A 114212-nucleotide genomic window follows, 5' to 3' on the forward strand; every position below is an offset into this window, starting at 1 on the left:
CGGCTTGTAGCCTTGAACATGCAATTAAAAGCTGGCTGGGAGCTGAGCTGCCCTGTGCAAGGGATGCTGAGAGCCACCGGCCGCGTCGGGGTGGCCCGGGAGCGCCGGCACGGGGGCGGCCTGGCCCGGACCGTGTGGGTCCTGCGGGATTAGGGCCGGCCCGGGGAGCTGCTTGTGCTAACGGAGCTGATCTCCATAATCTTGTTGCACAGACGCCTCCTCCCCCTTGGCAGGACAGCGGGGATTTGGGGCCACGCGTATGCGGCAAACAGAGCAGCAGATAGGGGGGGTTTGCAGGATTAACGTGTTGTCCGCTGGCGACCCAAACGTGTGGGAGCAGTTTTTATCCCAAACTCCTGAGGGTCTCGGTCTGCTCTGAAATCCGGCTTCCTTGCTGTACTGGCACGGCTGTGAATTTGCTTAGGGGGAAAAGAAAAAAGGAAAAAAAAGAAATCTGTGCTTGGAAAAGCGAGGGGAAGGCTAGAGGAGGCACGATGCCCGCTGCGGGCCTGTCCCCGCGCTCAGGTGCGCGCCAGGCAGCACCTGGCATTTGCCTGCAAGCTTCGTTTTCCTGTGTGCGATCCGTGTTTCCACTTGCCAGCTGGAATACGTCCTCGTCTAAGCAAATGATGTTTAAAGACCTGTATTTCTGAGTGGTGCTGTTTTGTGACCCTGAGTAAGGAAGTACGTTTAGCATTATCTTGTGGGCAGTGAATCAGGATTCAGTTTCCTATTAGAGATGGAAAAATCCCGATGTTACAGAGAAAAGCAACGTAGCAGGTCAGCGCTGGTGGCCTCTGCTCATTTTTAATGGGCTGCACGCTCCCTGGAGACGGCGGGAGCGGGGCCCGAGCTGGCCGTGTGCAGCGTATAAGCAAGGACTGAGAATCCGCCCCGTGGATATTGGAGCAGGAACGTAGTCTTGCGTAAGAAAGGACTTTGCGCTGGCCTGTTATTAAACGAGAGAGCCCTCAGGAGGGCCCGGGACCGCGTGGTGCTCTGTCCTTCCCCGCTCTGCGCGTTCCCCTGCGAGCCAGGGGCGAGGGGGAAAACCCCTGTAGCCGTCACTCGAGCGGATAATCCCGAGCGTTGCCTCCTGGCAAGTCTCGCGATTAGGAGCTCCGTGTGCTGGGTGGAGCGGGTCCAGCGTGCCGGGCTCGGGGAGCCGTCCCGCCGGGCATGCGAGCAATGCCGGGGCCGGCCAGAGCGCTAATCCGCCGGGGCAGCCGAGCCCGGGAGCCGCCCGCCCGCTTCCCCCCGCGGGGACCCCTTGCTCCTTCCCGCCGCCTTTCACCCTACGGGACCGTGCCGCGCGCTGTAAACGCATAGGCACAAACCGTGCCCGAGGGCCGCGGGATGCATCCCAAGCCCTGGGATGCGGCCGTTCGGAGACGGGAGCGACGCGCTTCAGGGAGGGATGCCGGCTGGGGGGCTGCGCGGAGCCCGGCCCCGCGCGCGGGCCGCCCGCGCCGTCGGAGGGGCTCTGGGCCGCCCGCGCCGGCACAGGCAAGGCTGGCAGCGCTTCGCTTCCGCTGCTGCCTCCTGAGCTTGTTGCGGCGCTCCCGTTGCTTTAACAGCAGCGTTAGTAGCTGTAATGGGGATTAACAATATCTTTCCAACTCAATTACCCCTATCCTAAAAGCATGCAGGATTATTTAAACGCATTATCATTTTTTTAAGTGGGATAGCTTTCCACCAGTGCCGTGCTCGTACCAATCTACCCGGGGAGAAGAACAGGATGCATGCAGCCTTAATGATCATTACCCTAATCTTCCAGGTCTATTTTTCTGGGTAACTCCGCTATAATCAAATAACCATCTAGTTTGTTACTCGCCAGGGAAAGAGCTTGAGCAGATCAGCCGCTGTGTCACGTAGATACAAAGGCTGAGCCTGCACTGGCTGCTTCCTGTTCCCTGACGGAGATGGGAAAGGAAGCGGGGAAAAGCTCCCCCTCGGCAGCCGCCTAATTGTCCTGCGGGCCCAGGAGCGGCGTGGCGGGCGCCGCGTGCCCCGAGCCGCTCTCGTGAACCCGTCACGGGCACAAACGCCGCGGAGAGGGGCCGGGAGGAGGCTGGGGGGGGAAGGAAAAGTTGGGCCTGAGACCACCGCCTGCGAAGGCGCTGCTCTGGGCGGACGGGCTGCCCGTCTGGGGGCTCCCAGAAGTCGCTACCTGCCGATCTAGCCCAGCGCGCCACAGGGTTTTGCATGTTTGCACTGTCATCTTCCAGCAGGCTGTTTGCAGCGGGGGGGGGGGGGGGTGTTTAATCACAGAGACGCTGATGCTACAGGTGGCAGAGATCAGTTACACCCCCGGCCCACACCCCAGCGGCAAGGGCAGGTTATCCACCCCTGCACAGGAGCAATCTCAAACCCCGGACAGAGGCTCTGGAGAGAGAGAGATATATATGTATGTATCTATCTATAATATATATTTAAAATGTGTAAATGTGCAAATAATATATATTTAAAATGTGCAAAATATAGATATATGCATATCTATATTTTTAGTAGCAAAGGCTGAAGTACCGGGATCTCCTGGTGGGGCGTGCAGAAGGGGTTGCTCCCACGGTGGACCCAGGCCGCCCGCTCGGGAGCGGGTGAACGCCGGAGGGTCTCCGCGTCCCGCCGCTCCCAGAAATCCCCGGGGAGGCGGACGGCTCGGGGCTGCCGGGGCTGTGCCTTGGGGCTTAGGTATAGCCGACGGACGGATTGTAATGGGTTGCTGGAGGACCTGAAAACAGCCCCCCCCCCCCCCCCCCCCCGAACGCGAGGAGCGTCCTGTTCCCAGACGGTGCGGGGACACGGCGGGCCGCGGGGGCCACCTGGTGGCCGCGCACCCAGCTCGGGCCGGGGGCTCGGCAGCCGCGGCGCTGCCGCCCCCGGTCCCCGCCGGCGCTTGCCTGCACCTGGCAGACGCGCTCTCTGCCTTGCGGTCATGCCTGCACGGAAGCAAAATATCCTCCTCCTTCTTTTTTTTTAAGCTTTTTTTTTTTTTCGTTCTTTCCCCAAAAGCCCAGTGCCTGCGTGTATCTCCATCAGCACCAGTCTCATGGCGCAGAGGGAGGCCGAAAAGGGGCCTCCCGGTCCCTCTCCTTGCTAAACCTACGTCTCTGGGCTACGCCAGCTCCTGGCCCGGGGCACGCATCCTGGTGCCTCCCCTGGCAGGAAAGGGGCTAAAAGCCGTGCCGGGCATGCAGGCGGGTTAAAACCCCCGGAGGGGGGAATTGAGAGGGATGGACAGTGCGACACTAAGCAAGCCATTTCATTTCTTTCTACCCACCGCAACCCAATCTGTAAAACAGAGAAAAACTGTCCTTCCTGCCCATCTACCTTATGCGTAGCGTAGTTGGTGTCCAAGCTTTTGGAGGGCAAGGGTTGTCCTTTCCTACTTCCATTAATGGCACGCAGCACATTGGTGCCCTGACCTCAGCTGAGCAATCGAGGAGGTTTCCATGGGAAACCTGGGAAATGGGGCTTCCAGACCGTATATATCCTTTAAAGTGTTGTTTATCTTTGAAATAGTTGAAGGACTGGATTACAAAGTAAACATGAGTGAAAGCAGAGGAAACAGAGTAGCAACGTGGGTCAACGGTTTTCCTTTGCCCACAAATTCTTCTGTGAAGAAAAACTTGGCCTTAAAGGTTAATTTCCACAGACATGCTGAAACGGGCCGAGTAAAGAGAAGGAAACGGTGGGAAAACCCTGCAAAGCGTGCCGGCAGCTTTAAAACATCTTTGCTCTCTATGAGCCGTTGCTAGAAAGCAGCGGGCTCTAACTCCTGCCCCAAGCCGCCTTGTGAGCAGGGCTCGGGTCCTGGGAGACGCTGCCACGTCCCGGAGCTGATCCGGTTTCCCAGGAGGAAAATCACTTTCCACAACGGCCCCCGAGGCGCTGGGGACTTCAGAGGGAACCTCGGGTCCCGAAGCAGGGAGTGCCCCTTGTTCGGGGCGAGTTGTTTGTGGCGCTGCCGGGCGATGGAGGTCGGCTCACTCCTCCTTCCATCTGGCGACTGTCGCTGCCACCTCCTGACGGCCGCTCGGCCTCTCCCTGAGACGACGTGCTCTCGTTAGCAGAGTCTGCTGTTCCATCCAACTATTGATCAGTGGTTCTGTTAAGACGCTGGCTTTCGGAAAGCATGAGCTGACCTTTTTATACTTACTTGACTAAGTAAAATCCTAAATAAATCCTAAATAAAAGGATTTTATTGATTGCAGGAGGTGGTTGGGAGACACGGACCAGATGTGTCCTGCTCCGGTACGAGTGCCTCTCCCTGTGGTGGACGTGCCCGTAGAGGTCACGGTTTGCTCTGCTGTCCTGCCCCTTTTGGGTGCTAGATGTTTTCTTTCTCCCAGTGGCAGTCGCTTCTGGAGGACTCGGTGTGGCTCTGGCATGCTGTAGGCCTGGTATGATGTGTTCTCTCTCATGAATGCTTAAGCCGGTTTCTTCTGCTATTGCTTTCTGTTAGTCAAAAATAGAAAACAAAACGTTGAGGATAGAGGGAAGTCCTGTTTCCATGGCTTGTTTTTCCCTGGGGACCCCTGTGAACTTGCAGACGTCGGTATGGATGAATGGGGTTGGTGGCTTTTACCACATTGATGCGTGTCCACCAGGACCCTCCATCAGTGCGTTTCAGAGGGGCCTCCAGAGCTCTTTGCCTTTGGCACCTTTGACGGCAGTGAGATCTGTGCAGGTGAATGGTTCGAATCTGCGGTCCCAGCAGACCTGCTGATCACCGCTTGATCCGTGCCAGGCAGCGCTGCGGGTCCTGCTTCCCCTCCCTGAGCCAGCACATCCGTCGCTTGCTGGTGGCCATGCAGTGCAGGGGTGCGTGTGCGGATGTGCACAAAACAGCCTGCCAAAATATCACTGCCTGGGCCGCAGGAAATTATTCCAGACTCTGCTGTTTGCTTCTAGTGTTGCTCTGGGCATGTTTCTGTCTTCCTCCAGGTCGCATTCATTGCTTTTTGTGGGAGAGCCAGGTAATATGGGAATGAATGTCATAAAAGTGCGTTCATTAGTTAGAAAACGAGGATTATTAGTGACGAGCAGGCTGTCCGCTTTGTGTTAAAAACCTTGACTTGCCGTTTTGCTGCAGCTGAAGGAGAGTCCCCTGGGTTTTGCTGGCTGCCCGGCAGTTCAGCCACGAACCAGCCAGGATCTGTTAGCCCAGCTTAGCTTCTGCCTCGCCTTCTGGGTTGAACACGGCAATGGGGCTTAACTTCTCATCAGAATGCTTCTTTTGTTGCTGTTGCCTTTTTTTTTCCCCCCTCTTTCTCTCTCTTCCGGGACGGTTTCCCATCCCTCGCCTTTGCCCTGGCGCCCGGTGGGCACGGCAGCCTGCGCCCGCCCCGTCGCGTCCCTCCCCCGGCGGCCGGGCCGGCCGCGGCGAGGCGCTGACATCAGAGCCGAGCCGCGCCGCGCCGCGCCGGCGGCGGCAGCAGCAGGAGGCGGAGGAGGAGGAGGCGGAGGAGGAGCCCGAGCCCGCCGCACCGGAGCGATTCCTCTTCCCGTCGCGGCTCTCGGGGCCGGGGCGCACCGGCGGGGGGCGGCGGCGGCTTCTCCTCCTCCTCCTCCTCCGTCGTCCGCTCCTCCCGGGGCTTCCGCGGGGCTCGGCCGGGCTCGGAGGCGCCGCCGCTGCCGGGCCGCGGCCCGCCGCCGCCCGCCATGCTGCCCGGGGCGCCGCCGCCGCCCGCCGCCTTCCCCAGCCCGCCGCCGCCGCAGCCGCCGCCGCCGCCGCCCGCCGCCCCCCCCCACGGGCCGCCGCCGCCGCCGTTCCCGCCGTTCCCGGGCAAGGCCGGCCTCCAGATCCGGAAGAATGCCATCACGGACGACTACAAGGTCACCACGCAAGTGCTGGGGCTCGGCATCAACGGGAAAGTTTTGGAGATCTTCAGCAAGAAGAGCGGCGAGAAGTTCGCCCTTAAGGTGCGCGCCGGGAGCGGGGCCGGGAGCGGGGCCGGGGCGCAGCGCAGCCGCCGGGCAGCGGGGGGAGCCGCCGCCGCCGCCGCCCCGGGAGCCCCCGGCGGCACCGTCCGCCCCGCTGCTTCTCCCCAAATCTCCGCGGCGTAGTAGTGTTTCTACTTCTTTTTCTTTCTTTTTTTTTTTTTCTCCTCTTTCTTTTAATATTTTTTTTGGGGGGGGGGGAGAGGGGGGGTTGTCCCGAGCGGCTGCGGAAAGGGGAAGGAGAAACTCGGCAGCAACAGTTCCTGCCTGACAGCGATGGAACATGTCCGCTGGCGGCTCGCGTGCGCCCGGGCTTCTCCTCCGCGGCGAGCCGGGGCCGAAGCGCTGCGCGGCGGCGTGGGTGACAAAAGGAGGGAATCGGGGCTGTTTGCTTTGTGCTCGGCTCGGACAATGGCCCCGGGCCGCGCTCCCTAGACCCTGGCCGCCCTGAGCCCCAGCAGGCGCCTTGGTGGCTTTCTGATGTGCGACAAAGGCCAGCGCCGGCCGCGGAGCCTACCTGCGCCGGCCGACGCGGCGGGAGCCCTTGGCCCTGCGCGTTTGCTCCGGCCGGAGCCCGAGTGACATTGTTTTTAAAACTGGAGGAGCTCTGCGCCCAGCTGGCGGGTGCCGCTCGGGTACGTGGTGTTTCATCCCGGCTCTGCCCTGGCTCCGGCTGTGTGAAACGCCGCATAACGCCGAGCAGCTATCGTTCCCCCCTCGGACAGGGAGGTTTCGGCGTTACTGCGTTCATACGTTGTCCGTAACGTGCCTTTGTCTGAGGGATACTTAGATAAATAATGTCTCCAAAAGTGCTAGATAACTTAACAGCTCCCTTGTTTCCACGTGAGCTTTTTGAGTGAAGGTGGGGAGCGTGTTTCGCCGGCGCGGAGGGACTTGGGGAGGTTGGAGGGGCTTCGTGACGCGGGGCGCGCGGCGGCACGGGTGCGCACAGTCTGCTCCGGGGGAGCGGCGCGTTCCGTGTCTCAGATGCAATTTGCTCCCACGCATTAGCTGTTCAAAGCCTAGGCGTTTTCCTGCGAATTGTGAAGATTTAAAAGAAAAAACAAAAAAAAAAACCCCAAACCCACACACAAATCCGTACCCAGACGTCTTTTGTCTGCAGAGCAAGGCACCCGGTGGTATCCGGGACTCCTAACGTGAATGAATGAAGGAGTGGATCTTTGACGCACAAAGCGGGGTGAAGGGGTTTGTGGGACAGGTAGAGGACGGTGGCGAATGTGCCCTATTAAAGAGGGGCTTACTCAGCTGACTGATGGGAGTTGAGCTTTTCCTTCAAGAACAGGGACGTTTTTCATTAGCTGCACCATGACGTACTCTCGGCGTGTATTATATCATTTCTTTTGGTTGTAAATTAGTGAAATCGGCTTCTGTTTTGACAGATTTACTCTTCTTCATCAGTCTGCTGTTGATTTAACTATTTAAATTGCAGATTATCAGCACTTCCCTCGTGAAATAATAAAAGGGCAAGGATGACAAAGTAAAGTATAAGGAAGGGGGATACCTAACGTGAACTGGCTCTTTCTATCCAAACAGTGGTTAAGACGGCCGGAGCCGGGGTTCATACTATCATCCTGCCGATACTAGAGCGCAGTGCAGCAGGTGTGTATTTATTACAGATGTAGTATTACAGTTTGCATTATTTCCTTGGCTGTATTGAAATGTGTCTGCTAACATAGGATTTTACACTGTAATGCATGAGGGCAGCGCAGAAAATTTGCGCAGCTCTTGGAGGATGAGGCCTATTCAATGCTGAATCTCTCTTTGGGAAAATGATCGGTCTTTGTCCTTCTGTCCCCTGGCCCGGCCTCTCCACGCTCTCCCGGTGGAGAGAGAAAAGAGTAGCTGAGCCGCTGGGCCCGTCTCTGCTGTTTCAAAGAGCAGCGCAGCTACTGCTGGAAAGGATTCCTTCCAGCACCGTAAAACTGCCATGCTGCGAGTCTGGGATCTTGGGCCAGCTGGTTTGCGTCCTTCCTGCACTGGGGAGTATGAATTACAAACTTTGGTTATTTCTCTCCAGAGACAGGACCGAAATGCCCAGCCTAGCCTCCGTGGGGGGGGGGAGGACTTAGCCGCAACGCGTGTTGACTTCATCCCCTCCTCTGCTACGCAGGCGGGATAACGTCTCCGTTAGAAGCTGGTGGAGAGGCATTACTCATGGGCTGCACTGGTGTAAAAGGATGACCTAAAGTAGGATATACCAAAATGATTACATCAAGTCGTCATGTTACAGATGATGTTTAAAAGAATTCTGATGGCCCATAGCCAGGAGCTGCAGCTGAAATTTCTTTATGCCGTCTGCTTTGCTTGTACGGCGAACCTTTCCATTTGCAATGTTTCTCTGTACATTTTCTGTTCCAAAAGGGCCGTGTGTTAATGCAGTTTTCCACTGAAGGCAAAACAATCGTATATCTCATTAACGTTAATGGTGTCTTCTGGTTATGCTGTGCTTCCTCGAGGATCTTGTGCAATTATTGTGTTGTTAAACCTCTCTCTCCCAAGTCGAGAGATGCATTTAGGTTAGGGTTTTGCCGAGGGTCATGTCACTTGAGAGAACTTCTCAGCGCTCCAGGAGAGTTTGAATTTGGAGACGGTGTTCCAGCAGCGACAAAGATGTTACAGCCAATTTTCTCCTCTTTGTAGTGCAAGGTTCCGTGGTGGAAGATGTACGTAAAATAATGCTACATGTGAGTTAAGGGATGGTAGCTTTATTTGCTACACAGTACCTAGATAAAAACCGGCGACGTTCTTTTACTTTATCATTATTGTTTATTTTGTCTATTTCCCACTTAAAAAAAAAAAAAAACCAGCCAAACAAACAACCTTTTGCTGTATTGGGAAATGCCTGAAGAGTGGAATCCATAAATTGCCCTGGAGGAGGCAGATGGTGCAGTGGCCGGATCCGTGATTTGGCCTTGTTTCTGAAGGGGGATTTAATGTGCAGGTGCTTCCTCCTCCGAGCTCAGCCTCTGAGCCGCTGGGCGCCCTCAGCCCCGCGAAAGGGAGGTGCTGCTGGCCGAGGCGCCGCAGGGCTTAGGCCACCAATGACTAGACCCTGCTTGAGGCTAAGTGATTGACTTTTTGTGTCTAGCAGGGAGAGGACGTAAAAGCTGTGCCGAGGTGATGAATGGTATTGAAATGTGAGGTCTCTGCGATTTCTTATCCCCTTCTTCCTTGTACCTTGGTGTGATTTATTAATAGACAAAATTAGGCTTGTAATTTCTGGAAAAACTATCATATGTAGGTCACGGCAGACTTTGCTTGGCTTTGTTTGTTGCAGTCAGGCTGTTGGCATTAAGTGACGCAGATTGCAATGGTGGGATTGTGAGCGAGGCCTGTGTCTCATACTGTGAATTCCACTTTTAAGACTAATCTTCGGACAAAATAGTGGATTTATGATTGGCTGTCTTAACTCAGGGTTTCATAAGGAAATCACCCGTCATCCAGATTGGAGGGGAATGGAGGATCAGTTAATGGTGGATGGTGTTTTCCTTTCTCCATCGTATGTGTCATTTGGTGGAGCTCTTCATAGAGCAAAGTTGGCTTTAAAATGAATTAACAAAAAAGAGCAAACAACATCTCAAACTAACTCAAAGTGGAAGAACTTAGCAGGCTATGGGGACCAGTCGCAAACTTGTTCCCTCTCTGAGCATCCTTGGTGCTTCAGAGCCCTCCTGGGAGCGGTGGGGTGGCCCTGAGCATCTCTGTGAAACGTTCACCCTCCCGATAACCTGAGTGATGGTTCCTCTGGTGGAGACGGAGGACGGACCCCAGTACTTCTGTGGGTTTTTTTATTATTCTTGTACAATGTCTGTTGTGGACATCGGGTAGGCTGTGTAGGAGCAACCTGATCTGAGCAGCTCGACTCCATGCTGCATCACATGGATAGTGTGTCCAGCTGAAAAAAATGGATCGAAGAGCATGGTGATCTATGGGAGATGGGGACGCATTGCATTTTTGCCCTCTGCTGCTCCCCAAGGGGAAGGTGATGGCTGTCTGTCCATCAGCGCTTCAGCCAGCACACCTGCTAACCGGTGTGCGAGATGACTGTGCGTTGAAAAGCAAGGCGCGTCTTCATTTATTGCAGTTCTTGTGCAGCTGAAACACTCATTGAACGCTTTCTGAGCTTTTACTTGTTCACTAGCCTTTTGAGACCGGAGTGAATGGTGGGTGGGCTGAGCGAGCTCTGCAGTTTGCCCTGCAGTGAGTGTGAGCGGCTCTTTGAGGAATACCGGCTTTCTGTGGAGCCTTGTACCCAACTCAGCGATTACCTCTCTGATTCAGAGAGGGTTGGCGCCTGTTGTTATCTTAAGCATATAATTCATCTGTCAGCGTTTGCTTTACAGAACTTGGGGGACATGATGGAGCACGGTCCAGTGGGCTCCCTTGGAGCCTTAATTAGCTGCCAGAGTCATGTTCTGCTCTTAACTTTGCCAGGCGAGCAACGTTAACTGAAGGGCCTCTCTGCAAGGGCCTGCTAGTCTCTGCTCCTGTTCTGTAGGAGATGAGGAAAACGCTCTGACGTTTTGTTCGCTCGTGTTGCGTTTGCAAGGTGAGGGGTGCTTCTCGGGAAGCTGATGGCCCCAGTCCTGGCGCGCTGTTCTCCCCGGCTGCGGAGCTCTGGGGCTGAGCGTGGGCCTGCAGCGGCTGGCCTGGGGCTCCCTCTTCCGTCAGAGCCAGCAGTTTTTACAGAGATACTTAAAGGAGTAAAGTGCCCTATTTGCCAGAGTTTCCTGCATTTGCATTTGAGAGCAAATGCTGTGTCCCTCAGCAAATCTATCTGGTAAAACAACCCCTAAATGATGGAGTATATGAAGATCCTGGGCTCATATTCATGGGAATATTCATGGGAAATGGACCTCACCGTCTTAACAGCGTGCTGCGCCGTGGTGTGTCCGCTGTGCTTCTGCTCCTCTGTCAATGGTGGGAATTTTTTTTTTAAACTCTACATGTATTTTATTTAACCAAAAATGTCTTCAGTATGGCCATTTGTGCAACTCATAGTTTAAAAGCTGTGGAAAGTATAGTGACATCATGGGGACTTTTCCAAGGCAGTGGTTTATTATCTCATTGGCCAAAAGGGTTTACTGGCTTGGATTATGAGTTTGTTTAAACAATTGAGGATTTATATAATCCCTTCTAAATATATTACATAGTCTGAGCAGTCAAATTTACAACTGATATAAACTGATAAAAGCCTGGGAGTAGGGGGTTGGCTGTTGCTTTGGCATATGCTCAGGAAATGGCAGGGTTCTTCCTCTTAACGCGTTCAACCGTAGGCCTTATGAAAGATCGGTGTTTCCGACTTTTTCACATGTGCGAAACTGAGATGCAAAGATTTACTTAAGGTCCCGCAGTAGTAAGGGCTGCAGGGAGAGGCTGAGATGCCTGCTCTGAGACGAGCACTCATCCCGCAGGAGCCAGGCGAGATGCTGCCTGACGGCCCTCTCCTGAGGCGTTCTCGTCCGACTTGTGCCCACCGTGAACTGGAGAGCGTTTTCCCATCCTCCCCAAAGTACTCAGCATCTCCAGGGATATGGGCCAAGTCTATGGGGAAAGCCTCTGGAATTGAACTTTGATTGCTAAAGTTGCCATTTTGTGTCTTAACCACAGGGCCAGCCTGGCCTTCTGGAGAGCGTGGCGCACGCAGTGCTTTGAAACTGTCCCTGGGCAGCACTTCCCACGCAGGTGCGTTGGCAGAAGCCTTTGGCAGGCAGAAGGTACAGCCTTAGCCTGTGTGATTAAACAGCCAAATATGGCTGGGGAAAATGATTAATGCATCATTCCTGTGGAGCTCCTGCGTGGCCTTCAGCAAGGCTTCTGCTCGTGCACTGGTCTGGGAAAGCCCAATTTATAATCATGCACACATCTGTGCTGCACGGTGTGATTTGCGCCTTTGGGGGCGAGCAGCATAGTGTGGGGACTTGGGCTTTGCTGGACATGTGTTGTCAATTCTGAAGCACCATGTATATTTAAAGCAATGTATAAAGAATAGTTTGGAGTTGTATAGGTTGAAAGCCAGGTCTCTTAGTGCGTTTAGGTAGGCACAGGTGAAATAAATCCAAAAGATTCATGCGTAGGAAGCCTTGAGAGAGCGAGCTGGTGACTTCTCTCTTCTCGAAACCTGTCAGACTTGCACTCTTGGATCTTGGGGGCTGTCTTCTCTCACCTGGACATCCGAATGCCACGCGGCGTGGGGAGCAGTGGAGCAGCCTTCTCCCTGTCCGAAGGTGTCAGGCTGCATCTGTTGGGGGCTCGCGTTGGACAACGCCGTACCCAGCACTGTTCTGGCCGGCATGCTCGATCCCGGGAGGTCCTCTGACCTCCGCCCCGTGATTTCCATGCCGAGCTACTTTTCAGTGTTGGGTCAGAATAAAACCTAGCGGATTTTCTCTAATTTATCTGCTGCTTCTGCGTTGAGGGTTTGGGAGGAAAGAGCCCTTCTTTCATGAAGAAACCCTTTCCTCTGGCCAGCTCTGAACTTAATCAGCTTTCCTGACCCGCTGACTGCGCTCCGTGTGCCTCACGGTGCAGAAGCCGGAGCCGGTTGTCCCCAAGCAGAACTGGCCCCGTGCGCCTGGCCTCAAGTTGCAGCATTCAGGCAGCATGACCTCACCTCCTGGTTTCCAAGAATAACGCGGTGCCTCCCCTCCGCCACCACGGGGCTGTCTGCAGCATGTGAGGGTGGCTGCGCCGGGTGTGGAGCAGTTGCCTCTCGGGGCCCATCTCTAGCAGATGCTCCCCGCCAGCCCCTTGGAGTGAGCTGCCCATATCGGAGTTGGGCTGGAGCCACGTGGTGCCCAGTGGTGTCATTTGGTGTCTCTCCCCTTCATGTGGCAGGGGTTTTGGGTGGCAGAGCAAGGACTGGGAAAGGCATCTTGAGGACCAGGCTGAGCTTGCTCCATGTCTAGAGAAGGAAGTTTTGGGGGTGTGAGTCCACGAAGACCACTGCATAATGGCTGGCACTTAAACATAGCTTTAGGTGACCTCTCTCTACCTTTCAATCAGTTGCGAAACTGGGCTTTCCTAGGTGTTGAGGTTAGCCTTCCAGAGCTGTCTGGAGCCATCAGGCTGTCACCTTCATCCCTGGAGCATGGCAGCAAGGATGTGATGCTCTTTTTGTCATGAGTGCCCTATCTGCAGATGGGAGGAGAGTGGTGAGCAGAGCAGGGGAGGACGCTGCAGGCATGGAGATGGTGGGTTGTGTAGGAGCTGTTCAGCTGATGTTGATGTCCTCGTGGTCCCGAGGCAAGTGTGTGGGACTGCGGCCAGATCGTGCATGTGCAGAGAGCGCAGAACTGCCGTCCTCTCCTGCTCTTCTCCTGCTCTGGACTTGCAGGCTGCTCCTGCCTTATATCTCTGGAGCACAGGAGCGTAGCTTTTTGAAAGTACTCAAGACCCGTATCCCACTGCATGTGGCTTCCATTGGCTCCCTGGGTGCCGCTTCTTTTTCATGACTGGCATGCCAAAACATCTAAAATGCTCTTTCTCTGGGTCTGAGAGTGTCCTGGGAGAGGCGCTCCCCATGCGCAAGCTGCAAAGCCTTTGTATGCTGCGTGCAGAAGGACTTTGTAATTGCTGTTTCTCTTGGACATAAAGGTATGGCTTTGCAGAAGGAGTTTGTATGGCTCCAGCCTGCTTCCCTGTGCCCTCCGCACCCCTCCTGGAGCCTGGGCTTCGTAACGGGCCCGCAGTGAGGAGAGCGACGGGTGCTGCTGGAGATTTGCAGTGTTTTTACTCTCATTGGATCTTCCCAATTCCTGCTAAGAGGGTTGCGTGGGTTGTGCACATACCTACGTTTGTCCTGTAAAGTTTAGCCTCCCTTTTCCAGTTTACTGGCCGCGAGTCATGTCCTGTGTCTGCGGAGGGGTGCTGTGGTCGGGCTGCTGACGGAAATAGCTCTGTGTCCAATTTACCCAGGGAGGTGGACAGGGAGCAGCTCGCCGGGGCTGGAGGAGGGTACGCAAGAGTGAGTCTGCAGACAGCTTTAACAGCCTATTACGCTGTTGTTCTTACACTAACTGACTGAGTCATTTCAAAGGTTTCAACCTTTTAAGATTTTACCAATTTGGAGTAAGGATTATAGCGGCTAGCAGGTTTAGCAGTTGTTCTGACGCTGTATTTCCTTCGTGGCCTCAGGCAGGGACTAAAGGCCACAAGCGTGTGATTGTTGGTAAATCCTCCTGACCTGAGGTGACCTGAAACATTGATTTTGCTGGAGATGCTGTGACCTGAAAATGTCATTGGTGGCAGAGCGACTGCCACGAGATCAGAGCGGTGGTGGGATGGGAACTTGCCTGCTGGAGGTGGAGGGGGGAGCAGGAGATTGGAGTGGCAGCTCCTCTCCAAGCTTTGGTGGGACCATGCAGAAGAGTCGGAAGTTGTGGGTCGACTGAGAAGCTGCTGGGGAGGATGGCACCTTCCCGCGTATTATGTTCATGTGTTACTTTGCTCTTGCTGAAGTAATTTCTGCAGGTGAGCGAGCTGCCTGGGACAGGCACAGCCTTTGCCGTCATATGTAATGAGATTATTTAAGCTGTTGGCGTCAGGGATGCATGTGATTATGTGCCTGGCTGTCCAGCAAGCTGTAGCCTAAACTAGAGATAAAGTTCAAAACGCAAGCCCAGATCTGAATGTTCCTGGGGCTCCCAGCCAGACTGGGACTTTGCAGCTCTGCTCTCATAAGATAGCCATGCCCGGCTTCTGATATAGGTTTGGGATCGGCAGCGGGATGAACTTGTTTTCTTCATCATAATTAACTTTGCTGCTTCCCTTTGTGTGCCCAGGGCTGTAGCTAACTCCTCCTGGGTGCTCCTTCTGAATTCAGGCTATTCAGCCCTGCTGGCCTCAGAATAGGACTGTAAATTGGGCTCAGGATCGCGATTGTCATATGCCTTTCATGCTGGAACAGCCTAATTCTGTGTAACAGCATGTCAGGGCTCTGTGCTGTCTCTCTCCAAAGAGGTATGTCACTGCATGCTTAAGCATGGCTTCTGGGCTGTTTGCTAGCTGGAGGGTTGTGCTGGAGGGGTGGGAGCCGGAGATGGAGAGTTGATGTGGTCAAGACATGGTTTAGGGAAGGCAGGGGACCTGGCTGCACTGGGACCCCTGGCCAGCGAGTGTCATCTCCTGCCCATGAGCCGTGCCGGTGATGCCCACCCATGGGCTGGTCTCTGGGAACCATGGTAGCACATGGTTGCATGATTGCCTCAGATTTGCTCTCTCCCCTGGAGACCCGGCTGCGCTCTCCATGCTGGGTCTGCTGCCATCTGCTTTCTGGATGAAGATAATGACGGGGGTCAAGGCATCAAACTCCCTCCCAATGCCTCTGGCAAACTTGTCTCCAGGTTTCTATTGGAGAGAGTTGGGTGGGTGCATTTTCCACTCTGTGAGCATTCAGAAAATGGAGCGGCGAGTCTCTCTGTTTCTCGTCCTCTTGGGTGTCCTTTGGCCATGAGACGCAGCACAGAGCTAGCGCAGTCTCTTGAAAGGCTCCTTGGACTTCCTGCCAAATGTGTGTTTTCAGGGAAATCTGGCTGGAACAAAAGCTGGGGCTGCTGTGGAAATTTGGCAGCGCGTCCCGTCGCCTGGAATTCCAGTAGCTGCAGATCATTGCTTCTTGCGGCTCGAGGCACGGATGGGAGCCTGGTCCGAGCGGCGCTCCTCGGAGACGGGAGCGGCACTCTGGGTATTTCGACTCATCCCAGCTAGGCTGGGGGGAACAAGCACATGCGCTCCAAACCGAACAAACCGGAAAGTATACATGCTCTCCTCAGCCTCATTCACAGCAAAACCAAGAAAAGCTGGCCTGCTGGCAGGGGTATGTTTTTATTTTGAGTTGTAATAATAGCCCTGTTGCATCTACCATCTTGGTATTTAAGAACGCTTCACAGCAGTCTTCATGCATCGCATATCCACTTGCCTAAGCAAAAAGGCAGGAATTACGTTTTCTTTTAGATGGGACTGCTGCGGCAGAGAGGTGTCGCTGGCCCATCACCTAGCTCGGAGCGAGGAGTCGAGCTCCCCTCTGGCCCCCAGACCTCGGTGGGTCTCATAACCTGTGGCTTTCGGGTACGGCTTCACGCCGTGGAGTCATCTCGGCCCGTAAGAGCTCGTTCCTGCTGGCTCTCTGCCCTCCAGGCTGTGCTGCGACTGCCTCCCCGCCACCCCCCTTCACCCGTTTCGCAATGTCGGCTGCCCATTACGTGGGGCAGATTGCTCAGAAACCAGAGATGGCTGTTGCATAAGGCACTGTACCGCAGTAGCTGGCTTCCACCGAGCCTGCGTTTCCCTTGCAAGGGAGGGCTTGCCAGGAAGCTTAAAACCGGGTTATCTCCTAGAAGTTGTCAGAGCTGTGACTCTGGCGTTTTTGGGTGAGTAACTCAAAGGCAGGAGACCCGATGTGGGTTTCCAGCAGCGCCTGCCAGGACTAGCAGCCGTGCGATTGTCAGAGCAACATCACCCTCGTGGCGAAATAGTGACTCAGCTGCCCTCGGCCGCCGCATTTCGGATTTCGGGAGGCATCCAGGCAGCAGGACTGGTTCTGCCACTGAGCACGCTGCCGGCCCTGAAGGCCGTTTTGGGGGGGACCAGGGAGTGTCGCAGTGGTCTCAGCTGTCCTCTGCCTTAATGTCTAGGTAGGGTGCTTGTGCTCTTGCTAATCCGCGTGCTCCGGCGAGGCTCTCCAAGCCCTTTCTTTTGTCTTCGGTGGACTTCCCTGCAAGGAAACCGAAGCCCTTCCCCACCTGAGCGGCAGCTGATTAAGCGTAGCTTCTCTGAGGCTGGTGGGAAAGTTGCTTCAGCTTTAGCTCTTGGACAAGACTTCTGAGCGCAGGAACCTCCTTTTTTTTCTGTCTGCTTTCATATAAACACAGAGCCTTCTCCCAAAGGCTGGGCGCAGCCGGTCTCCTGGGCAGTCCTTTGTCTGGGGAACTGGCCACACCTCGCCGCTCCACTTAAATGAGCCGGTGGCTCATTTAGGGTCAGAGCAGGACTTTTAGCATCTCCCTCTTTGTTGCCCTCCCACCCTGGTTATTTCCCTTTGGTGACCCACGAGGAAGAGCTGCTGATGAAGAGCAGCTCCCTGCCCACAACATGAGACAGCTTCATGGGTGGTGGAAATCTCCAGGGAAGTTCTCCAGGTCCTGGAGGTTTCTGGAAGCGTCCTACAGCTCTTTGCAGAGGGCAGCTGGGAGACTGCCTTCCCTGCCCTCTGTGCTGGGCCCTGGGTGCGTGTTGTTAGAGATGCAAATGCTAGTCTGATGAAGGCCTTGGTGAGTAACACGCTGGGGAGTTTATAAACTGATTAAAATGTGGTCTCTGCATGCTGCTGAGCAGCTCTGGCACCTCCCTCGGCTGCCGGAGGGCAGCAGGGCTGAAAGCTGGACTTGCTGCCTGGTCGCTGGGCCCTTTGGAGCAGATTTGCCAGCTCTTTCCCTCTGTGGTGGGCTGGTGCGATGGCATACATAACCTCAGAGCTGTTACCGTGCCACGCGTGCTGCTGGCTACATGCGTGTATCCTTATTTTTGGGTTTTACCTTGAGGAGCTGAAGGGCAGATCTAGCCTTGCTAGATGCAGCTAGCGAGAGCAAGGAGAGTTTTCTGGCTGCTCTCTGCAGCTCAGCTCCAAACATCCCGCTCCCCACCTGACCAATGAGTTCTGCCTGGTGCTTGCAGCAGTGACAGCCCCTGTTCTGCAGCTTGAACCGTTGCGGCTTTTACCAAGACATATTTGAATTCGTCCGGAGACTAAACTGAAATAACCAGGCAAGCGTCACCGGGAAGGAGGATTAGACTGAGATGCGGTAGCCTTGCCTCGAGGGTTTTAGTTACTTAACTACTGGGGCTGAGCGAAGAATGTGTTTTCCGCATGAGGTCAGCGGGCAGAGGACACCAGAGACGATCTGGTCTCTAGGTGCGTTCCTTCGGCACCAGGCAGCCCGCGCCGTTTCCTGCGGCGTGACAGCTCAGCGGGGACAGCTTCTCAAAACTTCTAGCTGGTCACAATGTACAATTTGAATTTTTGCGGTGGGCTAGCTCCGTTCAGGCTGGCTATTGCTAATTAAAACTAGTCTCTCTCGCAGGCTACTGGCCTTAAATAGGAATGGCAGCTGCTGCTTCTGTCCCTCTGCTTTGGGGCACTGGAGGGAGAGAGCAGCTGGGTGAAGAATACTAGGAGCGATAAACACCTGGATTTTGTGCCTGCCTCTAACAAACCTTCTCAGCAGCCTTAAGCACTATTGTAGGAGAGATGGGGATAAGGCTGGCCTGTTCCTTTTGGAGGGGGAGGCATGGTTAGCGATGTCCGCGTTTGTACAGCGAACTGGAGACTTGATCTTTCCTGCTCACTTAAAAAGCAGAGACTCTGCTGACTTGGGGAGTTAGTCCAGGCTTTGCGGTGGCAGCGGAGGTGAGCTGGGGTTCATATCAATGTGCCGCCGCCTGCTGCAGGGATTTGCATTTGGAGAAATGTTGGGACTTTTGGAAGCAGCTTTTTGGGAGGGCAGCGGAGAGCAGCACAAAGGCAGGACTGTCTGGCAGCCGCCTGGGTCCAGCGGCCCTCCGGCTCTGAGCCCTTTTTGTGAATAAGTGGGATTGAGGAAGCTTAAAGCCTTACAGAGCGAGACCCGGGAGCCCTCCCGGCCAGCCCGCAGGGCGCAGTTCCCCCTCTGCTCGAGCTGTGCCCTGGGGCTCGGGGAAGCTGCCGCCGATCCCCCGGGAGGCTCTCGCCGCTGCCGCCGCGCTGCAGAGCGCCCGGCCGGCCCTTCGCCTTGAAGGCTGCGTATGGGAGCGCCCGAGCTGAACCGTCCCAAGCGGCAGCCCGGCTCTCTGGGGGAGCAGCCGTACCTATTTTGTGTTCAAACGCCCCTGCTTTTATCCCTTCCCTGCTTCCCGCTCTCACGCAGCAGGCGACACGGGTCCAAGGCGCTTGCTGCCCTTCGTGTTTGGTGACGGAGCAAGGGGCCGGGTGGCAGGGCTTGTCTGGCAGCGGGGTACGGCACGGGCATAAAGGGAGCAGCAAACCTCTCCCAGCATGCCTGTGCTTTAATTGCATATTTAAAAGATGCACGCGTATAGCACCTGTGCTGTTGGCGCCTTGTTTTTTGTTAGGGAGAAGCTCGTTACGGGAGCAGGCTTTAGAGAGGGGGGAAAAGGTCTCTCCTGTGATGGCGTTCCTGGAGGAACGTGCCTCCACGGGTCCACTGGCTTCGTGATGCCGCCTGTCCCCTCCGCCGCCCGCGAGCCGTTCCCGTGGCTCTGCGAGGCCGCGTCTGGGGATGGCAGAGCTGCAAGCGCGGGCCGTCCTCCGCTTGCCAGGAGCTGCAGCTTCTTGCTCGCTTTTATCGCGCCGCTTCAAAACCCAGGCTTTCAGCCGCGATGCCCCTCGCCATCGCGGTTCAGGGGGGCCGCGGCAGGTGAAAGGGTGTTACGAAATCCCCCCCGTGGCTTTTGCTTCGGCCTCCCCGCCGCAAAAAGGGAAACCTGCTCTCGCTAAAAGCACCGGCTCTCTTGCCGCCTCCAGGATGGCCCGGGGCGCGCGTCCCCTCGGGAGGACGCTTGCTCTATCCCGGTGTTTGCAAAGCCTGCGGCGAGGACGAAATTCTCCTAAGCAAACAGCCGAGGAAAGGAACGGGGCGATGTGCAACGTGCTGTACGTCACTGGGCTTCAAGGCTGCCTAAACAAACACCCTTCTCGGACTTGGCACCGACGGGATAAATACGCCCTCGGGGTGTATCCGCTTCCCGCGGCGCTGCCCGGGTGTCTGCCGGCGCCGCTGGGGGGGCGAGCGGGAAGCGTCCGCCCGCCCCGCGCGCGTCGCTTCCCCCGAACGTCCCTCCGGGGAGGACGGGTGCGAAGCCTGGTCTGCCTTGAAGGGGCTTTGTTTGTTTAAAAAAAAAACAAAAAAAAACCTATATATATATATATATATATATATATATATATATATATATATATATGTATATATGCATGGAGCAGCAGAAACAGATGTGCCTGCGAGATCTGTGTCGAAAGGAAGCTGGCCCGCTAAAAGCGCTGGAGGGGCAACGCGGCCGGCGGGAAGGTCCCGCTGGTGCCCGGGCGCGATGCAGCCGATGGCAGCGCCCCGCTAAAGCCGTGCGGCGGGCGCGCGCCGAGGGCCTGGCGGCCGCTTTTCGCACTGTGCGCCTCCGTGCTTCGAAGGGAAGCGCAAGGGTCGCTGCTGAGTTAATGGTTTACAGGAGTGTTTGCTTCTGCGTTAAACACGCCTGCAAACGCGAAGCACTTCCTGCCGCGAACCCGTATGGGTACTGGGTCGTTCCCGCGTTCGGCCGCCCTGATAGGAGATGGTCTTGGGTGCAGGGGAGGGGAGCAGGAGAGGACTGCAGCCAGCCTCAGAGGGGCTTGGTTGCCCCAGGAGATGGGAATAAAGGGATTCAGCGCGAAGCGGGTTTGCTGGCCTCAGCCGAACGCCGCGCGCTTCCCTGGAAGCTATCCATCCTCCCTTAATTTCTCGTTTCCCTTCCCCTTTCCGTCGTGCAGATGAAGGGGCCCAAGACGAAGGTCCCGGTGCCGCAGCTCTGGCTTTGCCGGGGCTGCAGCGCGGACGCTGCCTCCTCGTTGCAGCTGGCAGAAGAGCAAGTAGGAGGCGGCGCCGGCGGTGCCCGCGCCGAGGCACCGGATGAGCGCGGCGATGCTGGCGGCCGTTTCCCAGGAGCGGGGCTCTGCGCGGTGCCTCCGCCGCGGAGCCGCTGCGCCTCCGCTCGGGCTGGCGTCGGGCCCCCCCCGGTCCGTCCGTCCGTCCTTCCCCGCCCCAAACCTCCCGCTTCGGATGCCTGTTTATTCCTGATAGGAAATTACATCTCGGAAGGGATGGGCTGGGTGGGGGTGGTTTGGCTGCGGCAATCCCCCCCTGCCCACCTCGCCTGCACCCCGCTGTAAGCGTTGGCGCGAGGTGTTTCTGGTAGCGAACGTCCTGGCTTGGGAATTCTTCGGGGTCGGCGATGGCAACGAGCCCTGCCTGCCCGCAAGGGGATTTTTCTGCCTCCCGGTGTCACGACAGAGGGAGAGCTCTCCCGGGTCGCAGCGCGGTGCGGCAGCCCGGCCGGCCGGCCGCGGGCGAGCGCTGCGCTCCGCTCCGCCTGCAGCGGCTCAGCTGCTCTCCGCGCGGCTCTATAAATATTCGGTGACACAACAGGTTGCCTATTTCCTGAATTCCTTCCGCTCTGCCCTTCTGCCGCGGCGGCCCTGGTGTCGCTCTCGGGGGCCGCCTTCCCTCGGCTCCCGGCGGCCTCTCCCCCTCTGATCGCCGCCCTCCGACGTGTCCGGCGGGGGGGTCCCGCTGCTCCCGGGTCACTTCTCCTTCCTCCCTGAAACTCCGACCCGGGGTCCCCGCCTGGCTCTCGGCTTGTCCCCGCTGCAGCCACGCGGAAACCGATGGGGGCAAAACGTTCCCTCCAGTTTCTGCTGAGCCGAGGTTGGCGTCCCGGGCGCCCTGTCCGCTGGCTGGGCGAGCATCCTTGTCCCTGCGCGGCTCCGGGCTCTCCCAGGCCCATAGCTCAGTGGCTGCTTTCCAGATAGGGAAACCGAGGCACGTCGTTTGCCCGGAGCCCTTCCGCGCGCTCCCGAGGCCGGCGCGGAGCTGCGGCGCAGCTGGAGCCTGGCAGCTGAGGACGCCTCGGCGTTTGCCGCCCAGCGGGGTCGGTCAGGCGGCCGCAGGACGGGCTGTGGGTTACCCTTCTCCTCGACCTCCTCCAAAGCCCTCTTTCGCTCCGTTTAGGAGCTAAACCAGCTGCCTGCTGGGAAGAACAGGACGGGGTGAGTCACCGAAACCCGGTGTTCCTCTTGGTGTACATCCAAGCGGTGAGAATAGGGTGATCCCAAAGCAAAAGCCTGGAACTGATTAGCCCCCTAATTTTGTTTTTCTCAGATATGTGAGGCTGAAACTACTTATTTATCTTCCTTAAATGCTGCCTCCTGCCCACGGGGCTGTTTGTGTCGTGCCGTCGCTGTGGGTCGGGGAGGCTGGTTCCTGCTGCCTCCTTGTTGCTGTTCACCTGCCTTTCATGTATATCTACTTGGCTTTTTTTTTTTTTTTTGGGGGGGGGTAAGATGTCACAGTCCCGTCCTGCTCGCTGCCTGCGTTGTCCCCGTCTTACCCCGACGTCCCGCGCGTCCCCGGTGCGTCGAGCTCCCTGCGGCCGTGGAGATGCCGCCGGTCGGCGGGAGAGGAGCTTCGCCTCCCGGGCCCCCACCGCCGGCGCGAAGGGGGCGCTTTGCTCGTGGGAAGCAGGTCCGTCCCCCCCCTCCCCAAACCAAGGGGCGAGGGGACGTGGCGGAGGGGGGCCGGGGAGGGCCGGGGCCCCTGGCAGGTGGCTCCCGTCGCGGCTCCGGCCTCTCTCCAGAGCCTTTGTGCTCCCGGCGCGGGCTTTTGTCCCTGCCTGAAAGGCTGAATAGCTGCCGCATCTGTCGCCCGGGACCGGGGGGTGCGCGCAGACGGAGCAGATGCCGTGGCGGGCCTCCTTCCGCCAGCGGCCGGCGCGGCCCTGGGCTTGTCCGCGCTGGGCAGGCTGCGGAGCCGCCGCCGCGTTTCCTTTCCTGAGCTTTGCAAAAGGTGCCTTGGGGGAAGGTCTGGAGCCAGGGGATCCCCCCCGCCCCGACAAACTCGGCTTGTGGAATAACTTAAACAACTCCAGAAGGTTAATCTTGTAGTGGGTGGTATAAAAAATATATATATACGTATAGGCAAACCAGCTTTGGTGTTGCTGGATGTCTGCTTCTTCTGTCTGTCTCGTGGAAAGACACAGAGCAGCTCTAGTTGACCTGTATTCCTCCTTTTCTTGCTTTTCTGGGCTGTTTTTGGCTGTGCGTTGCTCTGTTACATGCTCTTCCCTCCTAAGGCATAAATCACCTCGTCCTTTCGGTCTTTGCCCCTAATTTTGAGCGGAGTCCTTTCTATTTCTGCTCCGCGCTCCTCCAGAGAGCGGCCAGCGATGCACCGTGCTCCAGATAAGAAGTTCTCCTCTCCGCCGCGGCACGGGAAGCGCCGCTCGCCTCGCCCTGAGCGCGGGTGCCGTGCAGCCGGGGGTAGGGGACAGGCGCCGGGGTTACCTGGCTCTGGGCAGCGCCTCTCGCTCCAGCGCGGGCTGCTGTCGGCGAGACTTCTAGTTTCTCTTCTGTGCGGTGCCTCTTCGTGCCTGGCGCGGTGTGCGTGGTGGCAAAGCTGCCCCGGCGCGAGCCGCCGCTCCGGGTCCTCCCGCCCGGCGCTTAGGTGATGCAGGCGGGGAGAGGGCGGGTGGTCGCCACCAAGGACCCGTCCTCCCCGCTCCGGGGAGTTGCTCGTTTCGTGATCTGCCCGAGTTGGCAGCGGAGGTTGGGCTCGAGGTTGGGCTCCCGAGACGTCTTGGCGCTCGGGCTCGTCCCCTTCTTGCCTATCCCAACCCAACCGGCTCCTGTCTTCCCGAGGCGCTCGGTCGCATCCGGGAGCTCCCTGCTCACAGCTTTCTCCAGCTATTAGGCTTCACTTTGATGCGTTATCCTTCGTTAAACCCTTGAGTCATCTCCAGAGCTTCGTCCTGCTCTCCCGCTCGGCGGCCTGCGCGGCGTCCGCGTGTCTCGCCCGCCCGGCCCCACGCACCCTCTTGGAGAGGCGCCGCGTCCCCGCAGCCGTGCCGCGGGGGGTCCCCCCGGGGTCTGCACCAGCGTCCCCGGACGCCGGTGGCTTTGCCGGATGAGGCTGGGGAGGGCTGCGAGGACCCAGCGAGGCCGAGCCGGGCGCCGAGAGCCTCCCGGGGCTGCCGCCCGGCGTTATTTCACCGGCGTCCCTGGCGTCCCTGTCCCCGCTGGGACCGTCGTTGCTGTCCGACCCGTCCCTGCTCCCTCTCCGCTAGCCGAGACAGCTAAGGGGGACAGGTCGTGGGCAGGGAAACCTTTCCTCTGCCGCTGCTGCAGCGCGCCAGGACGGCAGCCTGCCTTTTTTTTTGTTTGAAGGGTGTTTTTAACCCCGTGGTGGGGACGCGGCCGGCCCCAGCCCAGGCAGAGCTGCTCCGCCGGGAACCCGGGCGAATCACTTCTGATCAAAACAAACGCGGGCGTAAAAATACCCTGCTTGCAGGAAGGGCCCAGGTGTCCGGGGCCGGCGTGGAGCCCGCGGGCAGCTGCCGCGAAGCAGCTGGGTTTCTCCCGGAGCGGCTCCCCGCCGGCCCCTGGACCGGGGGGGCGTCACCGCCGCGCCGGCCGGAGGCGTCCGACTCCCCGAAACACTGACGCCTCTCCCTGGCCGGCCCCGCAAGCGAGCGAGAGCGGTTCCCCGGGCGCAGCGTCCGCGCCGACGGGGCCGGGGGTTTCCCTGGGGCCGCCCGGCCGGCGCCGCCGCAGCTCGTCCCGGCCGACGAGGGTTCGGCGCCCGGGCTGCCCTCGCTTTCCCCGCGTGAGCGGAGGCGAGCGGCTGGCGTTCGCCGCGTCTCGGGTCGCGGCGGCGTGGGGACGCGTGCGCTCGTGTTCACGCGGTGCTGCCCCGACCTCCCTGGGGTGCCCGCGGGGTCTGACGGCGCCTCGTTTTGGGTCGAGCAGCCCCCTTTCCGTGGGGCTGGGGTTGGGGGTCCTCCAGCGCGGTTGGCTTCTCGGAGCGCCCATCTGAAGGGCCGCGACGTCGTTTTCGGCTGCGTGCGATGGCAGGCGTTGGTGAGCTGAGCGGTGTTTGCGTTGCGTGCGCTGCAGGTGCTTTCCGGTACCACGAGAAGAGGGTTCAGATGGTCCCGCTCGGCGGTCTGCAGCGACCGCCGGGGCCACGGAGCCGTCGGCGCCGCTCCCGGGGCGGCCGTGGACGCGCGCGCTCCCGCAGCTGCTCCCTGCCCGCGCGGCGCGGCCTCCGCGCCGCTCAGCCAAGGCCTTTGGAGTCGTGCAGGAAAGCCCCGGTGAGCCCAAAGGATGGTCTGATTGACGGCCCTGTCCTTTACTTTTTAATTTTAAATGGCTGCTCAAAGGTCAGTCCGTCTGCAGAGCGAACGGTCCGCTGCTCTTTCGCTGCAAACCTGCCAACGCCGAACAAGCTCCAGGGAGCTCCGGCAAAGCAGAGGAACGGGCTCGTCGGGCTGCTTTGAGGTCCAGCGCCTTCGGAGAGGCGTGGGAGCAAGGAGCACAAGGGAAAATTAGTGTTTTGCTACGACAGGACCCCTCAAAAATTCAGACACCAGCTGCTTTCCTCTATAGCCGTGTTTGAGGCACGTCAGACCCCCTCGCTACTGGGAAACGCGTCTGACTCGAGTCCTTTGCCTATGAAAGCAGATTTTGCTCGAAGGTTTCCAGCAGGGGGGCTTTTCGTAAAGCACGATTGCCCTAAGAGATTCTGGGCCTTGGTGGTTTTTTCCCGGTCTCGGAGGCAGCGGAGGCTGGGGAACGGTTGTGTTTCAGCCTCGCCCAGCAGCGCTGCCCTTGCCCCTTAGCCAGGGGACACTTTCGTAACTCGGGGATCTGGTTACTGCATGCCCGTGCCTTCCCCACGCGGCTTCGAGGCGGCTGGGCAGCGTCTGAACCGCGGCGGGGGCCCGCTCCCGCGCGCTGGCCGGGCCAGGAGGGAGAGGGCCGGCTGGGTAGCTCTTATTTTGGTCCACGACGGAGAAGGCGAGCTGTCTTTCTGAGGCTGTTTGGCACCTTTTTTGAAATCATCTGGTGCCCTTTCGCAGGTCTCCTGCGTGTGGCTTGTGCAGTGATGCCGAAGCCTCCTGGGCCGCTCTCCTCCTCGGGGCGGCTCCGTGGGAGGTCTGCTTTTCCTATCAGTTTGGGAACCGCAGCTCGCTAGCCGCGCCAGGGCCTGCATACGCTTTTCCTGCTCTTCCCCAGTCCAGATACCATCTGCACAGCCGCTTTGCAGCGGCGGAGCTGCGCGCTCGTTCTGCGGGGCTTCGAGGAGCCTTCTCCCCCTTTCGACTGTGTTTCTTGTCCTGCCCTCCCTCCTGCTGATGGTTAAACTGCCTGCGGCTTTGCACAGGTCTCGTGAGCGTAAATCTCACGTTAGGGGTCTTTTGCACTGTAGCAGATGCCCCAGAACAATTTTCTGTCCCGCCGTATGCTATCCCCTGTGCTAAGCGGACTACGGCCGACGTGCGCGCGAGGGTGCTGAAGCTGGCAGGAGCTGGTGCAGAGCAGAGCGGCTTTCTGGGCACGCCGGCTTGAGACGATTTGAGTGGAAGATGTGTTTATTTCAGCCCAAGAGAAGGGGCGGTCGTGCCAGCGTGGTGCTGCGTGCGCCGGCCCGGGGACGGCGTGCCGTGCCGGCTGCGGGTACGTGCCACGGACGGGTGATAAACCAGCAGGCGCTTCCCACGCTCCCATCCGTGTGGATGCTCGGAGCAGAGCGGGCTGGAGAACGCAGCAGTCTTGGGATTTCCTTTCCTTAGCAGGGAAGGAAGGCTGTTGAGGTTCCCTTGGATTTCTCATTTCCATGCTTCCCAGCTGCAATATTTACCAGTTTGATCTCGACGGCACCATCGCTTGGAGGGGGAACACGAGATAGCAGGGATGGAGAAAGCCCAACTGGAAACCAGCTGTGTCTTGGAGGAGGGTTTCCAGTAATCGTCCATCTTCTGTTATCTCCCCTGCTCCTCCCCGCTCGGGAAGAGTTAACCTTTGTTATGCTTTGAAGGCTGATTATTTTGGTTGCAAAATCTCCTGCTTCTGAAGCCGCTCTAGGCCCAGGCGGCAGCGGTGCTCTGACTGGGGGCACATTAACCCTTTCGGGGCTGTAGGCCAGCCCCAAAACAAGGTGTTTTTTCTCATCCCAGCCTCCTTGTCGCAAGCCAAGAAATATAAATATTGCTGCAGCTGCAGACCGCCTTGGATACCGGAGCTAAATTAGGGCCACGGGCAGCGTTACCAAACACACGCCCGGATAGCTGGAGACGGCGCTCACGTGGCCAGAGTGAGCAGCAGGCTGCAGAGGAATATCTTTGTGTTGCAGGACTAAAATGGCATTAATACGGCTCGGGGGCAGCGGGGAGCAGCGACTGGGAAAACTGGGTTCAGGTGCTAGCAGAGGGGCGGCTGCGAGCTGGTTTTGTCTCTGCCTGGCTTTCCCTGCCAGGAGCAGGAGCAGGAGCAGCGCAGGGGCGGCAAGCCAGCCCTCGCCGATATGTTTGTGTCACGTATATGCAGCGTCTCCCTTGGACAGCGGGAGAAGTAACCTTAGCTTTTTTGGAGCGTCCTTCCAAACGTGCCCTGGGCGTGACTGCGTTCCTGAGTCTGCAGGCAGCCTGAAACCAGTCCAAAAGACATTTCTGTCCCTGCGTGTCATGAGTTCCCAGGCACGTTACCTTTTAAATCCTCTAAAGGCTGCAGACCGCCAGCGCCGAGGGCATCCTTGCTGCCGGCAGCAGAGGAATCGCGGAGGGGAAAGTGGCTGGTTGGGGCGACTGTGAGCCGCCGCACGGGGAGGGCGAGGAGGAGGCGCTCAAGCAGAACGAACCCCCCTGTTCTCCCCGGCTCTTTGGCAGCAGCCGCGTGCCGGGACGAGCTCCCCGCCGCGCCGCCGTCCCCTGCTCCCAGCAACGTTTCCTAAATCGACCCAAATGAAACGAGGTTTGATCCCGGGGGAGGCCTGGCCCTTCGCTGCGCCCCGCGGCGGGCTCGGCGCCTGGAAGGCTCTCGGGCAGCGATGGCTCGCGGCGGGCGCCCGGCCGCTGCCGGCCTCGCGCAGGTGATGGAGGCTGCTGCCCCCCGCTCCGTTAGAAAGGCAATTAAGGCTGCTGCTTTAAAAGAGCTCTGAATAACCTCTTTAAAAAAAAAAAAAAAAGGTATATATTTTTGTTCTCTTGTTTGTCTTGTTTAGAATTATGTTAACTGCCTATTTCCTGCTGTCCCCTCTTCCCAGCCGGTAATTACAATTTTTGTTTGTTTGTTTCTTTTAAACTGCCTGATCCTGCGCCGCGGCCTTTGCAGCGGTCGGCAGCGCGGGGTGCCCTGGCGCCCGCCCGCGCCGCGGGGCCCCGAGGCAGCAGCTGACCTCCGAGCGGCAGCGGGCCGGCGGCGGGGGCGAGCGCCTTCGACCGCTTCCGCCCTCCCCTCTCTCGTGGCTCTCCTGATCGCTTGGCTTTTTATAGCGCCGCGGCTTCCTGTTTGCTTATCGGCCGGGAGGTCGCGGCTGCCGGGATGACACCCGTGTCGTTGCCGCCGGCGGGGGGGGGGGCTCTCTCTCTTCTCCTTTTTTTTTTTTTTTCCCCTTTTTTCCCACCTTTTCTTCGTCGCTCACGTTGGCTCTAGGTGTCGGCAGCTTCCCGACCGACCGCGGCGGGTGGCTGCGCCCGTGGGAAAGCGCGGCGGCCCCGGCCCCGGGGCGTCCCGGTGGGGACGGTTTCCGCCGGCAGCGGGGCTGGGGGCCCCCCCAGGTGCAGAGGACGCAGGGCTTTGGCGGGGGGGGGTTTCTTTGGCTGCTGCGGCAGGCTGAGCTGCTCGCCCGCCGTGGCCCAGCGGGGAGCCACCGGCGTTGCCCCTGGAGGCCCCCAGACGGCGGGAGCCCTCCCGCTGGTTCCTGCTGCGGCGACCCAGGCGCGGACAGGACCCCGGACCCAGGCGCGGACATCTGGGGGCGCACGAGCAGGCGAGGGGAGGCCAAAGGCTCTACCTGGGATTTTTTTTTCGAGAACGTCTATTGCTGCTACGTTGCAGGGAGACCTCGACAGAGGGGGAAGCTTTTTAGATGGCCCCGTCGGCTGGAGCGTGGTGGCTCCGGCAGAGCCCGAACTTCCCCTTGGACGAGGGTCTCTTCCGGGCTGCCCTTGCTCACGTGAACTTTGCTGCGTCCAAGCTCTCTGGGCAGGAACGAGCGTTTTGGTTGGTGGTGGCTCTTGCTCAGCGCCCCATGGCCACGTCCCGCTGGAAGCGTGGGCTGAGCGGCGAGCCCTCGCTCGCTGCCGCGCCACTTGCCGGCGTCACATCCGGAGAGCCGAGGAGGTGGCCAAAGGCGCGATGGAGAAACGAGTAATTGGGCTAATGGGATTAAAGGGTGGGTGGCCAAAGTGCAGGTCTTGTTTGTCCCTTCCCCGGTGGCAAAGGGCAAGTTTTATTGCAGGCAGGAATGCAAGTTCCCGTCGGCCCGCGCGGGCACCCGCAAACGGGCGGGAACGCAGCCGCCGAGCGTCTGCGGCCTCGCTGAGAAGGCGGCACCCGTCTTTTGGGCCTGAAGCGAGCGGCCACGGTGGTTTCTGCGGCAGTGCCTCCGGGGCCGCGCTCGCGGCTCCCAGCGCTGCCCGCGGCACGAAAGCCCTTTCTCCGCAGGGGGGACTCAAGCTGGGAGCGAAGCCCTGGTGTTTTCTCATCTCTCTGGTTAAAATGACCCAAGCCGATGTTTCCTGCCGGTGCACGTCCTTGTTCCTCGGTGCCGTTCCGGCAGGCTGCTCGGGGCGCTCCGGAGGAAGCGGCGGCGATATCTCTTGTTGTTGTTGTTGTTGTTTTTCCGGCCAGGCTGAGCCGCGCAGCTCTCGGGCAGAGCCGGGCGCAGCGGCACAAGCGGCCGCGGAGCGCGCCAAGCCCGGCCCCGCGAGCTGCTGGCGGCAGGAAGGAAGGTGAAGCACGCTCAAGATAGACGTGTTTGTTGCCGTATATTTGGGAGGATAATAATTAAGGCTGTTTGTTTATCCTGACGAACACGGTAATTAATAACCTGTGGCCGACTAGCAAATCCTTCCTGCACCTGGGAGCTGAGTTGCCTCTGGGAAGGTCGAGGGCCTCGTTGCAGAGCTGCTGCCGCCCCGCGAGGAAAGGCTGCTGTTTCGGGCCCGTCCGGGGCTTGCTCGGTGCCCCGCTCGGGCTGCGGCCGCAGGCAGCGGGCTCTGGGTCGGGCCCGGGTGCGAGGGCAGCGAGCAGGAGCCTCCCGGGCTCGCCTAGCAGAAAGCTGAGATTTTAGGCGCGAGGCGATGAATGAATACGAGTAGGGGCCAAGCAGGGAGCAGGGCGGGTGCTCGCAGGGCGAGCGGCGGTCCCGGCGCAGCGGCAGCGTCATCGCGGCTGGCGTCGCTTCGTGGGGGCCGCAGAGGGGAGCGAGGGGGTGTCTGGGGGCACGTGAAGGTGCAACGTTGTAGGTGGAAAGCATGAAGAAACTTGTTCATAATCTTATGCTGCTGTAAAGAAGGAGCGAGGAGCAGGGCGGGCGGCAGCCTCGGGTTCCTGGGGGACCTGGGACCCCGTACACCACCTCCTGGTGCACGAGTCTGGCTCTGCCTGGGGTGCTGCAGTGCTACCACTGCCCCGTGCCACCCGAAAAGTGCTGCCCTTGGCTGGCTGGCTGTGCTAGGAAGGCCATCTTCCGACTAGGCTCTGCCTACCTGCTAGATTCAATTAAGGGCACCACGCGTTTCCCAAGAGGTGCCCAGGTTGAGGACTGATGTCCTGGCGTGGTGCCCTCTGAGATGCTCTGGTGCCTGGTGCAGGTTGGGGCGGTCGGCTTCACGCTCTTCCCACTAGATGGAGATCGAGGCCTTGCAGAGAGCACAGCTGCCTTCGCCCCGCCACGGTGCAGGCGTAAAGCATCCGCGCTGGCTCCTGCGCTCTGCGCTTTCTCCTATCTGCTCCTGGCTCCTGCCCAGGGTCTCACGGATGGTTTGCCAGCTGGGCATCACGGCATCTCGGCAACAGCCAGAGCAATTTGGGGGATTCAGGGTCAAGACTGATGCAGTTTTGCTTCTCTTGTAGATGCTGCAGGATTGCCCCAAAGCCCGCAGAGAAGTGGAGCTCCACTGGAGGGCATCTCAGTGTGCACACATTGTCAGGATCATGGATGTCTACGAGAATCTTTACCAGGGCAGGAAGTGTCTGCTCATCGTCATGGAGTGGTAAGTGCCAGCAAAGGGGCCGATGCTCTGAATGTCTTCTCTTTTGACTGTGACTCAGCCGGACCAATGCTCTGGAGACCCCTGAAATAACTGAAAAGGCATGAGGAAGTTCAGAGTGTTTGGGAATGTCAGAGGATGCCCTTCTGCCCTCGCTCCCAGGCTTGGCTTTCTGGGGCATAATGCCAAGGTGAGGGCCAGCTGCCAAGGCTTTCTGCAGTGCTGGTACCTGAAAGGTGGACTGTGGCCCTCCTGGAAAAGCAGCTCAGCTTGACCTCCCTGCCCAGAAAAAACCAAAGGGGAGCGGATTAACTTCCATCCTTACAGTTCAAGGACTGGAGCAGAGTTGGCATAGAAACACAGCACAAAATGCTTACAGCCCTCGCCACGTGGGATAGCTGGATGATATAGAGCAGGGGGTGTGCAAATTCCTCCACTGTTGTGTTGCAGAAGGTTTTAGTGATGCCAGGCAGGTGCTTGGCATGGGGAAGAAGTCTGCAGGGCGCAGAGAAGCAAGAACTGGAAGAGATGTTGCATCAATGGTGTTCAAGGGATGAACTTCCAAAGTGCTGTGCACTCTGAACAGGAGCTAAACTGGCTCTGAGTCATTCTGAAAACTTGTTCTGATGTTAGTAGGCTTCAGGCCTGTGGGTTTTGTAGCGGATAGATCATAACCAAACTCGCTTTGGCCATTGAATGTAATGGGTAGTCACTGGGTTGCTGGCACCACAACACCATCTGGTGTGGTCTGGTTGGGCAGCAAGCAGAAAAGCAGATATGACAGATTTATCGATGCATATTAGGCAGAAGTGCAGCAGTAATTGAGCAAGTCTGATTCTGGTAGATGTTTGATATAACATGGGGAGGAGGAGGAATGAAGGGGAAAGTATTGAAACCACATCCCAACCGCAGCTGTGATTTAATGTAGCTTCCTTGCCAAAACCTCTCCTCTGGCAAGCCAGTAGGTTGCCTGCGGGGGGCAGAGGGTGTGAGGAGCAGCCGTGAGTAGAGAAAGGGCAGGCTGCAGATCCGCCGCGCAAAGGACTTCTGGCTGCTCTTGCATGGGAAGAAGCTTTCAAGAATTGCACTGAGACCCTGGGCACCCAGAGACTGGAAAGGTTTGTGCAGCACATCTGCTTGTGTGGGAAGAAAGCAGTGGCTGAATAACAGGAAAATAATCTCCTGAGCTCCTTGAATGACAGCTCTTTGCAAAGCATCTTTTCGGTAGGCACCCAATGCACAAGGGGTGCTCTGGGTGTGATCGACTGGAACAGCCTTTGAGTGCATGGTGACCTCTAAAAGTCTGGCAGAAGCCAAAGAGCAGCACTGTGTGCAGCTCCCTCTTGCTCCTGCAGCTGAGTGTCGGCTGGTGTCTCCTTTCCAAACACAGTATTTGATTTTAACGTGTATACGGTCTCTCTCTCTCCTTGTGCACTCAGGGCAGGATCAGTACAGATGAGTGTTCATTATCTGTAATGCAGATGTCTAGCTAATGTCAAGGGCGCTTGCATGAGATACTGTCTGGGAAAGCCAGAAACTGTTTCTTGTTGAATTAGATAAGACAGAGACAGGAAACAGGTTATCCCTGTTTTTACTAGTGAAGCTCATAGAGCTGAGTTTCTCTTTAGGGTACCTAGGGAGTTTTTAACAGGGGAGAGAACCAAGCAAGTTTCTCCTGGTCCTTCTCCAGCACCTTGCCTGAGAGCTTGCTCTGCTGTCGGGGAAATCGATCTCTCCCTCTCTCCATCCCATTTTTAAGCCAATGTGAACTGTCCTGCACCGACCGTGTTGGAGCAGCCACATGCCGTTGTGCTGTGCCCTATTTGCTGTGGCACTTGGGAAGTCTTCTCGCAACCCGGTTTGTGCTGGGCGAACGGTGTGCATCTCCACACTCCGAACACCGCTGGCGCAGCTGCCGCCTCCCCAGCACGAGCAATCTGAGCTCAGCACTTCCGCGTCCTGTGGGTTTAATTTGACTGGTGAGGTTGCTTGGCTTGCAAGCTAAAGTAGGCCAAATGCGGTGGGAACTCTCCACCCTTCTAGAGCAGCCTGCTGTCTTTACTGTAAATGCGTTTCTGCACGGCTACTGTGGGTTGACAGGGAGACCACGTCCGTTCACATCTTGTGTCCCTGCTGGGGTGTGCGAATCCTCTGCCCTGCTTTCTTGAGAAAGGGTCTGAAATGCCCTGTGCCCAGAGGTGCCAGCTTAAGGACTTGGACTGATTGCTTACCTAGTTGTAGAGCTCCTGGCTGTGCATCAGTGATGCTGATATTGTTTGAGTTGGGGCATCTCCCCAAAGCTGCAGGTGCACTGCCTCTTTGCAGAGAAAGGCCAGCACTGCTCCTGAAGGCATGTTGGAGCAAATTTAGAGTGGGGAATTGGCATCTAACTGTCTAATGCCTCTGCTTCTCTGTTTCAGCTTGGATGGTGGGGAGCTCTTTAGTCGAATTCAAGATAGGGGAGACCAGGCCTTCACTGAACGGGGTATGGAGTCAACATTGACTTTTGTTTTGATCTTTGGACAGTTTTTTGCCATTCATAAGAATTTATCTGATTACACCCATACCCTCAATTGCTCTTCTAAGTAGCAAGATTTTGCATTTGGAGAATGAGGGATTTTGCTATGTGTGCCCAGTTGTTACTTATGGCCCAGCTTTTCCCTGTCAATCAAGAGCAGAGTTAAGGGGTATCTTTTCAGCAAACATGGGTCCCCTCAAAGTGTGCTGCCTCTTCATCCCTTCCATCCTGCTCCAGCGCCCTCAGGAACTTTAGTGACCCTCAGAAACACTCCCTTCCGCTCCAAAAAATGAAATTTTGGGGCTGTGGTTTTCACAGAGATAAAACAGTTTAATCCCCTCTGCTCCTGTGGCTCAGAAAAGTTTCTGTAAAACCCAAATCCCAAGCCCGTTTGTCCATTAGTTTCCCAGCCCGCGGGGGACAGTTTCCCCAGCTCTTTCTAGCCCTGGAGGTTTCAGGTCCCTTGTGGCACCTGAGGACCATTAAGCCTCTCCCTGTCCAGAAGCAAGTTGTCCTCCTTGCTCTTGATGTTTAGTGTTTAGGCTTGTGCCTGGAGCTTGCTTGGAAAAGCCCTGCTTGGAAAGAGAGGTTTTGGGTGGGGGAAACCCTCTTGGCCTCAGCCTGAGTTGAGTTAGGCCCTGCTCCTTGGCTCCTACTTTGTAGATGCTCCCCGGGTAACCCAGGGAACAGTGCTTGTTTTGAGTAACTGAATTACAATGCTTTCCATGTTTTTGTTGCTGCTCCAGAGGCTTCAGAGATAATGAAGAGCATCGGGGAAGCCATCCAGTATTTGCACTCGATCAACATTGCGCACCGGGATGTGAAGGTACCGTGCTGTATGTGCACCTGGTGGTGCCAGGGCCCGCTCTTGGTCTCTGCCTTGACAAGCGCTGCTGAGTCTGATGCCCTCAGTGGCACCTGGCTCTTATTTTTGCTTTTTGTTCCTTATGTTTTCACAGCCAGAAAACCTCTTGTACACCTCAAAAAGGCCCAATGCTGTGTTAAAACTCACTGACTTCGGCTTTGCTAAAGAAACTACCACACACAACTCCTTGGCCACTCCATGCTACACACCTTATTATGTGGGTAAGTTGCTGGGAAGCCTGAGCTTTCACATTTTTTGCAAGTGTTGAAAATACCCTATCACCTATGTTGGTCTTGTAAGTGAATGAGGGCCAGGGTCATGGGTAAAACCAGAAGAAAGCTCAGATCATATCTTGTGAATTCCTCCGTAACGCAGGCCATCACATCTGTGGCACGCTGCAACGCTCTGTCCTTAGAGCACTGTTTGAGATGGCTCCTTTTGGAGACTTTTCAGGCCAGGGTGCTGGTTTTGAGGGGAACGTTGCGGCCGTGCATGCAGTGAGGGCTGCTCGGAGTGCTGCAATCACGTGGAGCGTGCTGGACCCCATGCGCGGATGCTGTATGAAGGGTCCCTCATGCATCCAGGCTGCAGCCTTGCACATCTCTTGGTGCTCCTTGGCTCCGAGAGGCAGCACCTTGCTGCTGAGAGGTTGGTTGTGTGTTTAGTTCTGGCCTCTCCTTGCCCAGTGTGTCTGCTGTTTTTCTTTTGCTAGCCCCAGAGGTGCTGGGCCCAGAGAAATACGACAAGTCCTGTGACATGTGGTCCCTGGGTGTCATCATGTATATTTTGTGAGTATGCTGGGAGAAGACTTTTTAGGTCAAGACTGACAGGATTTCAGAGATGCTTATGTGTCTAAAAACATAGCTAAATGGGATTTTTAGAAACAATCCTTGAGTGTAGCTTGCACTGAGACCTGCAGCTGAAGCAGGGAGAGGTGTTCCCAGAGCTGAGTGCCTCCCTGCGCCCCATCCACCCTCTGGAGTTGGGGGATCCCAGGACCTGCCAACTCTCGCAGGCGCTGGAGCTTTTCCTTGCTCCATGCCGAGCCTTCTCCTTAGGTTTGCCTCCTCACTCCCAGGCTCTTTAGATGGGTCTCTTCCCTTGGCATTTGGACTGTTGTGTCCCCAGTGAGTTCCTGGGTCGCTGGCCAGGTCTTTCCCCTGTCTGCACTCACAGCAGCTCCCCTGGACAAGGTGCTCCTGAGCTCCTGAGGTAAATAACCAGCTTTGGCTCTTTGAGGATGCTGCTGAGAAGCCACATGCTCTTCTACATTTCTGATAGAGCAGACCAGTCTGAAGGCTGTTCTGTTTCCAGGCCACGTGTTGATTCACACCTCTCTTTCCTTTGCCCAGGCTGTGTGGGTATCCCCCCTTCTATTCCAACCACGGTCTGGCCATTTCTCCAGGCATGAAGAAGCGCATCCGAATGGGCCAGTATGAATTTCCCAACCCCGAGTGGTCTGAAGTATCAGAAGAAGGTAAGTGCTGTAGTGTAGGCCATGTGGGCTTGTCTCTGCCCTGCCAGAACAAGGCTGGTCCCTGCTGGCCTTCCAGCCCTGAGGAAACCTCAGGAGCGTTGTCACCCCTGACATCCCAGGGCCTTATGGTACTGATAGGTGCAGAGTGACTTTCCACACGTATCAGGGTAAAAATGTCACTAGCCTCCATTAGGATCGGCCTCTGAGGGAGGCAGGATGAGCTCTTGTCCGTGGCAGTCTGTTCTGCTGCAGACAGCAGTGGTGTTGGACAGCAAACCTGGGTTATCCTCGTCAGTCACCTCTCACTGAAATAGTAGCTTCGCCTCTGTGGTCGAGAGGCTTTTACTGCAGGGTTTAGCTGGGTTGAAGTCTATAGCGCAGAGGAGCTGGGAGACACCGGCAGATGTGCGGGAGGTGCTGGATGGTGGCATGCGCCCACAGCGCGGGGGAAAGCTCGTCTTGGCCCTGCTCATGCCCCCGCACCATCGCTTTCAGTTAAACAGCTGATCCGCAACCTGCTGAAGACGGACCCGACCCAGCGCATGACGATAACGGAGTTCATGAACCACCCCTGGATCATGGTGAGCACGTGGCCGCGGGGTGTCCTGGGCCACCGCTGGGAGGGGGGAGCGCTGGCAGCTCTCGGCCACGGCTCATGTGTCGTCTCTCTCCGCAGCAATCGATGCAGGTGCCCCAGACCCCGCTGCACACCAGTCGCGTGTTGAAGGAGGAGAAGGATTTGTGGGAGGACGTGAAGGTAAAACCTCTCTGAATTGCTTTTGCCCTGAGCTGCTCGGCCCTGCCATCCTGCAAGTGCCCTGCAGCTCACCTGGGCCTCTATGTCGTTTTCTGGCTGTCCCCGTTGTGCCTTCACCTCTTATGGGGCAGGTTAGAAATAGGACTAAGTCACCCTGGAATTGAAACTCAAGTGTGTAACAGGGCTGGGGGAAAGGCGGTTCCCACTGAAACAGCTCCCAAAAGGACATGCCAACTTCCCACTTTCTGCAGTCCTGAAATGGGGATGGGGATGGAAAAGCTGGTGGCAGGTCCATGAGCTCTGGGCTAGCATTTGGACCTGTTTGGGCTGGAGGTCAGAAAGCTGGTGGTGTCCCCTGGTCTGACTCCTCTCCCCCACTTGGGAGGAGGATCGTGGCGGGTTGTGGCAGGGCGTTGCTGCCATTGCTAACCGGGCTCTGTGTTTCCCTCCCCGTCCGCAGGAGGAGATGACGAGCGCGTTGGCCACCATGCGTGTGGACTATGAGCAAATCAAGATTAAGAAAATCGAAGATTCCTCGAATCCTTTGCTCATGAAGAGGCGAAAGAAAGCAAACCCTGCCGAGCCAGCGGCGCTCCCACACTGAGGGTGCCCGCGCTTGTCGGCCCTTGAGAAAGCAATAACTATATATATATATTTTTTAAGAAAAAGACAAAAAGAGACAGACTGTTATATCAAGCGCATGGAATTCAGACATTTATACCAGACTAGTTATTTTTAGCTACTCACCTGTGTTTCTGACCTTTCTGGAGCAGGCGATGAGATATCCCTGTAAAGATCCACACACTTCGGCTGGGGGGTTTTTGTCCTGTAGGTGAACGACGCCGATAATTGGATTTTTTTTTTTTCCCTTTGTGAAACAGTTTTGGCTTTTTTCCTTCCTTCCAAAGACATGGAAATTCCTGTGGTGACCTTTTTAGGGTATATAACGTATAAATATTTTTTAAAAACTACTGTAGAGCTGTAACCCAGACAGCGTGGTCCCTGTGCGGCACGCTGGGTGGAGACACAGGCTTCTGGCTTTGTAGCTAGTGCCGATGCGGTGGCACATCGGGTGCGTGCGGGTGGCGTCAGGGGATGGGGCCGGGGTGTCCTCGGGCTCCGGTCCCCTCTCCTCTCCCGCCTCACCGGCGCTGGGTTGGGAGGTCCCTTGGGATGGCGTGCTGCTTTGCTGGCCTGGAAAACTGCTACTTTTAAAGCATCGTAGCAGAAATCCTCCCTGAACTGGAAGCCTTGGCTCTACCCAGGCGTGCGCAGGGCTCTTGTCGAGCCCCACGTGTGCGTGCGTTGTGTTGCTGTCTGTCTGCGCGCGGCGTGTGTGTCGCCCGTCCGGGGGTGCGGGAGCCCAGGCGCACGCCTGCCTCTCCTCTCCTCTCCTCTCCTCTCCGCGATGTCCGTCGGAGCCTGTCCGTGTGCCTGGAATTCAGGTCTAATCTCAGGGTGTTTGGGGAGGAGGGAAGGGCTCGGCGCTGGCCCCGACGCGCCGCCCGGGGCGCCCCGGCCCTCCTGGGATTAGACCGGCCACCGCGGGGGCTGCGGAGAAACCCGCTCGCCCGGGCTGCTGCCGGGAGCCCCCGCGGCGGGTTGGGGTGACCCCGTGCAGCAGGACGGTCCTTTTCGCTGCCCCAAACTTATCTCTTCCCGCCCTGCGGGGACGTGGGGAGACGCTTCCCTGCCGCCTCCACCCATCCCTTTCCCGCGCCGCCTGCAGAAAGGTCCCGGGGTGCTGCAAGGTCTCCCCAGCTCTTGGCTGTTTGTTGTTCCCAGCGGCCACAAGTTCCCCGGGGCGAGTTTCCCCTGGGAAAAATGGGTGCAGTGGGGACGATGGGCTGGAAACATCTCCGAGCAGCGGGGCCGCAGCTTTGGGGCCGAGCTCCCTGCTGGGGCCGGGGCTCGTGGCGAACGCCCTCGGCACGGTGCCGCCAGCCCCTGCCCTCGTCGCCCTGGGCGGTGTTTGGAAACGATTCTCTGCTCCCAGCAGCAGAACGGCTACTCGGAAGTCTTTAGTCCATGAATTATTATTATTATTTGTCATATTGTTTCACTGCGTTTAATGTGTTCGAATGGAGAAATTTTTTTTTTTTTAAGGAAATATTTAGTTTTTAGGTGATCTTCTAGACACTGTATGGAATTTTAATTTGTTTTAAAAACAGGTTTTTATCTTTTTTTTTTTTTTTTGTCTGTTGGCTTATACTAATCTTCATGGTCTGCTTTTCAGTCCTTTGGATTAAAGACACTTAACGCGTCACGCAGTCTTGTTCCTCCTTGTTGCCTAGTTGAAAAGGAAACACCTTGGTCCTCTGGCAGAAGGTCGCTCTCATGATTGCTCTAAATTGCTCCCTTTTCCCCCAAAGAGGCTGGGCGCCACCAGTTTATTCTCGGGGCACGCAGCATTTCTCTGTCCTGCAAAATCCCTTTGGTTTGGGGCTGTGACTTGAGATCTCGTGGCAGGGTCTGGGCAGGCTGCTGCAAACGGGGCTTCCTTCCTCCCGGGGCCGCGGCGTGGGAACGGCTGGGGCGCTGCGCCCCGGAGCCGGCAGGGGGAACCGCCGGCCGCACCGCGCGCCCGGTCCCCGCGGCGGGTGGCTGCCGCGTGCTGCCCCGTCGCCGCTGTCGCCCCGTGTCCTGCCGCCGGCCGAGGACTCCGCGCCGCGGCTGTGGTTTGCTGCGATCGCTGGCTCCGGGCGCTGCTGCAGGGAGCTGCTGTTACGGGTCTCCGTGCTGGGGCTGGGAAGTCTGTAGGAGAGGGGAAAGTGGTAAAATGCACAAATGCCCTCTTCTTCTTCCTCCCCTTCCTCTTCCTCTTCCTCCTCCTCCTCCTCCTGCTCCTGGGCCGGGCCGGTGAAGGTGCTTTGGGAAGATGTGTGCTAGGAGTAGGGCGAGTGCTGGGACCTCGAGGGGCTGCCAAGGCGTTAGTGACGTGCGAGGTGACCTGTCCCCGTTGGGTATTGACTCCAAACCCACCGCTTGTCTGCTCCCGGACCTGCTCGCTGGTGTGGAGCTCCAGGAAGCCCTCCCAGGTGCACAGGGCTGCTCGCGCCGTGGACTTTCCTGCGGGCTCGCTGGCTGTGAGCTGCCAGCCTCGAACCTGAGTCCCAAAACCATGGGCAAGGTGCTTGTGCGAGAGGGTATGTGGGAGCACTGCCCATGAGCTTGCCAAACCGCAGAGAGCAGGAAGGCTCTGAGCGAGCAGTAGGAAGGGCTTTATCTGATTATTTGTTTCATAATTTCATGCTTGGAGACTTGCTACTTTTCTTCCTGCTCCAGCCGATGGAGGCTGGCGTGCGCTCTAACAGCGCTGGTTGAATAAGCCCCGGTCTGCGGCTTCCGACGCTGATGAGATCTCTCCCCACTAACCTGGCTGAGGGTTTTCAATTTTGCCTGTGGCACCTCTGAACAAAATCAGACCCTTGGGGCAAAGCGTGTGATGATCCTGCCACCTGCATTGGCTGGGACAGGGCAGTAAACGATGGGGTTGAAGACGCAGGGATTGGCTGGCAGGGGCTCTCCCAGCCTTTCCTTCCCGGCTGGAAAGGGTCCCGGAGCCCAAGGTGCCTGCTGGCCTTCTGGGCTATGGAAACCTGGATGGGGATGCACGCCCCTGGAGGGCCGGGGGTCGTCACAGCCCTCGCTCATAGGCGCTGTGTCAGATAGGTGTTTCAGATGAACGACGTTGTCCCCTTCTTGTGGATGCTGTTACTTCTTCCTTGACACCTTTGCTTGGAGTCGCTCTCTACTCGAGTAAGCCGTGCAGCCTCTCTGCTCCTGTTCAGATGCTTTCCCCCGATTTACATAAGGCAGAGCTGAGGCACAGAAACAGGAAATACTTGCCTTTATGAGGTGGTCAGGAAGGAATAATATCAGACACCTCCAAAAACCTGATGGTTCAGCGTTTTCTGGAAACTGGACTGTTCTGCGGGCTCCCAAGTGAGCCCCCAGCACCAGCCGTTGGCTGTAAATCCTTCGGCTCCGGGAGTCCCCGGTTCCTCTGCCTGCCTCAGCTCCTGGTGAGCTTTAAACCCGAGGTTTGCTAGGGGCTTGCTCTGTCTCCCACTGAACTGGCTCGGGTTTTCTGTTTCCTTCTTCTGTCATGTATGTGACCCAGTTTAGTCCAGCCTAGCACGCTGCCAGGAGGAGCACGGGAAGGGATATTAGATACGGCTCTCGGGGAGAGTTTCCCGCTGTCAGCGCGCGGCGGCTGTGTAAATCGTGCGGCAGGCGGCTTCCAGCGGCGCGGGGAGCACGCGCAGCGCTGTACTGACGTGACAGCACAGTAAAACTGTCAGAAAGCGTTGTGGTTTGGAGATGCACTGACTGAAAAGCTCTTGTCTTTTCAAGAAGTTAGCAAAACGCTGCAAACGTGCAGAACACTGCACAAAGCGTAACCTGAAGGCTGAAAGTGGAACTTGGGTCTGCCGCGGCGCGGAGCTGACCCCAGACCCTCCCGTTTGCACTCACAAACGCGCAAACGACCCCTTTTGTGGCAAATGGCTCAACTATTGCGGTGGCTTGTGGAGCGCAGGGGACGTGGCTGTCTGTAAGGAGAAATGTTAGAGTCGCCTCCTTCCAAAAGCCTGGCCGGCTTCATCTCCTTGTGTCGCTTTTAATGCGTTTGCAGACCCTGGCGTTTATGCCGTTCCTGCGCGGGTGTAGCCGATTTCACCCATGGAGAGAGGTGGGTGGTACAAGTTGCCAGTTCAGTGCATGGGCTGCGAGGAGGAGGTGGCCCCGTGGGCCTGGGCTCTCCGAGCCCGGGTGACCCTCCGCAGCCCTGGGGCGCTGGCAGGGCCTCGCGCGCCCCTGGCCGTGAGGGGCAGTGGCTCGGTGCTCTGGCAGGCAGGACCCCCGGGGTGCTGGTAGCCCAGCCAGGGCCCGGGGTGAACAAGCAACCGCAGCTGTCCTTCCTGGCCCAGCAGTCCCGTCCCCTTTGCGCAGCGCTGCGTGCAGCTGCGAGACCGACGGCCCCAGCCCGGCGTCCCCCCTGAGCGCTCCCCGTCCCCCCTCGAAGGGGCGAGGGAAGAAAGGAGGCTGTGGCTGCGTGGCAAGTTTTGTCAAGTCACAGATGATGACGTGCTGCAATTACAGCGCATGCAAATGAACCGGGCTGTAAATGGGATGTTGGGGTTTGTCATGTCCCAAGGCTTGGTCTACTCAGATCCGGCTCATTCTGATTTTCCTGCTCGGTACAGTTGCCTTTCAAACTGGCATCTTCAAGTTTTCCAGCTGGTTTGTCTCCCATCCTCCCCCAGGTGTAAGGGAGGCAGGAGAGGCTGGAGCTCGCGGGGTGGTGGTGCTGTGCTACGCGTTTGACACCAGCCGCAGAAATAAGGCAGCCCTTCGCCGAAAGCGTGAAGCTGTGCGCTGCCCGCTCTCCCTTTGGAAGGAGGATGCAGGGCAGCACGTTGCTGCTTTTGCTCAAGGAAAGGTTTTACCATGTTGGTGCGAGCAGCAGTTGGGATGAGCGTGGGGCGGTCGTGCTGCGCAGGCTTATGACCACTCGTCTTAGTCCTGGCTCGTAGGTGGGCTGCTCTGGGAAGTGCTGCTCTGACGTGCTGTTGTGCAACGGAGCAGGAAGGAAAGATGTCAAATCCCACAAAGGTGCTGCAAGATGGAAACTGGAGAGCAAAGAGAAAATGAGCTTCGGTGACCTCCAATGACACTTGCAAAAGCTGAATAGGGGAGGAGTCATTTTTCTTTAGCTGCCAAGTTCCAAAACAGTGAGCTAATACCTAAAACCCTAACAGTAAATCATGCCCATTTGCACAATGCAGTTTACTCTATCGGAGCGGAAATGTGAACTGTACAAATATGCATAGCACGGAGAGGTGTGAAGCTCAGGCAGATTTTTCCAGGGGCTCAGCCCACAGCTGCCGTTAGCTCTGCAGGGTTTGCGCAGATTCAACATTTTGGAAAATATTTTTATGAACAAACGTAATCCTAGCAAGAAAAACCCCCAGGCTCCTCTAGGGGATGGGGGTGAGTGCCGGAGGTTCGTGTTTCCACAGTGTTTATTACTGAAAGCGTGTTCTGGAAATCACAGTGCTTACTTGCCCAAATCTCAACTCCAACACGAAGATTTACGGCTTGAAATGTTTTCTTTGTATGTTTGGGGAGGGCAGATGTGGAGAGTAGAAAACCAAGAGGAGCACCGCCTGAAACGGAGCTGCCCGTGCGGTTCCCTGGCAGCCCCTGGGCCGCAGGAGCTGCATCGCCCTCGATGAGGGGTGGCCGGAAAAAAAAAAACCCTCCGGTTTAATGTTGGCATCGCCCGCGTTTGCAGACGCCGGTGGAGGGCAGGTTTCCCGCTGCCCCTCCGTGCGCTCTCCGGCTCGCAGAGCTGCAAGGAGGGAGGCTGCGGGGCAGGCGGCGGGTCCCGCCGGCGGCGGTGGGAGAGGAAGCGGTGTGTGCGGTTTCGCCGCTCCTCCGCCCGCCCAACGGCTGCGTCGCCCTCCCCGGCCGGCAGCTCGTCAGGAGGGGCCGCGTGCTCTCCCCGGCGCACTAGACTCTTTTTTTCTGTCACTGCTTTCGTACAGTCTGCCTAGGTGGATGAAAACAGAGGTCTGTTTTCTGTAAAGCTGTTGATACTAAAAGGAATAGCTGGGTCAGTGTGGGCGTTGGGTGAGAACAGCGACTTACTCATGCAAGGCGATGTTTTGTTGCTTTGGGTTTGAAAGCAAAATCTTTAGACAAATTTGTTCATGAAGCGCTGTAAATAAATGCGCTCAAGAAGAGAGGAGAGGGCAACAGGGAGCTGGAGAAATGCACGGTCCCTTTCCCTCTCCCATGTCAGACGAGGATGGAAACGGTAGGGTGAAGGGACACAGTTTGTCTGTGGGAAAGACAAAACAAATCCTATGCGTCACCCTCGGGGAAAGCTCTCACAGGGGATCCAAGAAACAAAATCTTTGGCCTCCTGCAGTCGTCCGGGCCACGTGCGAGGCGGTGGCCCTGGTTCAGTTCGAGGCCAGCTAGCTGCGAGGGGAGCAGCGGGCGGGAACCCCAGACCCTCGGGAGGTGCGAGGCCGCGGGGGTGCGACAGGGCAGGGCCGGACTCAGCGCGGCCGGCTTGCGTTTCTGGGTGCCCCATGCAGCCTGCGTGAGTGTGCGTGTCCCACCTGGGCACCCACGATACACGGGTCCTGGACTCTCCTGCGCTTCGGTCCGGGGTTAGGTTCTCACATAGCATATATCTGAGCTTTCTCATACAGATGGATCTGGTGTTACCTTTCAGTTAAGTATTGCTACTGCTGTTGTCTCGCAGTGGTGTTTCCATTTTCCTGGCTTTGTGCAGGAGCTGGGGCTGTGCAGCACCCGCGCCGCCTGCGCCAGCCCCGCTCCGAGGCTCTCGGCCAGCGCTGCAGTATGAGCGGCAGTCGCTGGAGGGAGCTGCGAAGAGGCGTGCACCCGTGTGCGAGAAAGGTGGGTAAGCTTCTGCGCTTTCCCTCCGGCTTTATCCTAACGCATCTTCCTCCTCTAGGGAATTTGCGACTTGTCTCTGCAGCAAAGAGCGAGCTTTTGTTGAGGTAGGATTTTGCAGTGTCAATTCCCTGCTCTTCTTGGCACTTGCTGGAAGGCATCGGCACCAACGGCTGTGAATCAGAGTAACTCTACTGACTCATGCTCCTGGGAAGAGGTTGAAGCATTGAATCAGGCTCCCCCCCCCCCCCCCCCCAACGCTGTGAATTGTTAAGAAGTCCAAATGCTCTGAAACTGCAAGTTATTTGGAAGCAGGAGGAAGTTTTCTGGAACTGAACTTGTGAAGTGCTTTGTTTCCTTCTCAGTAGCTCTGACTGGTAAATAACAACACTGCGAGCTCTATACACCTGTACTGATGTCACTTGGTTCATCCTGACCTTTGGTTGGCCTTACAAGAAGGCATACATGGCTGATTTCAACTGGAAGATGAAGATGAGAGACCAAGATAAAGGGCAATGAGATAAGCATATGAAAACATCTCTTGCTAACTCTTCTTTTTGAAAATACTTCAAGCATAACTGGAAACCAGGAGTGGTTGTGCAGATGATGAAAGATAAATGTTTTATCCCACACCCACCAAGTGGAACCCAGTAACAGCAGTCAACACGTTGAGGTCCTAGTGATGGGCAGTGGCTGTTCGGATGCTGGCATTTCTGCAGTGAGGGGTGTGCGCATGCTGCGGGATTGAAGAGGCAGTGCTCCAACCCTGCTGCAGCTCATCCTGGTCGGACCCTGAGGACCAGCTGGCTCTGTTTCCTTTGGCTGCAGCCCTTTGTGCCAAAGTGTGCCTCAGGGTCCCTTCATTTGTTAGCAATGGGCTCTCTGGCCATTTCTCTTCTTGCTCCTTCACAGAAGAGAATTTCATGGCTGGACCCACTCCCTAGCATCTCTTTGTACAGTCCTCCTCCAAAGACTGCTCTTCCATCACTATAGGTTTATGTCTTCAGCTCTGGAGAAAAGTGATGGAGAGACCTCACAGCACATCACTGCACTTTGAAGGCTGCACTTTGTAGCTCCAGACACAGAAAATACCTGGACACAAGCAAAATGACAAAAGCAGCCTGCCATTTCCTTCCTGAGGTCTCTCACCATCCAGGACTTGTCTCTGAACTTCAGTTAAGGTCTTCTGGAAGTGTTCAAGATGGTTGTCTTCTTATACCTTGTGTTTTACGACCTAATCCCTAGATGCCTCTCTCCTTTGCATTATGCCCTGTGCTGCTGTGGGATCTCTGACTTCGTCTTCACTTTTGTGATGCTGGTGTTGGGCTGGGCTTCACTGCAGCCACATTGCAGGGAGCCTTGTCCTATGACTGGACCTCTGTTTGGAGATCGCTTTGGAGGGGGGGGGGGTCCTTTTTACACCCTGTATCCAGAGCATGTCAAGCCAGCTTGTCAGAAGTGTTGCCCTTTGCCTCCTGGGAAATCCCAGCTGAGCTGATATGCTTACTAACATTATTTCCTTTTTGCCTAAACTGAAAGGCCTGGTGCTAACCTCCTGCTTGACAAGCTTGTGTTTGCAGTTGCATATGAAAGAGCTAAGATGTCCAGCTGTATCCCGCGCAACTGGAGACACTAAAGGGATGTTGTTTGTGCCAATGACTGTTTCTGGCCTTGGAGGTGAAGCTGCAAAATGTGAGCCTTTTAACATCCGTGACCACCACATAATCCACGTACGTATGGGCTATGACATAGCCACCCAACACTTCACGTAACATCAAGGGACTGTACGTGTGACCTGCTGACTCTGAAGGAATATGTGAAAGATTCACCACCGCAAAATTTTTAATTTTCGGCAGTTAGTAGGAAAATAAACCCTCTTTCCTCACCTCACCCTCTTTATTTTTAGTAGCAAACTTCCTGCTACGAAAAAAATGTATTTCTCGCTATTAAGGGGATTGGTTTTGATCAAAAGTCTGGCTCTGCTCCAGGTAGATCATCAGTGTTTGCTGCCACCTGAGAGATGAATCATGAAGAACTCTGTTTCCTCGTCTAGTAGTTGCTGCTCTTGCAAGGAGAGAAACAAGGCCTGGATAACTCCTAGCTCTGTATCTCTTTCCCCTTCTAGATGTGTGTGTGTGTGTGTGTGTGTGTGTGTCAGTGGTTAATTGCACTCTCATGATATTGTTCAACTCTGGACAACCTCAGAAGGACAAATTGTCCTCCAGGCAGTTGTGGATATGCAGGACAGGAAGACTAGTTGTGCAATCGATACAGAAAGAAGTAAGAACAAAGTAATACGAAGCAGTTGTGCACTGTTGACTATTTTGCTAGTGCCCTTAGTTTTCTAATGACAAGGACTATGATTTAGAGCAGATACTTTTTTCATGTGTGAGCTATCAGTACTCATAAGCCTGCCCCAAATCTAGGGAAGCCAACAGTAGTCTTCTGTTAACTGAGTAGGCTTTGACTTAGGTTGCATGTCTTTCCTTGGTCTGTTTGTACCATGAGTATACTGTGCCTTTGAGCAAGGCTCAAGTTTTGTTTCTGGCTGCTGTTTCAGAGCTGCTCTGTTTGCTTGCAGAGGGATGAGGTGTCCTCACAGCACTGGCTTTAGAGCTATGGTAAGGCACTGTGAGCCCCAGCAGCCCTCGCTGGTGGCTGTGAGCCCCAGAGGTGCTCCTGCAGTTCCATGGACGCCAGCGAAAGGTGGGAGAGCTTACTGTTTCTGCTAGATCATGGCCTCTTTATTCAGTCTCCAGCAGCTCTATGTAAGTATTCAGCCCAGGTGAACGTTTCCTCTGGTGCTAGTTTCTTACCTGCTGTTTCTGCCTTGTTTATACCATGGATAGCATGACTGATAGAAGTACCTGTCCATTTGAGTACCTCACAGCCTCTGCAGTATTTAATCTGAAGTTAAGCTCATGAGGTGAGCAAGAGCTACAGTCTTCTCTGTAGGGACTACTTAAGTCCTGTAGGAAGCTGCATCACACAAGTCCCGGGCTGATATCCCTTATGAAGCCTTTTCTGAAGTCTATTTTCTTGGTGGTTTAACTGGAGACTTCCATCACCTAAGCTGCCTTTCAAACCTCCTTTGGCTTGTTGCGAGGAGTTGATGGTAAGCTGTATGCTTTAGAAATGCAAAACTTTCCATGCAAAATCTGATGATGGTAGCACTTTTCCAAGAAGCGGGATTAGGCACATCAGAAGGTTAGGATTTCCAGTCACTTGGCTGGTACTTGGAATGGATTGTGCTGGCACAGCTAAGCTGCTTAATGCTAAAAATTGCCGAATTTGTAAAAGACCTATTAGCATCAGGCTTGCTTGAACTTGCAGTTAGAGACTGTGCTGGGTGCTTGCTGAAGCTGACTGTAAAATGACAGAGATTTTTGACTATGGTGTTTGTTGCCCTGGTTAGGCAATGACGGCTGATAATTTAAATGTAGCTGTAAAAATAAGATGTTCAGGAACAACACATTCTTCTCACTGACAATAATGTGCCCTGCAGAAGTTGCTGTACTAGGCCTGTGGGAATCCTCCTTTGGACGTTTGCAACATCTTTTCCATCAGGAAAGACGAAGGCGTTCCTCACTGCTTTGAAATTCGGAATACCTCAGATTGGCACAGGTGGACTGAAACTGAGCAGGTTACGGACAGCGTATGTAAGATGTGCTGGTCCCAAGAGCTGGGGTCAGCATTGCAAAAGATTCAGGAAATGAAATTTCAGCTAAAGGAAAAAGAAATTTGGTGTTACTGCCAGGAAATGAACCTTGTAGTCCAGCCTTGAAATATTGAATTGCCTGGAGCAAAGAAAAAAATTGTGTTGCTTCAGGGTGTGATGCAATGGTGATAGAGCCCTTTCCAGGAGACAAAAAGGAACAGATAATAAAAGGCAGAGATGTAAAATAGGTCACTGAACTGGCATCACTATACAATCTAGGTTTTGTACCTATATTGTGGGCTGCAAACTCCATCTCATCATCAATCAGAAAGCCCAAGGATGTACTCTGATGTAAGCATCTGAAGGTCTGATATTGGGGGAATTATAGCTAGATTAGATTAGGTCCCTTCCTTCCTCTATATCATTGTCTTACAGCCCCAAGGGTCAGTCACGGAATCGATATGGTGCTCTGTCTGTTTCACAAATTAATAGATTAATAGTTGGAATAGGACCAAAAGATGGCATAGGGTTCAGGCTCTCTCTAGGCCTGGCATTGCCAACCTGCTTCTTCACACTCTAATAGGCATCTTGTAAAAGATTCAGTGGCTAAGCTTCAACATCAGGAGCTAAATCCTACGAAAACTTTTATGATGTATCAGGACAATGCAACTCAGAACTAAGGGAAAAGCACGCAGCTCCTGTTCCTGGTGGGCGACTGCTTCTCCAGCCTGCCACCAGTCTCTATTGCTGAGGGTAACCATTACCTACTCATTGTGAAACCGCTGTCATGCGGAGGAGATGCACGCAGAACATGCTCACGGGCTGTGAGGTGGTGAGCAGTGGAGCGCAAGCCTGAGGCTTCACTGGTGGAGTAGAGCCCAAACTTGCTGCCTGGGAAAGGAGCTTCACTGAAACTGGTCACCTTTCTGAGAATCAGCCAAACTCTGACTGTCTCTGCAGCCCCATGCAGCCTCGCTTCTCAAGCCACAGGTGCAACTGGAGGAATTACTTTGCTTTGCATATCCCATAGCCCCTTTTATCAGACAGTTTTCTCTGTAATTCCCTTCTAAGCACTTTCTAAGGCAGCAACAGGGCTTGTGCAATGGCTCCTTCTGTGCTGCGTGCGGAGACTGAACCCCTTCTGCTAACTTTGGGCTCCTGGTCGAGACACGCACCTCCACTGACCTGTTATTTGTAACTCAGGGGCTGAGACTACCTGATATAGTGAGGGCAGAACAGGGCTACGGGGCTCTGTTCTCAACTTTCCTATTGTCTGCTCCTGCACCTGGAAAAGGAGCTTGACCTCTGCAGTAGCCATCACTGGAGATGGCTCCTGAAGCTCTACACTGTAACGTTGGAGTGGTAGAGGTAAGCGGTGAAAGTGGTGAAGCAGAAGGGAAATGAGGAAATGACCAGGTGTAGGGCCTCATGAATAATCTATTTGTTTGTTTTTAAAGTTTTTTTTTTGAACATATGCCTTGTGTCTTCTTATGCTGTTGGAGGATAGTTGAACTTGGCGTAGGACCCTGTAGAGGTCAGAAAAGGGCTCGGACAAAATATGCTGCAGAGATTAGAGGAGAGAAGAAATATTTATGTCAGGGCAGCTAGTGAAATCCTTCACTTTCCCATAACTTGCCCTCGAAGTTTAAAGCCTATATAAACCTGAGGGCCAAAGTTTTCAGCCTGGGCTTCTGCAGTGGACAAAGCAGCCCCTGGGGAAGGTGCTGGACTCCCTCGAGGAGTTCGGCTCGCCGCCCTGCGAGGTACAACCGTGCAGAGCGGTGGTGCCGGTGCCGGGGAGGAAGGCTGGACGGTGCTGCGGGATCGCCCGCGCCTGCCCCGTCCCCCGCCGGGCGCCGCTCCTTGAGAGCAGCGGGCCCAGCTCGGGAGCTTCGCCTGCAAGCCTCGGCGCCGAGGCAGGCAGTGAAAACAGCCCTCGTAATTGCGAGAGCGGGGCCGAGAGTCCTGCGGTCGGCGGGCCCCCCCGGGGCCCGCGTGTGTCACGAGCCACCCGGCGGCCCCGCGCCGCCGCAGGCACGTCCGCCCGTGCGAGCCTCTCGCTATGAGCCAGCGCGAGCTGCCGCTCCTCCATGTTACGGGTAACGCCGGAGCACAGATGAATAGGCGCCAGGCTTAGATTTCGTGTGGTGAAATATCGAAAGCGGGGCCTGGCGGCGAGGGCGGGGTTGGGGCCGGGACGCCTCTCACTCCTGTGCCCGGCCCGTGGGCGCCGGGGTGGCAGTTCCCTGAGGCACCGGGTCCCCTGGGGGCCCCTGAGGTGGTGGGGCGCCGGGTCGGTCAGTGGGTCCCCGAGGTGCCGGGTCGGTGGATCCCGGAGGCACCGGGTTCCTGAGATATCAGGTCGGCGGGTCCCCAAGGCACCGGGTCAGTGGGTCGCTGAGGCAGCAGGTCCCCGATGTGCCAGACTGGCCGATCCCTGAGGCACTGGGTCCCTGAGGCATCAGGTTGGTGGGTCCCTGAGGTGCTGGGTCCCTGAGGCACTGGGTTCCCAAGGGACTGGGTCAGCGGGTCCCCAGGGTGCCAGGTCCTTGAGGCACCAGCTCTGCAGGTCCCCGAGGTGCCGAGTCCCTGGGGCGCCGGGCCCGCAGGTCCCTGAAGTGCTGGTTCGGCGGGTCCCTGAGGCAGTGGGTCCCCAAGGCGCTGGGGCGCCAAACTGGCGAGTCCCTGAGGCAGCAGGTCCCCAGGGTGCCGGCCTGGCAGGTCCCCGAGGCGGCGAGTCCCTGAGGTGGTGGTTCTGGGACACCGAGATGAGCTCCGCCGGCCTGACCAAGCAACTAGGCCTGCTGGGTGCCCAGCGAGAGGGGCGCCAGCAGGGCTCCTCGCTTTAGTGGTCCCCCAGCTCCCGTCCCGGGGCCGGTCAGACCCTCGCGGCTGGAAGGAGAGAGTGGCAGCCTGTGAAGCCCCGGCAGGGCCCTGTGCCCACTTCCTCCGCCTCGTTCATGGTGGTGCGTGTGTGAGCAACAGTGTTTTGCTCTATCATCTGCTTTGTAATACTTGACCTCTTTTATGACAAAGCCCCATGTTTCAGAGTCACGTGATGTTAAAATCTAGGACGCAGAGATGCATTAGCTGTGTGGGAGTGGGTGGTAAACTCAGTAACAGGCGTTAACTAGAACCACAATTAAAATCGATAAAATTCTGAAAGAATTCACAAGTTAAAAATACTTGAAATAGTTTTTGATTTAATCTTCCTTAAGTGCTCGCACACCACTAAAAATCTGGTCCCTGATCCTCTGCTGGCCTCTTTGTGCTGTCCTGGCAAGTTAGAGGGTCCCCAGGAAGGTGGTCATCTCCCTTGTAGGCATCTGCTGCGCCCTGAAAGAGAGAAAGCAAAACGCAAAATCCAGTAACCTGGAATTGCTCTGTGTTTGTCCCCGGAGCCGGTGAGACCTTTCCTTGCCTGAGGACTGGAGCAGTGTGGCTTGAACTCACCTCAGCTTGGGATGGAGGAAAAGCAAAATCCCCTGGAGCCCTGGGGCTGTCGTTTTAAGAGAGTATATGTGGAGAATAGCTCAAAGTTTAGGAAAAAAAAACAAAAGGGAAAGAGTCAAATGCTCCTGAAGAGTATGTCAATATTTTAGCCAAAAGAAAGATTTTCTTTTTCCTTCTTACATGGAAGAAGTGAATGGTGTTTTGTTCTGTGTGCTTAGTCCACAAGAAGAGACGTTTCTGCCTGCCATGTTGTGGTCTCCTCTGCAGCCCCTTCAGCAGATGCTTCCAGCCGTGACTGCTTGAGATACAGCTCGGCTGCCTTTCCCGTGTTGGTCAGCAGGGAATGACTAAGAAGTGGAATAGCTTTCTTGATACGGTAAGAACCTACTGTTCATCATGGGCATGCTTATGGCTTTCAGGAAAGTTTCTGAAGGGGGGAAAAAAAAAAGCAGAAGAAACTATCCTTGCAGCTAGCAGGCTTCTCTGATGTGTTGCCTGTTTGGGGACGTTTCTTTTTTGATGAAGTGAAACTTGCTCCTAAGCAGAGGAATAGCCCAATGCTCAGGCGCTTTTGAAGTCCTCAGGGGTTTTGTCCATGTGCGCACGTGCTCACACGCAAGCTGCAGTGATGAACCAAAGCACCTGTGAAACCCCTAGCTTTTTATCTGTGCAAACTCTGCATGCACACTACCTTTTTGAAGTGAGTGCTGTGTTTTCCTCAGAGCCTGAAGTCTTATGCCCTTCACCCGAACTTCTCTGAGGAAAAAGGTGGAAGAGCTGAGTGACCACCTTTACTGTAGTACCTTGCAAACGCCATGTGAATAGCAGGGGAAAAGACTGCAGGCAGCCTGTCGCGTTGTGCTGGCCCCTCGCTAACCCGCTGCAGCGCCGGGCAGTGATTCACCCACAGCAGCTCAGCCCCAAGTTTCACCATGAAAACTCCGGCCCACAGTGACTGCACAGTTGTGCAAGTTTGGACTTTGCTGGCCTCAACGGGTTGTCCCTGCCCACTGAGCCTGTGCCACAGAGCCCGCTCTCTGCTCAGCACCCTGCACTGAGCTGTAGGAAGCGTGTGCGGCTTTAACCGCAGACTGAACTTATGATGAATAAATGCCGATTGGATTTTTTTTTTTTTTTTAAAGAGGAAGATAATAGGAGATTACTCCGGGCAGTAACGTCTAAAGGCAGCACCACTAGTTGGACTGACCCATCATGAGTCATGGTGGGAGTCAGAAATGTGTTTTCTGTGTAGTGTTGGCTCTGTTACGGCAAGCTGGGCCACCTGAGCCACTTCTGGCCTGATGGGTGATCCTATGGCTTGCACGGCATGCTGTCTTCAAGAGAGGTACCCTTGGGAACTGAACATCTTCTAGACTTCCTCTTCTGTACTTGGATCAGGTCTCCAGGTCTTTTCCTCTACTGTTTAATATTAAAACTTCTTCTAGTGCAGATACACCAGGCCCAGCACAGATATATGGAGATGGTGATCCCATCCTAGGCTTTTATTTTATGCATCAAGAAATAATAGCAAACAGATAAAATGGGAATGCAAGGAGGAAGATGCAGGAGATGCTCACCCTGATGAATTCAGTCGGTGCTGGGTTGAGCGTGGCGAGCCCTTGCCTGGAAGGGACTGGTATGGGGAGGAAGGCCTTTTCTGAAACTGTCTCGGGGCTGTAGGAAGAGTCTGGTTTTGACCTGCTTGGGAACATAAATTTTGTGTTTCACTCTGCTTTGCCCTGAGCACTTCCAAGCACTCTGTTAATGTAGCTCTGAAGAGCCTCTCTCCTTTTCCGGGGGACCTGCTTTTAGATGATGTTTGCAAGCAAAGGCTGTACTCCGCATTCAGGGAGCTCTGAGCATTTAGAGACAAGAGAAACACAGAAGTGACCTCCGGGAACCACTGTTCACAATGCGCCTGTGGTCCCCTTTGCGAGAGGCCTTTGGCATTATTGTTCATCGCATGTAAAGTGTGAATTATAGCCGTACCTAGAACCATGGTCCAGTTGGGTTAGGCACTGCAAGGACAGATTCAGCCTGTCCTCCAAGATCCTAGAGTCTTATAAAATAGTTTAAATGTTTTTGGACTCTCTGACTGCAAAACAAAGAGGAGTGTGGGGGAGCACTGTCACATTTCGTCTTGCAGAAGGGAAGCTGCGAAACAGAGACTCATCCTGTGGCTTGCCCAGACTCAGAGGAAGGCCCTGCGGCAGAAGCAGAACTGAGCCCTAGTCTTCAGCCTCCCAGCCCCTGCTCCAGCCTCTTTGGTCAGCCTGATCTCATTTCACCGGCTGTAGCTTCAAATCAGCTTTAGCCATATGCACAGAGCTGACATTGCAGTCACAGTACTTGCCTTGCAGGAGACTATTTTTTTATTTTCCTCTTTCCAAACACTGATATTTTTGGTGCAAGTTAATTGACACTGGGACCCAGGAAGGCTTTTCTGCCTATGGGCTCCCGTACGTCAGGGGTGCGGCAGGGCTGCAGTCCCCATCCGACGCAGGCAGCAGGTTTCTGATCTGGGCGCAGACTGGGCGAGATGCAGAGAGCAGCAGGAGAGGCTAGAAGATGCTGGTGCTGTGATTCTGGTTTGATGTAGGTGTCATGAGTCATGTGGATGACTTGTAATGGTACCTTGTGTGTCTCAGTTTTGCAGGCTGCTTTTTTTTTCTTTTTCTTTTTTTCTTTATTCCCCTTTTCTTTAAGCAGTGCTGCCTGGCAGGGAGGGACTAGTTGTGGATGTGGCTGGCCTGACAGTGTGAAAAAGCCTGCTTGAGGACATGGCTAGAAATGAAACAATGATTGCTCCTTCCCTGGAAATGACATTGCTCCATGACAGGTCCGTCCTGCCTTTGGTTGTCTAGATGGCATTTCTGGAATTTCCCGAACATCCTTCCTAAAACTTCTTGGAGATGGTATATATATTTAGCTGGAGGTGTGTCATTGTGCTTTTGTGTGCCAGATCTGTATCATGATGCAAACCTCCCTGCATTTTGATGACAAAAGAAACAGACATTTTTGCATGCTTGCAGTTTGCACAGAAATTGCACATCTAATACTCTTGCTCTGAGGCTCTCGGTTATCTCTCCATCTGGCTAAGTGCTGTCCTTGGCTGGGAGCCTTGCAGGAGGCTTCCTCAGGCCCTCTGGTTTGCAGCCTGGCGGGGACCGGGAGGAGCGCGGCTGCCTTGCCCAGTGCAGCCCGCCGTGTCCAGCCCCTCTCCGGACCGAGCCCTCCGCCCCGGCAGCGAGCAGCCGGCCTTTCCGAACTTGCTGACTTGCTTTTCCTCCATTTTCTTCCGAATTAAGTGACTCCTGTGGCATAAGGTAACTGGAAACCTTCATTCTCTGTACAGCAAGAGGCATCCCATCTGCTTCCTTCCTGTGGTTACTTTAACCAGAGTGACTGAGTTTTACTGAAAAACTCACCACAGCTGAGCTGACACTACCCTTTTCCTCCATGCAGGGACAGAACAGTGTGTTCAGCTCACACTCACGAGAGTCCGCAGGCTCCTGCCTCAAGCCGCTGACGCTTGATGTTTTTGCTCCCGCTGACGCGGGGCAGCCAGGCTCTCTGAGGTGTGTACGTGTCCTCACCGGCCCCACGAGCGAGCCACCGGCTTCGGGGTCACCTTCGCCTTCCCGCAGCCGGTACGGCCACGCACTGGCGCGCGGCAGCTGCTGCAGCCCAGGGCCACCCGCCACCTCGCTGCCCCGGCACGCCGCCCGGCGCTGCTCTGGGCACGGGGCGGCTTGTCCGGCGGGTCCTCACGGCTCCGAGAGCGCCTCGACCCTGCGAATCCGGGTCCACAACTGCGAAGCAGCGCTCTGTTCGCCAGAGCTATTGCCTAGTTCCTAATGGGGGAAAAGTGTCTAACGGGGCTGCGAGTACCTGCGGAGGGAATCAGAGGGGAGCATGCCAGCCAGCTTTGCGCGGGATGATGCTAGAGGAGGTTGAAGACACTGAGGAGTGCTCAAAAATGCAGGTTTTGCTAAGAATACTGATAATCTGTTGGGCTAATCCTCCACAATCACAATGACCGGTACCACATTGAAGTCTGGAGAGACACAGACTTAGAAATTGTCTTATTAACTGAAAATATTCCTGTTTCTAATGCAGGGAGGGGAGAAAACCTCAGCTACCAATAAACATATGGAGCCTTGTGGACTTGCAAGTAAAGGTCTGAGATCAGTGAAAATGAAAGACACTCGAAACTGAAACAGAAAGGTGGCCAGGTGGGTATCCGGGGGTAACCACCCTTCCGCGGTGGATGTGAGGTCGAGTTTGCAAATGGTTACACTGGTTGAATTCTGGGTTTATTAGTAACGGAGCCATAATTTCATGCATGCACGCCTGCTCCTTTTTATTACATGTTCAACTGCCCTATATACAGTTCCATATGCATAGGTAAATAACACTAAACCTGAGGAAAAGCAAGCAATTCTGTTTTTAATTCATATTAGTCTAGTACCTAGCTACTCTCTAGGATCTAATCTAGGATGAAGGCCTTGCCCTGACTGTGGTCAAAGTAAATTAAAAACAACTTGGTTGATAGAGGAAGCAGTGGTCTCACGTAAACAGTTAAATTTAACTTTAAATGCTGCTAAAAAGGGCAATTGCTGATATGCCTTCAAGAGGTAGAGACTAAGAGGCTAGAGTGACTTATGGAGCACGTGGGTGCCAGTTTTCTTCATCGTGATAACTCAACAGCAAAGGACCTGCTAGCAGGTAGTTTGTTCAGACAGGTGTTTCTGCATCAACAGGGATTCGCATGTCAGTGTGAATGCCTCAGGTCTTCTCACCAACATGGTCCCTAATGCATGCAAACGTCCTCGGTGCTCACTATTGCCTGGGTCTGTGCCTTGCTGGGCATGACACTGTGCAGCATCAGGCGCTGGGGACGTGGCCACGTGCCTGTTGAATTAGGTGGGCACGTGCTCGGTACCGAACAGGGAGCGCTAGAGCAGAAGCAGCAGGTCACCGCACCGCAGTCTCAGAAAGGCAGGAGGGCTCCACGTCCCTAACTCCCGCACATGCTATCTATATGTTGGTGCTTATTTACAACTGTGTTACCAAGTGGTGGAAAGAGCAGAGCAAAGGTTTTATTTATTCTGAGGTCTTTATTAGCAAAAATAGAAGATTTCTTTTCACACAGACAAACATACAAAAGTCCCCACAATAACAGGAGTCTTAGCCAGCGCACAGTGCCACGACAGCGGTGCACTCCGAGAGCTGCATTCCCCCTGAGCACCCGGCTCTGTTGATGCTTTTGGCTCTTGCTGCAGCTCCTGGACTACCCTCAGTTCTCCTACAGTATTCCAATCAAAATGTTTGGTGGAGAAAGGAATATGGAGCTGACTCAACACAACCTAAATGTATACTGGTAAGAAGCTTAGTTTGAATTGTACAGCGTTTGGCTCAATCATGGCCCTTCAGCCACTTGTTTGGCTTCAGTGGGAGGAGTGACCTACAGGACAGCATTCCTGCTTTGGGTCAGTTATGGCTCTTCAATCACTAATTCCAATTTTAGGCATGCTGTCAGCAGGAATATCCTTCTATTGCAGTAAACGTGAAAATAGAATAAATGACATATCAATAGCCTCTCTTCAGTGGTGACTTAAAAATTATAGAAAAGCCAATGACAAGCTGACAGTGTTTCATGATACTGTTGCCCTAATGCTTCTAAATATTAGAAGCAAACGCCTATGGGTTATTACATTGTCCTCTTGCCCAGCATCCTGTGATGCTCATGGGGGCACACAGGCGTCCGGGGGCAAGGAGGAAGGGGACCTCTGAAACAAGTGGCTCTCAGGGTGTCTGAACCTGCTCTGGCAAGGAAAACTGCTCTGGAAAGGTCACAACCCTTGCCGTGGAGCGTTTGCCTGCTGCAACTCCTAGTTCATAAAATTAGAAGTAAAACAAAACAACACAATGTCAGCTTTATGAATTTGAATGCAAATTACCAAAGCCACCTTAAAATGGTGGTTAATTAAATGTCCTCTAACTTCTTAAAAAAACAACCCCAATACAAAAAAACCAAACAGTGAATAAAACCCAGTCAAAGACTGGAAAATATTAGGATTAATTTTCAAAGGTGCAGAGTGTCAGAACTCAGCAGCTCTGAAAGTCAATGATTAGCAACGTTTAACAGTAGGTTCTATTAGAACCAAATATTTAATTCCTATTACTATTTCTTCTATAATCTAGACTAATACAGGATGAAGACAAGGGGTGGAATTAATCAAGCTATTTCTGTGGCATTATCCCATGTTGTTCACTGCAGTGCAGACCCTCCTCCTCCACATTCCTTTCCATGCAAAGAAGACAAAATGGCCTTTTCCTTTTATGATTATATTGCTCAGTGTAAGGCCATGGAGTAATTTTGAATATTTAAGTGTCTAATTCCAATTGCAGAACCAGAGACACTGACAAGGTTATGCATAGAAAAATTGGACTGCATGAATAAATAGATGGATAGACTAGGAGGAGAGTGCTCATTCAGTGAAGCACACATACACAGATGTTTAAAAATAAACTTTGCTGAACGCAGAGCTGGAAGAGCTCCTGTTCAGGCTGACCTTGTTCAGTCAAGCTGGACTCGGGATAAATTTGGCTCATTGTCTGCTCCCCAAAAGAGTGCAGCTTTGGGTGTTTTGAAGCTATGAATAAAATAACACAAGCATGAACAGCACAAATATACTGAACAATAAATAATAGTTTAAAAGCTCATCACTCTTCAAAAAAATTTGTAAACATAAACACTGAGGTATTAGAGGTAATAAATATTAAACTCTTTTTGTAAAATAATAACTATTTTAAATATGATATTAAACTTTAAGTTGTTATTGACCTGTAACTTTTGACCTGAGCCATAAGATAACTTAGTCTCTCATATGCTCTTAGAGCCTAATGTTATTTCTGAAAAATAGCAAGGTTGTGTGAAAGATGCAGACCCGTGGACCGTTTCACTTCCTTCCCTTCATCAAGTATTCTTCGATGTAGTTGATGAAAATGTCAAATTCTCCCATTGCCTTGTAGATTCCATTCTCATTCATCTATCAGGTGAAAGTTAATACATAATTTTTAATTCATTAATAATTTTAAAATTAGGTCAATAGATAATAATTCTACAATTCAGCAAGAAGTAATAATTCTACAATGTTACAGTTTGACTTCAAGTATGAATGTAAGGATATGTGTTAATGTAGAGTGACTAGAAACAGTCTCGTTCTGCTGTAATCTCTACGTTGCAATTAGTTCACAGGGAACACATGCGAATATGTGGCTTGTCTTCGATCTTTCTGTGAACTAGATGTTGGAGCTGATTCATTTGGAGATATTGGGCATATGATGCATTTCTGTTCTTCAGCACAAATACTTGTAATGACTAGTTCAAAGATGGATTTTGGCAAGATTCTGTTTTGAAATCTTCACAGACAAATTATTTGTGGAAAATCAGTATAAAGGGAGTGCAAAACCACTTATAGTGAGTAATTATGATTTTGGGAGAATGTATTCCTTTTTCTGCGTTACATATCACACTAGCATATTGCATACCAACTTTTAGAAATAATTTATAACTAATCCTTTTGTGTCTGTGTGTAGATACGTGCAGTGTGTTTGTAGCGATTCTCTGCCTACAATTTAAGCAGTTTACCTGATATTTTTCTGAGAAAACCTTAAGGAGCTCGGTTATCTTCTTTATCCTTTTTAAAGTTTTCTCTGAATCTAAGCCTCATAGTTTTTCTCTCCCCAACCCATCCACCAAAATATACAAGCTGCTTTGGGCATCGCTTACTGGATTATGGTTGATGTATTTACATAACTAAAGTCTTCTGAATTTTGGATTCTCACTCTGTCCTAATTTGAACTCCATGGTAAAATCCACTGACGTGACTAGGATGGAGGATTCCTCCGAAAGGGAGCTATAGCCAGGCGAGCGGAGACCTACCTTATCAAACGTTTCCTTAATGTGCTTTAGAGTTTTACTCCTCTTCTCGCACGTGAAGAATCTGTGCTGCAAAGGGAAGAGGCACCAATTTTAATTGGATGGCTTTCCTTCCAGGTGCACGCGCTGCCCTGGCCGGGGACAGCCTCAGCCCCGGCGGGCAGGGAGAGCGGCTCTCCCCAGAGTGTGGCTTTCCTCCTCCCACCCCTCGCCGTGCCATCCGCTGGCCTCCCACTTCCCCTTCCTCCTCGCCTGGCGGGGGTCACCCCGCCGCCGGCTGCCACGCTCAGGGTGGCCCCGCGGGCTGCCGCAGGAGGAGTCATCGCCAGCGTGGGGAGCAGCACCGCTCCCGCCTTCAGGTAAGGGGTTGAACGACCGCCCTTCCTCCTATTACTTTTCCTAGCCACACTGTTATGGGGTTGCAATTTCAAAAAAAAGTAGCGCTCCTAAGCATAGCCTGCAAATATTCAGTATTTAACTGATAAAGCCCAGAGAGCAGGGGCCAGGAGGAACCACATATTTATGGAGCCAGCTGGCCTGACTCTCCGCTCTGCACGGGGTCCCTGCTCCTCAGCCTGGGGTGCCTGCCTGCCTTTGCACTGGGCCAGACCCCCTCCTCTCCCCGCTGTCTGCCCGGATCCTACTCACACAGCGCTTCATCGTTGCCTTCAGGCTCATCAGCATGTTGCCGAGGTCGCTCAGGCTCTGCTGGTGGTGCACGCTGGCTCTCCCAGCCCTCGGCAGGACTTCCTCCACGTAGAAGCGCATGGTCTCCGACACGGACTGGCAGCCGAAGGTCCCCTGGGAGAGAAGGGCCGATGCTGTCAGTGCCAGCCGCAAAAGGGGAGGAAAGCCAAATACACCTAACGGCTTTTAAAATCACTGGCAAGGAGCTCAGCTCTACGGAAATATGTGTTCACAGCTCCTACAGCATGTTACTGCCATTCTTTGGTGGCTGTAGCACAGAGGTAAGCAGGCGTCAGCCCTGCCACAGAGACACTTATTACAGTGTGACTTGAGAGCTGTCCCTTTTGGCACAGTAGCCTCAGTTTACAGTCTGGTTCCCTTTTTAAAGGATGAAGAAGGATAATGGACTTGGATGAGAATTATATTCCAGGAAACGGCAAAATTCTTACCTTAAATTCATCCAGTAATTCAGCGTTGAGCAGCTGGATGCTAAGTTCATCATCTTTCGATTGCTGTGGAAGTGTGCAATAGAAAAGCTTTACTTAAACAGGCAGTCAGCAGTGTCTTTGTCTTACCGAATGATTGTTTTGCTTGTCTGCATTTGTGGTCTCAGTGAAGGAAAGGAAAAAAGCACACAAAGGTATTTGTGTATGTAACATACTAATACTAGGAATCATCAATTCTTTGGCCCGTAATGTTGCAGTGCAACTATTCTGGGGTCCAAAGACAGCAAGATAATGAAATCACAACCTCTAGTGTGATTTATTGCATTTATGGTAGACAACTTCTACCTCTGCTTCAAGCACTGCATCCTTTTTTCAGCTTCAGGCAGTGTTTACATAACAGTGCTGCTTGCAAACCACATCACGCTCCGCTTTCCAGACAGGTGTCAAAATTCTGACAGCTGCTTGCAGTGAATTATCCACTGTATCCTGTCCGTTTGCATGCTTACCCAGGCAAGACAGTTTAACCTAATTGTCTCAGTTATTTCTGTAAGTCTACAATCAGTGGAGTAAAGGCATATCTGGAGGGTATTTTTTCTTGTAGTGCCTCTCTTGCACCATTAACTCTAGAGGACCAGGCAGCTACAGTGGGGTGTGCTGACACCACCTGAGGTATCATCCCATGGGACCAAGGCACTTAACAGGATGTTTTCTAAGAGATTATAAATGTTCATTCCTAACATTAACTCAGAGATTTACAGCAAGCTTTAAATCCAAGTCTTAAATCCCATCTTCTATGCTAGTTTGGTAATAAACACAAGCCATACCTTTACTCTGGGATTTTATCTGGAGAATTGTAATTGTATGTGTTGCCAAAAGATACCGGCAATAACAAAAATAGCAATACAGATGTGACCAAACATCTCTGCAATGACAAATGCTATGAATATCATAAGTGCTTTCTAAGCAAATTTGAGGCTCCCTTTTGCTGCAATGCAAAGACGTGCTCTTTTACAGTGCTAGTTATTGTAGAGTTTCTCCAGTCATGAAGTACTTTGTTCAGGCTTTGGTGGTAAATTCAGTATTTGTTCTTTCAAAAAAGAAGTCTGTAGCAAAAGATTTCCCTTTTCGTCCAGCACTGACTTCAGTGAGGCTGGACCTAATTGCCATGAAGATGATTGTATTTTCTTCCTATTCATTCAATGAATAAGTTGGTCTGCAACATTTAGGGGGAAGTCTGGATAGTAAGATGCAATAAAATTCATTGTGAAAGCTCTTGAGTTCACTGTAATTAAAACTAGGAAGAAAACCCTTGCATGTTTTTTCTCAGCAAGCAATGAAACTAAACTACTTCTCCTGCTCCCACCTGCAAGCCCGTAACACACAACAAAATCCTTTCTGTCTGGAGGAAGCTCTCCCCCCTGTCATCCAAATCACTGAACTTTGCAGCAAAAAAAAAAAAAAAAAAAAAAAGGCAAGGAGGAGAAGAGACTAGTTGATGTCTTACTTACAAAATAATCTTTAATTTCCTCAAACTTGATCCTCAGGTCTCGGAGATATGCAGGCAGAAGTTCAGAGAAGTGAGCACAGCTTGGTTCAGTGTGCAAGCAGCTGGCGTACTCGACGCTGGCAGCCAGGAGCAGGAAAACAATTACTGTGCAGGTTTTCATTCTGTAGCTGAGTTTCTTTCCTCTAGGTCCAGTTCTCAGTTCAGATTCACAGGAGGTAAAAAGCAGATCTGTAGCTTTCACCTTGATGGAGCCCCTCATTTATACTCTCAAAACATCTCTCAATTTCCTCTCCCCATTTCCTGAAGAGTAATATTGGGGTTTTAAGTCATTCATTAAACCCAAATGTCACTTGGGTTTCCCGTCAACTTGGGTTTCCTGTTCTCGACCCTGCTCCTCTCCTCTCCTGTCCTCACACCCCATCAAATCTTTTATGCTTAGGCTTTGCATTTTTTTTTCATTGCTTGCTTCTTGTAAATTTGAATGTGGCTAAAGAGGAAAGCTTCAGATATAATGAGAACAAGAGAAGGTGCTGTGTGAGCTTACTTCTGCATTCTCATGGTTATCTTTTATTTTTAGCTGAATGCCCTATTGTTAGGGGAAAAAAGTGTTTCCATTTTTAAATCTCTATATCATACCTATATTTAGGATCCCCAGTACCATGCATAATTCAGTCTTATTGCTTTTAATGACTTGTACAATTAGATTGCCTCCTCCTTTGGCATTCTAATGATATCCTATAAATACACATAAAATAATGATCTTAAATCTTATTTTTCTTTCGGTTAATGCCTAGGTCTGCTGAGGTCAACGGGAATATTTACTGACTTAGCAAGCTTGAGACTATGTTCCCACACTTCAGGTAGTATGTTATTTGAATACATACTAATTTGATTAGTTCCGTAAAGAATTTGTCAGGGAGAACAGTGTGGGACTCAGTGAAAGACTCCAGTCCAGCTTGCTGTGAACTGCTGCTCAGGTCCCAAGTACTGCCATTAACCAATACGCACATCTTCCTAGCTCTCCCCTTTTCCCCTGACCATTAGAAACAAGAATGTGCCTCCTTTTAATTTCAGGTGCCTTCAGGATGTTTCATTTTCAGCTGCACAACTTATAGTTTCTTTGTTCATCTTGTACCAAGAATGAAACCCTTTGTATTTCACAGTAGTGGCTTTTTCAGCACGCCTCTCAGCTGATTTGCTTGGAGGTGCGCGTGTGCACCGCAGCAGAGGCCGAACCACGGATGGCCTCAGGCAGAGCGAGGGTCCGGGAATGGGACGTGAGGCTCCGACCCAGCCTTCGCCTCCTCCCAGTGCAGCGCAGGGCTGAGCGTGCCGCAAAGCAGCTGAGCCAACTCCTGCTGCCTGTTAGGACGGGCAAACACGACCAGGCTGCCCTGATCCTGGTGCACTGGCAGGGCAGCCGTGGTTTTTTTTTCTGCTGCTTATGTGGGCACCAGGTCATCCGCTAGCCAGGAGGACTTGCCCGCTGCTGCTTCGCTTTTCATCCAAGTACCTTGGCGTGACCAATGTCAGAAACAGGCTTTGGGGTGGCTGATTTGCGGCCTGATGCAGGGAGGTGATACCTCTGGTCCTAAGATTGCAGTCCAGGATTCTCTGTGTCCTGGGATTTGTGTTACACTGATGATGAAAGCCCAGGGGAACTGTGCAAGGGTTTAACTAGTGTTGAAGAAGCACATAGTAGGAGCTATATCCATTTGTACCACAACCCAACACACGTTTTTCCCCCTACACCTTATTTTGGAAGTTAAAGGAACTCCTTCCAAGCTCTCGCTTTGTGTTATTTTTAATTTTGCATTCAAAATTTGTGGGGAGAAGTGTTTATGTCAGTACCTTAAGAGCTTTTAAAAAACAGATGAAGCAAGGTGGGATCAACAAAGGAACAACTGAGCAAATTCTTTTAAAAAAAAAAAAAAAAGATTGTGGCCTCTCTTTCCTCAAGGATATAGAAGTAATGTCTGCTGCATTCGAGAGAAGGGAACGGCTGAAGAGTTGCTTCCCCGCAGATGGGCTCTGAGCAGGGAGCGGGCACGCTTACGGTGCTCCTGCCTGCTGCAGGGTGTTTCTCTCTGCTGGTATGTGGTGTATGTGATAACGACAAAGGGCCTATCTCATTTTCATTCACATATTTGTGTTTCTGGCTCACTTTAGTGCTTTTTTGTTTCCTGTAAAAGGATAATCTTACACTAACCCCCCACAAGCCAGTGCTGGCTCTGTGAACTGGGTGTATTGTGTCAAATGAGAGTTATTGTCCCAGCTCTGATAAAAATTACCACGTCAGTGCTGAAGATAATTCCCCTGACGTCTCTCTCCTTTTCCATTTTTCTATAGTGCATGCATGCTATCTTTCGCTCTCTTTCTTTCTATAGATATTTATACACACACATATTCCTGCTTCCTTGTGACAAAGATTTTGATTACAAATTTGAGCATCTGTTATCCAAGAAAGAGAAAGTGGAGATTAACTTAGCTTTTTCTGAAATGAGAGTTTTCTTTGAAAGGTCTTGTGTTATTTTAAAATAATTTGCTCTTCCCAGACCTTCTCTGATTGATTGCTTTGAACACAAGTCACTTCATTTCTTGTTTCCTTTGCTGCACTGAACCTCTGTTAATCTGAATTTGCAAATCTCTGTGAAGGAAATTGTTGCAAAAAATGCTTGAAAAATGTGAAGTATTACTTGTTACCATTGTTTTATGTTAAGATTTTTTTTATTATTTTAGGAGGAAAAACCATGACATTTTGGTGTCGGAGTATGTATGAGTGAGTGCAAAGGGATAAAACTTAAGTAACTTGAAAGCCCTAAAGCAACTTTTCTTAATATGGAGATGATGTGGGATTTTGTGTTTTGATTTGTTTTCCTTTTGTTGTCAGTGTTGCTTTTTTTTCTTTTTTTTTCTTTTTTAAGAACGTAAGAAGGAATGTTTCTATTGAATCATTACAGGTACACTAGAAGTTTTATCTGACTCACAGTGCGTCATATACTTAATGATCCCTTTTTCTTCCCCTGCTCTAGTGCATCAGTGTGGTTTCTTCTCTTGACCACCAGCCAGAAGTTATGAGGAAGAAGAAGAAAGAGCAGCATAAGAAGGCTCAGTCAAAAATGAGTAATTTTAAACACAATTCATTTCCCACTGATACAATCCAAACTTTCTCTGATTTCAGTCTTGGCTCTCACACTAGGAGTTTTTTTGGTCTATTTTGGATTAATCTGAATCTGCTTCAGGTCAGTAAAGTTCACTGCCAAGACTGTCCTCTGAAGGCCGCTTCAGTTTAGTAAATGGATCTGAATTTATGTCGAAAAGTAAGTGGGTGCAATTTTCTTACCTAGGCAATGCCTCCGAGCCGCTCTGTAGGCAGTCTTGTGCTGAACTAACTCAGCGCTTCAGGACGTGCTTGTGCCCAGGCAATCTTCTAAGGCTGCCCAGTAAGCAGCTTGTATCATGTAACAAAAGCAAGGAATTAAATCCATTTAGTTTGGTGTCTTAGAAGGATGTGTATGGTTTAGGTGTTGATAGTTTTTTTAGGAACGCAAGCTAGCAATGGGCCTTTGAGTACATGGGGATCTCGATTTCCCAGCACAGACATCAGATGGAGTCTGAGCTTTGATTGTGGCTGGATCAAGCTTCTGGGCTGAGGCAGGATTTATTCCTGCCTTGGCAGGAGTCAGGGCAGCTGTCAGCACTGCATGTACCAAGGACTCCTCGCTTCCCACTGCGGACACGTTTCTTGTTTCCAAACCTCTTATTTTGAGCAATCCATGGGTCTCAGTGGAGTCATGACAGTCTGACACCAAGATAATTGAGAGTGGTTCTGTCTTGCGCAATTCCCTCCTCCCTGTTTTGGAACTGGTTTTGTTTTTTTGATGTACAAAGATCGTAAGCCAGATGTGTCCATTCCATAAAGGAAACTCTGGCCTGCGCACTGATGATACTGTACTGTGTTTACCTGTATTTCCTTTGCCATGTCAGAGATCTTGACGGTGCAGTTTCACTCTGACTCAGTCTTGCTTACTGCTGTGGAAATGCAATCACTCTGCAGTACTACGAAGTGGTTGCATGAATGAATAAAGCACCTTTTCCTAAAGAGTGTCCGGGGACGTGGGTGTATTTCTAAACCTTTAGGAAACAGCTTTCATATTTGCCAAGATGATCATTTCAGGAAGGAAAAAATGTTACTCAAAAGCCATTCATACACTTTTACCCCACTTCCCACAATCTTCTAAGAGCTGTTATGCTCAAAAGATATATTCAGCAAAACAGCAGTATTGCTTTCCTGCAGCAAAAGATAGGTATTCAGGCAAATGCTCTTCCTCTGCAATGGGGCATACAGACTTGTAGACTCTGGAGAAGTGAGTGCAGCAGTGGCCCAGTGTTTGAGAGATGCTGTGGTTGTGTCCAGTCCTGCACAAGGCTGTCCCGATGCACTGGAACGCCGTTCCCTCGATGCAGCAGGCATTGCACCGCTGCAGCACGGGTGCCCAGCGCCCAGCCAGAGGATGGGCACAGATTGCGCAAAGAAACAGGCACCGCAATATTCCTGGGCAACTCAGTTACTCCTAAAACACAAGCTCCTGAAGGATTTAGGCAGGTCCCTCAGATTCCTTCACCAAGTTGAGTAGGTGTGGATGAGACCTGTCGCTTTCAGGCGGTGATTGCTCAGGGCAAAGCCACCTGCAGTGCTCACGTTCATCCCGAGCATGCCTGGGTTGCCGTGGGCAGCCTTCACCTCCTGTGGCAGGTTGTTTGGAGCTGCAGAGAAGCCGGGGAGCCCCTGTAAAGGCTGCAGGAGACAGAGCAAGTGACACCAAGGGAGAAACTGGAGAGAAGCCAGCTGAGCCTCAGGGAAGGATCTGGTGTTGAGAGCTGCCAATGTGAAGGGGATTTTTTTTTGAGAACAAACCTGGAGAGCAGTGTGGGTAGAGGCCAGCACACCCTGCTGCGTTTCCTTCAGAGAAACCGAGCCAGCTCATGTCCTACCATGGTTTGTACAGAAGCAAGAGGTTGGGCTTCTTGGTAAAGGTGCTGCCTATGTGTGCACCTTTTCTCATACTAGCAAGTGTTTATGTGTGCAAGTTTTTCCATTTTTTTGCCTTCTCATTCTCTGTCGTTGCCTTTGGACAAGGGGACATCATGTATTTTATATATTTTGTATTGCAGATTTAGGTTGAAGAATCCCCTAGATTTCCAGGCTATCATAATGGAGTATTTCTTTCTTTCCTATTCCAAAATTCCCCATTTCTCATCCCTTCGGATTCATGAGATCTGTCATCTATTTGTGACATTATGGGAGAAACAGACTCTGCGGCCCTTTATTCATCTTGTATGAATAGCAGTTTTGAAGCAATTTCACTTGCTCTCTCAGCAACATTGACGCTGATGACTAACAGTTCCTGATGGGTTCAACATAAAGTGGACTGCCTTTTTCGAGCATTTTTTGCTGGCAAGGCATGACGTAGGATTTTTCACTTCTGGAAACCTGCTTTCTAGCAGACTTGCTCTGTATTTGGCAATGACTCATATCACCCTCAACAGGTAAATCCCAAATTACTCTTTGGAAATTTAACCAATGTCATTAATGGTTTCTCATGTAATATCTAAGTGCCCAGAAACAGGTTAATAATGATTAATAGAAGACATTATGATGACCTCTAATGTGACCTCTTGTATGACATAAGAGCACCTTACCTAGATATTTCTTATCAAGTCCAGACCTTCCGTTTGAACTAAAGCAAGCTGAAATCTTGTTCTAAAAAATTGGGTAATGAAGACTTCATCAGAAATGTAGATTAGGTGTTTTAATGATTAATTTAACCGAGAAACACTTGTACTTTTTTAATTGCATAGGTAAAGTTTCCAATATTTGGTGTCTTTTTCAATTAAATCAAGGAACCGTCTCTATCAAGTAGTAAAAAATAGTGAGAAAAATCAGCTTTTAAGCTTTTCTTGAGTATATTTAATAGATAGAGCTTCTCAAGTCAAAAGGTATAGGGCTTTATATAGACTGTAATTCATTTTTGTAGCATTCTTCACCTTCTTTTCCCATTTCTGAGCACACCAGGCATCAGAAAAGTCTGCTGTCACTCATCTTGTAAACCAAAGGTAATAGAGAATGATGTCCTTATTTAATACTTTCCTTTCTGATGGATCACAGCCGCTTTCTTAGCTACAACATAATTCTGGGAGCTCACGTTCAGCTAGCTCTTTCACAAGTGCCCTCCCTGCTGTTGGATTTCAGGGTGCCATCTCACAGTTCAGAAGTGACCTGTGCTTTTTCTTCCCAGTTTATATGCAGTGATCCCTTTTATGCCCTGGCCTGGGCACAGTCATGAATGAGATCATTGCTGTTATGATATCCTGTTGTACACTGGGTCTTCTAATAAGCCCACAGACACCGTATCAGGATGCCTTCCAGTGCCACAAACCAGCAAAGCTAGTGTCTCCAGCATGAGGTTAGTTCCCCCTCTGCAGGGGAACAGCTACAAACATAGCTGTTCTTACCTTTCTTCTGTTTTTTCTTTCCTTTGAAATAAATTGTTAACTGAGATTTTTGGATGCTAACAGCACTGCCCTATTTCTGTCCTTAAAGAAACCAAAGGAGGCTCCATACTGGCATTTCAGGGAACAGGGAGGAGTAATGTGTGCTCTCAGCAAACCCTGCATTACCCTCAGCAAGCAGGCTGAGCAAAGTGGTTTGAGAAGAAGGCAGCGTGTTTTCTAGGTAAGTTAAGACAGTAAAAGTGTGCAAAAATGCCTGAACATATGGTCCCTCTTGACTTACCCAAACATGTCTTGTACTGACTTATGCCTTATGAATTTTGAACCTCCCCGTTCTAAAAGGGGTCATTTCACAACTGCTGTTTGATGAGTTTTTTTGGGTTTTTTTTTCAGTTTTGGTATCACTGGCATCTGTGGATCTTCTAGAGAGTATTGCCTTTGTCATGATTTATCATGAACACTATCACCAATAATACAAAGACTGTTTATAGTTACGAATGCTCACAAGGAAGAAACTAGTTATCATGGTTTGAGAACTCAGACGAACAGCTGCTCAGAATCATAACATGATTGCCTAGATGAACTATGGAGGCATTTTCACTCACTTGCCACATGAGTATCAGGCCCCGAAACCAAGGCATCAGGCTTGGTGGCTCAGGGATTTAAGCAGGTAGTGGCAAAAAATGTAGGTACTTGGTTTCATTCTTTGTCCAGTTCTCCTCCAATATAATATATATCACTTGCAGGTGTCGTGGATCAGGTCTGTATTTTCTTCACCAAATTAACAACCCTGTTGTTAATTAACAAAAGGGTTACCCTGTGGTTAATTTGCTCCTGCATGGACTTGCCTGTTTTTGTGCAAGAAATGTGAGCAATAGAGGTTAAATATATTTTGGGAAGATCAGAAAGACAAGGGCCATAGAATGGTATTAAGAATACATGGTTCTTAGTTCACAAACCATTTAATGTAAAAGCAGAAAACACGATTACAGTACAGGAAAAGAAACTACTGTGGTATATATGCTGCTGTAATGAGCTGTGCTTTATTCTTTTGCTGCTAATTGAAGTAAGAAATGAGAAGCAAAGCAACAAAAGGCCTTTTGTTAAGGAACAGCAGTAAAAATTTCTAGAAGTCCTATATGAATAGTACAATTATGGAGTTACGGATTATTGCTTGTACAGTTCCATGTATGAAAATCCCTTGTTAGACCTGTATTTACGCAATTAGGTTAACTTAATTCTTTCAGCATCGTTTCTGGTAAGGGCATAATACTATCTTTTCATATCCAAGGTATGCCAAGCACTAAGTTAGTTGTTTCTGGAGCGGACAAGTGCAACAACAGGCTGCAAGTCCACAGAAAAATGCTGCAAGCAACGGCTGAGTGCTGTGCTCAGGGGAGCATGTGGTAGGATCATGCTGAGCATCCTGTCATGCCATGTACTGAGCAAGGAGAGCTGAAAAATGAGCTGGCTTTTCTGTGATAAAATCAGTAAGAAATCACGTAGCTGCAAACTATGCCAAGGCACGTGCTTGGGAGGCAAATTAGGCTCAGAAGTAACCTGGGCCTGGTGCCCTATTTTCACAAAACTTGGAAGAACTTCTTTGCCTTTGAGACCTCTCAGTCTTTTCGTCTCTCTAATCAGACCGATATCAGCCAACAGCTCATGCTGAACAGGTAATCTTTGGGACTGGACTTTCAGATGCTTTATGGGCTGTTTTTCCAAAACGTGGACAGAACGTGTCTTAATTAGGCACCTGCAAAGAGGCCATTTCCAAGTCTCGAGCTGTTGTGCTTTCCAGCTCCTGACCCTGAAAAGTCCTGGCTCCTGCTAGGCTGCCTGCTGGGCTGGACTGTGCCTGCTGGCAGCCGCAGCTCCAAGACGCCCGGCATGGTAGCTCTTCTAATCAGCAGCTGTTTTGCCACTGTTATCCGTGGGGCTAGTTGCACAGTAGATGCTGGGACAAGTGCCCATACCCGGAGATTTATTAAGGGATGAAGCAGTGCCACAGCATGAACCGGTGACACACCAAGCTAGCACCCTGGGCTCTGTGCAGGAGGATGCTAAATGCTAGCTTGCCGTGTTGTTGTGCTCTGTCCCAGCAGGATCGCGGCAACATCCTTTTGCATGGCCCAGATCTGCTCACACTGGGGGTTGAGAAATTCCGGGCTTTCTTTTCTGCTCCATAACACACAAATAAGCATGTGCCACTGCAAGTGATGCAGCATGTGGCACACATGACCGTGGGTCATAACTGATACTGTAGAGTAACCCAGGAGCAATAATTTTATAAGAGGGGATTTCCCTCACCCCCCCCTGCCTCTGCTATCTGCTTTTAAAATATCTGAGTGAGGGAGTGGTGGCCCACTGGGGACTCCCCAACTGCTGCTCCCGCGCAGGGAGTTTGCTAGACATTGAAGCATGGGGTTGAGCTGAAGCGTTACTCAACCAGAAAAAAGTACTGATTGCTGTGCAAGTTGGTATTCAAATCTGACATTTCAGAGGCACATCTGAAAAGCCAAGGCAAAGGGAACAAGTTTGGTGATGCAGATTCCAAGAATAATCACCCCTGAAAGGGCTGCTGATACCTGTGCCCTTGCAAAAAAAAATTAAAATAAAATTATTGGTAGAATATTTTTTCCTTTTTTTCTGTTTGCTTGAAGTTGATGATTTGTACTTAGCAACTCATTTTTGGTCCACATGTTCCAAGTTACAAAAGATGCCTCAGTCAAAAATTCATGCCTCAGCACAAAAGTGTACTTTCGATTTACATAATTTGTAGGATGGTGAAAAAAAATCTTAGTTTGATCTCACATAGTAAAGCAGAGATTTCTGATAATAAATGGTCCTTCAGACATGTTTTTCAGAGATGTGATAGGGCTTTAAATATTTTGTGTACAAGTTTCTACCTCTATGTGTTCAGATCCCTCCCCTTTTTTTTTTTTTTTTTTTTTTTGCTGAGAACTGATGGTGGAATATGGACGTTACTACTGAGAGGTATTTCAGTAGAAGGATGCACGCAAAACACTGATTTATCTACTGAAATATACAAAACGAAGAAGAAAAAGTGAGCTTGAATTATGAAAGCAGTGAGTTCAGCAACTGAAAAACTATTACTGAAATAGCATCCCTCCCAGGGGTACCACAGCTCTTTTTTTTTTCTTTTTTTGCACAAGCACAGGTGTCTGGTCTGCTTCCTGACTGCTCGCTGCACTCGAGGCACTGTCCCAAGGCATCCGAGAACTGCGGGTTCGAGCACAGCGGTGTTCCCAGCCAGGCTTTATCTCTGTATTTGGATGTGTATGAAGAAAATGGGGCTGTAGTGGGGGAGCTGTGGGAGTTGCTGCCCCCTCAGTGCCATTCTCACGGCATTTCTTAGACAATCTGCCCCGGATTTCTGTTTGCATTGAAGTCCATGGTAGATTTACTTCAGTAATTGGCTCAGGTGAAAAAATCACTTCTTTGTTATCAGGGCAAACCTCTGGGAAAATTAACCTTGTCTTGTAGGATGATTATCTGGGAAGTTGGCCTAGAAACAAGCTGTAGCCCTGCCGGATGGTGAAGGAGCTGAGCTCCGATGGCGTAAGGAAGGGGTGGCTCTCCCCAGCACCCGGGGCCACACGACTGCATTTCCAGGATGAGATAAATGTGGAACTGAGTCCTTTGAGGCCTTTGGGACATGCAGGTCTGAACCCTGTGACTCCCCACCTCGTGTCTCTAGACTGAAGCTGCCAGGGGCTGAAACCGCATTCATGGAAAAATGCGGTTTTGTGGATGGTCCCCAAGCAATGTCTGCTAACAGTACAAGTAATTCTGTCCACATGCCTCTGTGGAAGGTGTCTTGATTTTAACAGAAGGTGCTGCCCTTCCTTTACCTTTTCTTAAGCTACCCTGCAGAGGTCAGGGGAGGAACTACTCTGACTCGGGCTTCCAGAGAGCAGGTAAGGAGAGGCCATGTTCTTACACTGTAGGTGACATTCTCGTGCCTGCTTCTGAGGCGTTCAGTGCTGGGTCCTGTATTTGCCTGGTTTTGGCTTTTTTCCACAGGACCTGCATTATCAAATAACATAGGAAGTGGGAAAGGCAAGCTGCTGTGAGTTGCTAGCAAAAGCACTTTTTGCTTTCTTTTCCCTCCTCTTATCTCTATGCCCTTGAGGGTAGTGCAAAAACTGGACAGAGCTCTGAATACTTCCCACTTTCAGGACTACTTCAGTTTTGATTCTCACAAATCTAGCATAAATGAAACTAGCTTTGACCCCTTACAACTGTGAAATTCAGCCTGATTCAAGTCCTGAGTTAATATGTGCTCAAGACAATATTAACCCAGCCAAAACTGAAACCTGTACTTAAGAGCTGTGTAACATGCAGAATCCAAAGCCAATTTACTGAAACATAAGTTTCAGTTGTGGTGAAAGCTAAATCTATGAGAGCTCTGACTGGCTATCGGAGTGATTCATTTGCTCCCCAGATAATTCAAAAATTGATCTGACAGCAGTGAGCAGTCAGTTTCTCCTCTATTAAGCATAATTTATGGCCTGCACCATCAGCATATTTTACCCTCTCAGGCAAACCCGAACTGGTCTGCGGGACAGATTAGCGTTGCCCGTTGTTGCTGGTGAGACCCTGTCCTGCAGACCCGTGGCGATGGATGACTAACAGGGTGCTGAACGTGGATGCTTGGCCTCCAGACTTACTCAAGGCCCAGGCATTGTAACAAGTAGCAAGCCTTTCTCTAGCCTTTATGTAAAAGTGATGTGAATTGTAAGCTCTCAGAAGCTTTAGACTAAGCTCAGTTTTCTACAAATGCCCTGGGTGACTTTTATTACTAAATCAGTTTTTTGTTTTGTATTTCCAAAAATAAGAAGGGGAGGGACACAATAGCAGGGTGATGAGTACATTTATTTCAGCAGACCGTGGTCTGGCATCTTCCAGGCAGGTGTCTGCAGCCAGAGCCAGCCCTGGCTGTTTCAGCCGGCTGCGCTAGCCTTGGCAGTAGCAATGGCAAAAGCATGTTACTGATGTTTTTTGTCTCTTCTATATGTCATCCAGTCATTTCTGTTCAGCCAAATACAAGTATCAGACCAGAGCATTGTGGTCTAACAGTAGCTTTGCAGTTATTAACACAACGTGGCCCGGAACGAGCTAATCTTTAGGCCGGAAGTGTTCAGTATAGGTGCTTATTGGGGAGGGGGAAAAAAAAACAAGCAGATCTTTTTTTTTTTTTTTGGTACTGAAGTTTAGATGAGCACTAACGAAGCAGCTGCCCAGCTACTCCGCAGATTTTTTGTTATGGGGAAACCAAGCTTGTCGAAAGCATTTATGCGCCTCAAGCGGAAAGTTTCGTTCTCGTCCTCTGTGGTTTGGGTCCCCAGGTCGACACCGTGTACTCGTATACATAACGTGCGAGCAGGAATGCATGTCCTGTGTCTACCTGCTCTGCGGGGTTGGTCTTGGGAGCAGGGAGGGCTTTCGCACACGAGCTTAGCCCTCTCACTGGACCGTGCTCAGCCACCCAGCCCGTCCTGACCCTGCAAGAAGAGCGCTGGCTCCATGCTCTGTTGCAATGTGCAGTTATCGGTACAGATGTCTTGCCCATTGCTGCAGGGAGCAGTATCTGCTTGAGTGAGGGCCGTTCGAAGCAAATCTCTCCAATACAGACAGTTGCTCTATACAAAAAGGCCCGCTGAATATAGCTGATTATTTTAAAGCTATATCTTTGCAAGTTATTTTCTGGCTGAAGCTTTTAAGGGGATGGTGGTGATTTGGTATTTCATAAAAAAAAAAAAATCTAATTTGCGAACCAATAACAATACTAGCTATACCCAGTGTATTTTAAAATCTTTGGTCTGCTTTGGCTTATCTAGAAGTGCAGATATTGAGCCCTGATAATTCTGTACATGTTCTATTGTTCTATTGTGTGTGATTTTTTTTTAAAATTGCTATTTGTTCCAGGCAGATCCTGATAGCTGATGCCCTTTGCTGTGACTATCCATTTGAATTTTCAAGGTAAAGAACTTCAGCTTTGTTTTCCTAAAACAGCAACAAGCCTTTTCTGACCAGGAGCCTGCTGGCCATGAGCAGCACCCTCAGCACCATCTGAATAATGGGAATATGCATGGGCTTCAGCTGGAGATCCACAGGCCCAGTATAGAAAATCACTATGCTTGATAAGAGTTATTTTTGTTTATTCTTAGCTCTTTATTTTTGTCTTCTCTTCTCTGTCTCATGTCTCCTTTAGATTGCCCAGTTTCCAAGGCACAAACAGAGCCCAGTCTCCACTGGAGCCCTGCAGGACTACAGGAACGAGTAAAGCATGGCAATAGAAGGTAATAAAAATTATTATTGCAGCTCTAATTGCAAGAGAGAATAAAACTAAAAATTAGAACCAGGCATAGTAAAGAAATGTGAATAATGGAGGGAAGATGTGTATGGGGACTTTTAGTGGTTTTAAAAGTGGAAGTTATTTGTTTAAATAATTTTTCCTATTCAGTGATCACAGCTCTCTCCCTCAGAAAGATCTTTCAAGAAAGTTTCATTTCTCTGATGAATATTTGTCCTCTTTATCATCACTCAGACTTGCAGGCCACCTAGAACTCTTCTTGAAATCTTGACTATATTTAATCATTTTCTTTTTCTGTATGTTGGTGTAGCTATTTGTTTAGAGAAGCTCAATTACTAATATGTCAGATGCCCACATCAAAAGGATTCTGAAACCTCTTGAAAACTGAAAAAGCCTCATTGATTAAGCTAGCACTTAACCTTGTTGGCAGATTTGAGTCTTCAAAATGTATACATGTTTGAAGGCTGGTGCAAATCTCAGCATGGGTTTTGGGTTTTATATCACTCTTTAGCAGGAAACTTTTGCTCATCCTCAGTGTCAAAGCAGTTCTTTTCAGGCACCTTTCCCCAATTTTTGCTGAAATAGCCCGTTTCCTTTATGCGGTGGGAAAAAGAGAGGGAGAGGAAAAAAAAACGGACCATCAAAATTCATGTCTGACTGTGAAATCTTGTTAAAAAGATTGCAAAAGTGTGACATTCACTCGAGAAGGGTGACTGCTAAACCTGCTGGAAAATTCCCAGAATGTTGCAGTTTTGGGGTGAAAATTTCACAAGATCACTTTGTTTCTCTGTCCAGCTCTGGAAGTTAGCAGAAGTTCATTGAACCTCCTAGATCTGGTCTGTAACATCACACAGAATTTATGCACGTGCTTACTTTGGAGCACGCTAGCAGTTCACTTGGACTCATTGCTTTTTGAACTTGCAGTTCCTACTCTAGAGCTTTGCAGGCAGAGGTACCTACAAATGTAGAGGTGGCTGTTGAAATCCAAGTAATGGATGGCTCATGAAAGCAAGCAGGAGTTGCTCTTTAGCTGTATATGACAGTAGGCTCTAAACCGTAAAGACCTGAAATATTCATTTCCCTTTGGGGAAGATGCCATTTATGATAACCAAAATATTACCTCACACTTTATCAAAACAGGAGAAGCAAGTATTTAACTTTCAACACCCCCCACACCACCCCCGGTGACTAAAGTAGTGCTTTTCTGCAGAACAGATATGCCAATGTACAAGATTCTCCACCACGCTTCTCTCCTTCCTCAAAGGGGAAATCTTAGAGAAGAAAAGAAAAAAAAATCTTTTGCATTTTTTAACCTTTTGGGGTAAAATCCTGGCCTGGTGGGAGCGTTGCCATTGGTCAGTCATGCACATGACTGTAGTGTTTGCTCTGGGAAGATGGTTGCTGAGGCTGAGGCTGGCAGGGTTGTTTTCTGTTGCAGAGCCCTGCAGAGGAAGGAGCCGGGCTGTGGCTCTGCAGAGGATTTCCAGCCCTACCCAAGTGATGCCAGTGGGCTGGAGAGTGCTGGGGGTCACTGGCAGTGAAGGGGAAGAGCTGCTCCCATGAGATGCCGGGGGTCTACTGGCTCTTTTAGGGTCACAATTTTGGCCTGAGGAAGAATTTAGGTTCCACCGTTTTCAGGTCTATCCTTAAGCCTCTTTCCTAAACTTTCCCAGCCTGTTAGGAACGGGGCTGAGCAGGAAACAGGTCTTGGCAAGCCTCTTGCCCCTGCTGTGCTGGCCTGCGTCGGGGCCGACCCCCTTCTGCAGCTGTCTAGCGGTGCTCCCATCCTGCTGGGAGCAGGCAGAGCTGGGCAAGGCAGTGCAAGGACTGGGAGTTGTGGAGAAGAAATCCTGAAAATGGATTTGCCTGATGTTTTGCCCTGTTGGCTTTCGAAATCTTTCATCCTTGGTTGAATAAATGTTGTATTTCATGAAGTTTATCCATGCTTAGCCTGCAATCCTCTCAAAAGTAGAACTCATTGTTTGATTTTCAGCATTATTAAAGTGGTTATGGTTAGAAACGTGACTGAAAAGAGGGCACAGAACGTACCGCACCTATCAGCCGATAACTACTTGCCGAGTTTTTTCTGAGTCATTTGATGGGTTTACTGAGAAAAACAATTTTCTACTTCTGTCAGCAGCATTGCAGAGCTGTAGCTGAGTGAGCCGTATCTTTCCTTGAGCAGCGAGACTGGCATGTCTATTCTGATTACAGAACCTTGGTTTCTGTCAATAATGAATTGCACTCATTAGGGGAGAAAAGAAGCCTGCCAGATTTCTGAAGGCTGGGAGAAGGTCGCAGGCTGCAAGTCACAGCCGGGGAGCATGTTTCCATCTCTAACAGCAAACTGTGGCTGTGCAGGTGCTAATGGAAAGAATGACTACGCAGTGGATGGGTCTAATCTAGACACTGGTGTAAATCCACTGGTTTCTAGAGGGCTGTTCCAGATTAGCACTTGCTTAAATGAAACTAGACTCTGGATTTGATAGTTAGGTGACTGATTAACAATTACATCTCCAATTTTTAAGGCTCTGAGAACTATTTAGTAGTACAGTAGCAGTACTGATACAGGTAATATTTCACGGTAGTATGCAGCTATGATAAGTGTAAGGCGGTTTGACAATTTACATGGCGGCTAAATGAAACGAGCAATTGCCGAATGACTGTGCAAGCAACTATTCTTGTGCGTAAAAACCTAGTGGAAAACATTTTCTTCTACTTCTGGAAACAGAATTACATTCCTTTGGCAAGGAATGTACTTTTACTAGAAATCTAATGTTAGCGTATGCATGTGGTCAGTCATTAACAGCATGATTCTCATTAAGATCGGGACAATGTGAAAGTGTTTGGGATAAAACAACAGCTTTTGTAAATTTGAAGTGAATGCATATGCAGTTGGATCAATATTGGATCATACTGAATAGGTCTGCGGTAATTCAGCGTGATTGGCATGGACAGGACCTGGTTCTCCTGAAGAACCGTGTTAGTGTAAATGCTGGAGGAGGACCTGGATTTGCTGCTGAGTTTCCCAGACGTAAATGTCTTTCAGTGTGTGGGTGTTTAGCCTCCTGTTGTGTTCTGGTGCTCTCCAGGAATGTACTAGCTGTTTTGTTAGTCATTTCAACAAGTCATTCATCTGCATCAATCTAGTGTTTTCTGCTATTATTGAGGTATTTCTGTAACCATAGCAGTGATGCCACTTTTGCCGCCTTCGCGGTGATGCAAACGAGGCAGTCTGCTCGGCACAGTGATGCTGATAAGACATTAGTCACGGCAGGAGTCAGACCTACCTGAGAGAGACGACCTGGCTGGTAAGACGTGGGGGCATCGAGGCAGGCTTCTTGGAGGACGGCTTTCCTGAGAGATGACCTCACTTTTGAAGGGAAGGCGTTGCCAAAGCAGTGCTCACGGACTGATGTCAGTGGAAAAGAGATGCGGGAAAAACATGGGACTGACTCAGCGTTAGGGGGAAGTCGAGTCCCTGTTTCGGTAACGACACCTGTGCTGTGGAGCTACAGGCAGGCGCGAGCCTGGCCCAGGACGGGGGAAAGAAATCTCAGGTGTTCGTTCGTGTGCAAGACCGCACTTTTTTGCATTAATTATTCTGCTGCGTTTCTTTGTTTTCCGGGCAGTGCCGCGAGCTCTGGCAACTATTTCCCGAGCTGGGCATGAGTGGAATAAGCCTGCCCAACTCTAGCCCAGGCCAGGAGAGGAGGCAGGGCCACGACAGGACCCCGCATCGCACCCTCAGCCCGGCTTCGCAGGCAGGGTCAGCGCAGGGCGCGAGGTGCTGGCCCCGGCTGCGAGAGCTGGCAGGTCCCCCAGCACCGCTCGGCCCCGTTTTGAGCCAGAGGCATATGCGGGGCACTGGTGGGTGCTGCCCTCTTGCAAAAAGGCTATGAAAAGTGCTCAGGATCAGACCTTGGGCCTTTTCTAATTGCATCTGTTGCAGATGTTAGATGGGAATATGCTGTTCACTACTGACTTTTCATTTGTGATTTTTCAGACCAGCCGGTTATACACAGGGCTTGTCCTCTTATTTTTTAATTTCCTAGGTAGCTAGCTAACAAACCACTATACTGGCTTTGCTTGTAATTCCCTGGATTATTTGGGCCATAACTACTTTTAGTTTGCCCTGTCACAATGTGCTTATTGTAAAGTTCCAAGGGAGGAGCCTTCCCCATCAGCCATGAGTAGCCTGGGAGGAATCCAGGAGGAAAGGATCACTTCCCCACAGCACAGCACAGCACATTGGTGAGGTCTGCTGTATGCAAAAGATGTAATTGTTCTGAGAGAGTGCCTCAGGGAGCCATTTCCCATTTTATTACCTGATCTTGCCATCTGTATTGTCATGCTACTGTGTTTCAGAAATCCCTATTTCCTTTTTTCCTCTTCCTTCCCAGAGTGTATGAGAAATGGCTTGCTATTGTCATGACGTTATTTTCATGTTGCTGCAGCTGGCATGTGGGTGAGAGCCTCTGTTACATGCACTGTGCATGTGGGGAACTTCTCTGGGCAGAAAGTCAAGTCGGGTGATTAGTTGCATTCAGGACTCAGTTCAATGCATGCTGAAATCCCTGGTAATTTGTCATCAGTGGGCATCTGTCATCAGATCAGACCTGCTCTGAAAAGCAGGGATGTTCTCACCTCCCGGAGGTCCAACACTTGGCATAATCAAGCACCATCTTTGCACATATGCTTCAAAAACAAAAATGAAAACTATCTGGATTGTGTCTCCCAAAGTCTAACATGCTTATTCTCTTACTTGCCCTTTGAGGTAACAGTGATGCTGTTGTTGCTGCTCTACAAATGGTCAGTAAACAGACAGCGAGGCTAAGCGATGCACCCCAGATCATGCAGAAGTCTAACGGAGCAAGGTACTGAACCCTGGTAATATAACATTTCACTTCTACTCCCTTATTACACTGCCATCTTTCCTCCTGGGCCTGGATGGCAGTTTTTAAACCCATGACTGTTTCTTGCCTGTTGGCATTTGGCTGATCTGTCTCTTGAGCATCAATTCAGTCACTAAAAAGAAAAAAAATCCCTTCTTCTCATCTGCAATTTACATAATTAAGTAACAGCTTACTGCCTCTTCCCTCATTTCCTCATTGATGCTGGGTGTGGACCGAGGTTGCCTGGGAAAGCTGTTGGCACAGGTTGGCCCTTGGGTGCCTCTTCCTCCACTCCAAGTGAAAGTTTTGCTGCAATTACATGCAGAAGCTGGGAATTCAGGGAGGAGGGCACTGTACTAAAAGCTATGTGCTGCTGAGGATCACTCCAGCACCTCGGGAAGGGTGAATACAACCTACTGCAGATTTGGGCCTGCCTTGTGATTGTTTTCTTTTGCAGTGCTAAGATACAGGGATTGAGTTAGGCATTCATTTGGTGCATTGTGGTGATTTCAATGGTATGTGACTAGCCTGGGCATAAAAAGTATTTGCTTAGTCTTACTGTGATGATAGATATATTCTCAAGATTGAATTTAGGTATCAATAAATTACTCACCCAGCGAAATTTTAGGCAATAACTCTGACCCAAAGAGGTTCAGACACAAGCTGTACCAGCACTGCAAGAGGCATGCATTCAGGCTGCTGCTCTTGTCCAGTGCATGGTGGCTGGTTTGGAGGTTGTTTGTGGGATAGAAGGTCCTCCTTTGCCATGCCCATGTCCTCTAGTCCATCTAACTTTTTCTACTGGGAACGAGTAGTCCAAGAAGATTGTTTAACTGCTTATATTTTTCTTGCAGACCATACTTAGCTATTTCCAGAGGGATTACAGAAACAACCAAGCTAACCTTGGAGCCAAAAGCATGGTGCAGAGACATCCTAATTGTCTCCCTGTGAAACAGTCTGGCTCTTGGCACTGTCCTGCCATGTTCGCATGACAGCATGCCCCAGCTGGCAAACCCAGAAGAGTCTGGATCTGAAATGTCATTACGTTAACGTGTCTGTTGTGCTGAAGGACTGAACGTGTGTGAACCCCACTTTCTTCTCAGCAGCTAATACCTACAGCAGTGTAAGTGTAGGCTTTGCAGCAGCAGTCTCTGTAGGCAAAATTTCACTGCTGCCACAAGGCTGATAGACTTTTCCAGGTCTGAGTGAAATTTCTCTTCCTCTGCAAAATGATAACTTTGGACTGTGCCTAACGATCACCTAAATTACTCACACTCCTGAAAACTTAGTGACTTATTCCAGCCCTGAAGTGGGAGCTGTGGGTTTGCAAAACCCTGTCCTCTCGTATGTGAGCATTGCCAGGCTTTGAGTGCTGGCGAAGGGCAGCAGATAAGGGTCCACCCCTCTTAAGAAACAAGTGTGAGAGCAGGGTCTGCCGTGACCTGGTGGTGAAGGCCCCGCTGTGCCAGGACAGTGGTGCAGAAAGATCTTGCCAACTTTCTGAGTCACGCTGCTTCGACTAGAGCAGCCTACCATATTGCCAGAACTCCTCCCACCCTGGGATGGTCAGACCACTTGCTTTCTGTGCAATGATGCCGCTTGGCTTTCTCTGCAATGATGCCGCTTGGCTTCCTGCACCCCAGTGCTCAAGCAAGGAGTTGAGAAAGGCCCTTTTCCAGGAGGGGTTTGGCAGCACAGCTTCCATCATGGGGGCTAGGCCAAGGGTGGTGGAAGGGTGGATGCAATCACCGTCCCCAAGCTTGGCGCTGTGGGAGATGTAACCCCTATGATGGTCCCTCCTTTTGGTCGCGTCCTTCCTCCTGAATAAAGGATGATAAGGAAATGCCAAGATTTCCCGCCTCCATATGCTAGAGAAATACCTGTGGGTGAATGAGTTGGTCCTTTTCACTAGGTAATTAGTTCAGCAAATTACAAAGGGAAATATATGCTGGGAAAAGAGAGAAAAATCCCAAAAGTTAATCCGAGACTCATTTCCTCCCTATACCTGGATAAAAACATGTTCTTCGGAGCTCTTCAGGTCAGACGTCAAAGAGACAGGTGAATCTACCTCAGGGAAAAAGGTAAAATACAGATTTCGTCCTTCTGCTATATGTATTTGTACATAACTTGCTTGTACTGCTATAGTTGCATCTTTGCAAGATCTACTGCTTTCAGACCAGTTACCTTCAGTCCTGCTTTTTTTGAGTCAAGAGACTTTTAAATGCTAAATTTATCTGCATTTTTCTGCTGAAAATTTTGAGAAAAACTTTACTTCCATGCAAGATTTTACTGATATTTTCTTTCTTTTTTTCTTCTTTGAGATCTTCTATGCATTTTTGAAAATTTTTTTTTCTCTTGCACATGAGGAGGTGTAATGAATACTAAACTGTGTGTTCTAATGCATGTATACATATGCAACAAGTAATATTTAAAATGTGCATATATTCATAAATATCTCAATTGTTACTTAGCTTATAGCATATATGAACAAGCTGAATTGTCCAATGTATTTGTTACTGTGACATCAGCTATTCTTTTACATGTATGTATAACCTGTGGAGAGATGAATAATGTAAGCTCAGAAATCTTATGCTTACAAATCTTAATAAGAACTAATTGCTTTGGTTAACTTTTCTATGGTTTTTAGAGGAAAGACAGTGAGGAAATATTGTCCTTTCCTTGAACAGGTCTCCTAGCCAGCCAGCGCGTTTCACATCCCACAGCAGTATGAAGGGATCCCACTTTTTCCTCTGCCTCTTTTCTGTTATGTGCTGGTTGAATTTGATGCTAGCAAATGGGAACAAAATCTTCCACTTTGGACCTTGCAGGATTTCAATGAGTGTGAATGAAATTAGGTCTGGTTTCACTGCAATTAAAGCAAATATTGTAAGTATTGCTCTGTGCTCTTGTGGGAGTGGGAAAGCTCTTCTCTATACTGCTCCCGAAGCCTCTCAGAAGCCAGCACATGTAGAACCAAATCTACCTTTTCCTCTGTAGCAAGCCAGAGACCCCATCAGGACCGTGAGCATTTTGTCACACCCACAGTCTCTGCACAAGGTTAAGGTAGGTACCCTTACTGTGTCTCCCACTTTTCTCTAAATAGCTTTGACTGGCTAACTTCCAGTTATAAAGTGTACCAATTTGCAGCTTTTGTGGAAATTGTTCAACACTATGATTTTTTTCTAAGTTCCTATGAAATACAGACACTGACAAAATGAGCAGGTCAGGGAGGATAAAATGATGTGGATCACTTACATGAAAAGAGGTGGGCGTCCCTCTGCCAGTTCCTGCCCCTGTAACAGGCTTTAATGAGCAAAAGGTTTTCGTGCTGAGTGTGTTTCTCCAGAAATAGTGGGCAGAGCGTGCTTGTTGCAGGCGGTTGCTTACAGCACCTTTAGCAGTGACTCTTTACCACGTCTGTCGGTGGAGGCACATCACGGTGAGTCAGGATTTGGATGGAAAACGATTAAGGAATCTAAAAGTAGGTAAACGTGAGCTCGGGAGGTGAAGGCAGGCAGCTTTGAGAAGCTGGGCACGTTGTCAGGATGAGGCAGGAACTCCAAGCCTTGAATAGCTGAGTTAAAGCATGTGGTAGGACCATCCTTAAGGAATAGGGAAGATCATACTCAACAAACTAAATTTTTGTAATTAAATTCTTCACTCTTACCTTTTTGCAGGATCCTAGTTGTGATTTTTCGGTTTGCTGAGAAAAATAAATATGTTTTTCACAGCTCTCCTATGCTCTATGCACTAACGTGGACAGTGCCCCAGGTTTCAGAGTCTTCTAATATCCAGCCACAAAATCAGCAGCTTATCTAGGTAACTAAATGAGACTTGCTGAGTGCTGATTTTCTGGAAAATCAATCTAAAATAATTGCCTATACGTATTATCAATATACATCAAGCAGAGCTGAAAGAGCTTTACACATGTCAAAAATACCACATCTAGTGGTAGAAGTGGCTTGTTCCAGTGGGGGACAAAGTGGCTAGAAGCTGAGGGGTTTTAGCACTTTGGAAGACCTTTAAAAACAAAATTTATTACTTAAGTCTTCAGATAAATGTTGCATCATCCGTCACCTCTTGAACTTCTACATGGACAAAGTCTTCAAACACTGCACGACCGAGGATTCTTACGTCAACCGAAAAATCAGCAGCATAGCCAACTCTTTCCTCAGCATCAAGAGGAAACTCACGCAGTGTGTAAGTCTGGATTATTCCTAAATTTTATTTACCTCTGCTTGTATGTAGTACATAAATAAAGCTAAGCATTTTATAAAGTTATGAAATCTTTATTTATAAAAATGGATACGTGGAAGCGTGATGTGAAAAGCAGAGTTCATACGTCCACTGAGAAGTTTTTATATTTGCCCCTTCATCAGCTAACTTGCATGTTAGCCCCCAAAACCAATATTTACAATGGCCCTTTCTCTATCAAAGTAAATTCTCAGCTGAAGTCTAGTTTAAGGAGTGCAGCCTTTTTTACAGTTAAACAAGGACTCAGACTGTACAGTACTTTCCAGCATAGTTAGAGAGCAATCTCTTGTTTTTAAAAATGAAACCTCTAATCTAATGAATTCTATTTTATTCTTCTAGCATGACCAAAACATGTGCAAGTGTGGACAGGAATCCACTGAGAAATTCAAGCAAATACTCACCAACTACGAAGGGGTAATTGATGACACTAAATCTATTAATTAATGCCGATACTCAGATTCACTTCAACATGGTTATCATTGCTATCATTACTCACAGCTTGTTTCTATATATCCATTTCAGCTGAATGTCACATCTGCAGCAATTAAATCCTTAGGCGAGCTGGATATCCTACTAGACTGGATGGAGAAGTCTCATTAGAGAGCAGACAGCGTTAACCACCCAGCAACGGGCTGGGTTTGTGAAGCTGCTCGAATGCGGTGGACACACCAGGGGTAGCTGTGAAAATAATGTAGTGTTTCAATGCTGTTTCTCGCTGTTTCTCGCTGATGTTTATCAAACACCAAGTGCTTTGCTAGCCAGATAAATCGTCAGGAACGCAGCGGTAGAGTCTTGCATTAAGACAGAAATACCAAGTTCAACCAAATCAGCATAGCACTCATCTTCTGTTAAAGGGCGCTCTCCAAGGGGAAATCTGGGAAGGTTTCTCCTGTGTTACTGGCGACATATGTTATGATAATTTAATAAAATTATTGTTTAAATTATAAACTCTTTGTACAGGGCTGTATATTCATGAGTACTGAATACCCAATGGATTCTGTTACGGTCTAGGTATTGCTACAGAGCAATGCTTATAAATCCAGGCTCAGTTTTAGGAGACTGCTGCCACTGAGCTGTTCTGGCTGGCAGAAGTGTACAGTGTGAGAAGTGCTTGCAAGAATAGGCCTTAACAGGGATTTCAGACCTTAGAAACCTGTATTTCCTTTTGAAATGGTGTTTTCTGCCTTATTAGTAAAAGAACCAGTTTTCTATGCAGGATATGTGATTGTTGAATAGGAAGAAAAAAAATCTTATGTGTACTATTACACTCTGTAGTACGCTTTGTGGAAATTGGTTGCTGTAAATAAACTCAGCTCAAAACTGTGAGCCTGTATTTGTCAAAATTCTGAGGAATAATTTGTTTCTTGTTGGTGAAGCTGAACAGAATTTAGCATGTGTCTTTTTGTAATAGATATAGTCACTACTGGTAATGGCAGTATTCAAATATAGAAAAAAGCCTTGAGATGCACTAAGTGCTAGTGACTTTTTTAAAAAAGCAATGTTATTTTTATTTATAAGAGTTTCCAGCAAACTTGAAGGCTAAGAACCCTTTGGTTTTTGTTTTGTTTGTTTGTTGTTGCTTTTTAAATGCAAGCTGACATGTTTGCATGTTTCTATGACCTCTATGAAATTTGCTCTTTCCTTTGGGCTCTTTTTCCCTCAGCTCACTGCATATGCATTGCTCGAGGCTGGATGCTCTCTGGTCTTAGTATTTCCAGCAATGAAGTTTTCCTGCTATATTAGTTAGACGTCAGGCTTGAGCGAGACTGGAGGGTAGATGCCTACCTTAGTCTGTTTTGCTCTAAGTCATTGTTTTCCAAAATCATCTAACCTGAGCAAGGTGTGTCAAAGCTCACATCAACCGTGGTGACGTGACTACAACCAGCTGGCCCTGCGCAGGGCCTGGAGCCTGTAGAAGGGCTCGGGGTGCTCTCTCCAGCTGCAAATAGCTCTTATTGCTGTTAAGATCATGTCACACACATCTCTTAGCGCCTCAGTGCCGCAGGACAGTCCAAGGCTCTCCTGCACTGAGAACAAGTTGATCGTCCCCCCTTTCCTGCCACTGTCACAGCCAAATCTCGGAGTCTGAGATGAGCTGAGAGCTGGCACTTTCTCAGCTTGGGCAATTTCTAATGTTGCTGCAGAGGTGATTTCCAGGAGCAGCTCCTGGCCACACCAATGCAACAGGGAAGGCTTTAGGTGAAGAAGAGGCTTTTACAGGATTTTGTAATCTGCTCCCTGCTATTATGAAATGAGCTCCATCTATGCTCAGGATGGAGCTGGTTACTGCTGTGCTTTAAATCACCGTCCCAGGAGGGTCCTGCAGCAGCCCGACCTCCGGGAGCACGCCAGCGTCACCCCGGGAGCCTCACGCCGTCCCGGCGGGCGCTGCCGCTTTCCCCTACGGCCAATGTGATGAACAGCCGTGCAGGAGGAGGAGAAAGTCTGTCTGGTCCCATGAAAGGGCCGTGTCTGACCTGGCTGTGGTGAGCTCCTCGTCCCCATGGGCTTCACGCTGAGCGGGCTTTGCTTCCCTCCAGCTGTCTTCTCACCGTTAGGTCTCGGCGCTGCAATTTCCGTTTGCCCCGGTGCCAGGGCGTGAACGGCGACGACAGCCCTCCCTGTGCTGCGAGCGCTCATGACGGTCGCTCTTCCAACGCCGTCACCCCGGAGGGCAGACATTTAAGAGCGAGAGACACCTTGCATGTCCGTGGTCCTCTGTCGGTGGCAGTCTTCCCGCGGACGGCAGGGGCTCTGCATCGCACCTCAGGTGGAAGCACAGGATTATTCCCCACCCGCAGCCGATGGCTGGCACATTTTAGACCCCAAGCTCCCTTCCCTTTCTTCTCCTCCCTTCCCTGGTTCTTACAGGTTTCAACATTTTTGGTTGCAATATTTTTCTATCACTATTTTAGTGCCAATATTTTCCTGTTATTATTATTTACCAGATTCAATCGATTTTTGTTTCCAGCATGGAGAGCTTTGTGCCTCAAAAATACACACGCTGTGCTGCTACCGCCGCAAGCAGTAAGCGGCGGGGGCTCAGTAGCTGACGCTTCCCCACCCGCTGCCGAAGAAACGCGCCGCGCGGGGGCACACGCCAGCTTTGCAGTGAGACGCAGGGTCGAGCCGCCAGCGAGGGCGGGCGGTGGGATCGGCGGAGCTGCGCGGTGCGGACCCCGCGCCAGAGCCGCGGCTGTGCCGGCCGGCAGGACGCTCGGGCCCCGCTCGTGGCTCGTCCCACGCGTCTCTCCCAGAGAATTTCACCCGCTCGCATTTCTTCCGCGGCGGGATGCCCTGGCGAGGGGCAAGGAGGAGCCGAGGCGAGAAGAGGATGCCTCCAGGCAGGCTAAAGAGGAAGCCGATCTGAGAAGGAAGAGAGCAAGGGGTTTGTTCACCTTGGAAATTTCTAAACGCTAGTGTTTTCCCGCAGCGCTGCTAGTCCTCGCTCCCTGGGGAGCCTTTCCAAGCGCACGCCTTTTCCCGTTGCGCCGCAATAACCCGTCGCTTCCAGCAGCTCCGGGCGGGCTCGGGCCTGTGCCGGCCCGTCGGCGCCTCGCGCTGCTTCGGGGCCCAGCCTGGGCCGCGAGCGAGAGGCGATGTAACGCACTGCTGGAGATCCTAGGCCTGAGAGCAGCGCGAGGGCGATAGCTATGGCTCTGCTGATTTGAGAGCAGCCCTGGAAACGAGAAGGCACGTTTCCTTATGCCCCTAATGCTCTGTGTTTTACACAGCCCCCCCCGCCCCGAGCAGACTCGGGGAACGTGTGTTTGTCCGCGCTGGTTCTGTTCTTCCGCTTTGGTGCCTTCTAACCGTGCCCTTCGGTGCCCGCTCCTCCGTGCCTGCCCCTTGTCCGGCGTCTCCAAAGCCCCCTTCGCCAGCCCAGCGCCACCACAGCGGCTGCTTGCAGAGGGCAAGCGAGGTTTCCACCTCGCGCGCGCGCGGGGGGAAAAAAATCGCCCGCTTGCTGGGGCCGCCCGGCGCGGGCGGGAAGAAGGAGCCGGCCGGGTTTGCAGCCGGGCTGCGCCCTGGCCCGGCCCGAGCGTCGGCCGCCCCGGGAGGGCACCTCCGGGCGCCGAGCCTCCTCACCGGGCGAGAGCGGGGCGCTCTCGAGGGTGCCAGGCTGCTCCTCGCACCCTGCGAGGCTCAGGGGAAGCGAGGGCGGCGGGGCCGGGGTCAGGCGCCCGCGGGGACGCTCGGGAAGTCGCAGGGGCGTCGCAGCGCTCCCGGGGACCTGGCGGGGCTCTGCGTCTTGCCTTGAGCACGAAAGCTGCAGCCCGGCGTGCCCCTTCCTTTGGTGCCCGAGCTCATGCCGCCTTTGGGGGGGGTCTTCCCACGCCTTCGAGGGGGGGGTCTTCCTACACCTTCGAGGGGGGGTCTTCCCACACCTTCGAGGGGGGGGTCTTCCTACACCTTCGAGGGGGGGTCTTCCCACGCCTTCGGGGGGGATCTTCCCACGCCTTCGGGGGGGGTGTCTTCCCACACCTTCGAGGGGGAGATCTTCCCACACCTTCGGGGGGGGGAATCTTCCCACGCCTTCGGGGGGGGGGGATCTTCCCACACCTTCGAGGGGGGGTCTTCCCACGCCTTCGAGGAGGGGGGTCTTCCCACGCCTTCGAGGGGGAGATCTTCCCACACCTTCGAGGGGGGGGTCTTCCCACGCCTTCGGGGGGGGATCTTCCCACGCCTTCGAGGGGGGATCTTCCCACACCTTCGAGGGGGGGGTCTTCCCACACCTTCGAGGGGGGGGTCTTCCCACACCTTCGAGGGGGGGGTCTTCCCACACCTTCGAGGGGGGGATCTTCCCACACCTTCGAGGGGGGGTCTTCCCACACCTTCGAGGGGGGGGTCTTCCCACACCTTCGGGGGGGTCTTCCCACACCTTCGAGGGGGGATCTTCCCACACCTTCGAGGGGGGGTCTTCCCACGCCTTCGAGGAGGGGGGTCTTCCCACGCCTTCGAGGGGGGGGATCTTCCCACACCTTCGGGGGGGGTGTCTTCCCACGCCTTCGGGGGGGATCTTCCCACGCCTTTTGGGGGGGGGTCTTCCCACGCACCGGCGCTCTCCGGAGGCGGGAGCCGGTCCGGCGCGCTCGGTCCGCGGCGCCTCCCTGCCCGAGGTGGCCCCCTGCCCAAGCTCCCTCTAAGGCGAGCAGCCCCCGCAGCAGCTCTGCTCGGGGAGGGCCGGAGCGGAGGGGGACGCGCTGGCGCCCGAGCCCGCCCGAGGAGCTCCGGCTCACGCGCCCCCTCCTCAAGCCTTTCCGGTGTGTTTGTTGTAAATTGCGCTCCCCAGCCGCACCCAGAGCGCCGCCTCGTCCTCCAGAGACCGAAGCCGGCAGCGGTGCGAGGCGTGCGCTGGGCGGCCCAGAGGCAGGCTCGGTCTTGGAGACCCCTCCCCCCCCCCCGCCCCAAAGCACCTCGAACTTAGACCCGCTTGGGTACGGGCCGGGGCTCAGGCAGCGCTCGCATCCCTCCGGCTCTGCTCTGCGGATCTTGCGCAGCGGGGACCCGGCCGCCCCGGCCCCGGCGCGGGAGGAAGGCCGGGGGGGGCCGGGGAGCTCCCGCCGCCCGCGCCCCCCGCCGCTCTCCTGCCACAGACCGACTCGGCCCCGGCTGCCAGCAGGCAAGCGTGCTCTTTATTGGCTGCGAACAAAAGCGCTTCAGGCCGTGACAGGTACCGCCGCCTAAATGGGAAAGCTTAGGAGAATCAAAAGAGCGAGTCATTTTTCGGAAGTTTTTTTTTCCAGCTGCCTTTAAAACAAGAGGAGACTGTTAAGTGCGTTTTGTGATCCCTGAGAGCCCCCTCACGCCCCAAGCGGCGCTGATTAAACTGGGACGGCGGGCAGGCTGAGCCCCTCGAGCCGCGGCCGGGGCCCGGCCCCCCAACCCGACGCACGGCAGGATGGCGAGCTCCTTACCCCATCACCCCTCGAAGCTCAATTTTAACAGGCAAAGATCAAGACAAAGCGAACGGTGGCGGTGGCGGGGCGGCGCGCGGGCCCCTCGCCGCCCCGCCGTCACAGCTGGCCGTCCCAGGGCGCCGGCGGGGCGGCCGAGGCCCCGCTGCCCTCGGCCGAGCGGCCCTGCGCCACGGCGCTGGCGTGCAGCAGGAAAGCGGAGTATGCAAGGTCAGCGTCCTCCTTGGAGCCCTGGCGGGAGGACGGGAAGGGGCAGAGTTACGGGGCGGGAGCCCGAGCCCAAACTCTGCCGGGTGCAAGAGCTATTTAATTAAAATATGCCATTCCTGGCTCTAAAAAAACCCATGTCTCTTTATTGCTTTGGTGCAGCACTTGCAACCCCTACGCACGCCCTTCAGGTGCAGACTTTGTAAAAGCAGTGCGTAAATCTGGCTCCTGCTCCTCGGCCGGCCCCTCTGCTTGACGTTAATTGGTCTCCTCACCTGACGCTACCTGGGGCTGGCTCGACATCATGTTTTAAGTAAAACGCCTCCTTTTATTTCCCCTGCAAACATGTGGGGTCAGGAAAGGGTTAAGGGTGGCCCAGGGCGGTGGGTGCCCAGGTGTGGGGTATAACAGGGCGGGGGCGGGGGCAGTGCCTCTGAGCTGGGCTTGGGGCTCAGCCAGCTCTCGCCTATCTCCTCTTACCCTTTTCACCTTCTTTGCCTCGGCAGCGCTTTCAGCCTTGCTCGCGGTGGTTATGAACTCTGCAAAGGAAGGGAGAGGTTAGGGTGCCGGCGGCTCCCGCGGGCCGGGCTGCGGGGAGTATCCCGTGCTCCTGCGCCTTCCTCTCGGGCAGCGCAACGGGGGGTTTCTGCTCCGCGTCAGGTCCTCCCACAGCCCCCTCGCCTCGGCCCGGCGCTGCAGCCAGCACCTTACCGTCCCCCCCTATCTGCGTCTCTTGGGTCTCTTTCATGCAGGCGTTGTCGTTTGCCCCGTACTCCTTGGCGCTCTCGAAGTCCGACATGCTGATGTTCGTTCTGTAGCTCCCCACGGAGACCAGGTCTGCGAGAAGGGGCACGATAAACGCACAGCGCGGGTGAGCTGCTGCTCCCCTAGCCCCCCAGCTCCCCGCGCTTTGGTGTAAGACCATCAGCCTCCAAACCTCCCCTGCGTCGGGAGATGCTGCACAACCCAACGCGCAAAGCACGCGGAGCGGTGGCCTTGGCTTTGGCCCTGGCCCACGCTGCGTCCGCTGGGTTTCACCAGCCGCCCGAGCAGTAGGGGCCGGTTCCCCGGTCTCCCCGTCGGACAGAGGAGTATCGGGGAGCAGCCGGGGCCAGCGGAGGCTGTGCTGCACGCACGAGCGTCTCCTTTATCTTAATATCGCTGCCTTCTCTTGTGAGACTCCGAAGGGCAGGGACTCACCAGATCTCTTTATCTGCCTGTATTTAAAAATAGCAAAAACGGTAGCAAGGACCAGGAGCACCGCACCAACAGGGCCTATGACTAAAGGAAGTACGTTTGGGCCGTGGCTTTCTTCAGGGCTAGAATAGAGAAAAGGATATAACATTCAGCTATGAGATGACTTTTTTTGACTTATTTGAGATGGATTCTTAGCAGTCTGAAATATATATACAGAATGGTAGATCGGGGCAAGCAGGACGCAATTCAACTAATGAACTGGATCCAAGCATGCCACGAGAGGATAAATAGAAACGTAGGATGGAGGTAGTGCCATAACAGCTAGATCAGCAGCTTCGTTATAAACGTGCGAAGGAAAACGCTCTAATTTTGACAGAAGTATTATTTTAAATACAGTTTTTCTGTCTCTGGAATTTCTAATCATTCTCATTCTTGTATGTTCTTACCTGGGCTAGAGAATAATTTCACTTCTTGCCCTTTAAAAGAAGTAAAAACAACTTTCTGCTGTAAGTTTTTCTTATTTTTCCCCTTATATTTTAAACTAAACCGACGACAATAATTTCTTTGTTGCTAAACTGCCCACCTAGTGTGCAAACACAGTCTTAACAGCGGGTTAAGATAAACTTCTCAAAAATAGTAAAAGACAAAGGCTTGGAAGGACTAACCTGCCTGCGGCAGCTGGGCTTCCCGCTCCGGCGTTGCTGCTGGCTCTGCCTTGGGGAATAACGCCGCCTTGGTCGCTGCCGGGAGCCTCGACGTCCAGCAGCTCGGGGCTGGGATTGGCGGCGCTTTCGACCGCTACCCTTGCTGCGGAGGAAGGGAGGTAAGTCGCGCTGAGCAGCGGTGGACGGACGGAGGGAGGGAGGGGATGAAAACTTGTGATTCATGTTTTGTGCCTGAGGCCCTGTAGCAGGTTTTGGGCTGTGTATATGTGACTTTAAAATGTGGTTCAGATGCCTGAAACAATGTAGCTCGAAATAATTTTACGCCAGAATCTCAAGTAGGCTCCCTCTGTATTCACATGTAGACTTTTGAAATTCGTTGTATTTTTAAGGCTAGTTTTTGCAATATTACAAGAACAAAACTTGAACTCAGTTTGCTTTTATTTCTTGCTCTTCACCCACCAAGGGCGGTGAAATGAGACTGTTTAACCAGTTTCACTTTCTAACAATCACGTGTTTAGGCAGGATAAGCTGCATGCGGGATTTGAAGAGCTATGCCATACTTCTTCTCTGCTCTGCTTCCAACAACATCCCTTCCCAAGAAAATTATCTTCATTCCAAAATACTGCAGGGAAGCTGAGACCAAGCCCCTTGCTGGTAGAGGGGGGATTTGGTGGCTGCCCTTCCTCTCCTGTTCCCCACACTTCTCCCATCTATTAAGATCATAACCTCCCTGGAGTAAGATATATCTCCTAACTACCTGCAGCCTTTTACGCGGTAGATGTCAGACGCTGCATAATCTAAATGATGCTACAAATTGTAACAGTGACAGTTACTAGGAACAGAGTCAACAAGGAGAAAATGGAGTGGAAGGAAGTGATTTTTTTACGGGCTTGTTTTTCTTAACGACTGGGAGTGAGGAGGAGGCAGATACCAGTGAGTGGATGAGAGCATCCACAGAAAGCTGCACAAAAGCAAGGTGATCTTGGCACCTGGTGAATGTGATGGTTGTCTGGGTTGAGAGCAGTTTTGTTTTGAGGTGCTGCAACCTAGTGGACACGGAAAGCACTGCGTTTTCAGTAGAAGGCAGCACGATTCATAGCACTGACGAGCACCAAAGCCCGGCCTGCTTTTGCCTTGGAGCTCACCTCCAACTACTCGTAGTTGCACTGCCATGGTTTCCCCAAAGATGCCGTTGTGCTTCACTCCACACCAGTACCAGCCTTGGTCTGTCAGTGCCACAGGGTCAAAATTTAGGAGAAGTGTCTTGTTGGCTGTGTTACAGTCAACGTCTAGCTCCAGATGTCCTTGGTCAGAAGCGGTCACAGGGGTGCAGCCAGTGCTGGTCCACTTGCACCAGTACTTCTCGTAGGAGTAGTACTTGCATGGGTAAGAGCAAGCTAAATGTACCTGCGAACCCACATTTACTTCCACTTCCTTCTTTCCTGCTAAACTAGGTTCTCCTGTGAGGGAAACAGAACAGTAAGACTGAGGTTAGCAGTTTCGGTAGTAGTCACGGTACCAAATAGGTAGCAATAGTGCAACGGGTGGACCACAAGACACATCTTTGAGGGAAAGTGTGTCTTATGTTGCTAAGTTAATGCTAAGGTGCTGTATACACATCTCTGGGTGAATGATGTGTTTTGTGAGGCTTAAGAGATACTTGTGATGAGAACTTGTTTGCAAACACTTCCCCATAAATCTGAAACCTCGCACTTCCATTTTAAAATGACTGGGGAAAAAAATCATTGCAAAATTTTGCCTTGTGAGACAGAAGTTCAGAATTAGAACTCATGTCTCTTTGCAAAATGCAACATCTGCTCTTTTGTAGTGCTTAGGAGGTTGTTTCCTACCCACTGTGCAGGCAGAGAGAACTGCTAACGTGCGCGCTCATACCGTCTATGATCTTCAGCTCCTTTGATGATTTTTTTTCCCTGTTTTCATCTGTCATGCACCAGTAATAGCCGTTGTCATTGTCCACCAGCTGGTTCAGGATGATGGTAAAGGTGCCATTCTCTGGGTCATCGTACATGGCTACTCTTCCTTCGTACAAGTCTGACACAAACCCAGAGCTGCCTATTATCCGAAAACACCCATTTTTTCTCCACTTGCACCAGTACTTCTCGGAGGCCCTTTCTCTAGGATTGTAGTGGCATTCAGCAGTTACCGAACCTCCTTTCACTCCAAATATTGTGTGTTTTCCTTGAGGAACATCTGTCCCTGTAGGTACAAAATGAAACAGGGAGTTATACAGACCTAACTTTTGATCATGTGGCAATCTCCCAGGAGAATAAGTATTATCGGGTTGAACAAAGCCGTACTTGTTTGCTGAACTAGGACTGGGCTCTGGGCTAGAACTAGCCTCTGGGCTAACAGATGGTAGGAGACCATCCTAGGATTGTTGGGAATTGACCATAAAGGATCTGTCAGGTCTTTCCTTTTTCCAAATTCACTTGGTTATTGTTGTCTTTGTGTATCAACATTTCTACGTATTACTTCCTTTGCAAGAGGAAGGGCAGGTCTTTTTCTTCCTACATGTATCATTTTGAGATTTAAGGAATTAAAAGACTTGAAGAGACAGTCTTTCTGTCTCAAACTTTGTAGGTAGGATTTGTCTTCTTGAGTTTTGGGCTAGCAAGACTAATTCACCAGGAAGGTAGCTAACCATTGCCAGGAAAATTAACTCAAGGTACAAATATGGGCTTTATTAGTGATGATTTAGTACACTACTGATAGACACATGAATGGAAAGAAGGGCCTATATGAGAGGATAGAATAATGCACTCTTGGAAAAAGAGATTAAAATTCTTGTTAAGTAAAATGAGACCATTAGTGCCACTCTTAAAGAGAAGCAGAGATGAAGGGAAACCATTTAGGGAATAGCTCACTGACCTTCATAGACATGCAAGTCCAGTTCCTTAGTTTCTCCAGTCTCTCCGTAGACCCCAACACCACACAAGTACAGCCCTGAATCTTCCCAAGACAGCTGAGTTATCATGATGCTGTACGACCCTGCAGTGTCCTGATTGCTCAGCAAAATGCGCCCTGCGTATTCGTCATCGACCTTCCCGTAAGTATCAATGACGTTCCGGCAGCCGGATTTCTCCATTTTGCACAAGTATTTCCTTTCACTCCCATACTGTTCGCCAAAGGAGCAGGACATGGTCACAGAGCCTTGCAGCTCCACATAGAAGAGGTCGGCTTCTTCAGGTATGTTTGGACCTGTGTGAAGGTGCACCAGTCAGTGTCCAGGGCCCGCAACGTCAGGTGGTCTGTATGCTACTCCACTATACTGCCGTATGCTTTCTTGTAGCACAGCACCTTTCTATACTTTGCTATACTATACCATCCCGCGCCACTCCTGCTTAGAGCATGAAAGCTCCTTGCGGTGTTGTCTGTCATACGTCTCGGGACTGTGGTGTCTCTGCCGTATCCCTGCTCTACAGCAGGGTTTCTCCCAGAGCCTTAGTGCTGCAGGCTGTATGATGAGTTTGCACCGTGCTCTACCTTTGCCCAGCCAGTCCCATGCACCATGCTGTAGTGGCATTGTACCCAGTGCACAAACGCAGCTGAAATATCCTTGTCCTGGGGTTGAAACCTGCCTCTGAGAAGATGGGCACACCTGAGTGATTGGTAATCCTGCCCTCTGTCTTAATATCCCTAAATTTCAGTGAATGGATGATAAAAAGCGAGTAGAGAGGTCAGCAGCTTCTAAACGAAGTGTGTGACCTTAAATGAGGTTCATTTCATCCAATTTTTGTGCTGGATTAGTGGTCAAACAAAATTTTACTCCCTAAAACACCAAGTAAAAAGAAATTGAAAACTGCTATTTCCGGAAAATGTGGAACATCTGGACACCATGCCAAGACAAATCTCCCACAGAGCCTTAGTAAAAATGGAAAAAGTAAAAGAAAACCGATACTCCAAGGTTTTTACCTTCAGAAACATCCACTTTGACTTGGAAGGAGAGTCCTCTGCCGTTGAGACCAAGACCACATCGATAAGTGCCTCTGTCCCCCAGTGCTAGCCGTGACATATTAATTAGGAATATGCCTTGCTCTGGGTAGTCAGTGATGGATACTCTGTCCTGGTAGCCGCGAGCCGTGTAGCCATTGGAAGAGACGATGGTCAGACAGCTCCTCGTTGACTCCCTGCACCAATACTTTCTGTCGTGCCTGTTCACCTTGGTTTGGGGGTAGAAGCATTTCACAGTAACTGATCCTTCCAGCAAACCGTTCACTTCCCTCGGCCCAAATACAGGGTTCAAAACTGAAAGAAGAAAATGCGTCGCTCTAAACGTGCAGCGTGCTGCACGACCTGGTGGTATCGCAGGGAAGGTCGGGTGTGCCGGGCAGACGCAGGCCCCGGCCGGCAGCATCGCCGGGGCTGCGAGGTCCCAGTGCAGCCGTGGGTGCTGCCGGGAGCCCCCCAGCCCTGGCCTGGTGCCTCGGGCATGTTTCACTTACCTGCTTCTTTGGGTGGATATTTGCTTCTAGCAGATTCAGCGTGCAGCAGGGAGAGCAGGAAGATGAGCACTAGGAAAGTCATTTTTCTTTCATTCCCTGGAAAAGGCGCAGAAGTCGGTGAATGATCACACTTGTAAAGTGGTTAAGTTACCTGATCAAGGCAGCTGATTCTCCCTATGCCTGGAGGATATGGAGCATTACAGCTGCTTGAGCTAGAGGGAAACACCCTGGCCCCTCTGGCTCCCTGTCCCATGGTCCCCAGAAAGCGTTCAGGATCTGGGAAGTGGCAGCTTAACTTGTCTTTTCCTACCTCATTTATACAAAGACTTGCGCACAGCCAAAAAACAAAGCTATTTCAACCAAAAGAGAAGAGATCCAACTCAAAATCCAGTGTTAAACCTGGTTGCACCCTTGTGGATCAGTACAGCCCTTCGCACGGTTCAAGTCCAAAGGTGGTCCAAAAGCAGCTGAGCTCTAGAAGGCATGAAAGTCAGGCTGGGACCCGGATCAAAACTACTGACCTGACCCTTGTCAGAAGATAACACCATTTCTGATCGTTTGGTATATTGGGGTCATATTTTCTTTCAATGTTTCTCACGCCATGAAAGGAAGGCTTGTTCACTTGTCAGCCTAGGTGCCAAAACCACTCCTTAAGATGACCAGGGTTCCTATCTGAAGCTGTATTTAGTTTCTGATCTTTGCTTCCCTGTTCTCTTCAAGGACACTTGCCAATTGAAAGCAAGGATAATATTCTTTCCTCTGTTTTATTTTCTCTTTCTTTCCTCAGCTGCTGATAAAGCTAGTAAGACGAAGGGATTTAGCACCCCAGAGAGTCAAGCTTAAACCAAGTAAAGTACTGTCCCCATTCATACATCGGACCAAGGCTACTGCACCAAAACCACCCCTTGGCCGGGACTCAACGTGACACATATCACGGCATTAAGAACGCCAAATCAAACTGCAGGTTTCTCAAAATGTCTCTATATTCTTCAGGTTGAATATTTCAGACCATGCCTAGTTTTGAATTGAGTGATGGTCCAGAGAGAGTCAAGGCTTTTAATTTTCTGAGACCTTTTTCTCTGCCCTGCACCAAGTGCAATGTAGGATATTGCACAGTGCAGCGGTGAGGATGTCCATCTCCTGAGCACGATTGTTAACCTACCTGGTTATTCCAAGTTCTAGAGAGGGTGATGGATGCCAAGAAAAGTCTTTAGAAACATCCGCAAGAATTTGATTTCTGGGTATCAAGTGACAGGATTTATTTTACTAGGGGTAATTCCCGGTAAAAGAAAAAGCCTTTCATTTCCTTGTTAAGATGAAAGGTCTTCTGTTGTGCTTTCTTCCTTGTGTTGTGATCTCTAATTGCTCAGTGGCTACTTGTCTATGGCTAATAATTAACTCACTGAGCATGAAAAATGTTCTTTCATACACATCCCAGAAGAAGCCAGCAAGACAAACATAACCCACTTTGCAGAAAGCAAACAATACAGCTCAGAAAGGGCCCTGCTATTTGACCCTTGCTAGCAACAGTTCCTTACGGCTAATGATAGCGTTGCTGCCTGCCCACCGCTCGCTTTCTTTGCCACACGGGCGATAAAGAAGTGGGGAAGGGATGGGATTCCGGTCAGCTTTCCCTTTCTTAGCAAAATTAGAATAATCTGTTAGTCCAATTCCTTCTCCAAGCAATCAGCTACTGACAGCTACTGCATTCATGACAGCATCTGTCAGGTGATAAAGGACGTTCCTTGTAAGAAATAAAGATATAGCTGTGTCCAGAAGGTTTGTGCGAGAGTGGGGGTAGTGAGGTCTGCATATACATGCATAAGAGCGTGAAAGGACTTTTGCATCTTTATTTTTGAGTACGCCTGTGTGCATTTGTAGCTACGCAAGAATAACAGTTTGTGTGACAAACGTCCGGGACTTCTGAAGCCACCTCTGCGCTGCAGTCCTGTTCTCTCAGACCTGGTAAAATCCTTCTTCTGCTTGCTGAATGAATGGAAGAAAACTTCCTGCATATTGCAAGCCCAAGCAAGCACAGCCACCCATTACGTAAAAACCTCTGCCAGGCACTTCCATATTGATCCATTCACTTATAGTACTGGAAACCCCCTCTTTGTGTCTACTACAGATTGCACTCAGCACAAATGACACTTCCTAGTCCAGGCAAATGGTGCAAACCAGCTTTGCTGCTCAGTTTGCAATAAACTAGCCTGGTTCAAGATGCTGGAAGAGAATTTTATGAAACCTCTGTCGTTGAAAGAGCTCTTGTTCCTTTTTTGGTGTGAAAGAGCATTTTCTGCTGGATTTGCTGTGCTTAGGCAGAGCGTGAGATTTAAACCTCAGAGCGCCAGAGAAGGAACATGATTGTTGTGCTCGTATGAAAGGGACCGCAAGTAAGTGGCAGCACGATTCATTTGTGTTAATGCTTCTGCAGGCGGAGGGGGAGCTGGAAGGAGAGACAGAGGGCAGATGGGACAGCAAGTGTTTGCTGGGGGCTGTAAAAGAGTCAAGAGGGCTTGGGACCAGAGGGAAATACCAGCACCTAGCTGTGCTGTCTCCAGAGCAGCTGGAGGGCAAGTTTATGACACCAAAGGGGCATGCTAGTAGATCTGAAGGGCTCGTATACTGTGGTGTGCCCAAGGACGATGCCTGCCGAAACTGCAGGCAGCTGGAGAGGTGCCGAGAAGTGTGTGTGTGTGTGTATATGCCCGGCTGTACCCTTCCCTGCCTCTGGCTGTAACCTCACGGTTTTGTCCTAGCTTTTTAGGAGCCGAGGAAAGGAAATAAAATAGTTTTTCGTTATGTATTGGTGAAATCTTTTCTGGAGCCAGCAGTGGAGGCAAGGTTTCATTTTGGGCTTCATATGCAGATACAAACGGTATCTGTGTTTGCCCACTGTATCTGCCCGCACCAGCTGCTTCAGAGAAAGGTGCAAAAGTCTACAGCAGGCAGTGATGCAATGACTGGTCCGGAGGGATTTCCTTAAGTCCCTACCAGAGGGTGCTGTTTGGCATGAAGCATGAAGCTTCCTTATAGTCCTCCCAAAATCTTCCAAGAGAAGCTGAATTTGAGCACTCCATATAGAAATAGTTGCACAGACTTCACAAGTGACTGACAATCCTCCTCCGTGTCTCTCAGGGGCTGCACAATATGTTTAGTTTAGACTCTGAGTTGAGTCATGTTGGGTTACTCATGCTGCCATGCAATTGCATGGATTCCCCTCCATTTGTGTCTGTCTCTCTCCTGCTTTCTCCTCTTACAGAAGCTCATGTGAACCCCAGACTTGTGCGTGGAATTTCTGATCTCTGTCAGAGCAGGAAGGACCAAGAGCGTGGGACCACGGTTTCTCCAAGGATTGATAGACGTGGAAAGTTCTCTACCAGGGAAAACTCGATCCTAGTGTACATGAGCAAGGGCTGCTCTGAGAGCGTTAGCACTGGCCACCTGGACCCTGTTTAGTAGCCTGTATGCACGGAGCTGCACGAGCTGGTGCAGAAGTGCCTGGAGCCCACCGCACTGGCCATCGAACCTCTTGTGTGGACCATGGTGGGTGAGGGCTGCCAGGCTGAAAGGCTTGTAGAGGCAGAACGATTGAGGAAAACCTGGACACACCGGAAGTTTGGTTTGTGCCGTGTTTGACCATGCAGGCTAAGGGCTTGTTCTCCGGGCTGCTGATCCCCAGGCTTTGCAACAGCATTTTAAGTCATATGCTGTCTCAAAAACCTGATGCATTAAAAAAGCAAGGAAAAACAGGGGAATCCAGTTATACCCACTGAGAAAGTGTCTCCAAGGAGCACGTCTGCAGCGCAGGGCGGAGGAGTTGTGGGGTGGAAGCGGTCAGGCTGGGAATGCTTTGCGGGAGCCCCCTTCTTTGGGGTTTTCCCACCTTGGTTGGCCTCCGGGCCAGCGCTGCCAGGCCCATCTCCACGGACTGCTGCATTGCCTCTCGTGGTTATAAGTTTAAGTTTAAAATATGTTTTGATAGGTAAAGGGGGAAAAATCTGAGGGTAAAATAAGCTTGTACCAGTTCGCCCACACTTCACTTGCAGCCCAGAACTAGAGAAGTAATTGTGAGAAAACCTCGCAGTTGGCATGACTATATTTGCAGCTCTGGTGTTTGGAAAGTCCCTCCCACAGTCAAAAGGCCATGTTCTCTCCTGGCATAAACCTGTAACTGCCTATTGCAACAGAGGTCCTGTTTGGATTTATATCAGCTGTGGATTGGGACTGAAGTCCTTTCTTTTTCTTTGTCCTTTAGACACCACTCAAATCTTGTTTCTTGAGAAGTGGAGTTTGCTTTCATTTTGCACCATTAAAATTGCCAGCTTATTCCTCTTCCCTATCCAAATATAAGGTGTTTGGAAGGCCTACAGCACAAAGCCAACCCTATAGCTGAGCTCACCAGACGCGACGTCTTTGTATGTAAGTGCCGGAGTACTCCGACCTCACCCCAGGCCCAGGGTCCCACCACTCACGTGGACAAGGCAATGGGGTTGCCTCGTTGCCAAGTCATTCTGCCAGGCTGTGGTGGCTCTCCGCTTCCTCGCTGTTTGTAATAAGCGTGTGTGTGCTTGTGCATATAATGCAACAAGTGTTTAAAAGAATCATATTGTGCAAAACAAGAACAGTATAGGCTAATCATTAACAAAATAATACTAACAAATCAAGAATATTTAGTTGTTATATGCTAGAAAACAGAAGATTCAGCCATTAGTAAGTAAAGGACCTGTAACTTTCCCCTATTTGTCTTTTTCTTGCTCAGCCTGAGCTGCTGCATATTCATGCCTGTGAGCCTGGGGACAACCGGTGAAATCCCCATCGAGGGCAACCGCACGGGCACTTGAAGGCATGAGAACGCGGTAATGTTCAAGTGTTGATAAAAGCCCAAACATGGAAACTTGTTACAGCTTGCAACGTGTTTCCATAATTTGTTTTTTGTTGCTGTATTTTTCTACTACCGCCTACGCGCATTGCGGAATGGGACGCGTCGCCGTGCTGCGCAGAAGCCAGCAGCAGGGCCTTTGCTAGCTACCTCCCAGCTCATAGAGGAGGGCACGCTGTGAGTCAGGTTCAGCGTGAAAAGCGGCGCAAATGGAACAATTACAAGGTCCTTTGCAAGATCATTACCTTTTTTTCCCCTGTTTTCCAACTTAAAAGAGCTGAATATTGTTGTCCTGTTAGTACCACCTTGACAATGAGTAACCTACACCATTCTTATTCAGTATGCTGCCATGCTCTTACACCTTGCTGCATGTCCTTACGGCAGAGTGGCAAAGAAAAATTTCAGTGGGGCTTGTAATGTTCTGGGGAAGATAGTCCCCAGCCCCACAAGAAGCACCTTTATGTATTTGTTGGAAATGTCTTTGGCGTGCCTGTCCGCTGTGCCAGGCTGGAGTAGCTATGGCGCTGCTCCCTACCGGGCCTCCCGGGCGAGAGGTTTTCCTGCTGGCCTGTGCGGACGCTCGCTTGGATCCCATGGTGCCGAAAGCGCTCGCAGACTCCCTGGTTTGGCAGGGTCACCTTCCCCTCCAGGAGTATTGCAAGCCTATGCTTAGAAAGAGTGCTTGAAAATGCTGGGGAAGAGGAATCTTTTCGTACCCTCCAAACAGGTTAGCGCCCTTTCTAACTAGCATTCAGCAGAAGTCCACCTCCCCATGGAGGTTTCCATGGGGCTTTCATGACTCTATCGGTCCTGGGGAGGGATAGCTTCAGATTTACGACGATGTGAAAGAGTTCAGGACCTGGCCCCTGAGTTATGCAAACACAAGCAAGCCACTGCTCTTGCTGGGTATGAAATGCCAGAGTTCAGTCCCCAAATTCTGCTGACTCAGCTCTGAGGCTGAGCTCCAAGAAACTGGTACACTCATAATGCAGCTAGCCAGAGAGCAACACAGTCTAATCCATTAGCTATTAACTATTGCTCTTAGCGATGACTAGTGTCAAGGACGGGCTATGGGACTAACGAAACATGAAGAACTGGTCGCCAGACTTGTAGTTCTATTCTAGGAATCCTCCCTTATTGTAGCATATTTACTGTTATTCAAATACTTAAGAGATTATAACATACAGAAAGGAGTAATAATTTTTTCCCCCCTCAAAAGCCTATTAAAGAGCCTCACCATGAGTGAGATACACTGCTGCATATTGCTGTAGACCTACGCGGCAATTGCACTGTGCTGAGCAGTAGTGTCAGAGGTTATACTATAAGGATAAACATTTGAATGCATGCTGGGGATGATTCATTGAGGTGCTAACGCCTTGCGTGCCTAGAAGAGGGGCCTAGAAACAGACTTTTGCTATATAGAAGTACTGAGGTTATCTACATTTTTATACTATCCGTCACCATCACTGCACAGATGGCCTTGTTGTGAGCCTTAGATGCTTGTAGTGGGTTGAGGAAAAGCTACCGATCCACTTGGACAGAATATTTTCCCTGCCCTTCATGGAGGTATGAATGAGCAATTAATTTTTTAAAGATACAAGATCAAGCTGACCTGACATACAAAAACCAAATGTTTCATGTTCCAAATCGATGCCTCCATTACAATATGGAGAGAATAAACAAATAGCAGGTGCTAATTTTGTGATACACTGAAACAGTTAGGCAGATTTTATTGAAGAATATCAGGACTTTCTATGAAATCAAGAGATTAGAAGAATTCCTGCAATGCCTCCCTAGCGAAGAATTTTTGTATGTTCTGGTCAGTCACTGTCCTATAGGAGCAATATTTTCTGGAAAACACATGGAAAAGGCAGTTTTCATGGCAATGGCTGAAATTCCTGCTGACATTGCCCTTATGACCTAACCTGAGGTTCTTCTGTGCTGTTAGATGCCACCATACACTAACTCGTCCCATTCCAGTTAGGATTCTTACGGTTCATTTGCATCCAGCTTTGTTTCTTGTCTCTTGAGCTGGAAAGGGAAACCAATTTCAGTGCTATTAAACTATTATTCTCGCTTAAAGCTATTAGTATTCTTAGGAGCTATAGCCAAAAGCACTTACTGTACTGCCACTGACTGGCAGTAAAACTTTGGATGGAAGTATGGCAGCAGCGCACATATTTCAGCAACAGCACAGTTGCTATTAGGTGATTTTTTTTTTTTGATCTGTACTTCAGATGAAATAAATTAATAATCCCATAAGAACATTTGCTTCCCAGAGTAAGAATTTGGTGTGCAAAAACCAGCCCTCCAGCTGCTGTCATATAACTCTGAAAGGAACCTGCCAGCTTTCTCTTATCTACTTAAGGATCCTATGTACATCCCGTTCACTTACGCTTCTGTGTCTGTTTACCCACCTTTTGACTGTAGAAATTTGGTGCGGCTTTTCAGCGCTCACTGAGGATTTAGCCCTATGACCCCATGTACCAGCACCTTAAAACTCCAAATCTGTTTCCTTGGGAGTATCTTCCAGTGTTGCAATGCAAAAGGCTATGTATATATTACTGTAGTAATACTTGCTAGAAATCTGTTGTTCATTTTCTGTTTAAGATTTAATGCAAATATTGTGATGAAAATTAATCTTTTTGCAAAAAGGAAATGTTTAAAAAGTCACTAAAGACAGAAAACACAAAAACCGTAAGCCTATCCTATGCTCCTGACCTTCTTTTAAAATAAATCTCTGTCTCCCACCTGCGAGCCCTAACACACATATTGCTATTTCCAGGCTGCGACTTCTCTATGCACAGATATGAGGAAGAGCCCAAAAAGCATCTTCTGCCTCGCGCACTTCCCCTTGGCTGTCGCAAAGCAGTAGTGCAAGACTTCACGTTTCAGGTGGGCAAGGGAGAAGCGTTACTTACACTCCAGGCTGGCTCTGCAGACTCTTTTGCGCTTCTTCCTTTCTTCCTCTCTTTTCCACACCGACCCCTTGTAGACGCGTGGGACCCGGCGGCCGCTCTGCGCCCGTCCTGCCTCCCTTGGCCGCTCACCCCGCACCGTTTTAAATACTCCCCTTCCCTCCGGCCCTGCGTTTCCACCTGTTGTGCCTTAAAGGAATAGCATCCACAGGGCCGGGCAGGTGCGGGCACCGCGCCACGTGGGCACACCGCCGCGCCACGGCACACCCGCTGCCGCTGCCGCGCCTGTTGGCGGGCCGGCGGGTGTTGTTCACACCCCGACGCGCGACGGTCGGGTCGGGCCCCTTCTCCGTCCCCCCAGGGCTGCGGGACCAGGGCTGCCCCTCTCCCGTGCCAGCCGGCATCGTCAGCTCTAGAAGATGAAAAATTACAAGTAGGAGCTTTGCTGCCATCTTCAGCTCCGTTTCTTCGCTGCCCTGCTGTCGGCACGCGAAGGGCAGGGGAATTAAAAATTCCCGGGAAAACACAGGAGGTATCGGAGCTGAGCGGCATGGTGAAATTAATGAAGACAAAAGTATTTGTGCTATGTAGGATGAATCATTAACTCACTTTGCCTCATGCTAGCGATGCAAAAGCAGTGATTTGCTTTAACTGAGGGGTTGCACAAAGCGTTTCTCATCCGTTTGCAGTGAAAATGGATGGGCGCGTGGAGGGTCTCGGCTCTGGGGGCTCCTACCCCGCTTACGAGCAGTCCCTGAGCTGGAGCGCAGGTTTTTACGGCTCTGCCTGTCTGGAAGCAGTCGGTCCTCACGCCGAGGGTGTCGAGCCGCTTTCTTGCCGTGGAGGCACAGGTTTGCAGTGAGGAAGGGAGCCACAGCAAACACGGATGCGATTGCCTCTCTCGTACCTACTGCTTTCACCAGCACCTTTCTTTTTCGATTTCAGCATGCTCGTGTCTCTGCTCTGCTGGTCCTGCTTTTGCAATTTGTATTGGAAAGTGTATTTTTAAAAGCATGGGTTTCTGGAGGGTGCTCGGGGGGGGATGCGGCCTGGTCGCGGGCAGGGGAAGCCGTGGCAGAAAAATCAGTCCACCAGGACCAACAGTCGCTTGTGCATCTTGGGGGTGAAAAGTTAGTCCAGGGAAGATTAACAGTCTCCTTAACTATGCCACCATCGTCGCCCTTAAAGTTCCTGGTAAAACTGATCCATTGTCTCTAAACAAGGTGGAATTACGCAAATATATTTACCTGCTTTAACAGACAAGGAAGCACCCTCCTGCCAAGTCACAGGTTCCAGAGCACTTTGGCATCTCCAGAGCACAAACAGCCCTAAGCTTGCTGTTTTTTCGGGCCGAAGCACAGTGTACAGCATGGCATGGGATCTGAGCACACAAACCGAAGCTACTGTTTGGGTCTGGGCTGCTGCTGGGCTGAAATGATCTGATTTGGTTAGCTCTGCAGAGGAAGGTACTAAAAACCAGCCCCACCAGCGTGTCTCCTGTCATGCTGAAGTCGGAGGCAGTTTACATTTGCAGAACAAAACCCAGCGGATGAGGATTTCCAAAACCCAGAAAATCCTCGGGGTTTTTTTGCCTAGCACTGAGCAAACCTGCAACCAGTGCACAGCTGCCACAGGGCTGCTTCCTTCTGGCCGTGCCCCGTCCCCAGCTTTACCTTCCCATCACGGATGCTCTACCTCTGTCAGCATCAGCAAGGGTGACATAAAGACATAGCTTGATTATAGATGCATTATTTTATTTTCTCATTTACAAACAATTTAGAAAGAGCTTCTTTGGACAGCCTGCGGTGATGCAGCGTTGGCTAGGGCCGGTTATCGATCTGCAACGCAGGGCTCTTGGCTTCCGAGTGGGGCAGCAAGCAAAATGTGGAGCTGTGCGCTTTGCAGTTTGTAGCTGTGGCTCAACTTTTTATAAAGAAGCTTCTGAGCTTATGTATGTGGTGGCTTGGAAGGACCAGAGTTCTGCCTTAATTCCCTCAAGTCTTGATCAAACATGTTGAAAAGCATTTTTTTCCCCATAGGGTCCCTGCAAAAACAGAAGAAAAGCTTTTAGCTGGTATTGCCTCTCTAGAATGTTTTTAGAAGTAACTTGTGAAGCGTGTTGTTTTCAGGCCCAGCTTGGTATTTTAAAGGGGTCTGGTATTTCAGAAGGTCCTGAGAAGAGAAATCTAGAAAAACTTAGGTTGGAGAGGACCTCTGGAGTCCAACCATTGACAATTCTTGGTTTGCATTCTTGTTTTTAGAAGTTTTTCGCAAAATATTGATTACTTATTTTGGAGATTTTAGATGGGCTGTACTTTTTTTCTTTGCATTCTTTATATTTAGGACCTCAAGAATCCTTCATACAAAATTCTTTTTGTAAAGTAAGGTCTTAAACAGCAGTAAAACCTGTATAGTTTAATTAAGTTATAGCACTCTCCAGAATGTATTCCAGATCTCAATTCTTTTGACCCCAGCTTTAAAGCCACTTTTGAAAGCACCTGAGTATTTGATGTCTACAATCTATTCTCTAAATCTCTTTGGAAAATGTGACATCCGTAGATCTGCTTTCTGCTTCTGGTCAAGCCAGTTTATGTTTCAGACAGGGAAAATAAACACAAGCATACACTTGTTGGTATATATGGACATAGTAGTTTGTTCCAGAGGGTGCAAATTGTCACAATCACTTATTTACCTCTATCTATCTGACTTTAAAATATTACCACTTACTTATACCTCTGCTATTTAGATCTAAGTGCATTGCAATGAGAACATGAAATGCCATCACCAGTTTTTTCCAAATTACTGTTCCACTTATTTTATCTTTTTTTTTAATGGAGGAGAGTACTTTTCACTGATGTGAAATTTCACAAATTGGATATATTTTAAAATATTTACTCAGATATTTTCTACAAGCGCTCCTTTCTGAAGCACATTAGTAGTCCAAGACACACCCTCTACTTTTTTTTACCTTGCTGGAAGACATAGACACTTACATACAAGTTGGTCTGCCTGAATCTTCCAAGGATAGCGTAGATTGTTCTATACATGCAGGACAAAAAAGAAAGTTATGATTACAACATGATGAACAAGAATTGCTTACAGGTAATCCTGCAGGAGGTCATAATCAAATATTATTGAAACAAGCAAGCAGGAAGAGAGATAACATGTTTACTATGCGTAAGCAAAACTTATAATCAACCCTATAATAAATTTATAAACCTCACATAGGATTTAATCAAAGTCTTTTGAAATCTACAGCCCAATCTGTCTGTAGGGAATAAAGACAATCCTATCTCTGGATTGCAAACCTAGATATTGGAGTTATTTTACTTATTAAGCCACAAACCCTCTGCTTAAAATGTTGTTTCTATTCTCTTCTGCCAAGGGAAGTGGACGTTTGCAGCACCAGTTCCAGAATACACCTACCTGCTTTCGCCAGGGTCTGTCTTGCATTCTCCGAGTTTTTCTGGACTCCCGGTTTTCTCCGTTGTTTGCTCTTTTATAGGGTCCAAATCAGCCTGAAATGGTGTTGCCTCCAGGTTCCCCATAGCGCTTCTTTCTCTTCCTTAAAAACAAAAAACGTGTACGTAATGGAAGGAAAACCTCCTCAAACACCTGGTTAGGTCTACAAGCGCTCCATAACAGACATCCAGTTAGGCCTGTCGTTCGCAAGTTTGAAGCTTGTGGATAAATAAGATATTTTTCACTCACCATTGTCTTCACTGAACCTTTTTATTTAAGCCTAACTTAGGTTTAAGGTTAATGAGGTTAGTTTAGGTTAATTTAACCTAAATTTATCTCTACTGACACAATATGTTTTAGAATAAGATTTATACATGCGCGTTACTGAAAATGAGTTGTTCCGCCAGGATTATTTGGGCACGTCTTTGCTGGGTTTGGAGCGAACGGCGGTGTTGGTGAGTTTGCGGCGGCCGGGGCTGGCCTTGGCGCCACGAAAGCCTCTCGGCACCCGCCGCCCAGTGCAGGTTCGTGCCCTTTATACTGCTCGATTTCCGAGCACTTGTGGAGCAATAAAACTGTTTGTTCTACAGAGAAAAACTCGGCTTTGCTTTTAGCAGGACTTCAAAATTTCGGTTTATTTCATTCGTTTTTGGCTTAAGTGTGGCAAAAAAAAGTCTGCAGGACGTTGCTCGCCGGGTCTGCGGTTGCACTTGCAGGCTGCACCCGACCGAACACAAAATGGACGCCTGTTTCTCGAGACAGAATTTTTTTAATGAGTCAGACTCTTGCTCATGGAAAAGGGAGTCGCAAAAAAGAAACACCCACAACCCAGTAGGTGTTGCCTGGCCAGCTTACCTGCCTCCTTGTGAAGCTTTATTTTGGTAAGGACAAGAATAGCGACAGTGATGAGAATCAGCCCAAGGAGAGCTGGTAGCACAACTGAGAGCAGATGTGATTCACTTGAGGAGCTGGAAGGATGAACCATCAGAATTAAATTAGTTTTTGATTCACGTATTGGCGCCTGAAATTCCTTAATAGAGGCTGTGTTTTTTACATCAGAGTATCAAAGAGTTATAAACTCTGACCGAATCAAAGGAGAACAGTCAACAAAGTCAAGTAGAGATGAAATCGCTTGATCTGGAGTTTGGCTTATGAGGAAGTAATTTCTATAGCTACTTATGACTCCACGGCGTTGGAGGGTGCCTACGTGCCATCTCCTTACAGAGCCGGTGTAAAGGCTGCCGCAGCTCCACGCAAAGACCGAGCTTTGCCAGGAGCTGCAGGAAATCTGACCCTTAGTAGAAAATCGTAATTTTTGTTTGGAAACACGTTCTCCCCTCCTCTTTTTGGCTGGGTGGTGGGTACATAGGGTGGGAAGGAGGGGGATGGAAACACTGGGCTTCCCCTGCTGCGGTGGCTGCCTGGAGCGGGTGCGAGCTCTGTGGGGCATGGAGAGGGGCCACGATATTCAGTTGGGTTTGTGAACTTTGTGGTTTCTCTTCATGCAGATGTGACTGATACTGCAATATCTGATGGGTCTGCACAGCTATGCAAAGCGCTTCGCCTGGGCTGGATGGCGACCGTAGCTGGGTGAAGGGTGCAAAGCTGCTCGCAGCCGTCCTGGTAACAGGAAGCACAGACGTTAACATCGCCAGGAAAAAAAACTTGTGCTGGGGTTAGTGGCACGTCTTTTTGTAGAGAAGTGCTGTGGAATAATTATTGGCCAAAATAGCTCAGAGCCTTTTGATTAACCTTTTCCAAAGATAGCTCCTGATGTAACACAGAGCACCCAGACACTGCCCTGGCTACTGACTGGAAATAATGGCTTGGAAAATGTGTGCAGCAAAGTATGCAGCACCTACTGATTCACCAGTGTTACTGCTCAAGCCTAAAGTTTCCTAATAGCCTGTCTCCATCCTAACCAAAGGACAACAGACACAATCACATCTATTGACTCTAGCATCCGATCTACAGCGGTGACCAACACCAGAGGATTTAGAGAGAAGTTCAAAGATCCACAAACATGAGATAACCTTGCCTTCTGCATTTCTAATTACTAATATCTCCTGTTAGTGTTTTCAGTTTGCAGCCTGTGCATAGCAATGCAGAGCCCAAGGAAACTGGGCAGACATTGCAAATCACCAGCTTACACGGTGCCTCTAACAGAAACATAGTGATGAACTTGCCTCCCACGATAGATTTCCTTTCTGGAGGTCTCAAACGTGACGGAGTAGGGAACGGACACCAAGGCACTTGTGTTCTCCCCGGATCCACCCTCCACGTACGTCTGACTGGTGACGCTTCTCTGTGGGGGGGTGCTGGACGCAGCTGGAGCTGATGATGAAGTGGGGTCTACAAGAGTGGATGTCTCTGGGCCTCGTGAAGAGCAGGTTTCTGATGAAGAAAATTATTTTAAGGCTTGAATATCCATATCTTTGCAGAGGAAACATATTGGAGCCACCAAAGAACCATAGTCTTCTCAATAACATTTCCCAAGCTTTTGCATTTCACTTTGCATCTCCTGATAAAAAAATATGCAGCATGATATGACCAAAACCAAATGTCTATTTTTTTCTGAGTTTTATAGAAAGCAATCTGGGAGTATTAATGAAACCTATCAATACTCGGAAAACATTCGTACTTGAACATCTCTATTTCTGTCTTTGAAGACTGGTCAGGTCAGTTACCCAGAAACTGCTGCGTACAAATACACAGGTCTAAAACTGCAAGATAGTTTTCAGCTTATCTTTGGAGTAAGGCATGTGTCTCTGTACTGCACTTAGGAGGATCAGGATGTGATACGCTAGGGCTTTGCATCTTGAATAATCCATGATACAATTCAAACAAACTAAATTTCTGCTGGAAGTCTAGCTTATATCCTTGCCTTTGGAAACCTTTACCATCACCTCGGTTACTTGCCAATAAGTGTTCGTAAGGAAAAATGTAAAGCACGTTTCCCATAATGTTGTTACATTTATGCATAGTACAAAGTAGAGTTTATTCTCCCCGTGCCTGTGAAGTGGTCAGGGGTGGAGTGATTTTAAAAAACGAAAAGGGACTTATTGTGTTCCAAGCCGACCCATTACCTACCCTTCTGGATGCGTAACTTCAGAGAAAATGTTTGCTCTGTGTGCCCGTTTTTGGCCCCGCACCAGTACCATCCTGCATCGTCCTCTCTCAGGTTGCTCATCACGACGGTGTAAGTCCCGTTTTCCTGGTCGTTGCCGACTATTTGTATTCGCCCCTCATACGAGCCGTGCACAAACCCATCAGCATCCACCAGCAGCGAGCAGCTGCCTTCCTTCCACCGGCACAAATACTTCTTCTTGTAGTTCCTCTGCGGGTCGTAGTGGCACTGAAGAGACAACGAGCCTCCGACTGCTCCGCTCAGGAATTTCGGTCTCTTGCGGATGGTGGAGGCTGCAGGGTCGGAGAAGGGCCAGGGTTAGCACCACGGTCCTGGCCAGGCCGTGCTGAAAGCCCCCCGAGTGCCTTGTGACACGCCAGCGCTCCCTCCTACCTGCCGTCACCTGCAGGTCCACCGTCCTGGGGCTGTCCGTCCCGCTTGGCATCCCTGTCCCGCATCTGTACAGCCCTGAGTCTTCCCTCTTTAAGTCATTTATCAAGATTTTGAAAGCTCCAGAGCTCTCCTGAGGTTTGATGAAGATTCGTCCCTCGTAACTCTTTCCCACGTAGCCCTCGGTGTCGGCTATGAGCGCACAGCCGTTTTTGCCCACTTTACACCAGAACCTCCTCTTGCCACGCTCGACGTCTCCGGGCGGGCACTGGACCGTGACGGAGCCTCGGAGCTCACCCAGAACGAGCTGCGCTGGCCTCAGCGCGCTGCCAGCTGTTGGGAGAGAGCACAGCGGGCACCGTCAGGCGTGCGGCTGCGAGCCTGAAGTTTGTGAACAGGTCAAACGGGTGTACTTTTCTACCCCTATCATTTTAAATAACTGGTCAAGAGCAAATAGGAGAAAAAGCTGATGCACCCGCCATGCTCAGACTGTAGATGTCACGAACCGATAGTCCAACATGTGGCTCCAGACAGCTCCCTGCCAGCTGTGCAATGGGACACGGCAAGGTGCTTTTGCAACCCCCGAGGGAGGCCAGGGTCTGCGGGCCGGCTGTCGGCCCATTGGACAGCTCCTCCCCTCTCCCCTTGCAGCTATCATACCTTCCAAAACTGTCAGGTTCTGGGGGATGAATAAGTTTGTGTTGGTGGGGCCAATGCCGCATCGATAGGCGCCCGCGTCACTCTTCTTCAGCTGGGTGATCTTCATTATGAACGTGCCGTTCTGGGGGAGGTCTTCCAGAGACACTCTGCCTTTGTAGCCTCTTGAGATGTAACCGGTGGTAGAAACGATGGTGGGGCACACTCCGCTTTCTGCTATTTTACACCAGTATTTTCGGTCAAATCTATTGGCCGGTATGATTGAGTAGAAGCACTGGTGAGTGACTGATCCTCCAACCTCACCGGTCAAAAACCTGGATCCATATAAGACTCCTGAAACTGGATCTTTGTGGGAAAAGAAAGAAAGGAACAGAAGCGGTTCATTAGGCAGAGACAGCCAGACCCTCTCCTGGCATGAAGAGCGTAGTTCCTGCCGGTCAGGAGAGGAATGGCACTCCGCGAACGGCACTGGTGTAACATCTGCCCCCAAAAGTTTGGTGTTTCTTTTGGATACGATAAGTGTTATTTTCCCTGAGCGCCACATTCTCCGTCCGAGGTCATTAGTGTGAGGGGCTGGGGAGATGCCTCCAAGGTGACTCACCTGGTAGCAGAGCTACTAACAGAAGGAAAAGCTCCATGTCTACCTGTCGCGAATGTTCACTTGGCAAATGTCAAAGTCTCACTTTGGATACCGGACTGCGCCGAGGTCTCTGTTATCAAACAGACGAGAAAGATTGTGGTTGGGATCTGCCAAGGAAACCACCTGAGCTATTCGTCTTGGATACCCAGGTGGAACAGAGCACTTGTCCCCCCGGTGGCTCCCACCCCATGACATTGCCTCCTCCGAAGGTAAGAGAACTAAAAAAAAAAAAAAAAGAGTGCTTTGCCACTTTTGAGCTCCTGTATTAGATCCTCTGTTGTCACAGAAAAGTGCATGGTTCCTGGAATACAGACTCAGCCCGCCGTGAGCAGACTCAGCTGCAGGCACAAAGTGATTTTGTTTTTCTTTTCGCAGTAGCAAATGCTGCAGGTCTCAGGAATGCCAATAGCGCTTCTTCAACAGCTCCTCCTAAGCTGCAATTGTCTTTCTTCCTTTTTATTTTTCTTCTCTGCCATTTAACTTCCTGCAGAAAATCTTTGGATAGATTTTTTTTTTCTTTTTTGTCCATTTACAGGCCTGAATAGAGCAGTGTTTAGATGTCTCTGTTTAATACAGGAGCTACTTCCTTGTTCAAGTTAAAAATTCACTTTTGATTGTTTCAGTGTTTTATTCCTAAACAGTCCCTACTAAAATTCTCTGGGCACGATTTGCTTCACTACCACGGAGGGCAAAACTTCGGCGGGCACAAACTGTGTGATTTATTCCCTTCTTGTTGGTGCACCGAAATCACTGCTAAAGCACTTTGGGAGCGCGAACGAGGAAATGAAAGAGCAGCAAGGCCACGGCGAGAGCCTCCCCCGCCGCGGGGCCGAGCGCCGGCGGCCGCATCCGGGGCGCACGGCGCACGGACCGGCGGCTGCCCCTCGCCCGGGGATGCCGAGCGCGGCGCTCTGGCTTGGCGGCTGCGCGGCCGCCGGGGAACCGCCAGACGCCTCTGCAGAAACGCGCTCTTCCCCTGCCAGCCCCGACCGAAGCGCCGCGGCGAGGCAGCTGCCCCGGCGTCCCCGGCGCGCCGCTTCCCCTTGACTCCTTTTTGCCCCCGCGTGCCCGGCAGCGGCTGCAGCTCGGGGGCTGCTGCCTGCACGTGGCTGGCCGACAGGTCCGCCTGCGCCGAACGGGGGGAAGATGTCCTCATCATCCCCGCCAGGTGCTGGCTTCAGCAGAGCCCCAGCAGTTCCCTACCTGCACAGGGCCAGAGGCCGAGGACATAAAATTCATATCCGAATTTCTAAACCATGCCAGGCTGGGGCACACTGCCATGGGCAGCGGAGCGCTCATGAGTCTGGCTCACGGTGGCCCGTCGAGGGATTACTTCACTTCCAGCCTAATATCTATTGCTATTGCGTAGGGCACCTCATGTCTGGCCTGAAAACCTGTCTCAGCTCCTAGGTCACCAAAGCAGGTGACTTGAGGTTATGTAAAATCTCTTTAGTGTGCAGGCGGTCAGTGCAAAACCGGGGAACTTCATTCAGCGCCATAATGGCCACCGGTGTGGAGGACGTGAACTGAGGAGGAGTCAACAAGAACGCCCTGGCGTAGCTGGAGGTCTCTGTTTACATCCAGCAACCGGAAAAGACATTATCCCTCTGCTCCTTTGGTCTTCTCTGACATGCCCAGTGAGACCGTGGCTGAGATTGTCTCCCGCTCTTTTCCTCACTTTTTGGCTGGACATGGGCTGAAGTCCTGATACCCTGAAATCAGTGAAGCAGTTGCCACCAAAGCAGAGGCCGTGATTTCCCCGCTTGCTGGCCCAGCTGCTGCTGCTACCCCGATGTTCAGCTTAGCATCAGAACAAGGCTTTTTCCCTAAGCAGAAATATTCTGTGCTGTCATTCTTCCTGGCATCAGTCCCTTGACAACAGGCATGCAAAGTGCCTGCAAGCTCCTACTGCTCCTTGCCTGGTCCGGAGGGGGCTGCCGTGCTCTCCTGGCCACACAGCTGCAGCCTTTTAAGACCATTTACAGTCACTTCACAAGTCCACCTATTCTCTCCTCCTTTTCCCACTCTGTAGCAACAGGCAGGAAGTTAGCAAAGAGCCTTGGAGAACAGGAGTGATGTGTTCAGGACCACCGCAGGGTCCTTTCAAACTCTTAACAAAGAAGATCTCTTCTTGCCAGGCTGCGTTGGAGCTGCCTTCCCTGGGGTTATTTGCAG

The 114212-nt window shown here is 51.3% G+C and overlaps 4 protein-coding genes across 23 annotated transcripts; 2 read left to right on the forward strand and 2 right to left on the reverse strand.

Annotated features, from left to right (window-relative positions):
• The first annotated feature begins 3251 nt into the window (after positions 1-3251).
• On the forward strand, positions 3252-38640 carry MAPKAPK2 (MAPK activated protein kinase 2). 2 transcript variants are annotated; one of them, XM_068918045.1, is made up of 11 exons: positions 3252-5507; positions 5741-5925; positions 30623-30762; positions 33180-33244; positions 34024-34103; positions 34237-34363; positions 34855-34930; positions 35495-35619; positions 36115-36200; positions 36296-36376; positions 36837-38640. In XM_068918045.1, the coding sequence occupies exons 1-11, from the start codon at positions 5231-5233 to the stop codon at positions 36978-36980; spliced, it is 1386 nt and encodes a 461-aa protein (XP_068774146.1). In that variant the 5' UTR covers positions 3252-5230; the 3' UTR covers positions 36981-38640. The 2 variants fall into 2 exon arrangements, with proteins under 2 accessions (XP_068774146.1, XP_068774147.1); XM_068918046.1 differs by lacking the exon at positions 3252-5507 and having other exon boundaries at positions 5650-5925.
• Positions 38641-48871: 10231 nt separating this feature from the next.
• On the forward strand, positions 48872-84998 carry LOC104142326 (interleukin-20-like). 19 transcript variants are annotated; one of them, XR_011136151.1, is made up of 14 exons: positions 48872-50434; positions 51140-51297; positions 54387-54499; positions 55041-55156; positions 58987-59228; positions 59542-67059; positions 67809-67976; positions 68114-68245; positions 68416-71963; positions 73975-74028; positions 74261-74348; positions 79140-79239; positions 80112-80380; positions 81170-81334. XR_011136151.1 is itself a non-coding variant. In XM_068918350.1 (14 exons), the coding sequence occupies exons 10-14, from the start codon at positions 81985-81987 to the stop codon at positions 84109-84111; spliced, it is 531 nt and encodes a 176-aa protein (XP_068774451.1). In that variant the 5' UTR covers positions 66920-67059; positions 67809-67976; positions 68114-68245; positions 68416-71963; positions 73975-74028; positions 74261-74348; positions 79140-79239; positions 80112-80380; positions 81170-81338; positions 81945-81984; the 3' UTR covers positions 84112-84996. The 19 variants fall into 19 exon arrangements, 3 of the variants coding, with proteins under 3 accessions (XP_068774451.1, XP_068774452.1, XP_009670498.1); XR_011136154.1 differs by lacking the exon at positions 48872-50434 and having other exon boundaries at positions 50506-51297; positions 68416-69698; positions 71530-71963; XR_011136156.1 differs by lacking the exon at positions 48872-50434 and having other exon boundaries at positions 50506-51297; positions 59542-64632; positions 66685-67059.
• Positions 56092-61768, reverse strand: IL10 (interleukin 10). The gene is made up of 5 exons (XM_068918353.1): positions 61511-61768; positions 60006-60068; positions 59518-59670; positions 58873-58938; positions 56092-57976 (listed from the first exon to the last, which is right to left on the reverse strand). Exons 1-5 carry the CDS (start codon positions 61766-61768, stop codon positions 57887-57889), a joined length of 630 nt encoding a protein of 209 aa, XP_068774454.1. The 3' UTR covers positions 56092-57886.
• Positions 84999-89521: 4523 nt separating the features above from the next.
• LOC104142325 (uncharacterized) lies at positions 89522-112095 on the reverse strand. Its single transcript, XM_068917859.1, has 19 exons — positions 111999-112095; positions 111401-111742; positions 110744-111073; positions 110314-110643; positions 109410-109617; positions 108079-108191; positions 107188-107326; positions 106730-106800; positions 103765-103950; positions 95962-96057; positions 95432-95764; positions 94388-94717; positions 93392-93715; positions 92644-92958; positions 91499-91640; positions 90837-90955; positions 90348-90473; positions 90117-90175; positions 89522-89660 (listed from the first exon to the last, which is right to left on the reverse strand). Exons 1-19 carry the CDS (start codon positions 112033-112035, stop codon positions 89529-89531), a joined length of 3732 nt encoding a protein of 1243 aa, XP_068773960.1. The 5' UTR covers positions 112036-112095; the 3' UTR covers positions 89522-89528.
• Positions 112096-114212: the final 2117 nt, after the last annotated feature.

This window comes from Struthio camelus, chromosome 24, assembly GCF_040807025.1.
Source record: "Struthio camelus isolate bStrCam1 chromosome 24, bStrCam1.hap1, whole genome shotgun sequence".
Classification (NCBI taxonomy): Eukaryota; Metazoa; Chordata; class Aves; order Struthioniformes; family Struthionidae; genus Struthio; species Struthio camelus.

Bases quoted from the DNA above. Each gene is read 5' to 3' on its own strand.
- MAPKAPK2 (XM_068918045.1), top strand. From the start codon at position 5,231: ATGCTTCTTTTGTTGCTGTTGCCTTTTTTTTTCCCCCCTCTTTCTCTC. The intron at 33,245-34,023 runs GTATGGAGTCAA...TTGCTGCTCCAG, and splicing joins CCAGGCCTTCACTGAACGGG to AGGCTTCAGAGATAATGAAG. The intron at 34,931-35,494 runs GTGAGTATGCTG...TCCTTTGCCCAG, and splicing joins GGTGTCATCATGTATATTTT to GCTGTGTGGGTATCCCCCCT.
- LOC104142325 (XM_068917859.1), bottom strand. From the start codon at position 112,035: ATGGAGCTTTTCCTTCTGTTAGTAGCTCTGCTACCAG. The intron at 111,743-111,998 runs GTGAGTCACCTT...TTTCCCACAAAG, and splicing joins GTTAGTAGCTCTGCTACCAG to ATCCAGTTTCAGGAGTCTTA. The intron at 90,474-90,836 runs GTGAGTCCCTGC...CCCTTCTCGCAG, and splicing joins CAGGCAGATAAAGAGATCTG to ACCTGGTCTCCGTGGGGAGC.
- LOC104142326 (XM_068918351.1), top strand. From the start codon at position 81,985: ATGAAGGGATCCCACTTTTTCCTCTGCCTCTTTTCTGTTATGTGCTGG. The intron at 82,144-82,254 runs GTAAGTATTGCT...TTTCCTCTGTAG, and splicing joins CTGCAATTAAAGCAAATATT to CAAGCCAGAGACCCCATCAG. The intron at 83,458-83,850 runs GTAAGTCTGGAT...TTATTCTTCTAG, and splicing joins AGAGGAAACTCACGCAGTGT to CATGACCAAAACATGTGCAA.
- IL10 (XM_068918353.1), bottom strand. From the start codon at position 61,768: ATGAGGGGCTCCATCAAGGTGAAAGCTACAGATCTGCTTTTTACCTCC. The intron at 60,069-61,510 runs GTAAGTAAGACA...ACACTTCCACAG, and splicing joins AGGAAATTAAAGATTATTTT to CAATCGAAAGATGATGAACT. The intron at 59,671-60,005 runs GTAAGAATTTTG...CTTCTCTCCCAG, and splicing joins AATTACTGGATGAATTTAAG to GGGACCTTCGGCTGCCAGTC.